The sequence below is a fragment of the Oncorhynchus kisutch genome, linkage group LG9 (genome assembly GCF_002021735.2).
Source record: "Oncorhynchus kisutch isolate 150728-3 linkage group LG9, Okis_V2, whole genome shotgun sequence".
In the NCBI taxonomy this organism is placed as follows: Eukaryota; Metazoa; Chordata; class Actinopteri; order Salmoniformes; family Salmonidae; genus Oncorhynchus; species Oncorhynchus kisutch.
Genome location: NC_034182.2, coordinates 32,314,413 through 32,426,828, shown reverse-complemented (window position 1 = coordinate 32,426,828; position 112,416 = coordinate 32,314,413). Strand labels below are relative to the sequence as shown.

The window sequence follows — 112,416 nt, the reverse complement described above, 5'->3', positions numbered from 1 at the left end:
CATCAATTTCATGAGGAATCTCACTGATAGGTATGCTCAAAATCTTTAAATAGCGTCCATTCTTTATACAACAACCTTATCTGGACCACTACAAAACAACTGAACATGTTAACTTGTGTCTTTATCAGGCAGTGGAAGGTGATTCAGGAGGGCATGAGAAATCCTGTAAGTTTATCTGTCAACATTTGATGTGTGATTATTTGATAGAAAGTTGGACATGAAGTTTATCATATTGACTAACTAAGCACTTGACACCACAGCCTCTTAAAAATAAATATCATGCTCTTTTTTTGTATTAAAACCAAATATAAAGGGGAATAGAGTGAAAACAGTTTCCCATATAGCGGAAGAAATCCTCACCCTGAAATCTAGCATATGACAGTTCTAAGAATGAAAAGCTAAAGAACTGTTTTTATGGTAAAGTAAGAAGGCAGACACCACATCTTTAGAGAACTAAATATTACAATTATTGTGATTTAGGTGAATTTAAAGTAGTTATTTGTAGAGGTCAATATGTAAACATTAGTCAAGATTGATCAATTCTTGTGTTTGTTTTGAAGTTCCCAGACGTCGTTGCAGAGGGCACATCGAGTAGACGCTCGACTGACAGATCCTCTGAATGCCCTCTTTGGGATCACAGAGGCCACAATTCTCCAAACACTTGGTGATCAATCCTGCTCTTCTGGCTCACCTGGATTGACCAGATCTGTGGTCAGAGATGTCGTGAGTCAGGTGAACTCTGACATCTCACTGATCATCGCGTGTTCCAGCTCAGGTAAATCAAGACCAGTGTTGTGTGACACTGGCAGGCGATATGCCATGCAGGCCGCCCAGAAACTGGTGTCTTATCTGTGCCAAGTTGCGGAAATTTGTAGTCACTGGACAGGCTGCGTCTCAAGCCAAAACCAATCCATCTAAGGAGAATGTGGACATTGAGGCTTCTCTTGCACTGTCAACAGGAGAGGTCATGGCTGTTATGGTCAACTCCAGAGAATGCCAGGGAGGAGAGTAAAGAACAATGGATGTGCTTCGAGAAATCGCACAAAGTCAATTTTTTTCCCTCCCCCGCTTCAAGGGATAGTGTTGGTGGTCTTCTGGAAGACTCCCTAACAGAGAAAAAAATTCTGAAAGAGACTATATCCTCTGGCAGCTTGGTGAGTCCAAACATCCTCATACTTTCACCTTCTGAGAAAAAGCTTGGATCTCCTGTAATGACAACCAGTGAGAAATTATCCAGTGTTGAATTGAAGTCAGAAGCCACTAAAGTTTTTAGCGAAGTCTATCTGCACAAACGCCTGCTTGCACACCTGAGCTTTCAAGTAATCTGGCAGGTGAAAGGAATCTACCAGCTATGTCAGAAGACCATTTAACAACTACAAATAATGTAGTAAATCGCTCTGGATAATATAATCTGCTGAATGACTCAAATGTAAATATGACACCAACGACTGATTGCTCTCGTGACATTAGGAGGCTCTGAAGGTTTAAGAAGTAGTACGCTAATCAGATGTTCAACAAATACGCAGTTTATTTATCAGTTTACATTTGCTTTAGTATTGTCAATATTGAGTTAATAAGGGCTCAGTAAACTACTTACTTCAGTTGATTGAAAAACTATTGGTATAATATGGACCTCGAGGGGACCTGTAAAATGATGCAACATGAGTTCTAGGACAATTACAAATTGAATATACCGGCAAAAACGCTGACTGCAACATATGCACAGTAGCCTACATAAAAATTGCTGACATAGAATACGCAATAACACACAGACATGTCAAGTTCAGAGATCATTCTGAAAACAATGTATTGTCTGCCCTAATACATACTTTCAGAAGTAAAATCTCACTAGTGATATGGATTGTCTGACTAACACAGACATTTGATTAACTTGACTACTTGATTTGAACATCCTACAATTTGGGGAAAATAACCTCAAATTCTATCTAGACTACAGAGAGCTCAATCTGTGAGAGTCAATCCTCTGAGATTCATAGAAGGAAAGTTTTATATCTGATAAACAACTCACTGAATAGTAGGGTAAAGCATCACTGACATAGGACTCTAGTCTAACTCACATAACTCAGCTGTGGTCTTAAAGCAATGAAGCCAGAACCCAGGATAGAGGGGCTGCGTGAATCTGGTCTGGACACTGTGGAGGAGGGTCATTGTGTCAGAGACACTGTAGAAGGACAGAGTGCCCGCCTGGTGATCCAGGTACACTCCTACTCTGGAGGACTGAGGGCGTGCCACTTCAGTCTTTACATTATTATGTCGGAAAAAGTAACCATTACTACAGCACTCTAAACTCCAGGACTTGTCATTGTGTCCAAATTGACAATCCTCTGCAGGCCCAGATCGGCTGATGTCTTTATACGAAACGCCTGCATAAATCTTCCACCCACTCCACTCCACCTCCCAGTAACAGCGCCCAGACAGACCTTCCCTGCACAGCACCTGACACAATTGAGTGAATCTGTCTGGACTACTGTGGTAGGAGTAGCCTTTGCGCTTCAGTTTCACCTTTCTGTTCCGCTCAGACAGAAAGAGTTGTCTGTATAACGTGTTTGCGTCCAGGGTGAGCCGACATGAATCTGAGGGAAGAGAAATTAAGAAATAAAAACATGATATGAGTCCCCCTCTTTACTTGTATCTCAGGGTTTGTGGCGAGTATCATTGAAAATACAACTGTTAGCAATTGGACTCACATTGTAAGAAGTCAGCTCTGGTCTTGGGCTCGGGTGGGTGTAGAACATCCACTAGATTCACTGAAACGCACATTCACACACAGTGAAAGAGTGTTATGATTAGACAATATAATGCAGTGTAGGCTAGAACTTCAATGTCATCAAAGTATGCAGATGGAACTCTACTTTCTAACCTACCTCTGGTGGAGATTCTGCACCATTCTCTCTTCAAGATGCCCTCCAGTTTCTCTCTCAGGTTAGACACAGCCTCACTCACATCCTCAAAGTACTGAAGAGGACGGACATCGATGGTGGGCAAGTCTGAAAATACACTGGGACTGGCGAGAGACTGATAACTCTGCAGAGAGAGAATTTATTTGTATGGATGTTTGACAGTCAATCTTCTGTGTGTGAACTAACAAATTCCTAAAATTAAGCACTTTGCTACTCTACGAGAGACATAAGTCTAAGTCCGCTAACTATATAAATAACATACTACTCACTACTTTAGCTAGCTATAAAGGCTTTGGTAAACCCACCCCAGAATAACGAGTTCCTTTTGCAATAACAGACAGATGGTCACTCAGTGAAGCTACCTCCAGGAAATGGATGTGATCCTCTGTGTGTGTCAGCTTTTCCAGCTCAATCTCTCTCCTCTTCAGCTCAGTGATCTCCTGCTCCAAACGCTCCATGAGGGCTTCAGCTTGACTCACAGCTGAATTCTCCTGGGCTACGATCAGCTCCTTCATCTCCGAGCGCCTTCTCTCAATGGAGTCAATCAACTCTGTAAAGATCCTCTCACTTTCTTCCACTGCTGCCTGTGCAGAGCGCTGTTAAAACACACATGTAGACAAGATATGACTTCATGTTAAAAAGTCTATTCTATTTCTCTGACTTGGGAGCCTCAGAAGATTGCAATATCATATCATTGTGGTTCCTGAGATATCAAACGCTTCTCCAGGCGGTTTGGGATCATATGATCTGCCCAACACGACTGCAACAAAGATGACATGGTTAATCTCCTCTGGTCAATACTCACGCTGAGAAACTCCACAGCCTGTTGCAGTTCCTTCAACTCTTTCTCCCTCTCCTGGACTCTCTGGTTGACCTTCTGCTGACTTGTCCCAATCTGCTTCTGTGGACAAAAAAACACTTTATTGAGCTACATGGCATTGATGCGATTTGACAATGCAAATCTGCCTCATATGTGATGTTTTTTTGCCATGTTGTTTTCATCACAATAACTAAGATTAGCTCTGATTCTCACCTGCTTCTCAGTCTTTTCTGCAGTGATTGAGACTGTATCATGGCCTTTATGTTCATCCATGGTACACAGATAACAGATACACTGCTGGTCGGTCCGGCAGAAAATCTCCATCAGTTTGTCATGATGAGAGCAGATATTGTCCTGTAATTGTGTGGTGGCTTTGACCAGCTTGTGCTTCATCAATGGAGCTACATTATAGTGAGGCTGGAGATGAGTCTCGCAGTAAGAGGCTAGACACACCAGACATGACTTGAGAGCTTTCTGCTTTCTCCCATTGCAGAAATCACATTCCACATCTCCAGGTCCAGCAAAGCACAGAGTAGGAGAAGTAGCCTGGAGCCCTGTCTTCTTCATGTTCCCGACCACCATGGCTAGCAGGCTATTCTTCATCAGAGCAGGCCTTGGGGAGAAGGTATGTCTACACTGGGGACAGCTGTAGACACCCGTTGGGTCATCCTTATCCCAGGAGTCCTCAATACAGTTGCTACAGTAACTGTGTCCACAGTTGATAGTGACCGGCTCTTTCAGTAAATCCAGGCAGATAGAGCAGCAGAACTGGCCCTGGTCCAGGAGAACTCCCTGCTCAGCCATTTCACCGATCACTCACAAAGACACACCCCGGCAGTAAATGCTACATACAAACAAAACGTGAATTAATCTAGACAGCTAGACGATTAAAATATATCCCAGCCACCTAGTTGAACTAGTCTAATTCCAATTCAATAATACACATTTTACCAGTCGTGATTATCAATTCAAGATATGACAATTCAAATGTGGTTCTTATTGTTGAATCGACTAGCAGCGAAGGATCAATCCGAGATCTGTAGGGGACAAAATTATGCGCAACACAGGAAGTATGCAGATCAGCATCCGGCTAATTCTTTTCTTCTTGAAATATTTGGCGGTTTGAAGAAGACATTCTTCGAAGTTGGCATGCGTAATGTCGAGTAACTACATATGTATGGTGTACATGCTTTATTTTTTACGGCAATTGTATTTGTATCATTTGTTGGAATTCGACGACGGTAACGTTAGTTACTATCGCTAGCTATGTTCGCTTTCTGCCCAACTAACTAGACAATTTAGTTAGCTACCGTTAATTTAGTTGCATCGTATGTTTCAGTCTTCTGCTAGCTAGCAGTTGGATCACTTTTAGATCTCAAAACTGTCAGCTTGCTGGAAGAATGTCGACTCTTCAGAGAACGAACGGTAAATATCTATGGTGGTCTCTTGTGGGTCTTGGATTTCAACCCGAAGTCGCAGCATCATCAGGAGCCAGCAAAGCCAATGTTAAACACATCATTCTTGGACCGTAAGTATTGATTGTTGTGGTAACAGCTAACGTTAACAGTTAGCGTTGACAGTATCAACATCAGTCTTGCAACCCTGTTTCAATCCAGTGAGACAAACTGGCGATGTCATGACAATGAAAATAATAGGCATAGGTAGAACGACTCCATTCTCTCAGCTCAGTCAGAAGCCTGTTTTGACACCAGTTTCTCACCAACAGCAATATGTTTGACAAACCAAACAAGGACGCATTCTACATAGTTACCCATTTCCTGTTAGAAAAACTCAACCCCGCACGCTTCCACGATGCATACAGGTATGATGGTCCCAGTCCCGGCTTGTTTCTCTAAACACATTTGCCATTTTTTGCAATCATGTAAAATGCTGGGTCTTGTATGCAGGCATTGCTGGCCAGTGTTGGACCACAAAGCAGATGCCGAATTCCGTAAGGTGACCTGTGCTTGGCTGCGAGATCTAATGGTAAGGATTTGACATGTCTTCTTTCAGATGTGCACGATTTGACCTACTTGTTGCAGCAGACTACTGTCTGGTCAACAGGTCTAAAGTGTTTGAACTTTATCTGTGCTTTCAGGATGAGCAGGGGAGCACAGTTCCCAAAGTGGTGGCGTCACTATTCCTCTCGCCTGGTGGACCCAAGTTCGTCAACCTTATGCTCCATCTAGCCAATCATGTCATGTTGCATGATATGAAGACATTTTCAACAGGTAGTAAGACCTATACAGTGTATTTGGAAAGTATTCAGACCTTGACTTTTCCACATTTTGTTAAGTTACAGCTTTTATTCTAAAATGGATTAAATCGTTTTCCCCCCCTCAAGCTACACACACTAACCTGTTTTTGCTTTGTCATTATGGGGTTATCACATTTACACTATGAGTAGCCCAAGGTTTGGACTTCTTATGCTGCTTTCACACAAGCAGATTTTGACCAATCACAGAGCTTTTCACAGCTATATTTTTCAGAGCTGATCTGATTAGTCGAAACACCAATTTAGTGGGGGGGAAAAGCAGAATTGGGCAGCCTGTCTAGTGGTTAGAGCGTTGGGTCTATAACAGAAACGTTGCAAGATCGAATCCCTGAGCTGACAAGGTAAAAATCTGTCGTTCTGCCCCTGAACAAGGCAGTTAACCCACTGTTCCTAGGCCGTCATTGAAATTAAGAATTTGTTCTTAACTGACTTGCCTAGTTAAATAAAGGTAAAATAAAAAGGCAGACTCCATAGCTTTTCATCTCCCTGTGAATTGCAACTGTTTGTCAATAACCAGGTCCCATCTAACTGTTTTATGCGCATATGTGCAAGTACATGTCAGATAAAAAGACAGGCCTGATCGAAACAGCTCATTTGTTTGTTGGGTAACTTTCCAAATGTCGACAAAATGCTAGAGACGGTGGGGTTGTTGTCTAAGATTATGTGAGAAATAGTGGTGGAAATGCTTTTATGCACAAATATATAATAATAACCATTATATTGAGGTAAACTTGGAGTCATGCGATGACGTGCTGTGTGGTCCTCCCACTACGACTCGGGAAGACATGCAGTTTATTAGGCTACAGATGAAATAAATCATGAGCTTCAAAGGGTGGTGATGCGATTGATGCTTCTTTTCAATAAATATCCAGGGTCTTATTCTGGTGACATGATGATCGACGCTTGGCTGCTGTTTGACAAATTACATAATCTTGCTCTTTTGTCCATAATAGTCTCATGTAGACTATACCTGCATTGTATCTGCAAGCTATTGGTTAGAGTGCACGTGCCATTAACAGTGGGCATATTCGCTATATAACGCACATTTCTTTGTTGTGACAACCATCGGTAGAGTTAAATGTGAAGCAAACCCATTTAACTTGTATTTTTTTTGGGGTACATGGGGATTTGACTGCAGTTATTGTATGTGCACTACGTTATCACGCACAGACTTTAAATATTTTTTTTTATCCGCAAGAAGTAATTTTGATGGAAACATTTCTGGTGGGAAAATTGGCCAATTTTACAATAATCACTTTGTGAACAATTGGATGGAAACCTAGCTAGTGGGTATTTTCAATCAGCCCAATTCTGATATCAGATGAGCTCTGGAAGAAGAAAAAAAAACTGATATGAATGGCCTGTGATTGGTCAAAGACCGATTTAGTAAAAAAGATATCAGAATTGGGCTGCCTGTGTGAACGCGGCCAATGTGTGTTAGATGGCACGTGGGTCCCAGAGGCAGCGGCAGCCCCTGCCTCTTCTGTGGAAATGGCGCTGAAGCGGTTTCAGCTGGTCAAGACCAGATTCCTGAGAGGAGCTGTGGAACAGGACCTGATGCTGCAGGAGTACCAGAGACAGGCCCAGTAAGTCATGGCTACTACACAAACCACAGGCATTGGATGTGTTTGTAGATACACTGGTGTTTACAATGCCTATAAGTGTCACATTTTTGTTGAGACCAATTCGGGTTAGATAAAAAAAATACAACTTTTTTTTAATTGGTTAGGTGTGTTGTGATTCTGGCTAATTAGCACAGGTGCAAATGATGAGCAGGTAATCATCAAGCCACCCTCTTAAAACAGGTGGTCACAGGTTTGGAGTTTGTATGCCCTGAGGTGAATGTCTTGCCTTTGCCAGTCAACTGTTTCTTTTCAAATGTGCCTTGTTTTGGCCATTCTACATCTGTTCTCGCTTGTAGGTCTCGAGTGAAGTCTTTGAGAGATTGGAGGGCTGAAGACGCAAAGTATGATGATTTGCATAAGTATGTATGAGTCTCCATTTACCCCTTTTTTAAGTATATATTTTTTTGGACTGTAGTTGAGATATAATTATTTTTTGTATCAAACATACACCAAGTGCTAATAATCAATGGCAGCTGGTAAAATAAATGTATTTCCCCTGCGCAGGCGTCACAAGAAAGTTGAACAGGAGGCAACCCCTCAAGCTGACAAGATTCAGAAGGTTTTCCTTCATTTTATAAATGACTTATAGTTTGTATAACATGATTAGAAATGGACATTCATAACATTTCTATGTGCAATAGTGTGACCATTTCACCTCTGAACACACCCAAGGTGCGCTCCTTGTGGTCGTCCATGGACGGAGTGCTGTCCACCCTGGAGGAGGAGCGGCGGGTGGTGGAAAGTGTCATCAGGGGAGATGTGGACCAGTACACCCTGGACGGGACGGACCTTGCCCTCAAAATCCCCCGGGTTCTGCTAGAGCGGATAGAGCAGTTATCCCACCTGGTGAGACGTGCAAAAATGCCTTTTTAGCTTAGCGGGTGATGGTGCATTTGGAACCTAGTCCATATGTCAGTGCAATGTTTCCCAAACCTCTCAAGTAACCCCAGCTGTTCCACATGTTTGACATGTTCCAGATTTAGCACAACCGATGAAACTAAATGACGATTTATTAGTTAACTGATTGAATCAGGTATGCTAGTACTGGAAATGCTACAAATAAGTGGGACTTTCTGAGTGCTGTGGGTACTGCTCTAGTGTTTATCACGAAGTAAGTTCTGTGTGTTCGCCAGTCGAGTGTGGGCAGTGTTTACGAGGCAGGACAGCTGAACATCCTCCGTATGCTGGAGCTGCTCCACCAGGCTCTGGTCCTCCTAGGGGCGGAAAGGACCCGGGTGGCAGGACACACCCCCATTGCCCAGCTCCACCCCTTGCACCTGCAGGAGAGGAACCTACAGATGGCCCGCGCCATGGAGGATCTCCGAGTCATGAGGTGGGCTACAAACTGCTATCGCAGAGGCTTGCTTGTTGAGGAACTTCTACCCAGTTTATGTATTACTGTTTGAATTGCGTAGCAGCAGTTAACATGTTTGTAATTCGTTGTCTTTTAACACAAGACCGCAGCAATTTAAATCCATCTTGGACAGTATTAATAGCTATTTTAAACTGTCAAGCTCGGTTCTCTCTGGCATCACTGCATCCCACTGTCTTTCTCTTTACAGGAAGAGGATTTCAAAGGAAGAAATTCCCGAGGTGAAGAGCCTCATCAGAAAGTTGGAGGCGGAGTGGGACCGGAAGTGGGCGGACTGTTTGAAACGCACGCCACTGACCTCGTTCCTCAATGAGGATCCTGTAAGTGCCTTTTCTGGTTTGACATGGAGCTATTAAATGGCTTTTTCCAGCAACAGCCCCTACTGCCTAGGCCAGGGCTATTCAAATCTGACTGAGGGCTGTACTCTCTCTCTCTCTCTCCCTTTAGGCCCTGGAATTTCTGTTCCCCATGGCTCCTCTGTCCTTTGAGCCTGCCACCGATGCCAGCTTCAAATCCAGCATCTTCTCTCAGTATCCGGCCAATCTACCCGGTGAGTAAAGCAAAACAAAATATTTCCACTTCTAAGTTGCTTTTATTGTTTAACTGAATATTTTAACAAGTGGTACCTTGTGGTTTCATAACTTAGAATTTCCTGAGGAGAAGCCTGTGGCGACTGACTCTGTTCCAATGGAGACCGTTACCACAATGGATTATACCCTCAAAAGGTATATTAAAACTCTGCTGGCCTTGCATTCATTGCTAATGGGCAACTAGTATTCTGATTCCTCTGTTGGGAGGCAGATACCTGGTCAGTCCTGAGCTGTGCTCTGTCCGTCACAAGCCCTCCCTATAGCATACCTGCTCTCTGATGACCAGGGCGAGTTGAATGAAATCGCAATGGACAGATACGGAGCAGACAACCGTTATCCAGTCTTGTTTTTTCTAATCATATTTCCAACATCATTTGATCCATAGAATGTCTTTATAACAGGTCTCTTTTCTTTTTTTTAACAGCCTCTACCCTCCAGCTGTTGAGATGATTGCATCTCTTCCTAGTGTGGACATTTTCCCACTGACTCCCCTCCCTGCACTTTGTGAATCTCCTCTGGCTGTCCCTGCCAAAGCTCCCTCACCAAGCCACCTGCCGGTAGGTGATGTGCAGCAGGCATCCTAATTGGCTTTAGAAATATATATTTTAAGGCTTTGTTTTAGCTCATTCAATGTTATGAATCTGTTTTTTAGATTTAAAGGCTTTTGGCCTTTTAGTCAACCCTGAATACCAAAATATGTCCCTAATTTATGTACATGTTTAATCACATAGGTAATCTAGAAGAAAAATAAATGCACACCTATTTAGGCGAGGTGCTGGCTAGCGGAATAGAAAACTTGAAAATAAAAGCCGCACATTCTAGGAGCTCAGATGCAAAAATGTAATTACCAACGTTTGGACAGCCAAGCTGTCTTCATCAGGGTATGATAATCACCTATGTGACCATTCTGTTTCTTTATAGGCCAGTGTAAGGAAGACTCCTTGTGTGTCTGCAGTGAAGAAAAAGGCTCAGATCCTTGACTCTGAGTTGGACAACTTAGCAAATCAGGTACAGTTTCCATACCTGCTCTCTGATGACCGGGGCGAGTTGCGTGAAATCGCAACGGAGAGATACGGAGGAGACAATCCATACCTGCATCAGGGGTTGGAACTGGTTTTGGGAACAGAGGAGAATATATAATTCAGTGAAATTAGGATGCTAATAATGGCCTAAACCATTCCAATTCACATGTCATGATGCTCAGCGCTTCAAGCCATGCCCCCTCAATGTTCACCCCTCTTTCACTCTATCCACACCCTCACATCACGTGCCTGCACTTAACTGTCCATCAAGCATGTAAACAACTAGCTTACATGTTCCATAGCAAGCTGCTCTGTCCATGCTAATTGGTGGAGTTAATGATTGGCTAAATGTAAAAACTGTTGATTTTAAATGGTAAAAAAGAACTATTTGAACCATTACATTTTGGGGGTTTGAACCGGTTCAGAACTGTATAATGCTGGTCGGAACACTGGAACGTAACTAAATAACTAGGGGTTCTGCTCGGCACGATTGGAAATTTGTTCTAACCCACTGATCTGTGTATGACTGGTATTGTCTGTACCATGTTGCTTAACATGCATGCCATGCATGGAGCATTTTCAATTCCTTACTGTTTGTGTGCGTTTTTAGTTTGCGGAGGCTGTGACCCCCAGCCCTGGCAACATAAGTTTACGAGGACTTGAGCTGGGAGACATACTCGGTACTCTTGGCGAAGACCCTTTCTCCACCAGGAAGCAGATTCCACGCACCCCAGAGAGTTTGAGTGAGTATTGGACCTTATTTGATGTAATTTGAAAGGCAGAATGGTCTCTTCAATTTTGCCTTTTGTTGACCAGAGGAGCAATGTTTATTCCCCCCCCCCCCCCCCTCAGTTTCGGATGTGAAGAGTTCCTGGCGAAGGGCGGTGGAGGAAGAGGAGGCTCAGAAGGCCTGCCTGTCTGCTACATTTGACTGCGACAACATCCGTGGGTGCCTCATGCCCCTCAGCGAGGTACATGAGGCCTCCCTTGGCCACGACTTTTCCTCCCTGAACACAAGCCTGGATCCCACCAGGTTCAGCATCAACCAAGAGGTGTTCCCAGAGCAGTACAGTATAGATCAGGAGACACTTCCCGAGCTGCCGGGCAACGACAGCAGCCTCCTGACCTCCATTAACTCCAGGGACATATCCAACACCGAGGAGGAAGAGCTGCTCCTCCCCCACATCCCCTATCTCCCCACAGAGACTGAGCCAGCCCTGCTGGATGCACGCAGGCGTTTGGAGAAGATCCAGAAGGCTTTTGGAGAGGCCTCCTTCATGGACCACCGCCAGGGGGCGCCAGATGACAAGAGGAGCCTGGACGCCAGAGACTGGCTGATGGCAGCAACACTGGAGACCTCAGCCACAGTGGAAGTGACGGACAAGGTCTTTTCCCTGGATCTGGACACTCTAGAGAGCCCCTCACCGCCAAGAACAGGGCAGTATAACCTCCCGCAACTGTTCACATTCTCCCCCATAGATGACCTGTAGTGTCTACATTATATATTTTCTGAGCAGTCTTCTAGTTTCTTACTTTTTCACAATTAAGGCTAACTAATTTCAATGCACATGCAATTAAAATATTTGTACATATGTGTGCCAATCTAACATGGTCTGAAACTAACATAGAAACAAGTTTTAAATATTTTTTTATGTCTGAGATGACATATGATGGGTGAGAATAAACAAACATGAATTGTATATTGTTGAATGAATTAAATTGTTACCAATGTCAATCAGGGTTAATCTTTTTTGGGATTCAGTTCCTTGGCTTGTAAAGGCCTTGTTTACACTTGCATGGAGTTATTGGGCGTTCAATCATCTAAACTACACTGATGCAATAATTTTAAAGATTTTACTGAGTTATAGTTAATAATGCTTTTTTTTTTTCAATTGACTGATTTCCTTAAGCCCTAATCTATGGATTTCACATAACTGGGATACAGACATGCATCAGTTGGTCAGATACAATAACATAATAATAGGGATGTGCATCAGAACCAATTAGTGTCTGGTGTGACCACCATTTTCCTCATGCAGCACGACACATCTCCTTCAGAGTTGATCAGGCTGTTGAATGTGGCCTGTGGAATGTTGTCCCACTTGTCTTCAATGGCTGTGCGAAGTTGCTGGATATTGGCGTGAACTGGAACATGCTGTCATATGTCTGAGTATGCAGGCGATGGAAGAACTGGGACAATTTCAGCTTAGAGGAATTGTGTACAGATCCTTGCGACATGGAGCCGTGTATTATCATGCTGAAACATGAGGTGATGGCGGCGGATGAATGGCATGACATTGGGCTTCAGGATCTTGTCAAGGTATTTCTGCATTCAAATTCCCATTGATAAAATGCAATTGTGTTTGTCTGTAGTTTACACCTGCCCATCTTGGGGCACTGTTCACAAAGTTTACATCAGCAAACCGCTCCCCCACACATCATACACGCTGTCTGCCTGGTACAGTTGAAACCAGGATTAGTCATTGAAGAGCACACTACTTCAGTATGCCAGTGAGCATAGTGTTGTTAAAGTACAACTTTTACTTCACATTCCTAAATAAATGTACTTTTTACTCCATACATCGTCCCTGATACACAAACGTATTTGTTACATTTTCAATGCTTAACAGGACAGGAAAATGGTCCAATTCACAAAAGAACATCCTTGGTCATCCCTACTGACACTGATCTGGTGGACCTACTAAACACATGCTTTGTTTTTAAATGATGTTGGTCTGTGCCCCTGACCATCCGTAAATGTAAGAACACAAAAGTGTGCGGTCTGCTTTGCTTAATACACGGAACAAAAATATAAACACGTAAGGTGTTTGTTTCATGAGCTGAAATAGATCACACATTTTCCATATGCACAAAAACTTATTGCATTTTATGTAACCGGGATGTGCGCAGTTCGTTGCCAACTTGACAGGTGTGGCATATCAAGAAGCTGATTAAACAGCATGATCATTACATAGGTGTACCTTGTGCGGGGGGGAAATGGACACTAAATTGAGCACTTTGGTCACAACACAATGCCACAGATGTCTCAAGTTTTGAGGGAGCGTGCAATTGGCATGCTGACTGCAGGAATGTCCACCAGAACTGTTGCCAGAGAACTTGTTTCTTAAACCTGCAATGTCGTTTTAGAGAATTTGGCAGTGTGTTCAATCGGCCTCACAACCACACACTACATGTAACCACACCAGCCCAGGAACTCCACGTCCGGCTTCTTCACCTGCGGGATTGTCTGAGACCAGCCACCCGGAAAGGTGATGAAACTGTGGCTTTGCACAACCGAAGTATTCCTGCACAAACTGTCTGAAGCTGTTTCAGGAAAACTCATCTGCGTGCTAGTCCTTACCAGGGTCTTGACCTTACTACAGTTCGGTGTCATAACCGACTTCAGTGGGCAAATGCTCACCTTCTACAGAAAAGTGTGTTTACAGATGAATCCCGGTTTCAACTACCGGGCAGATGGTGTGGGCGAGGGATTTGTTGATGTCAAAGATGTCAAAATGTTTGGGTGTCAGCTCAGGCATTTAACTAGCAATGCAGTTTGTGGCACAGTATTCCTTAAAATAAGACTATACTCTCGTGCCCCATGGCAGCAGTCGGAATATGGGCAGGCATTAGGTACGGACAATGAACGCAATTGCATTTTATAGAGATCCTGAGGCCCAGTGTTGTGCTGTTCAGCCCCATGTCGCAAGGATCTGTACACAATTCCTGAAAGCTGAAGATGTCCCAGTTTTTCCATGGCCTGCATACTCACCAGACATGTCACCCGTTGCGCATGTTTGGGATGCTCTGGGTTGACGTGAACAACAGTGTGTTGCAGTTCCTGCCAATTTAACAGCAACTTCGCACAGCCATTGAAGAGGAGTGGGACAACATTCTACCAGCCACAATCAACAGCCTGATCAACACTATGCAAATGATATGTATCCTGCTGCATGAGGCAAATGGTGGTCACACCAGATACTGACTGGTTTACTGATCCACGCCCCTACTTTGTGGTTGTTGAGGTATCTGTGAACAAGTCTTGTTCTACAAGAGATGCATATCTGTATTCCCAGTCAAGTGAAATCCATAGATTAGGGCCTAAGGAATTTATTTTAATTGACTGATTTCCTTATATGAACTGTAACTCAGTAAAACCTTTTGAAATTGTTGCATGTTGCATTTATATTTTTGTTCAGCGTATTAAGGAATATATATATTTTTTACACTTAAATATATTTTAGCAATTACATTTACATATATTTAAAACCAAATACTACTTGAGTAAAATCAAAGAAGTATTTTACTGGATAACTTTGTTTTCATTTTCTGTTAAGGTATCTTTACTTTTAGTATGACGATTTGATACTTTTTTCACCGTTGGGTGAGCATTTCCCCACTGCGTGGCAGAACTGCAGTCAGGTCAAGACCCTGGTGAGGATGACGCCAAGCAGATGAGCTTCCAGTTGGAGGTACTGCCAAATTCTCTAAAATGACAGCTTATGTTAGAGAAATTAACATGAAATTCTCTGGCAATAGCTCTGGTGGACATTCCTGCAGTCAGCATGCCAATTGCACGCTCCCTCAACTTGAGACATCTGTGACAGTGTTTGACGAAAACTGCACATTTTAGAGTGGCCTTTTATTGTTTCCAGCACAAGGTGCATCTGTGTAATGATCGTGCTGCTTAATCAGCTTCTTAATATGCCCCCTGTCAGTTGGATGATTATCTTTGTGAAGGAGAAATGCTCACTAACAGGGATATAAACAAATTTGTGTCCAAAATTTGAGAGAAATTAGCTTTTTGTGCGTATGGAACATTTTTGGATCTCTTATTTCAGCTCATGAAACATGGGACCAACACTTTACGTGTTCTGTTTTAATGTTTGTTCAGTATAATTCAGTCCCATTTTTCTAGCGATTGGGGAATGTATAAAAGTGAAATATTTCAGCTTCTTAAGGGTTTAAGGGTCTCATCAGTAAGAATATTTAGTCATGGGAAACTATACGTTATCCAGAATAATCATTGGATTATTTTTGGATGAATTCTCATTGGACTTTTCAATTCATGAAATATGGGCCTACTTGATTTTTGAAAAATTGCTTATTTATGCAGTAGACCTAGTATTGGCTATATAACACCCAAACTGACTAAGGGAGCTTGTATATAAAATATATTGTCACTAAATGAAAAAAATGTCAAATACTATAGCACTCTATAACACCTGTTGAATTTGCAGCCTACAATATTCTGGTGTCAAGACATCATGCATTACATTTCACATGGGGGTAGGGGCATAGGCCTTACATTGCTGACATCTACAGTGACCATACAGTAAATGCGCCTCCGCAGAAGTCAAAGCAAACATACTTTTTCCGCTTCGTGGAGCAGAGAAGAGCTGTTGTGAAGGAAGTTGTCAAGGAAGTGAGTTTGTGTTTGTACAGGACCTCCCGCCCCCACCCAGCGTCAACCAATCATGTCAATGCAACTGTACAGAGCCCTCCGCATTGTTACACAATTTGATAGGCGCACGGCGATGCGGTACAGAGCTTGATTTGGCCGCTGGATGCTCCGCAATTGCGTCACACCCGCCATACGAAGCCTCCGACCACATTTTCAGATCAAGCATAAACTGGCTTTAAGAGGCGGTTGGAAAAAGGCGGAGAGGATTTGTCATCTGAGTGCCAGTCACTATCTGGGCGGTTTCATTCTGTCTCATGCAGCGGTGTAAAAAAATAAAAAATAATTGCTCACTAAAGTGTGACCAAACGCAAACATGGCGACTGCTTGCACCGACAGCTACCGATAATAGTGTCGTGAACAAGCTATACCTCAGCGAACAAGTGTGACAAAGTTTCCAAGGATTATCGAAGTGCGCACACTTTGTGCCTTCAGTGGTGGTTTTGTAATCTAAAACTGGATCGGAATAACTCGAGCGGGTGAAAGCTGCAAGTTGCCTACATGTCAAAATTGTCTCTTGTAGTGTTGTAAACAGCTGGTAAGTATTACAGCACTGCCTGCCTCTATTCTGGTTAGGGAGCTAAATCAAGTTTGTTTTGTTAGGGTTCTATGCGCTTTAACTTTGTGTTAATAAACTGTTACTTTATGATGCAGTAACGATATGCAATGTTTCAAACATTTAAATTGAAATCCTTTGCGTGAATGTATTGCTAGATCCCGGTGTCTGCGTATTATTATTTTTTTTTACCTCGCAACATAGACGGGCTGTCTCTTATTGAGAATGAAATGCTTTGTTTTCAGTGATCAAATGTTGACCTACTTTTATAATAAAGCCATAGGCTACGATGCAACAGTTGGAACGTAATACTTCCCCCGCCCCCTCTAGGCCCCTTATACCGTGAGAGATAGGTTCTCCTGTAGGCCTTGGGTGTGTCAACACTCAGGTAGTCTATTGTCAGGCAAAACAATTGTCTTTTGAAATATCTGCCTTGCTTTCCCAGCAAGAAAGTCTTAAGATCAATTCCAACAATGTACTATCAAATGAAACAACAACCACTCATACTATAACTGCTTTAAAAAAATATATAACTTTTACTTGTTTTTCACAAATACCATTCTCCACTGGTAAACTTTAAATGTGGTAATGGGCCTAAAAAAACAAACATGCAGAGAGCACTTGTAGTAGCCTAGTATTTCCATAATTCTCTACTACATGTCATTCAAAGTGTGGACCTCAGTTTAGGCTGAGCCTAAGTGGACTTTTGTTACTGAATTTGCAATGTCCGTCTGCGTTTGTGTGACCCTGACTAAGAATGAAATGTCTGTCAATGACGCTCTGTAACCTACAGGTTCCTGCAAGCCAAGGTGCTCACATACAGTATATGTTGCTCAGCACTTGACTTATTGCCAGAAAGCAACTGTGGTGCTGCAGTGACAAACAGAATGTGTCATTCCTTCCTCCCTACCTCTAAGCGGGTCTCCATGTGTGTCTGCCATGGCAACCTGAGGGCCAAAACTGTGGACATATTTCAGAGATCTTGATACACCTTTTAGCTTTGCTTTTCCTTAGGGTGCTTTTTTAGTCTTTCTGTTTTTGTTATTTTTTTTATCCTCTTGTGTTTTGTAGTACATATTTCAGTTTATTTTTATAGTTAAAAAAATATAATAATAATTGTGTGAAGAACATTGTGTTGCATTCATGTCTAAAATGTGCTGTATAAGTAAAGCTTGATTTGATGGCGTCTCTGTGCCAGTTGTCTACGGCATTAGTCCCAGCAGGGCAAAGAATGGTATTTCCCCACAGGTTACTGTAGCCACATTTTGGTTTCCATTAGGGGAGCAATGCATTTGTGCTAAAAGAAAGTCTCACCCTCTAAATCAGGGATGGGCAACTTTGATGCAGGTGGGGGCCACAAAAAAATCTGAACTCATTATGAGGGCCACAGTGGCTTGCGGGTCTGCGTACCCACATCCATACTCACTCATGCAGTAAGAGCAGGCCCCAGCCTTTTGACACCCTAAGTGTAATTTTGTTTTAGAGGTAATTTCCTGTCATTTTGCCATGGGGCATAGAGAAAACGTTGCAGTTTTAAAGCAAATTTGCTACAATTTTACACTACTCCATGGGTGGAGAGATTTTGCTATTATATAAGGGGGAAATTGATTTGGGGGTCGCAGGCCGGACCGCCAGTTGCCCATCCCTGCTCTATATGCTACCAAATTGAATGGTTTAATTGGTGCTGCATTGCCGTAATGTTGATTTTATGTTAAATTATTAACACATGAAGTTGTTGGGACCATATATGAAGTGTGACTTTATTTTTCTACAGTTTATTCTTTGTTAGTCAGCACCTCTACAAACAATTTTTGGGTATGTGTCAGCTCAGGCATTTTACTAGCAATGCAGTTTGTGGCACAGTATTCCCTAAAATAAGACTATACTCTTGTGAGGAGGAACATAATCTGACTTGTCTCTGTGCATGGGAAACAATGAATTACACAATCTATTCAGATTTCTATCTTGAATATTGTTTCAGGCCAACCGCTAATGTTGGAATGCAATGAAATGCTGCTCTCTAGCAAGTGGTGCCATAGTACTTACTAGTGTGTCTGTTGTGAGAACTTGTGACTGAGTGGGTATTGGAGTATGTTTTGGCACATTCAATGTTATGCCATGACTAATTGGGTCATGGACCCAGTTGGGTGTGTCTTCGTGCATACAGTACCAGTCAAAAGTTTGGACACACCTACTCATTCAAGGGTTTTTCTTTATTTTTACTATTTTCTACATTGTAGAAATAAGTGAAGACAGAACTATGAAATAACACACATGGAAGCATGTAGTAACCAAAAAAAGTGTTAAACTAATAAAAATATATTTGACATTCTTCAAAGTAGCCACCCTTTGCCTTGACAGCTTTGCACACTCTTGGCATTCTCTCAACCAGCTTCATGAGGTAGCTGTGTCCAAACTTTTGACTGATACTGTAGGTAAATTAAATATTTCAACTAGGTGCCAGGAGATCTGTGTCAGGTGACGGGAAAATAAGGAAGCAATCTGGCTTGGGAACATCAACCTAGAAGAAAAAGAAACACACCGATATAAGCGAGGTGCTGGCTAGCGGAGTAGAAAACTTGAAAATAAAAGAGAGCTCCACACTCTATATAGGGAACAACAACGAACAGGGCTCAAACATAGAGATGGATAGAGGACTCTAGTGCCAAAAATCCTGTTTTTGCATGGGCAACACCATTGAGAACTTACATTTTTTTAGTAGTCAATTGGGTGGGACTTCTGATGGGGAAAGAAAGTATCACATAATTCCATCCAGGTCATCAGGAGTGTTCAGCCAATGAATTATACTCTTGAGCAAACATTGAGCATGTGGCAGTAAATTGCCAACCGTGGCTTTGGTACCTGTTCATACAACACACTCCAGGGGGCAGTACACAGTCTTCGTTTGTTTACCAACTCATAGAAGTAGAAGAAGAAAATGGACTACTTCAAAATGGAGCTGGCCTCAATGGCACTGCCCATCCTCTGACAAATACAATGTTGAAAAAGTAATAATTAATTTGTACAGCATGTACTTAGGTAGGCCTTTTCCTGCGAAAAATAACTATGATACCGTTTATATGCTTCACTTCAGCATGCTGTTTAGGTCCATGCTGTTTCGGTGCGTCTCAGATGTGCCACAGAGGAAATTGATATTGTGGTTCGTTCTGTGTGAAGCAGAAGAGAATCTGAATATGGCTTCAGTCTCTTAATTGAGTTACAGCAATAGTTCATATGAGGGAATTTAGTTTGGCCAAGTATAGTTAGAATTCATTGGTATTCTAGTGCGCACAACAAAGCTTTATGTTTTGCCTTTAACTTTTTAGAATGGCCTTGTTTTCTAAATATTGTATTTTAATTTAGTCCTACTCTTAGTTTGAAGATTTTGCATCCCAATACTCATGTTTCTATAGACGACATAGGCCTCAATTCACCTGAAGCCACAGTGCAGTATTGACACTGTAGCACATGCCTTCAGTTTTCTAAATAAGATGTGCACATCACACACAGTCAGGAAGTCGTTTTATAAATGGAGATAGGCCTACTCGTCCAACTTTGCAAAGGTTCATTGAAAGAATCCATTCTTTGGTGTCTTCTCAGGTGACCTATTCATTTCCTCTGACTCGGATGTCTCTGCAATCTTTTTGTTCTGATCTTTCAATGGATCTGGGTGCTTCGTCTGTCAGTGTAGTTAGGGCAGTGAGTGTTTCCCCTCTCTCTCCACTTCCCTGTGGAAACAATGCTTTTTGTCTGGCCGCCCGTCACGCTTGAGGAAGGAGGCAGTGAGTCTTGACGTTTCAGCTGAGCTTTCCTTCACTCTTCAGCTTCCACTGTGGGATTCTTATCCACTGCCTTTCACCTGTTAATGAGTACCCAAAGTATTATAACGGCACCAGAGCTATTCAATTATAAATATTGTAATTAAGCCTTTTTCAAGTATATTTTAGCCTTTTGAAAACGCATTCTCTCCCTGTTTCCTGCTTATAGTCATCATAAGCAGGTAGCCTAGTGGTTAGAGTGTTGGGCCAGTAACTGAAAGGTTGGTGGATCGAATCGCCGAGCTGATAAGGTAAAAATCTGTCATTCTGCCCCTGAACAAGGCAATTAAACCATTGTTCCGAGGCCGTGATTTGAAAATAAGAATTTGTTCTTAACTGTCTTGCCTAATAAAATAAAGGTTAAATAAAAATATGTCAGACCGATGATCACGAGGGTTTGTTAGCCTTGTATTTATTCTGTATCTCCTACAGCCAACACTACTCTCATGGGCAGAAGACAACGTCACGCCTCGCAGCGCAAACATTTTATCAGGCTTGTATGTAAAGCATGTCTTTTGTTGGATATGTAGGCGATATGAATTCTTTGACATTAAGTGCATTATAAACACCAATGCAACAGTACTATATTTCATAGTGCCCGACTTTCAGATGGTAACCAAGAAGTCTTAGAATGGAACACTGACACAGAGAACCTGCTTTTAGTTGCTGACTGATGAGTGAAAAGAGGGGTAGAAAGACCAGTGAACATTGTCAGGTTGTATTGACATCTCTCTTTACAAGACTCTTTAGAGATGGCGTTCTACGTACATCATTGTTGCCATCCAGAGTTATTTTTTTCCCAAGTAGACTATTTTACACAGGAGGGTTTTAAAGGACCAAAGAGTTTGGTCTGCGTAGTTTTTTCATTTTGCCATGTAAAACAATATTATTGGTATTGTCCCGACTTTAGTAGTTACATTGCCTTCAGAAAGTATTCATACCCCTTGACGTATTCCACATTTTGTTGTTACAGCCAGAATTCAAAATATAATATTTTTTTATATATATATATATATATAATATAGGATTTTTTTAAAATTGGGATATTTTTGACAATTTTGTCGTCTTCCTTTTCACTCTGTCATTTAGGTTAGTATTGTAGAGTAACTACAATGTTGATCCATCCTCAGTTTTCTCCTATCACAGCCATTCAACTATGTAACTGTCTGAAAGTCACCATTGGCCTCATGGTGAAATCCCTGAGCAGTTTACTTCCTCTGCGGCAACTGAGTTAGGAAGGACGCCTGTATCTTTGTAGTGACTGAGTGTATTGATACACCATCCAACGTGTAATTAATAACTTCACCATGCTCAAAGGGATATTCAATGTCAGCTTCTTTAAAAAAATAAATATATATATATATTTTTATTTTACCCAACTACACTAATAGGTGCCCTTTGCGAGGCAATCAACAATCTCCCAGGTCTTTGGGGTTGAATATTTGTTTGAAATTCACTGTTGGACTGAGGGACCTTACAATTATGTGTTGGGTACAGAGAGGAGGTAGTCATTAAAACATCCTGTTAAACATGTATTGCACACACAGTGAATCCATCCAAATTATTATGTGATTAAATTATTTTATTCCTGAATGTATTTAGGCTTGCCATAACAAAGGGGTAGAATACTTATTAATTAAAGATGTTTCAGCCTTTAATATTTAATTAATTAAATTCCACTTTGACATTATGGGGTATTGTGTGTAGTTCAGTGACTCTAAAAATCTCATTTGAATCCATGGTAAATTCAGGATGTAACACAACCAAATGGGGAAAAAGTCAAGGGGTGTCAATACTTTCAGAAGGCACTGTAAACACACTGGTGTCATTCAAAAGGAACCACAAATGACCCTCATACAGTCAGTGAACCAACCCTGTGTCGGTCCTTTTGCCTCCAACTAGTAGACTTAAAAAGTGAACACAAAAATGAACACTGCCTGCATGTCACCTTTTTCCATTGGCTGGTAGTCAAGGGGGCACTCCACCTGGGAAAGCCACAAATATGCATTGGGATATTGTGCTCTTGTGTACAGTTGAAATAGGAAGTTTACATACACTTAGGTTGGAGTCATTAACTTGTTTTTCAACCACTCCACAAATTTCTTGTTAACAAACTATAATTTTGCCAAGTCGGTTAGGACATCTACTTTGTGCATGACACAAGTAACAATTGATACAAGACACATTTCCAACAATTGTTTACAGATTATTTCCTGTATAATTCACTATCACAATTCCAGTGGGTCAGAAGTTTACATACACTAAGTTGACTGTGCCCTTAAACAGCTTGGAAAATTCCAGAAAATGTCATGGCGTTAGAAGCTTCTCATAGGCTAACAGACATCATTTGTGTCAAGTGGAGGTGTACCAGTGGATGTATTTCAAGGCCTACCTTCAAACTCAGTGCCTCTTTGCTTGACATCATGGTAAAATCTAAAGAAATCAGTGAAGACCTTAAAAAAAAACATTGTAGACGTCCACAAGTCTGGTTCATCCTTGAGCAATTTCCAAATGCCTGAAAGTACCACGTTCATCTGTACAAACAATAGTACGCAAGTATAAACACCATGGGATCACGCAGCTGTCATATCGCTCAGGAAGGAGACGTGTTCTGTCTCCTAGCGATGAAAATACTTTGATGCGAAAAGTGCGAGTCAATCCCAGAACAACGGCAAAGGACCGTGTGAAGATTCTGGAGGAAACCAGTACAAAAGTATCTATATCCACAGTAAAACGAGTCCTATATCGACATAACCTGAAAGGCCACTCAGCAAGAAAGAAGCCACTGCTCCAAAACCGCCATAAAAAATCCAGACTATGGTTTGCAACTGCACATTGGGACAAATATCGTACTTTTAGGAGAAATGTCCGTTGGTCTGATGAAACAAAAATAGAACTATTTGGCCATAATGACCATCATAATATTTGGAGGAAAAAGGGGGAAGCTTGCAAGCTGAAGAACACCATCCCAACTGTGAAGCACGGGGGTGGCAGCATCATGTTGTGGGGGTGCTTTGCTGCAGGAGGGACTGGTGCACTTCACAAAATAGATGGCATCATGCGGAAGGGAAATATGTGGATATATTGAAGCAACATCTCAAGATATCAATCAGGAAGTTAAAGCTTGGTCACAAATGGGTCTTCCAAACGGACAATGACCCCCAAGCATACTTCCAAAATTGTGGCAAAATGGCTTACGGACAACAAAGTCATGGTATTGGAGTGGCCATCACAAAGCCCTGACCTCACTCTTATAGAAAATTTGTGGGCAGTACTGAAAAAGCCTGTGCGAGGAAGGAGGCCTACAAACCTGACTCAGTTACACCAGCTCTGTCAGGAGGAATGGGCCAAAATTCACCCAACTTATTGTGGAAGGCTATCCAAAATGTTTGACCCAAGTTAAACAATTTAAAGGCAATGCTACCAAATACTAAATGAGTATATGTGAACTTCTGACCCACTGGAAATGTGATGAAAGAAATAGAAGCTGAAATAAATCATTCTCTCTACTATTATTCTGACATTTCACATTCTTAAAATAAAGTGGTTATCCTATGTAAACTTCAGACTTCAACTCTATATATGCACTGTAATGTAGCCTATTGTATTGAACTTGTGGGTGGCATGTAGCCTAGCGGTTAGTGTATTGGCCCAATAACCGGAAGGTTGCTGGTGCGAATACCCGAGCCGACAAGGTGAAAAATCTGTTAACGTGCCCTTGTGCAGGGCACTTGACCCTAATTTGCACTGAGGTGCCCTACTACTATGGCAGACTATGTAAAACAACACAATTCCCTGCAACTGTCTGGTATGTGACGAAACATATTTGTGTTATTGTGCTCTTATGTCTGCATGATATGCATCATGAAATTGCCTTGGAGAAACTCAGTTTTTGACATAGCTTTTCATAGAATTGGTGCGAGGGAAGTTTACAAGCTTGTCTTGCATAGAATTGATTGTTCTGCCGCTCTATTTCTCAACTGTTGTGTATACTCTGCTTGTCTGTTAAAATCAGATGATGCTCCGACGTGAAATTTGATAATCACTAGGACCTGGAAGACTTAGGAATATGACATTATTATAGAGTACCACAGTATGAGTCATAATACCCATAAAATCTAGCGGTCAAACAGGGAAATGGTTCCAATTTCATTAAATTTTCCCATAGTGGATTTTAGAGACACTTCAAATAAGGGCTGTGTTTCATGTAGGCTTACCCTGGTGTGATGTTTTGAAAACCATGTAAATCTCTCTAGGACAGGGTGACTTTTATCAGTATAGTTACCCCCTCCAAAATGAAATGCTAATTAGCTGCTCAGGTGGCAATCATAAAGAACTATAAATGCCATGATGATCTGGATGAGACTGCCAAATCGAGGCAAAGGTAAGAATCTCTGGATTAACTACCTAATGTTAGCTAAATGTTGTAATGAATAAATTGGCTAAATGTCTTAAATGGACAATTCTGTTAACTGTCTTGTGCAAGTTTTAAATCGACACAATACCTGTAGGTGTCAGCTAGAGATGATGTGCAGGAGCTTGCTGGGGATATATTGATAAGTCACCTTGTCCTAATGATTTACATGGTTATCAAATCATCACGCCATGCTAAGCCTACACGAAACACAGCCCTTATTTTAAGTGATTCAAGTAACCAACTTCTCATCAAGATTTGATTGTTTGAACCAACTGCGCAGTGCTTGGGCAAAAACCAAAACGTGCAGGACCGAGTTTTGGAAACCCTGTGTAATATATTAGTCTTTACGTCGGACTGCACTTGGTTACCCAGAGCAGGGGAAAAAACATCAGGAGTTGAATCAGAGTGGAGTCAACATGTTGCTTGCACTGAAAAACAGGTGGTGCCCATGGAGTACATTTTAATCACTCTTTTCCCCAGTCATGTGGGTTTTCACTCAGCTTCTTGTTTTCCCATTCTGCTGGATGGCTGCGTTATTTTCTCCATCTACGTAGCCAGATTTGTTTTCCCTTTTTGCTGCAAATTGCAGATGAGGCTTATTGCCTCTGGCAAAGAGTTTCAATAAGCTATTCGATGTTAACCTCTTTACCTGCGCATCGGTGGAATCTTTGGCTAATTGCTGCCTGTTATCCCTGTCTAGACTTGACAGTTCATGCAGCTTTAGTGTTCCAAATGTGTCATGCATCAACACCTACAGCACCGGTCAAAAGTTTGGACACACCTACTCATTCCAGGGTTTTTATCTATTTTTACTATTTTCTACATTGTAGAATAATATTGAAGACATCAAAACAAACAATGAAATCACACATGGAATCATGTAGTAACCAAAAAAGTGTTAAACAAATCAAAATATATTTGATATTCTTCAAAGTAGCCACCCTTTGTCTTGATGACAGCTTTGCACACTCTTGGCATTCTCTCAACCAGCTTCATGAGGTAGTCGGCAGTATTGCATTTCAATTAACCTTGTTAATTTGTTGATTTTCTTTCCTCAATGCGTTTTGAGCCAATCTGTTGTGTTGTGACAAGGTAGTGGAGGTATACAGAAGATAGTCCTATTTGGTAAAAGACGAAGTCCATATTATGGCAAGAACAGCTCACATAAGCAAAGAGAAAGGACAGTCCATCGTTACTTTAAGACATGAAGGTGAGTCAATCTGGAAAATATCAAGGACTTTGAAAGTTTCTTCAAGTGCAGTTGCAAAAACTATCAAGCGCTATGATGAAACTGGCTCTCATGAAGACCGCCACATGAAAGGAAGAGTTACCTCTGCTGCAGAGGATAAGTTCATTAGAGTTACCAGCCTCACAAATTGCAGCCCAAAGAAATGCTTCAGAGTTCAAGTAACAGACACATCTCATCATCAACTGTTCAGAAGAGACTGTGTGAATCAGGCCTTCATGGTCGAATTGCTGGAAAGAAAATGCTACTAAAGGACACCAATAAGAAGAGACTTGCTTGGGCCAAGAAACACAAGCAATACACATTAGACTGGTAGATATGTCCTTTTTGTCCAAATGTGAGATTTTTGGTTCCAACCGCTGTCTTTGTGAGACGCAGAGTAGGTGAATGTATGATCCCCGCATGTGTAATGCGTGGAGGTGCTTTGCTGGGGATTCTGTCAGTGATTTACTTAGAATTCAAGGCACACTTAACCAGCATGGCTACCACAGCATTCTGCAGTGATAGGCATAGTTTGCACTTAGTCCTAGTATCATTTGTTTTTCAACAGGACTATGAACGAACACACCTCCAAGCTATTGGACCAAGAAGGAGAGTGATGGAGTGCTGCATCGGATGATCTGGCCTCCACAATCACCTGACCTCAACCCAATGGAGATGGTTTGGGATGAGTTGGACCGCGGAGTGAAGAAAAAGCAGCCAACAAGTGCTCAGCGTATGTGGGAACGCCTTCAAGTCTGTTGGGAAAGCATTCCAGGTGAAGCTGGTTGAGAGAATGCCAAGAGTGTGCAAAGGGTGGCTACTTTGAAGAATGTAAAATAAAATATTTTTGAATTAAACACTTTTTGGTTACTACATGATTCCATATGTGTCATTTCCTAGTTGTGATGTCTTAACTATTATTCTACAATGTAGAAAATTGTCAAAATAAAGAAAAACCCTTGTAGGTGTGTCCAAACTTTTGACTTGTACTGTACATTTTGAATGTGTCGACAGTGTCCACAGTGTGTCCGGATTCCCTTTTCCCGCGCTATATCAAGTGCCAGTATGCGTTCTATTAACGGTGGAATACTATTAACGGTGGAATAGGCACAATATGATAACACGACAATCACAACTGATGGTAGTAGCCAACTAGCCAGCTAGCTAGCAAGCAACGTTAAAGGGATTTGAAGCAACGTTATAATGAAAGGGTGCCTCGGTCCCAAAAACACATGTTTTCGGGAGACTTTTGGGAGGAGTGCTGATGACATCGGCCACTGGATGCGCTTTTGGTAGCCTAATTGTGTCCAGACTGAGAAGTAATCTGCACACAATGAATCCCTGCCCACCACCTGAAGTGGTCAGCCAGTTCTGAACATAATCAGACCACAAAGCAACTTTTGTGCACCTAGACCTGTCTTTTTCAATGAGAGCAGAAGTCACTTGTAAGTGTCAAGTGTAGACAAGACTGAGCTCTGAAGACCACTGAAGTCACTATTTGACTTCATTTTTGTGTGTTGGGGGGGGGATTCCATCTGAATCAAAACAGGCAAACTCCCATTTCCTTTCATATGGGAGTTTTGTTGCAACCTTGTCCCAGCTCTGTGGTGCAGACAGACACCACTCTGTGATGACAGGTGGCAGGGCCGCTGCTTTGCCACGAGCTCTAAGCAGACTATAACCATGGAGTGGCACTTGAGGGAGACATGGGTCCTGCACGATGGAGGTATTAGTCCAAGCTGTCACCAGATTGACGAAAGCAGGTTCTTACCATATGTTTAGGGCAGGCTATATGTAATATGCTGTTGTATCTTTTGTATATGAAAGTATTTTGACGTATATTCAATCAACATCTATATCCTGATTGTTATGGGGATGAGACAAACACATTGTTCTTGTCTTTAAAGAATGTAGTTTTGAATTGTCAGAGCAATATTTTCTGTGTGAACTGGAATGAGCCTCAAGTTTATATGAATTGAATTGCTTTGCCCTCTCTCAGGACCCTCTGGATATTAGTTTGTTCTATTTGACTCCCTGGAGATATTGCTGAATCCTGTTTGAGTTCGCTCAAAAGTATTGTTTGATTATAGCACTGTAAATGGGAAGGAGATGGCTTACTAAATTGTGTAGGGTTTCAACTCTAACTTAGATTCATGAAACTAAGGCAATGGGATTCCTGTCATTGTAACCTATTGAAACATTCTGTAAACCGTTATCGAGAGAGAAGCATCTGTTCTTCGGTAGGTGAACTCTGTTAGTTCCTTCTGTGATACGCTCGTATCTCTCTCACTAACTCTGTATGACAGGTGTGGTTGTGTATACAGTTGAAGTCAGAAGTTTACATACACTTAGGGATGGAGTCATTAAAACTCGTTTTTCAACCACTCCACAAATTTCTTGTTAACAAACTATAGTTTTGGCAAGTCAGTTAGGACATCTACTTTGTGCATGACACCAGTAATTTTTCCAACAATTGTTTACAGACAGATTATTTCACTTATAATTCACTGTATCACAATTCCAGTGGGTCAGAAGTTTACATACACTAAGTTGACTGTGCCTTTTAAACAGCTTGGAAAATTCCAGAAAATGATGTCATGGCTTTAGAAGCTTCTGATAGGCTAATTGACATCATTTGAATCAAGTGGAGGTGTACCTGTGGATGTATTTCAAGGCCTCCCTTCAAACTCAGTGCCTCTTTGCTTGACATCATGGGAAAATCTAAAGAAATCAGCCAAGACCTCAGAAAATTTTTTTGTAGACCTCCAGAAGTCTGGTTCATCCTTGGGAGCAATTTCCAAACGCCTGAGGGTAGGTACTGCGTTCATCTGTACAAACAATAGTACGCGAGTATAAACACCATGGGACCACGCACCCATCATACCGCTCAGGAAGGAGACGCGTTCTGTCTCCTAGAGATGAAAATACTTTGGTGCGAAAAGTGCGAATCAATCCCAAAACAACGGCAAAGGACCATGTGACGATTCTGGAGGAAACGGGTACAAAAGTATCTATCCACAGTAAAACGAGTCCTATATCGACGTAACCTGAAAGGCCACTCGGCAAGGAAGAAGCCACAGCTCCAAACCCGCCATAAAAACGCCAGACTACGGTTTGCAACTGCACATGGGGACAAAGATTGTACTTTTTGGAGAAATGTCCTCTGGTCTGATGAAAAAGAATTTCACTGTTTGGCCATAATGACCATCGTTATGTTTGGAGGAAAAAGGGGGATGCTTGCAAGCTGAAGAACACCATCCCAACGCTGAAGGACATGGGTGGCAGCATCATGTTGTGGGGGTGCTTTGCTGCAGGAGGGAATGGTGCACTTCACAAAATAGATGGCAACATAAGGAAGGGAAATATGTGGATATATTTAAGCAACATCTCAAGACATCAGTCGGGAAGTTAAAGCTTGGTCGCAAATGGTTCTTCCAAATGGACAATGAGCCCAAGCATACTTCCAAAGTTGTGGCAAAATGGCTGGTCAACAAAGTCAAGGTATTGGAATGGCCATCACAAAGGCCTAACCTCAATCCTATAGAACATTTGTGGGCAGAACTGAAAAAGCGTGTGTGAGCAAGGAGGCCTACCAACCTGATTCCGTTACACCAGAACTGCCAGGAGGAATGGGCCAAAATTCACCCAACTTATTGTGGAAGGCGATCTGAAATGTCTGACCCAAGTTAAACAATTTAAAGGCAGTACAGTCAATTCCCACTGGGAATGTGATGAAAGAAATAAAAGCTGAAATAAATAATTCTCTCTCTTATTCTGACATTTCACATTCTTAAAATAAAGTGGTGATCCTAACTGACTAAAGACAGGGAAGTTTTACTATGATTAAATGTCAGGAATTTTGAAAAACTGAGTTTTAAGTGTATTTGGCTAAGGTGTATGTAAACTTCTGACTTCAACTGTATATGTGTCACTCACTGCCATTGCCATTCTCCTCAGACAAGCTGGTCCCCAGTCCCCACTGAATGGAGCTGCATGACGGGGGTTCTGATGGAATAATTGAGACAAGGCTGTCTGCTATCCATGACGATACACAAGCCCCCATCCTTCCCCCCACAAGATCTAGCATCCATGGTGTTTTGTGTGACGGAATGAGATCACTAACTGTGGGTGGGGGAGACCATTGGGGATGGAGTTAGGGGTGTTCCCACTTTACAGCTCACACTGAAGGAAGGAACCACTATAACCTTATAGATTAGGCTTTTTGCTCCTACTGCTTATTCCCTTGATTTGTGTAGATCTTGCTTAGAAGTTGACACGGTAATATCATAAACTTTATAAGAGTGCTGGGAAGGGGGATATATCGTACATACCGGTATGGATTTTTAAAATACGGTTAGGGGTGTAATGATTAACCAAACCGATGGTTCGATATGTATTGCGGTTTTGGGGTCACGTTTTGGTATTTCATTTTCTTGCTAACAGTTACTTGTAGATTTCACACGCATATTGCACTTTATTTTAGTGTTGAGTAATTGTGTGCTTCATTTAAGAAAATACAAAGTGTTGGTATTCCATATATGATCATGAGTCATATAATGCCTGATGAGAGCACCATCAGGAATATCAACCCTTTGTATTTTCTTAAATGAAAACAGTAAAGTAAAGTGAAATATGTAAGGCTGACATTGTATAGGTCTATGCTATAATATTTTCTTACAAAGATAAAAATATGCGCACGTGTGTGACTTTCATAAAGGCGTGTCTTTCACAGTCCGGGGTAATGTAATGGCCTGTCACTATTAAGTATTTCTCCAAAGACCATACAGTATGAAGATAGGCTAAAACTGCTTATCCAATAGAAATCCCCGATCACACTTGTTGGCAATGTCATGGAAATGTTGGCTAGCTAAACTCGTGCGGAGAAACCTCGGTTCCAAGGCGCCGAACTGCACATGTGCAGAATGTCAAATCAAAGGCACTCCTTTTGATGTTTATGACGAAAATGTTTCAGTTTGTCATTTTCACGAGGTTGGAGTAATAACATGTTCAACTACTTAAGACATGGGCTCGAATCTATTTTGTGCCTTTTTTAGATTTGGATTAAATTAACAACTAACGAATAATTTTACACTTCTCAATCCCAAACCCCGGCCTGTTCTGTTTGGTCAATTTTGCAAGCGTTCCCGTTCTCGCGACGTCACACCACGTAGTTTAGAAATTCTGTGAGCGCTCTGTAACCCTGGAGGTCCATCAATCTGCAATTAAACGCAACATTGGGTGCATTGGCGAATTCATTGACAATTTGGGTTTTAGCTTGCTTATAGAGTGCGAGTACTACCTGTTTGCTGAAATGGGTACGAGCGGGCGAAGTTCGTAACGTGGCTCGGGCACTTACACGAGATGCTGAAACCCCCTATTCTCACCCACTGAGAATGTGCGCATTTCCACGTCTATAAATATACATATTGCTCTTGTAATTTCTTTGGTCCGTTCAGAATCAGCTGCTTGCATGCGAAGGGGAGACGACGTTGTTTTTTGCGTTTGTCTTTCTCCGGTGGTAGGGATACTGGGGTGATGTCGGCGTAAATGTGTCAACGTGTTTTGAGATGTTGGCAGCTGCATATGATATTCTCGTTGAGCAGTGGTGACATACTATTTCAGTCCATTGTCGTTGTAATATACTGGGAATCCAAAATGTTCCCAAACTGGAGATTTAAGCGACGATGGAGAATCCTTGTGGTTTATTGACGTCATCATACAGAACTAGTTCCCGGCTGTGCCTCACAAAAGCACAGTTTGAAATACACCAATTTAACGTACACACAGGCTCTAGTTTTAATGGAATAGCCTGACATTTTTATTCAGTTAAGATTTACTCTAGGCATGTAGCGCAGCGTTGCCCATAGGCCTAATGTTTTTATTTCTATTTGTATTTATTCGGGCCCCCAGCGCGGACCGAACGGTTCGGTAAGGACACGTGTATCGTTACATCCCAAATTAACATCTAACACTATTTTGATACAGTGCCAAATTAAGTGAAGTTCTGCACATTTGACTACTTTATTCTCCGTTTTGTCCTAATTTGGTTGAGTATAACACCAACATTGAGAAAGCCCATTTAACGACTTTGTTGCCATTCTAAGGTCTACTACTCATACAACGTAATTAGAACTTTGATTATTCAGAAACATAAAATACTGTAAAGTACTGCCATTCTGCCAAAAATGAGAAACATATTTTGTCCATATCCCCTAGTAGGGAGAGATTTAGAGTGCTGTTCAAATTGGACATAAACTTGGCAGTTGGTACACCGTGTCCTGTTAAGGGTGCCACCCTAGTGCGTTTGTGTGTTGTGAGGGTTCCTAGAAAAGACCTCATCTGCCTGAGGGCCGTTGGACCAACGCTGCAGGCTTTGTCAGGTTTTCAAGTTGAGACCAGCGCCACAGCCAAAAAAACATTACCTTTGCCTGGCCTCTCGTTCCCTGTGAATCGAGAGACTCGATGAAGATAAATAAATAAATGTGTATATATATATATATCAAAAATATTGGGTGTGAGGAACTGGCCAGCACGCCCCCTGGTTGACCAACGGCCAAAGACGAAGGGAATTTCTGTCATATGGCTTTACAACAGGGCTGTGTTCTGAAGAGCACAATGTACGGAAATGTTTTTGAAACAGAAAATGTGCGTTCTTATTGGACAAGTTCAGGTCGTGCCTCCATGTCGGAATGTTTTTTTTTTCTTGGGACATAGTCATTAGGGAACACCATAGCAAAACATTTTGCAGTCCATGTTGGCCCTCCCTGTTTTTGTCATTTTTTTCCCCCCCCTGTCTGTTTTATTCTGTTTTGGTGTCTAATGAATACGACATGTGAAGGTTGGGTGAAAACAAGAGTGGTTTGAGTAGTGTTGGCACTTGATATGGCCCTCTGTTGCTCAGTCACACAGCCAGCATTGCGGAGACAGCGCTCCTATAGTAAAGGCCAAACAAATACAGTGTGACGCCCGAGTAGTTCAGCTCTGCCCCAGAGGTACACAGGAACAGGTTTTTGTTAGGGAGGGGCCATTTTTTTATGTTCACAACCTTTAGTGACTCGGGCTCACGTTACAACATTAGGAAAGACTTAGTTAGAACAATGGACATTTCACAGACCAGTTCAATTCTCTTTTATTATTATTATTATTATTATTATTATGAACCTCTGCTTGATAATACTCGTATATTAATTTGTTTTATTAGCCTGAGTCCTGCGGTTGTTTTAGTCACTGTTTTGTCTCAACACATTTATTGCTGACTCATTTTATGTTGGTGTCAGATTGTTAAACGGTTAGTTCTGGCCACACAGTCTGATTGGCCGATGCCTCTTCCATGTTTCCCCGTAGTCTACACAGGCCGCTATCCTCACAAGATAAGATGGCCGAAAGAGAATGGAGTCCATGCACTCTCAGGTACTTTTATCCAAAGCGACATGTAGTCGTGTGTGTATACATTTAATGTATGGGTGGCACCCGGGTATTGAACTCCCAATAGAATAAAAATCACATTTTATTGGTCTCTTACACATATTTAGCAGATGTAATTGCGGGTGTAGAGAGATTCTTTGCTCCACCAACTGAACCATACAGCACCATAAACCTCAAAGGCTTTTAGTTCAATCCCTACCTAAGCTATCTTTATTTGCTTTCCGGATGTTTAAAGTGGACTTTAAAACAGCCCTTCCCCGCTTTTATTTACTGTAGGCCTACATCTGAATTGAACTGTTTGTAGACCTCAGAGTGCATGTAGGGATACAGTCTCTGCGTGCCACCTTAAAGACCCACACCAGATTGATTTCCTGTGGCAACTCACCCCTGGCCAGATAGAATAACAACATGAGGCTGCCTGGCATTGTTGGGGATGCATTGCCATGGCAGCGCCAGTGTTTGTCTATCCTGCACAGTTTGCCCACAAAGAGAAGAACTTCTGCTTGTTCTTCTCTTATTGGAAGACTAGTTGTCAACACTTCGCAGTTGTGCCTCCTTATGAACAATGCTTATCTGTTCTGTTCGCTAAAGCTTATTGCAACGCACTGGCCGCCTACTTGTCTTATTGTACTAGTGCAATATGTGAGTCATATCGTGTGTGTTCTGCGTAACTATTTCCCACAAGGAAACACACATCATCTGCTCTGTGGGGCATGTGGCATGACACACCTGACAAGGGCCTCTCTCTCAACTCTCTCTTTGTCTCTCACTGTCTCTTTCCTCTCTTTCCCTCTGTCTACTGGAGGAATTTGATCTGGCCCTGTATATCAGAAGGAGGCTCTTGGCATGGTGGATCAGGTTTTTGGCAGGCAGGTAGCACATCTCTCCGGATGTGTGGGTGTGGTGTGTGTGTTGGGGGTACTTTTCTAAGTGTAGGTGTTCAGCAGGTAATCTATTGTGCTGCAGAATTCCAAGCGATTGGGTTGGTTGAGAGTGCCGTTGTCAGGGAAACGGCGGTGGAGCTAATCACTTTGTCAGGACCCTGTGCTGAATACGAAGCTGTGATGATACCTCTTATCCCGGGGGATAAAGGAAGTGTCATCCATACCAGACAGTGATTATAAAGGGTGATGTTTCCTCTGTTTAATTCCAGCGAAGGGTGTGTTTGATATGAGATGCTGTGTGCTTTAGTTTACTTAGGCCGACACAAATTACATCACGACTTTGTTGGGGTTGTAGGTAGTTTTGGGGGATTTATTTTGTTCTGAACCTTACAAGTTGCAGATTTACAGATTTGATGAAGGCCAAACTGCTTTGGTATAATGGGGTGTTGGCAGTACAGTGTGTCTGTCTGTGTGCTTGTCTGCCTGTGTTGCTTGTTTATGTGAGGGAGCAGGCATCTGTGCCCACGCTGCCGGGAAGCTGGCATGGCCATGAATGAGTCATACCCACCACTACTACTACTTCTACCACCTTAAAGGATGATCTGGAATAAGGGTTTGTTCACGACTCCTGCTGGCACCACACTGACAGCTAGAGAACAAGGAGCTCTTTTTGTGTTAGTGGATGTTTGTGGTCTAACGTTAACTGTCTACAGTAAAAATGTTTTATACTCCGTGTATGAGTCGTCTTCAATAATCCAGTGAGATTGTGAACTAATCGTTTGAGTTGGTCATTTTATTCAACAGAAAATATGTACCAAAAGGCAATGTTTTTTTAGTGGACTGTAAGTGGATTTTAGTGGCCTAACCCCCACACCTGGGCTGTATGGACAAATCCATATCACGATAAATGGACTGATTGATGGTATAATGATAAATGGAATGATACGTTTTTAACATTAAGCTGTCCCACCTTTTTTAAATTGTATTTCTCTTTACTACAACTAATTTTATGGTTGTAGCCATCAATTGTTCAATTAACAATCTGTCATTAGTCAACTTATTTAATTTAAAACTAAACACCTCTCTAGTACAGGCTACTTATCTAATCGTAGTGATCAGTGTCAATCATTTCTGGTTTACACAAACACACCTGCTGCTGCTACTCCTCGTGCTGCTACTACTACGACTACTGCTACTAGTAGTGCTAGGCTGCTACTATTAGTACTAGGCTGCTGCTACCTACTACTACTACGAGGAGTGCTAGGCTACTACGAGGAGTGCTAGGCTACTACGAGGAGTGCTAGGCTACTACGAGGAGTGCTAGGCTACTACGAGGAGTGCTAGGCTACTACGAGGAGTGCTAGGCTACTACGAGGAGTGCTAGGCTACTACGAGGAGGAGTGCTAGGCTACTACGAGGAGGAGTGCTAGGCTACTACGAGGAGGAGTGCTAGGCTACTACGAGGAGGAGTGCTAGGCTACTACGAGGAGGAGTGCTAGGCTACTACGAGGAGGAGTGCTAGGCTACTACGAGGAGGAGTGCTAGGCTACTACGAGGAGGAGTGCTAGGCTACTACGAGGAGGAGTGCTAGGCTGAGAGTGGCTGGGAAGAGGGCTTGTAGGCCTTTTGTAAGTCAAGTCCTCACCAGACATCACTGGCAACAACGTCGCCTATGGGCACAAACCCACTGTCGCTGGACCAGACAGGACTGGCAAAAAGTGCTCTTCACTGACAAGTCGCGGTTTTGTCTCTTGATGGTCGGATTCGCGTTTATTGTCGCAGGAATGAGTGTTACACCAAGGCCTGTACTCTGGAGCAGGATCGATTTGGAGGTGGAGGGTCCGTCATGGTCTGGGGCGTTGAGTCACAGCATCATCGGACTGAGCTTGTTGTCATTGCAGGCAATCTCAACGCTGTGTGTTACAGGGAAGACATTCTCCTCCCTCATGTGGTACCCTTCCTGCAGGCTCATCCTGACATGACCCTCCAGCATGACAATGCTACCAGCTATACTGTTCGTTCTATGCATGATTTCCTGCAAGACAGTAATGTCAGTGTTCTGCCATGGCCAGCGAAGAACCCAGATCTCAAACCCATTGAGCATGTCTGGGACCTGTTTGATCGGAAGGTGAGTACTTTGGTCATTCCCCCCAGAAATGTCCGGGAACTTGCAGGTGCCTTGGTGGAAGAGTGGAGTAACACCTCACAGCAAGAACTGACAAATCTGGTGCAGTCCATGAGGAGCAGATGCACTGCAGTACTTTGTATCTGGTGTGGGTACCAGCTGCATTGACTGTTACTTTTGATTTTGACCCCCCCTTTGTTCAGGGACACATTATTCCGTTTCTGTTAATCACATATCTGTGGAACTTGTTCAGTTTATGTCTGTTGTTGAATCTTGTAATGTTCATACAAATATTTACACGTTATGTTTGCTGAAAATCAATGCAGCTGACAGTGAGAGGATGTTTCTTTTTTTGCTGAGTTTACTACGACTACCGCTACTCGTGCTGCTACTACTACGACTAGTGCTACTGCTAGTGCTGCTGCTGCTACTACTCATGCTACTGCTACTACTACTGCTGCTACTAGTGCTAGTGCTGCTGCTACTAGTGCTGCTGCAACTACTACAACTAGTGCTGCTGCTTCTACTGCTAAGTACTACTACTGCTGCTACTCCTGCTGCTACTACTACTACTCTTGCTGCTACTACTACTAGTACTACTGTTACTACTATGACTAGTAATACTAGTGCTGCTGCTACTACTAGTACTACTGTTACTACTATGACTAGTATTACTGCTACTAGTGCTGCAACGGCTACTAGTGCTGATGCTGCTACTACTACTACTAGTGCTGATGCTGCTAACTGCTACTACTGATGCTACTACTACTACTAGTGCTGCTACTGCTACTAGTGCTGATGCTACTGCTACTACTAGAGCTGCTGCTACTGCTACTACTAGAGCTGCTGCTACTGCTACTACTAGAGCTGCTGCTGCTACTACTAGTGCTGATGCTACTGTTACTACTAGTGCTGATGCTGCTGCTCCTACTACTAGTGCTAGTACTCCTGCTGCTACTACTGCAACTGCTACTACTAGTGCTGCTAATACTATACTACTAGTGCTGCTGCTGCTGCTACTACTACTGTAGTAGTGCTACTACTGTAGTAGTGCTGCTACTACTGGTGCTGCTATTATTACTACTACTACTACTACTAGTACTAGTACTACTACTTAGCCTACTACTAATTATTACATTAAGTGATGCTTTTTGAAATCAAGTTCCTCCATACTGGCACCACACGGACAGTGCTAAAGAATGAGGGCCTCTGGGTCAAGGAATGAGCACTGTCGGCTCTGCTGCTGACCCCTGACCTCATCAGCTAACATGAGCTTAGCACCTCAGGATAGCCGAGCTACGCATGGTGCTAAGGCTAGCACCCATCCACCCTAGCTCAATGCCAATTCATAGTTTAATTCTCAACACTCACCCCTATGTTCACTCTAAGGGATCAACACAGTGTCCTCAAATGGAGCTGACAGAGGTTCCAAAAAATTAAGCTGCACAAATGTACATACAACTACGTGTAGAGCGACGCAAACGGTCCTCTGTCGGCTCTATTTGTGTAGACCCCTTTAGGCGTCAGACTCAGACAAACGTGACTACACACAATGAGTGACAGCTGCTTGAATGAACAAGTCTAGAGGCTACTCTAAATAGGCGTATGCTCCTGGTCTAGTAATATTGTACTCCATCAATATTGATATTTTCATTGTCACAGGGCACTTGGCAAGCTGCTTTAAAAGCCCATTCAGGCTAGCCTCGTTAAGCTGTGGGTAATGCAATGTTATAACTTAGATATATTTAAATGGCTCAGTCTGTGTTAATTGAAACATACAGTATAGTATTGATTAGCTCTGAAACAAACAATACATCAGTCACTAAGTTTTGTGTTATGTTGCCATAGTGCAAAAACCTGTAAATTCAGCATTTAAAAAAAAAAATGTTGTGGGTGTGTTTACTTTGGCAGTCCAATTCTGATCTTTTTTTTCACAAATTGGTCTTTTGACCAATCAGATCTGAAAAAGATCTGATGTGAATAGCACTGATGTGCTTTGTCAAAAGACCAATTAGTGGTCTTCATAGTTTTGATGTGAAATGTCTGACACTACTTTGAGAGAGCCAGACCCCTCTGCCTACGCATACACATTTAAAAAGTAACAAGACAAGTTGTTTTCCAGTCACAAGTCCACTAACCACCACCAGACAAACACGGTCTGTGTCATAACGGAGCGTTTAGTTGGAACACATTTTATGTTGTGCTTTATTATATGGTATAAAAAAAAGTATATTTCTTGACTCTGTTACCAGTGAGGTGTAACAATGGATACGATGGTTTAAATCTCTGTAGAAAGTAGGAACGTCAGTGCCTTATCTCTGTCTGCTATAGTGCACTGCATAGCATACTACGGGCTCTGTTGAATCAAGCTAACTCACTATCTGAATGGTGAAGGGGTTGGACGAAAAACATATTTGTGGTACGAGAAAGCATGTTCGGATTCATTTGGATGAGAACTTTGTTTAATGCGCGACGCGAAAAGAAACTTGCATGCATTTTGATTTGCACACACACAATCTCGGAGGAAGTATTTTGGCCAAGATTCAATATCGGCCATGATCACTACCCTGCGTATGTCTCTATCCCATGATTTGGAAAGTACCAGTAAGTAGGCACATGAGACATGTATAGATTCAATAGCATGACAAACCCTCATGGTATGGAAGGAATGCTGGCTGGCTGTGGTTCTCCCCCCCCCCCCCCCCCCCCCACCCCCTCAGGGCTAAGGAGACGGCCACGGGTAAGAGTGTTCTATGGGATGCATCTGTGTGCTCCTATGAGCCTGTCTGTCCCACTCACTCTCTCCATTGAGCTAGCCAAAGAGGAAGCCACTGTGTGCATATGTCGTCCGTCCCCCTTCCCTCACCATTTGACCATGTAACGCTCCAGGGAACTTTGAGCATTTCCATTGTATTCTCCAACCAAACACCATCAAAGAGGGGATGCCACCCCTCTCATTTAATCAAAGCGTTTTTTATTGCCTGCCTTGTTTGTGGAAGCCCTCGATCTTTCACAAAACATGATACTGTATTGTCTGGCTTTTGACCATGATGTAATGCTTTGAGGGTGAAATCCAACAGGGATGCACCACTCACTCTTGAGTCGTGCTGAGAAATCAGTCTTTGATTAGCATACTGCGACTGTATCAAATGTCTTACAGTAAGAGTGCTGATTTAGGATCAGTTTGGCCTTTTTAGATGATAACTCATAAAATGACATATGACGGGGGCATCTGATCCTAGTTCAGCACTCCTACTCTGAGATTCTTTATACAGAGCTGAGCTGTGTACCTCCTGATCTAAAATATTGCTCTTCGTTGAGTTGGTAGCAGTTCTGTTTATCCCTACACCTTTTTAGTGAGATAATTAAAGGCTGCTAAATCCAAAGGGATATCCTGAAACTCCCATTTTGACTTTGCTGCTGGTGAATAAAGAAACCCTGTTATGCTTCTCTCCCCAACCGCCTATGTGGAGATTGAACCTCTTTCTTCCTCTGCTGCTCATGTTGCTACACGTGATGCACTGGATAACGTCTGACCTGACAAGAACAAGGTCATGGTGCCGTGCTGAAAGTCTGAGACGTAGTTGATTTAAACACTATTATGAAGCCGGCTAAATTAAGTCCAGAGCCGTGTGCTCTTTCAGTTCAGAGGAGCCACGTTGCTCCTTTCTTCGTTCTGGCTCCTGCCCCATGCTGCAGCTGACTCCTGACTCACCACTGGAAAATGTCTCTTCCTGTGTGGGTCTCCACTGCTTTCTTAGCTTTTCTTTCTTCTTAGACGGCCGTGTTGCTTCTTTATGCTATATTCTCCTTCCAAAGCCCAGTGTTTTTCTTGGACGTCTGAATAAGCCCTATTTGCACCACAGAGAACTCCTCCAATTGCTCCAAAGTGTATGAAGCAGTCTGTATTCAATGGGATCCCCACACTCTCACATGTCACATTATGCAAGATGATCTGGACTTACGCTGCCAAGTTATTTGAGGCTGTACCGTTGACAGTATTTATGCTTGTGTTTATATCGTGCCCAGCCAATGGCTTGTTCAGCGATATGTTGAGGGATTTGAGTACCATGTAGACTATTATAAAAGTAATTGTTTTTTTATACCCACAAAGAGAGAGCAGCTATGATAGTTGCCACCCCCTCTGAGTCAAACTTGTGTTGTAAATAACAGGTGTAAACTGCTTCCCATCGATGCAGAGTGAAAAATAGTAACACAAGGAATAAATTGCACATCACTAATTACATATGCTAATGACTAAATATTTGCCATGGTGCTTATTACTGCTGAGTAATGTTACGTCTTCTACAGCAGGAACATCTGTTAAATCATCTCTGAGCTTTAGCATAGCGGTCCTTATTCTCCGGATGGAAACGTTTTATATCCCATGTGAAAAGAATAACAAGACTCCAATTCTTCAGTTTTCACAGAGCGTTTTTAAGACTTGTTTCGTCTTGATTTATGCTCACAGTGGATTCCACACTGCTCTGCTGCTCTCTTCTGCCTCTCCCAAGTCACGAAGCTCCTAACTCTCTCCATGCCCCTTAGTCTGCGACCAGGAAGTGAACCAGTCCAGTCATTCCTTAAGTACATTAGGTACTTTATGGTGGGATGCTGTTCAGACACTCACTCACTGTTAGACATATACAATCATATTAGGGATTCTACATATGCTCTTAGAATGTATAGGACTGTCCCATGGTGAAAGTGAGGTATAAGTAGGCGATCGTTCCCATGTGACTTCCTCAGTACCATCTATAGACTAAGGCTGTGTCCTAAAAGTGAACCTATTCCCTTTATACTTTTAACACCCTAATGGCAACCTATTGGGCTCCCGAGTGGCCTAAGGCACTGCATCTCAGTGCTTGAGGCATCACCACAGACACCCTGGTTCGATTGCAGGCTTTATCACAACCGGCCGTGATTGGGAGTCCCATAGGGCGGCGCACAATTGGCCCGGTGTAGGCCGTCATTGTAAATAAGAATTTGTTCTTAACTAACCTGCCGAGTTAAATAAATATTCCCTACATAGTGCGCATAGGCTGCGTCACAAATGGCACCCTAAGACCTAGGCTACATTCTCTGACCTCTATCCTCACCTTTTGCTCTTCTCTCTTCTCAGGCACGCCCAGTCATGATCGAGGACAAGGGTCACCGTGTGACCGACTACTTTGTGGTGGCCGGGCTGACGGACAAGTCCACGCCACTGGAGCAGGACCTGTCGGAGACTAAGTCCAGCGGGCCCAAGGCGCCCATCACTGACCTGGCTGTCATCAACAAGTCAGCGGGCGAGACGGTGCCGGAGGGCTTCACCTGCATCGAGAGCACCTACAGCGCGCAGCAGGCCAACCTCAACCATGGCAGCCTTAAGAGCCCCGAGATATTTCTCTGCTACAAGAGGGGCCACGACAAGCCCCCGCTCATTGACATCGGGTGTGTGTGTGTGCTCTTCTGTGAACCCAAATTAGCTATTCAAAGTGTGTGAGCACCACACTAGTTAGTGTTACACAATGGTATCATTAGGGTTAACTCTAAAACAGAAAAGCCATAACCTCTAAGTCCCTTACTCGTCCTAATGAGACCAATTACCGGAGTAGTCATTTCTAATAAAGCTGCTAAGTACATCTAGTTTAATCAATTTCCACTGATAAGAGAGAAAATGGTCGTGAAATATTGCTTCTCGTGTATTATTGCGCTTTTGTGGACTAACCCTTGGTAATATGGTGCGTGCTTATGAGTTTAATGGGTTATATGCTAGATTTATTGAATGCATCCCAATTTGTGAAGTAAATAATTTAATTTTCAGGCACTTTTCCTTTTCTGTCTATTAGGGAAGTAAGAGCACCCAATAATGTTGCATTTTGGAAGAGTGATGTCACCCACTATTTAATTAGTGTCTAGAAACCACAGATATTTCCCCACCAGTGGAAAATATCTACTCTTTGTTGCGTTTTGCCTTCACTTCAGTTCTGTTTTGTTTCCAGTGGCCATGTAACGTTCTGTGGCCAGAGAAGGAGGTGCCTAGCAATAACCCCCATTGGCTTTACTTGAAATGTGAAGACACTGAAGTTTAAACTTTGCACCATGCTAACTCATCGAGACGCCAAAACCTCTTTTGGTGTTGCAAGGTTGAATAAACTTCAAAAGACCCGTGTATTTACAATTTGTATGTTTTCTGAAGTAGAATGTGTGTTATCTATTGGGGTTAAACTCCAGAGATGGCTCAGTGAAACATTTGTGTTCTGTGGTAGTGACTGCCTACTACAGTAGGTCAGACTCGTTCTGCACAGTGAACAAGAGGCCAGGTCTGAGTGAGGACTGATTATGTGTAGGCAGGAGTCATTCCCCTGCCATTCCCCAACACTCTATCTGCCAATCTCGGCTTCCTCACACGTTGACGCTCAGGACTTTTGAATGCAGGTCAGAGGGTAGCCGCGTGGGCGAAGGCATTAGTCTGTGACACTCTTTCCTTCTCTCTTTCTCAGTTTTTACATACTGTGGGATATGTTGGACAACATTTAGAAAATTCACTCCAGTGGTGTCCTGTAGTTGGAGGCGCTGGCCATACCTAGGCTCATTTTCTTTTGGCCATGGTGGTACTGTGTCTTTCTGTTTCCCTTTCATTCTTACCAGTTTGTGAAAGACTCTGTAAAGGTAATTGCTCCTCCAATTCACTTCATCTGTAGAATTATTCTGTCTAGTTTGTGAATGTGTTTGTTGTTTGTATGTATTCATGTGTGATGTGAATGAATGTGCACATATTATACACTAATATTATCTCTCTCTCCCCCTCTCCTGTCTCTCTCTCTGCCCCCCCCTCTCTGTATCTCAGGGTGTTATATGAAGGTAAGGAGCGTCTCATCCAGGGCTGTGAGGTAATCCAGGCCACGCCGTATGGCCGCTGTGCCAACGTCAACAACAGCTCTGCCACCTCGCAGCGCATCTTCATCACCTTACGCCGCGCGCCACCCGTCCAGCCCCAGAACTCCCTGTCCGTCACCGACATCTGCGTCATCGTCACCAGCAAGGGCGAGACGCCGCCACACACCTTCTGCAAGGTGGACAAGAACCTCAACTGTGGCATGGTGAGTTTAGGCCACTGGTAATGAAGTAGGCTCATGACCAACTCCGTGGCCTTGTGATTAGAGTTTCCCTCTTGTGATTGGAAGATTGGTGCTTCCATCCCTCATCGAGTCATATCAAAGACTCTCTAAAAATGGCACCCGATGCCTCTGCTTGCCACTCCGCATTAGGAGATGGACTAGAGCCCTGTCCAGGGGTGGACTTGTACATCAAGCTCCCTCACGCTACAGAAACAGGAGATGGGGAGTTCTGGTTTGGACACGGCTTCTTTCTTAACCATGCCCACACTCAATTGCTCTAACACATACCTTTTCTGTTGGTTTTCAACATTTCGACCCCTAGAAGCGTCTTCGTCTGGGCCAGAAAGATAGAGCTTTGGGGAATCAATGGGTGTGGAATGTACCGTATGGAGCTGGAATATACCGTGATATGAAATTCAGGCCATGCCACTCAACCTCGCTGAGAACATTCTGTCGAAATGAATCTTTGAAAATGTTGTTTTGAGCCCAAAGTCACATGGTCTTGTTTTTCCTCCTCCAGTGGGGCTCTAGTGTTTTCCTGTGCTACAAGAAATCAGTGTCGGTGTCCAACTCCATTAATTACAAAGCCGGTGAGTCTCACGCTATTGGCTCTTTATTGTTACTCTCAATCTACCCATCTCTCCGCATCAGTCTTTCTTTTCTGCGCTCATTGATGGATAGCTATTAGTTTCTCTAGCCTTTTGTTCAATGCTGTTTACCATATGTTTCCACTTGCTTCGTGCCTGAGTTGACTTCACAGTAATTGTACGTTGATCTCCTATGATTAATCTGATTTGAAAGGAGCTTTCTGTGTGCTGACGATAAGACTAAATGCACTGTCAAATGACAACTCTATCTGTCACTCAAATACCTGGAAACTGAACCACACTCTCCCTGATGATTCCTGGAATAAATGGATAGAAATTAGCAGGATTGATTTGGGGGCTGTTGTCGGCGTTTTTGAATCTCGAGATATGTTTTGCGTCACATGCCACCATATTTCCTATAGGCACTGGTCGAAAGTAGTGTACTCTGTAGGGAATAGGGTGTCATTTGGGACAAAGTCCTAGGTTGAAATCACTATTCATCAACCTGGAGTTTAGAAAAGGGCACTGGCCTCACATTAGACGGGTTCACGGCGACTCTCATTGGCAAATTTCTGGTGCTAATTTATTTCAAGGTGGAAAATAGTGGTGTGCGTCATTGCTGTCACCCGGTGTTAAATGGTTTATCTTTTCGCTTTTGGGTTTTTCACTTAAATGACCTCCAAACAGGTTCTTATGGACTATACAAAAGCATGTGTAGAAATGTAATGTTTCTGAAGACATTTACCTCTTAATTAAAATGTTCAGAGGGTTTCATTCACGCTATGCATCCACCTTCTTGTAAATGCAGCAGTTTGTCCCCATCTCCAACTTGCTACTTTTTGAGGTCAGAGCTGGGTGTTGGCTTAGACGGGCCCCGGTTCAGAGACTCCACATGCACACACTTTATCTTCACTAGGCCTTCTTCCTGTGAGGTGATGACGTTTGTTTGCCAGACCACACACTGCTTCCTACCCCGCCTACTCATTCAGTTTTGTTTTTTTCTCTACAACATTCTCTAACGTTCACAATAGGCCATGGGTGACAAGGCATTGGTCAGCAAAGTGTTGATTTCTTTTGAAAATAATGTGTTCTAAATCTCAACACACTGGCTGACGTTAATGAAGGGATGACAAGTGAAAGGGCTTTGATCTTATTCCAAGTTCTGTTCTTTCAACCTCCTCTCGTCCCTTCAATGTTCTGTTATGATTGTGTAGTGGGATCTGTTGACATCGTGTGTACCCCAGTTAGATCCATATTGCATAGCTAGGTTTATTACATGTCTTGTGTGTGACTGGCAGTATATATAAAAAAAAAGAGATTGATTGCTCTCTCTCCTCCAGGCCTCATCTTCCGCTACCCAGAGGATGACTATGAGTCCTTCCCCCTGTCGGAGTCTGTGCCCCTGTTCTGCCTCCCCATGGGGGCTAAGATCGAATGCTGGACCCCCAACACACGCTACCCTCTCCCTGTCTTCTCCACCTTTGTGTTAACCAACTCCTCTGGGGAAAAGGTAGGTGGACTATAACAATGGAATTATATCAGTGAACAGTGATTTCCACTGATTCGTGAATAGATTGATCAGGGCTGTTCACTTTATGTCCTGCAGGGCTGAAACACTTGTTTAGTTTTTCATTAGGAGAGAATGAAAACCGGAAATGTTTTTGTCCTCCAGGACAGGAATTGAATAGCCCTTTGAGAGTTGTCATAGTCAACATTCAAGTCTCACTTCCTGAGCTGCATGTGACATTGGGATTGGGGAGAATTATTACTTTTCCCCTCAGGTTGTGTGTATCAAGGCACCTGAATGTCAGCTGCCTCTTGAGCAAACTACAATCTCATCACAAGTTATGTCACAAACCACGTTGCATTTCCCTGAGCTAGAGGGAGTAGGGAATTTGCTTTTCAAAATGTACTTTGCTATATAATTGTTGCATTTTGCAATTTAGTAATGGGTGCATAAATGTTACTCACCCTATCATAAAAATGTGTGAAGGGTGTTCGCTAAAGTCCCTAAAATTCTTGTCAATATATCTTTAATCTAATTTGCTCTGTGCCAGGTGTACGGTGCTGCCATCCAGTTCTATGAGGCCTACCCCATAGATCTCCTCAGTGAGAAGCAGAAGGTGCAGTTGGGCCTGCTCACCACCGTGGAGAAGAAGATGATCCCTAACCGGACAGTCAACACCAACAAGTGCATCTGCCTCCTTTCCCGCTGGCCCTTCTTCGAGTCGTTCCGCAAATTCCTCATGTTCCTCTACAAGCTGTCCGTCTCGGGCCCCCACCCGCTGCCCATCGAAAAGTAAGGATGCCGTCATTTGTCAATGGTGGGGGGTTGGGGATTTGAGTTGGAGATGTGCTTGATTTAGCTTGGGGTTTTCACTTTTGGGACTATTCCGTTGCTTCATTGTACCAGGAAAACTAAATCAGACGCAGCTCAAGATTAAAGTGTTTGAAGCATGTATTTGACCCGGGTCTGGAGAGGAGTAGGTGGGTGTTTGAAGCATGTATTTGACCCGGGTCTGGAGAGGAGTAGGTGGGTGTTTGAAGCATGTATTTGACCCGGGTCTGGAGAGGAGTAGGTGGGTGTTTGACGCATGTATTTGACCTGGGTCTGGAGAGGAGTAGGTGGGTGTTTGACGCATGTATTTGACCCGGGTCTGGAGAGGAGTAGGTGGGTGTTTGACGCATGTATTTGACCTGGGTCTGGAGAGGAGTAGGTGGGTGTTTGACGCATGTATTTGACCTGGGTCTGGAGAGGAGTAGGTGGGTGTTTGACGCATGTATTTGACCCAGGTCTGGAGAGGAGTAGGTGGGTGTTTGAAGCATGTATTTGACCCGGGTCTGGAGAGGAGTAGGTGGGTGTTTGAAGCATGTATTTGACCCGGGTCTGGAGAGGAGTAGGTGGGTGTTTGAAGCATGTATTTGACCCGGGTCTGGAGAGGAGTAGGTGGGTGTTTGAAGCATGTATTTGACCTGGGTCTGGAGAGGAGTAGGTGGGTGTTTGACGCATGTATTTGACCCGGGTCTGGAGAGGCGTAGGTGGGTGTTTGAAGCTAATGCTATTATTTTGCTTGCGTGTGTTTCTTTACCAGGCACATCTCCCATTTCATGCACAACGTGTCCTTCCCCTCACCTCAGAGGCCCAGAATCTTGGTCCAGGTGAGATGTCGTTATTTCTGTGCTGGCGAATGCAGTTTATGTTGGTGTCGCTGTTGTGACAGCGTTGTATTCTCTTTCAGCTCTCTGCACACGACACCTTGATGCTCGCACAGCCTGTGTGTACTCCTATGCCTCTCAGGTAAGACCTTTTCTAGGCTATCAACTTTTTTTCCGTTCGACAACTGGTTTAGAGACAGTATAATCTAGGTCCTAAGGAAAAACTTCAGTTGCAGAATGAGAGAAAGGGCCCGGTCGTTTCCGTTGTCATGGTAGAGCATCAACTACAGTTTTTCCAGAGGAACTACCGGGGTTAGAAAAGGCAATCATCCACCAAGCACACTCCAAACTTTCTGTCTCTGTAATGCTAAACGCATGAATTACTGACAGTTTTCCCAGGTCAAATATTCACGCTTTGAAACTACCACTGGAAACAGGCACTAGGACTGTCCCAGAAACAGCACTGCCTGTCTGTCACATTGTGGACAGTTCCGTCATTATTTAGTGCAGAAACACAGCCCCTGTACAGATGAAATAAACTGTTGTGCTGCTATTGCATTCCACCAAGAAACCTCATGTCTTCCATCAGGCTTTTTCCTCTCTACTTTTCATTTCAGAGTAGAATATGTTGTTGCTCAGCTAGTGAGAAGAACAGAAAGGCCTGCACACTGAATATGCTCCCAGTTGACCACCTTCATTGACAACGTTTCGATCCAACATGGATTTTCTTTGACCTGAAGATCTGTGTCGATTCAAAACGTTGTCAATAAAGGTGGTGAATTGGGAGCATATTCAGCGTGCCGGTCTTTCAGTTCTTTTCATTTTCACAAAGATGTGTCTATGACCACAAACTCTTCAGTAGATGGTCAGCTAGTGAGCTCATGCCTTTTGGGACTGGAAGATTTGCTGGCTAGTGCCTTTGGGGGCAGATTTACAAGCGTTTGCTGCTTTGCAAAGTTTGAACCTATTACTCTCTGAAAATAAAATAAAGTATTTTTCCCCCTTTTTTATTTAATTTAATTTTTTATTTGACCTTTTATTTAACCAGGCAAGTCAGTTAACACATTCTTATTTTCAATGACGGCCTAGGAACAGTGGGTTAACTGCCTGTTCAGGGGCAGAACGACAGATTTGTACCTTGTCAGCTCAGGGGTTTGAACTCACAACCTTCCGGTTACTAGTCCAACGCTCTAACCACAAGGCTACCCTGCCGCCCCGAAAGACCGGCACGCTGAATATGCTCCCAATTTACCACCTTTATTGACAACGTTTTGAATCGACACAGACCTTAAACCCTTAAGGTTTTTAAAAAATCAGATCTTTTGTCTCAATCCAGTTTACCTTCACCCCTTTCTGATTTACCCACACCTTCTTTACTGCACATGTACCAATCCAACCAACCTTTCATGACCCATTGTATCCCTGAGTCTCGTTTGAATCCTTTCCCCAATACCACTGTGCTCCTCTCTTCCCAACTCTCCTTTCCCTCTCGTCCCCTCCTCTCTCTCCTCAGTGGTGCAGACTACAGTACACTGCTGATTAACCTGGGCTCAGAGAACTGTGCCACGCTGTTGCACTTTGTCCTGCTGGAGAGTAAGATCCTGCTGCACTCCTTGAGACCTGCTGTACTCACCGGGGTAGCAGAGGCTGTGGTGGCGGTGAGTGATAAAGGATATGGTCACTCGGTTTTAATTGTGACAAGTGTTTTTAAAATGGACTATATAAATAAAATGGATGGGTTGGTTGGTTGGTGTTTTTTTTTAATCCAGTTATGGCTTGTATACATTATGTGGACCGTGTAGGAATGACGTTAGGTTCAAATGTGAAAAAGAAGTTTGATTTTCTCTGTCTGTGTCCTGCTATCTAGATGATTTTTCCATTCCAGTGGCAGTGCCCGTACATCCCCCTCTGCCCGCTCTCCCTGGCGGGGGTCCTCAACGCACCCTGTCCCTTCATTGTGGGCGTGGACTCCCGCTACTTTGACCTCTATGACCCTCCTCCGGACGTGGTCTGTGTCGACCTGGACACCAACACGATCTACCTGTAAGATCCAGACACTTTAAAGAAGCATTCCCCCATCTGTTTTTCAGAAGCTGTTTTTCAGTCCGTATATCGCATATGAGGTATTTTATAATTTACACCAATATGAGCATATTCCAATAACGCCTTACTAACATTCTGAACCATCTCTGCAGGTCTGATGAGAAGAAACACAGCAACTGGAAGAACCTCCCAAAGAAGCCCTGCAAGAGTCTGTTTAACTCCCTGACCAACCTGCAACACCAGCTGGGCATCGGTACAAACAGTCACATAATTCTAGTTCAACTTTACTCTAGAGTCTCATAGAAACTGCTTCATGCCTGAGACATGGAACCGTGCTGTAAAATATCTGATACAGCATAGTGTGATTGGTGAAAAGGATATAAGTCAATAGCATGTTTTAGCCTACTATCCCTAGTCCTTTAGTATGTGAAATGTAATTATCCCTATCTGGTGGCTGTTTTCCAGTGTGTCGGACAGCCCAGGAGGGCTTGGCGGTGGAGATGACCCCCATCGAGGCGGACTTCACCTGGCACAAGAAGATGACCTCCCTGGAGATGGAGATCCAAGAGGCCCTGCTGCGCTTCATGGCCCACATCCTGAAGGGCTACCGTTCCTATCTCAAACCCATCACCCAGGCCCCCTCCAAGAAGGCCACCTCTGCAGACTCACTATATGACCTACAGGGTTAGTGTGGGTGTGTTTCACCACTCTTATCTCAAACCCATCACCCAAGTCCCCTCCAATAAGGCCACCGCCTCCGACTCACTAAACAAACTACACTGTAACAATGGGGAATAGATTGTTTTTAGTCCTTCATTCATTTATTTGCCCACAACATTTATCACGGTACCCAGAACAAAATCTTGCGCACACACTGTATTGTCTGTCCCGAGAGAGTACACAAAACGGACGTAAAATGTGCTAATGGACAGTTAAGAAAATACTTTTACTTGGCTCATGCGACTCCTTGTGGCGGGCCGGGCGCCTGCAAGCTGAATACGGTCGTCAGTTGAACAATGTTTCCTCTGACATATTGATGTGGCTGGCTTCCGGGTTAAGCAAGCGGTTCTTACGGCTAGACGTTCCCCTAGTAGAACCCCTCGACAACATCTGGTGAAATGGCAGAGCGCCAAATTAAATTGCTATAAATATTAAACTTTCATGAAATCACACTTGCAATACACCAAATTAAAGCTACACTTGTTGTTAATCCAGCCAACGTGTCAGATTTCAAAAAGCCTTTACGGCGAAAGCAAACCATGTGATTATCTGAGGATAGCACCCCACCAAACGAACACATGACATTCATATTTCAACTTGTCAGGCGCGACACAAAATGCAGAAATAACGATATAATTCATGCCTTTGATGATCTTCTTTTGTTGGCACTCCAATATGTCCCATAAACATCACAAATTGTCCTTTTTGTTTGATTAATTCCATCGTTATATCTCCAAAATGTCAATTTATTTGGCGCGTTTGATCCAGAAAAACATTGTTTCCAACTCGCGCAACATGACTACAAAATATCTAGTAAGTTACCTGTAAACTTGTTCCAAACATTTCAAAAAACTTTTCTAATGCAACTTTAGGTATTTTTTTAATGTAAATAATCGATCAAATTTAAGACGGGATAAACTGCGTTCAATAGCGGATAAAAACAATGTGGAGTGTGCTTTCAGGTCACGCACCTCTAACAAACAGTACACTTCACTCAACCCTCGTTCTGAACTGCCCTACTTCATTACACAAAGGAAAAACATCAACCAATTTCTAAAGACTGTTGACATCCAGTGGAAGCAATATGAACCGCAAGCAAGTGCCCCAGAGTTCTAGATCCCCGTAGAAAACCCATTGAAAAGAGCGTGACCTCAATTATTTTTTTCCTGGATGGATTTTTCTCAGGTTTTCACCTGCCATATCAATTCTGTTATACTGACAGACATTATTCAAAGTGTTTTAGAAATGTTAAAGTGTTTTCTATCTAAACCTACCAATTATATGCATATCCTAGCTTCTGGGCCTGAGTAGCAGGCAGTTTACTTTGGGCACGCTTTTCATCTGGACGTGAAAATACTGCCCCCTAGCCCGAAGAGGTTTTAAGAAGCGCAGCTTGGTGGCTCATGTTTCGGCGGACGCATGACTCGATCTTTGCCTCTCCCGAGCTCGTTGGGGAGTTGAGGCGATGAGACAAGATCATAATTGGATATCACGGAAATTGGGGAGAAAAAGTGGCGTAAAAATACTACAACGCCAAAAAACATATATTTTTTTTTACTGTAAAATTATCATTTATATTTTTTGCATCTAACACCTTTCTCAAAGTATTATTATTGCGCAATGTACAGTACCAGTCAGAAACTTGGACACTTATTCATTACAAGGTTTTTCTTTATTTTTACAGCTAAAATAAGCAATGATAAACGACAGTCCATCATTACTTTAAGACATGAAGGTCAGTCAATCCGGAAAATTTCAAGAACTTTGAAAGTTTCTTCAAGTGCAGTCGCAAAAACCATCAAACGCTATGATGAAACTAGTTCTCATCAGGACCCCCACAGGAAAGGAAGACCCAGAGCTGCCTCTGCTGCAAAGGATAAGTTCATTAGTTACCAGCCTCAGAAATTGTAGCCCAAATAAATGCTTCCGAGTTCAAGTAGCAGACACATCTCAACATTGACTGTTCAGAGGAGACTGAATCTGGCCTTCATGGTCGAATTGCTGCGAAGAAACCACTACTAAAGGACCGCAATAAGAAGAAGAGACATGCTTGGACCAAATTTGAGATGTTTGTTTCCAACCGCCGTGTCTTTGTGAGCCGCAGAGTAGCTGAACGGATGATCTCTGCATGATCTCCGCATGAAACATGGAGGAGGAGGTGTGGGGGTGCTTTGCTGGTGACTTTGTCAGTGATTTATTTAAAATTCAAAGCACACTTAACCAGCATGGCTACCACAGCATTCTGCAGCGATATGCTGTTCCCACCTGGTTTGCGCTTAGTGGGACTATAATTTGTTTTTCAACAGGACAATGACCCAAAACACACCTTCAGACTGTAAGGGCTATTTGACCAAGAAGGAGAGTGATGGAGTGCTGCATCAGATGACCTGACCTCCACAATCACCTGACCACAACCCAATGGAGATTGTTTGGGATGAGTTGGTCTGCAGAGTGTTGGAAAAGCAGCCAATAACTACTCTGCATATGTGGGAACTCCTTTAAGACTGTTGGATAAACATTCCTCATGAAGCTGGTTGAGAGAATGCCAAGAGTGTGCAAAGCTGTCATCAAGGCAAAGGATGGCTAGTTTGAAGAATGTCAAATATAAAATATATTTAGTTTTTTTGTTTGCTACATGATTCCATATGTGTAATTTCATAGTGTTGATGCCTTCACTATTATTCTACAATGTAGAAAATAGTCAAAATAAAGAAAAACCCTTGAATGAGTAGTTGTGTCCAAACTTTTGACTGGTACTGTACATTATACATTGTTTTAATGTCATCCAGGAGCTGTGCTAACCAGACAGCGTATCTGACTGCTGCTCCAAGTGTTCATAACAGGCATATCTATACTGAGGGTTTCCTATGGGGTAGGCCCATTGACCTGGCTCTCTGTCCTCTCCCAGGTTTCCTAAAGAGCAGGGAGCGAGCCCACCAGAAGTTCTATTCGCAGCTGACCAAGACTCAGATCTTTATACGCTTCATCGAGGAGTGCACATTCGTCAGCGACAAGGATACAGGCCTTGCCTTCTTCGACGACTGCATTGAGAAGGTGAGCATTATAAAGCAACAGGAGTCTGTGTGGGGGGTCAGTTTCATATCAACTCCGTCTATCTAGGAAGTGAATTGAAATTCAATGAATTATTTTAAAGTTCCAACAGTGTTCCCTGCAGCTAAAACTGCTTGTAATGATGCCATTTTTTATGCTTTGCCTGCTGGGTTGGCCAATTCCATTATAACACCCATCAAGCCAGGAAGTGAATTGAACATCAATTAATTAATTGAAAATGTATCTTTGAAAATAAACTTCACTTTTAGATTTTTGAATTGGAATTTCCCCCCAAACCCTGCTAGACAAGAACATGGCCCAAGAGCAATGTCAATTTTCGAACCCGATTTCTGTGGCGCTTTTTTAAATGTGTTTTATTGGTGACTCAGGGGAGACTGACGGAGGAAGGCTCATTATCCTCTGATTTAATCTGTTATTTTACTTTTTTTCCCCCTGCAGCTATTTCCCTCTGATAAAGGCAACGACAAAGGCACTAAGGTAATCCCTCGGACCCTAATCAAGTTTTAACACATCTCCTTTTCCAACTAGAGTCTCTCATTTTTATGCATTAGAAGAATGGTTTTAGTGATTTTGATTTGTCTGTGTTTTTATTTATAGATTGTTTTCTATTTATTTTTTACCCCTTTTTCTCCCCAATTTCGTTGCATCCAATTGTCTCATCACTGCAACTCCCATATGGACTCAGGAGAGGCGACAGTCGAGAGCCATGCATCCTCCGAAACACAACCCAATCAAGCCGCACTGCTTCTTGACACAATGCCCACTTAACCCGGAAGCCAGCCGCACCAATGTGTCGGAGGAAAAACCGTACACCTGGCGACATGTCAGCGTACACTGCGCCCAGCCCGCCACAGGAGTCGCTAGTGCGCGATGGGACAAGGACATCCCTGCCGGCCAAACCTTCCCCTAACCCGGACAGTGCTGGGTCAATTGTGCGTCTCCCGGTCGCAGCCGGCTGCGACAGAGCCTGGACTCAAACCCAGAATCTCTAGTGGCACAGCTAGCACTGCGATCCAGTGCCTTAGACCACTGCGCCACTCGGGAGGCTTGTCTGTGTGTATGTATGGCCATGTGCGCTGACACTGAGAACATGTTTTCCTTTCCATAGGTGGAGGGTGAGTCCTCGGAGGACACTAAGCTCATGGAACTAGACGAATCACAGAGGAGTGAGCATACAGTCTTCGTCATGCCCCCAGAACCTCCCACCACCGAGGATGAATCTGATCCCCCTACCCGCTACAGGTGAGCTACCCCCCAGTACAATGCTGCACCACGAACACATTGACAGCGCAATAACACCAGTGAGACTGGTAGTGTTTTACAGTGGACGTCTGGCTCAGTCTGCATTAGTTTCACTCTCATACCTCTGGTGTTTTTTTTCCCTTTCTCTCTCTGTTAGTTATAAGTGTTTCCCTCGGTTGCGTATGGACCTGTTTGACCGTCCCAAAGAGGTGATACCAGCGCTGAGGAGCAGTACACCAGGGGCCAGCCTGTCCAGCAGCCCTGCACTGCTGGCCAAGAGGACCAAGCAGGTACATGCGCGCGCACATGCACAGTGGCAGGACCATGGGGTAGATGCAATGATGTGTACAATAACATAAACGGTCAACCAGAGGATCAGGTGTAACGGGCTAATTCTGGTACAGTACGTTTTATTCGCTTTGAAAAACAACCGGTGTAGACTGACCGTGAAATGCTTACTTACGTGTCCTTTACCAACAATGTAGAGTTAGAGATCAAATAGAAACATGAGGAATACATACACAGTGAATAACAATAAAGAGTGAAAATAACATGGCTATATACAGGACATACCAGTATCGAGTCGATGTGCAGTGGTATGAGGAAATTGAGATAGGAATGTACATATAGTTAGAGGTAAAGTTACTAGGCAACAGGATGGGTAAAACCGTAGCAGAGCGTACATGGTGAGTGTGAAAGTGTGTGTGTGTGTGTGTGTGTGTGTGGGCGTATTGTGTGTGTGTGTGGGTAATCCAGTGTGTGCTCATAGTCAGTGCAGGAGAGTTAGTGCAAAGTGTGTGCGGTAGGGTGTGTTTCCATTTTTTATGTCAGTGCGTTTCTTGCAAGTTCTAACCCCTAAAATACAATAATCAATAACAATCTAATACTAAAAATAGCAAGGTAGAACAAAAACACAAGATATAAAAATAAGAACACGAGAAAGTAAATAAGCATACTATACACAGGGTCAGTTCCAGTACCATATTTACAATGTGTAGGGGTACTGGATCGATAGAGGTAGATATGTATAGGGCTATGGTGACTAGACATCAGGATATATGATAAACAGAGTAGCAGCAGTGTATATGATGATTGTATGTGAGGGAGTGTTTGTAGAGTCAGTATAAATGTGTGTGTGTGTGCAAATTATGGAGTGAGTGTTTGTATTTATGTTGGAGTATCCGTGTGCGTAGAGCCCTGTGAGTGACGATAGAGACCCTACAAAATTCAAATGCAAAGGTTTACTCAGATAGTCCGTGTAGCCATTTTCTTAGCTACACTATATATATATATATATATATATATATATATATATATATATATATATATATATATATATATATATATAGGGCACACAGTAGATTGGCCCGTACTGAAGAGCTCAATGACTTTCAAAGTGGCACCGTCATAGGATCAAGTCAGTTCATCAAATTTATACTCTGCTAGAGCTACCCCGATCAACTAAGTGTTGTTACTGGGAAGTGGAAATGTCTAGGAGCAACAATGGCTCAGCTGCAAAGTGGTAGGCCACACAAGCTCAACGGTACAGCACCGCCGAGTACTGTAGCAAGCAACACTCACTACCAAGTTCCAAACTGCATCTGGAAGCAACGTCAGCACAAGAACTGTTCGTTGGGAGCTTCATGAAATGGGATTCCTTGGCTGAGCAGCCGCACACAAGGCTAAGATCACCATGCGCAATGCCAAGCGTCATCTGGAGTGGTGTAAAGCTTGCCGCCATTGGACTCTGGAGCAGTGGAAATGTGTTCTCTGGTGTGGTGAATCACGCTTCACCATCTGGCAATCCGATGGACAAATCTTGGTTTGGCGGATCCCAGTCGAAAGCTACCTGCCCCAATGCATAGTGCCAACTGTGAAGTTTGGTTAAGGAGGAATAATGGGGCTGTTTTTCATGGTTCAGGCTAGGCTCCTTAGTTCCAGTGAAGGGAAATCTTAGCGCTACAGCATACAATGACATTCTAGACCATTCTGTGGTTCCAAGTTTGTGGCAACAGTTTGGGGAAGACCCTTTCCTGTTTCAGCATGACAATGCCCCCATGCAGAAAATGGATGTCCATACAGAAATGTTTTTTTGAGATCGGTGTGGAAGAACTTGATTGGCCTGCACAGAGCCCTGACCTCAATCCCATCTAACATCTTTGGGATAAATTGGAACACCGATTGTGAGCCAGGCCTAACCTCCCAACATCAGTGCCCGACCTCACTTATGCTCTTGTGGCTGAATGGAAGCAAGTCCCCGCAGCAATGTTCCAACATCTAGTGGAAAGCTTTCCCAGAAGAGTGGAGGCTGTTATTGCAGCAAAGGGGGGGACCAACTCCGTATTAAATGCCCATGATTTTGGAATTATATGTTCGATGAGCAGGTGTCCACATGTTTTTGGTCATGTGGTGTATTTAGTTAGCTATTTAGCAGTCTTATGGCATGGGGATAGAAGCTGCTCAGGAGCCTGTTGGTGTCGGGATGGATGTGCCGGTACCACTTGCCATGCGGAAGCAGAGAGAACAGTCTATGGCTTGGGTGGTTGGAGTTTTTAACTATTTTTCAGGCATTCCTTTTACACCGAAACAGGCTTATTTTGTCTTGTGATTCTTGTTTTGTCATCCTCTGCTTTTGTGGGAGGCCAATATATTTTTCCAGGTCAGACAAAACTGTTTGCTGTGTATGTGTAGCGCTTGTCTGGCTACATGTAGAAGACTTAAAAAGTACCTTGAAAATAAATAGATTCCATAATATGCACCACACATTTTTATATTCACACACATACCACAAACATGGTGCGTGGTGGGTGTCAGTATGTGGGCGTTAATATTTCTGTGGTGCTCGAAAGACTCTCCTTAGAAGGCCACATGCAGTATTATTAGGCCATTGTTGTACGGAGGCAGGGAAGGAAGGTTCACCATTAGGAACGTGCACAGTCACACACTCTTCTCCCAACTATGACCATGAGGAAATAGCACAAGATAATAATAAACTTAAAATCATCTGGAATCACACATAATCATTCAAATGTATTCATGTCTCCCACCACCATTAAATAAAGCTAATTTAAACTGAACAGAAATGCCCCTCTGCAGGAGATCAAGCTGGCCTACAAGATGGCCAAGCGCTTCTACTCCGACCCTCCGCTGTGGGCCAAGTGTCTGTTCAGCCACTGCTACAGTCTGTGGTTCATCTGTCTGCCCGTGGGGGTGAGGCTGGTCCAGTCAAAGAGCTGGGCCATGCAGCAGGCCTACAACGTCCTGCTCAAGATGAGGACGTCTGAGGTGGAGGTCCTGGATGAGGTGAAGGGAGGGGAGTTGGGGTAGGGTTGGGTTGTGGGGTTTTGGTTGTGGGGATGGTGTGGGGATTGCTATGTAAGGGGGGGGGGTGTTTGTCAACGTTAACATGAGTCGTTGTGTGTGCGCGCGAGTGCCATCATTTCCACTACAGGGGTAACGACTACAGTGGAAGTCTACTGTAGCTATTAGGTTGTTATTATTAGCCACCATCTCTCCCTCTGTAGGTGTGTTACCGTGTAGTGATGCAGCTGTGTGGTTTGTACGGTCAGCCGGTCATGGCCGTCCGTGTTCTGGTGGAGATGAAGAAGGCAGGGGTGCACCCTAACGCGATCACCTATGGCTACTACAACAAGGTGGGTTACTTTAACCAGCCCATACACTTACAGGTAACTGCCAAAATAAAAGGAAAGCCAACATAGTGTCTTAATCGGGCGTTTGGCCAGAACGGCTTCAATACGCCTTGTTACAGATTCTATAAGTGTCTGGACCTTTATTGGAGAGATGCGACATCATTCTTCCACGAGAAATTCCATAACTTGGTGTTTTGTTGATGGTAGTAGAAAATGCTGTCGCCGCTCCAGAATCTCCTTTAAGTGTTCAATTGGGTTGAGATCTGGTGACAGAGACATGTATGTATACACTACTGTTAAAAAGTTTGGTCACTTAGAAATGTCCTTGTTTTTGAAAGAAAAGCATATTTTTTGTCCAATAAAATAACATCAAATTTATCAGAAATACAGTGTAGACATTGTTATTGTTGTAAATGACTATTGTAGCTGGAAATGGCAGATTTTTTTAAATGGAATATCTACATAGTCGTACAGAGGCCCATTATCAGCAACCATCACCTTTTGATATATATATATTGCCAAAATAATGGGCAACTGGGTATTTGTATACTTAGCCCTAAGCATAATGGGATTAATTACTTAGGAACCATACCTGTCTGGAGGCACCTACTTTCAATATAGTTTGTATGCCTCATTTACTCACGTGTTTCCTTTATTTCAGCATCTCCTTTGACCCTTCGGTGTTTGGTCTGGATAGGGTTGAAGGGATAGATTTGGGCAATTTCCCGAGAGTGATGAATTCATGGACACCGTTTTTGTGTATGAAGGAAGTTTGCAGTAGTTTTGTGAGATAATACTAACTAGCGTTAGCGCAATGACTGGAAGTCTACAGGAAACATTGGCATGCTACCTTCATACTGGACACAGAGACATAAAAATGGTATCCACTAGTTCATCAGGCTCTGAGGAAGTAGATAAAGGGCTTCATTACCAAAATATCGAACTATCCCTTTAAGATGTTTAGTGGTGGCGATTCCACCATATTGCTTATACCTTATATATCTGCAAACATTTAAGATTAGGGCACTTTAAACTAGCTCATACAAATACCTAAATTCAAAGCAGGTCCATGTTAACTTGCAATCTGCTCTTTCCTCCAGGCTGTTCTGGAAGGCCCCTGGCCAAGTCGGAACCGCAGCGGTCTCTTCATGTGGGCCAAGGTTCGCAACGTGGTGCGCACTGTGGCCCAATTTAAACAGGCACTCCACCGGATGCCCGCCACGAAAGGACCCACCATCATCACGACAGGTGAGGTGTCAGAACACTACAGGGACAGAGCATGGGAGAGTGTCCTTCACTTAGGTTGGAGTAGAATCACAACAGGTTTTGCACCAAATTCATATTTCTTTCTAAATGTTTTAAATCCATTTTAACGATGCAATGTAATGAATCAGTGCTTGATTGTAGGACAGTAAAGTTGATTCACAGTAATACAGTATTATACTGTACAGGCTGTATTGCTTTGTTTCTTTGTATAACTACTACATGGTAAAGGGCAGTAGCTCCCTTTTACCTTACTCACCTAAAACTCTGATCTGGGACACAGGAAGTGATGTAGGCTTGTTCTCTGTCTGTAGAGGTGTCGGTGAGCGGCGACCTGCTGAGCCACGGGAGTGCAGACCACTCCAGTGAGGTGAACGGAGAGGATCACACGCTGTTCGCACGCAGCCTCATCATAGGAGACGCCACGGACAACCACTGCAGCACAGGTAGGCTGCAGCACAGGTAGGCTGCAGCACAGGTAGGCTGCAGCACAGGTAGGCTGCAGCACAGGTAGGCTGCAGCACAGGTAGGCTGCAGCACAGGTAGGCTGCAGCACAGGTAGGCTGCAGCACAGGTAGGCTGCAGCACAGGTAGGCTGCAGCACAGGTAGGCTGCAGCACAGGTAGGCTGCAGCACAGGTAGGCTGCAGCCTGGAAACACTAGACTAGGCCACTCACACAACTTTGCCCAGCCCCTCGCTGCTAGCCTCTAACCCCTAGGTACTAGCCTATAGCTCCGAGCCCCAACTCCTTAGATATGCACAGATCTGAACGGACTGGGTAGATGACAACAGTATGTTTGTGTCCCACAGGAGGTCAGTCTGACCAGGGCTACGGCTCTAAAGATGAGCTGCATCAGGTGCAAGTGGATTTGGCTCCATCAGCAGCCCCTCTTGTCGATGTGGATCACCGCAGCAAGCCCAAAGCACAGCACAATGGTAACCAAATCAGGCATTTCCAAAATATATACGCCAGTCTAATCTAGAAGAACGCATCTGCAGGTTGAGCATGCATTTTTATTCAGGATTTTCTATAATCAAAAATTAATAAAATAAAATGTTTCACTTGATGTGGGATAATGTCTCTTCAGGTGGGGACATAGCTGGCTCGGTGGACAGTTCTGTGGTCGTAGCGGAGCCCACCAGCCCTGTTGAAGCCATCCCACATGTCCCCAGCATCGTCAAGCTGTCCACAGGAGGGAGCTTCGATACTGCCATGAAGAGAGGAGAAACTGGTAAGTGACAGGAGCAGACTCAAATTTATAAACCTAATCTCAATCTGAGGTTGACACATTTGATATTAAGGGTAATGTCTGCAATATCACTGAACACTGGGGGGGTGGTTTATTTGAGTAAACTTCCGGACAGAAAAAGGTCCCCAGAATTGAAGGCATGCTTCTGTGTTCCTCTCTACCACCAGCCCCAGGGAAGCTGTTCTCTCTGCGCAGCCAGAGCGAGAATGTCTCTCTGCCGGAGGAGGGTGAGTCTACAGCCCCGGGTGGCTCTGGGGAGGCGGGGCCTGCAGTTCAGGGGCAGGGCCAGCGCCAGAAGGCCTTCTCGGAGCGCAGCTGCAGCTTCAGCGTCGAGAGTCGTGCCGGCATGCTGATGGAGAAAAATGGTGTGGACCACATCGCGAGACGCATGGGTGCCGATGCCCGAATCCTCGCCGATGCCCTTTCTGGGTGTGGCACCACCCAACCACCTACAAATCCACCATCCAAGGCCCTTTTTAAGGAGTTGGAGTCAGAGGGGCGTTGTCTGATGCTGGGGAAACTGTCAGAGGAGGAGGGTCCTGTAATGGACCCAACCCCATTGGAGGAGGGGCTAGGGAAAGAGGAGGAGAGAATGGACGGGGAGGATGAGATGGGACTGAAGTTGGAAGAGGAAGGAGATTCAGGGGGGAGGGGTGATAGCTCTCTGCCAACCCTGGAGATGAAGGAGGTGGATGTGGGGGCTGATCCCCTCTCCCTGCTGGTCTCAGAGCACGAAGAGTTGGCCTCCGTAACCAGCCAGGAGCTGCCGCACTCCCTGCCCGCCGTGGTGTCCCGAAACCTGGCAGACGAGATTGAGATGTACATGAGCCTGCGAAGCCCACTGGGCCCCAAGTCCTCCAGTATGGAGTTCCAGCAGGGGGGGCAGGGAGGGGACTCTTCCCCGGACACTGCCCCAGTTAAACAAGCTCTAGAACGGAGGTCCAGTCTCCCTGTGCCCCCTGTCAAACACCCAGGGGGTTCAAGCGGGGACTCAACGCCCAAACGCAGCCCTGCTGCTGTCACGCGCTCCAAGACCTTCGCCGTTATGGCCACCAGGAGCCGCGGTGTTGTGGCCAGCCCGAGGTCGTCACTGACTGCACTGGTGAGGTCATCGCAAAATGGCTCGCTGGGCTCGGTCATCAACTCCATCTCAGGCATGAAGATGGACACCCTGCTCTCTGGTCCCAAGATGGACGTGTTGAAGTCAGGCATGAAGCAGGCAGGGAACCTGGCCAGCAAAGTGTGGGGGGCTGTGGCCTCAGCCTATTCCTACTCCGATGACGAGGTGAGCGGGGATGGACTGCAGAACATACATACATAGATTAACTAAGAAATAACCGTAAAATGGTAATTAATTGCACAAAAATAACCTGCAACAGCCAGATGATATAGATACCACACGGTCAAACACCATTATATACAGAAAAATGATGTAAGACTTTCATTATTCAAGCAGAGCTTCTCATATCAGTTTCACCTCGCAAATCATATTGCAGAATGCATTCAATTTTGTACATGGGAATTTTTTCTTATTTCCCCCCTCTCCCCAGGATGAGCTGGCCCCGGGCTACAGGGATAGGGATAGTTTCCCTGCCGGGCTGGATGAGTCCATGCTGTCAGGGGGTGGAGGAGGGGACAGTCCCACCCACAGAGGGCCAACCCAAGGCCTGGTGTCCAACGGACTGACACAGAGCAGCACCAGCCTGGCCAGCAGCAGTAGCAGCAGTGACACAGGGAGAGGACCTCACTCCACACGTAAGACGCGCGCACACACACACAGCTTATATAAATACAAACGTGTGTAGGCATATACTCACATACTCCTATATATGCATGCAGAGACAAACAACGTTACCTGTATACACAGTCGCAATGTAGTAAACACACAAAAAATATGTAGACGGGTGTATGGTTGAAAACTGAGTGTAGAAGTGAGTGACTGTATACTCTGTGTGTGTAGTGACTCCAGGACGGCCAGGGAGAGGTCCAGACTCTGATCAAGGCTCCCACCACACCAGCTCCTCAAGTATCTACCAAAACTGTGCCCTAGAGGTGAGAATATCATACTCACAATTACTGGCTACAGTACTCAACATACTGTCTCACCGAGTCAAAGAGTGAGTACAAGTGCTTTAATAACCTGGCAGTACATACATGGGAGCTAGAGAGTCATTTTAGACTGACATCTTGCTATCCATAACATGAGTTTGCTGCTGTTATCTAGCCAGGGAGCCTCAAGTAGCCTATGCCAGGTGCATCTGTAATGTTTCTGTGTGCGTTTCCGCGTGTTCCTAGGTGCTGATGTCCAGCTGCTCCCTGTGTCGGTCGTGTGAGTGTCTGGTGTACGACGAGGAGATCATGGCGGGCTGGACGGCAGACGACTCCAACCTCAACACCACCTGTCCTTTCTGCCGCGCTGCCTTTCTGCCCCTGCTCCACGTGGAGTTCCACGACCTGCGCACCAACACAGCGTGGGTGTCTGTGGATTTGTTGATCGTTGAATAGAGCCGTTTAATCGTACATTTTCCCGGTTTAAAACCCAGTGATTTCCCTGTGTTTTATATACACTACCGTTCAAAAGTTTGGTGTCACTTAGAAATGTCCTTGTTTTTGAAAGAAAAGCACATTTTGTCCATTAAAATAACATCAAATTGATCAGAAATTCAGTGTAGACACTGTTAATGTTGTAAATGACTATAAGTTGACTCAGGTTTGCCAAAAAGCACCTGGATGATCATCAAGACTCTTGGAAGAATGTTCTATGGACAGATGAGCCAAAAGTATAACTTTTTGGACCACATGGGTCCCGTTATGCCTGACAAATCAAACACCGCATTCCACACTAAGGACCTTATACCAACGGTCCAGCATGGTGGTGGTGGTGGTGTGATGGTTTGGAGATGCTTTTCTGCCTCAGGACCTGGATGACTTACATTTACAGAGCAGAATTCACGGTTCCTTCTATATCAGAGAATTCTAAAGGAGAATGTCAGGCCATCCATCTGAGCTGAAGCGCAGCTGGGTCATGCAGCAAGAAAATGATTCGAAACACACTATCAAGTCGACATAAAAATGTCTAAAAAGTTGAAGTTTTGGAATGGCCTAGTCAAAGTCCAGACCTAATCCCAATAGAGATGTGGCAGGACTTGAAACGAGTAGTTCATACTTGAAAACCCACAAATGTCGCTGAGTTAAAGCAGTTCTGCGTGGACGAGTGGGCAAAAATTCCTCCACAGCGACGTGAGAGACTGATCAACAACTACAGGAAGTGTTTGGTTGCAGTCATTGCAGCTAAAGGTGGCAAAACAAGTTATTGAGTAGAAGGGGGCAATTACTTTTTCACACAGGGCCATTGCATGTTGCATAACTTTGTTTATGAAATTAAGTAAGTATGTAATTGTTGGTTCCCTTTATCTAAAATTAGGTTTTGGTTGAAGATCTGATCGTATTCAGTATAAAAAATAGAGACGACTAGAAATGGGGAAAATACTTTTTCACAGTACTGTATATGGCTGGATAGTTGTGTATGGTCTATTCTGTTTCATAGTGTTGATCTCCCCTACAGGTTCTACCTGAAGCCCAGTGCATCAGGAGACAGTATCCACAGCGCCAGCCACCAGCCCACAACTACAGACTCCACCGTGCTCGGGGTTGGGGGTGCAGCAGACACCCCACCCCCGGACCTCATCAGCTTCCCAGAATCCTCCTCTGAGGACCCAGGGGAGGCCCTGGCCAGCCAAACCGCCACTCACAAGAGGTCTGTTCACAGAAATGCCTGTCTCATGAATGACTTAGTGACTATACTAACACAGGTAGAACAAGAACCCAGATGTTTCACCAGATGTATAAATCTGGTGAGGAGAGGAAATGCAACTGGGCCTACATTCCTCAGACGTTCCCTAACAGAAATATGCAAATGCATGTTGGAATGCTGGCCAATAGGGACTCGTTAGCTTGTTCTTGGCTCTGCCCACTGTGCTTAATTTGCTCCCATTGAAAAGAACACAGATGAAGTATCTTGGTTTAGTTCTATATATAAACTCAGCAAAAAAGAAATGTCCCTTTTTCAGGACCCTGTCTTTCAAAGAAAATTCGTAAAAATCCAAATAACTTCACAGATCTTCATTGTAATGGGTTTAAACACTGTTTCCCATGCTTGTTCAATGAACCACAAACAAATAATGAACATGCACCTGTGGAACGGTCGTTAAGACACGAACAGCTTACAGACGGTAGGCAATTAAGGTCACAGTCATGAAAACTTAGGACACTAAAGAGGCCTTTCTACTGACTCTGAAAAACACCAAAAGAAAGATGCCCAGGGTCCCTGATCATATGCGTGAATGTGCCTTAGGTATGCTAAAAGGAGGCATGAGGACTGCAGATGTGACCAGGGCAATAAATTGCAATGTCCGTACAGTGAGACGCCTAAGACAGCGCTACAGGGAGACAGGACGGACAGCTGATCGTCCTCGCAGTGACAGACCACGTTTAACAACACCTAAGCAGGATCATCTGAACATCACACCTGCGGGACAGGTACAGGATGGCAACAACAACTACCCGAGTTACACCAGGAACGCACAATCCCTCCGTCATTGCGCAGACTGTCCGCAATAGGCTGAGAGAGGCTGGACAGAGGGCTTGAAGGCCTGTCGCAAGGCAGGTCCTCACCAGACATCACCGGCAATAATGCCCCCTATGGGCACAAACCCACCGTCGCTGGACTAGACAGGACTGGCAAAAAGTGCTCTTCACTGACGAGTCAGGGTTTTGTCTCACCAGGGGTGATGGTCGGATTCGCATTTATCGTCTAAGGAATGAGCGTTACATCAAGGCCTGTACTCTGGAGCGAGATCGATTTGGAGGTGTAGGGTCCGTCATGGTCTGGGGCGGTGTGTCACAGCATCATCGGACTGAGCTTGTTGTCATTGCAGGAAATCAACGCTGTGCGTTACAGGGAAGACATCCTCCTCCCTCATGTGGTACCCTTCCTGCAGACTCATCCTCTCCTGGCCTTCCAGTAATGCCACCACGCACAAAAGGAGCAGTATGGCTGATTTCCTGCAATACAGGATTGTCAGTGAAGAGCCCGAATCTCAATCCCATTGAGCACGTCTGGGACTTGTTGGATCGAAGGGTGAGGGTTAGGGCCATTCCCCCCCAGAAATGTCCAGGAACTTGCAGGTGCCTTGGTGAAAGAGTGGGGTAACATCTCACTGACAAATCTGGTGCAGTCCTTGAGGAGATGCACTGCAGTACTTAAGGCAGCTGGTAGCACACCAGATACTTACTGGCTTTTGATTTTGACCCCCCCCCCCTTTGTTCAGGGACACATGATTCCCTTTCTGTTAGTCACATGTCTGTGGAACTTGTTCAGTTTATGTCTGTTGTTGAATCTTATGTTCATACAAATATTTACAATATATATATTTATGTTTGCTGAAAATAAATGCAGTTGACAGTAAGAGGACGTTTATTTTTTTGCTGAGTTTAAATATATATATTGTGTGTGTTAAAAAAAAGAAAAAGAAATTCCTTCCAATATTGTGGCATCCAATTGGTAGTTAGTCTCGTGTCATCGCTGCACCTCCCATACGGACATGGGAGAGGCGCATCCTCCGAAACACAACCCAGCCAAGCTTCACTGCTTCTTGACAACAACACCCACTTAACCCGGAAGCCAGCCGCACCAGTGTGTCAGAGGAAACACCGTACTCCTGGCAACCGTGTCAGCATGCACTGCGCCCGGCCCACCACAGGAGTCGCTAGTCCCCGATGGAACAAGGACATCCCTGCCGGGCCAAACCCTCCCCTAACCTGGACGACACTGGGCCAATTGTGCACCGCCCCATGGTTCTCCCAGTCACGGCCGGCTGCGACAGAGCCTGTACTCGAACCCAGAATCTCTAGTGGCACAGCTAGCACTGCAAGCCAGCGCCTTAGACCACTGCGCCACTCAAGAGGCCAGTTCTAAATATATTTGATACTGTTATAAGGGCATCACGTGTATCCTAATGATGCTAACTTCTTCCTCTTTTAAATTGAACTGTCAGAGCCGAAACATCACAAGCTGACGACTTGACTCGCACTTGCTGTAAATGTTTGTTAAAGTTCCTATGTCTCTGTATTTGCCCTCTCCTCTGTGCGTTTGTCAGTTTGGTGCCGGAGCCGGCTCAGTCGGACCCTCTGGGCTTGCTGGAACACCAGGCAGGGAAGCGGGGGACTTCTCTGACGCGCAGTAACAGTGTGGGCGGGCCACTACAGAGCCTGGTCTCTTACCAGAGACAACCCGGACACGGCGTGTCCACCACCAGCCTGCCCTGCAGCCTGACAGAGGTGGTGAGTGTCCTTAGAATGTTTTCATAACGTATCAATAATGTCCTCACAATGTCCCAGTAATGTCCTCGCAATCCTTACCACTTCCAGGACTTGAGTCAATTACATTTCAGTAAAGTCAATTCAGGGTATCAATTGAAATTCATCTTTGAGTCGAAAATGACTTTCTGTTTGGACTTTCATTGAAATGTAATTTTCCGGTACTCTAAACGTGTAGCATCTATACTGGCCATGCAGTTACAGTGCATTCGGAAAGTATTCAAACCCTTGACTTTTTCCACATTTTGCTGCAGCTTTATTCTGAAAGGGATTACATTTTAAAAAATCCTCATCAATCTACACACAACACCCCATAATGGCAAAGCGAAACAGGTTTTTAGACATTTTAGCAAATGTTTTAAAAATAAAAAACATAAGTATTCAGACCCTTTGCTATTAGACTCAAAATTGACCTTGGGTGGATCCTGTTTCCATTGATCATCCTTGATGTTTCAACAACTTGATTGGAGTCCACCTGTGGTAAATTGAATTGATTCAACATGATTTGGAATGGCACACACCTGTCTATATAAAAGGTCCCACAGTTGACAGTGCATGTCAGAACAAAAACCAAGCCATGGGGTCGAAGGAATTGTCCGTAGCACTCCGAGACAGGATTGTGTCGAGGCACAGATCTGGGGAAGGGTACCAAAACATTTCTACAGCATGGAAGGTCCCCAAGAACCCAGTGGCCTCCATCATTCTTAAATGGAAGAAGTTTAGAACTACCAAGAAACTTCCTAGAGCTGGCCGCCCGGCCAAACTGAACAATCGGTGGAGAAGGGCCTTAGTCAGGGAGGTGACCCGATGGTTACTCTGACAGAGCTCCAGACTTCCTCTGTGGAGATGGGTGAACGTTCCAGAAGGACAACCATCTCTGCAGCACTCCACCAATCAGGCCTTTATGGTAGAGTGGCCAGACGGAAGCCTCTCCTCAGAAAAAGGCAGAAGACAGCCCGCTTGGAGTTTGCCAAAAGGCACCTAAATGATTCGGACCATGAGACACAAGATTCTCTGGGCTGATGAAACCAAGATTGAACTCTTTGGCCTAAATGCCAACTGGCATGTCTGGAGGAAACCTTGCACCATCCCTACTGTGAAGCACAGTGGTGGCGGTATCATGCTGTGGGGATGTTTTTCAGCGACCGGGAGACTAGTCAGGATCGAATGGAAAGATGAAAAAGAGCAAAGTACATAGAGATCCTTGATGAAAACCTGCTCCAGAGCGCTCAGGACCTCAGACTGGAGCGCCCATTCACCTTCCGACAAATTATATCTTGGGTGGATGGTCAGAAGGAGTTACGCAACTGCCTAAAGCCGTCTGTATGTGTCTCTCTCAGGATGGCCTGGGACAAAAGCGGCCCGACCCCATGCCAGTGTCTGTGCCCTACCTCAGCCCCCTGGTCCTCCGCAAAGAACTGGAGACCCTGCTAGAGAACGAAGGGGACCAGGTAATACACATTTAACAGACCTAAGAATATGCTCAGAAAGATGCAACATTTCAACTAGACAGGACCGCAAAATGGAACCCATAGATTGTTACATGAATTATGACTTATTTATGTGTCAATGATGTCAAGATGCTATTGTATGTGTGTCCCATTGACTTTTTAAAGTCATTTAGCAGATGATCTGGTCAGTTTTCAACCTTGCTTTTGCTGTTTCCATCATCCCAGTGACTTGACATATTTGAACAATAAGCTGTAGTACCCCTTTTGAGCACTGTTTAATTCACAACCAGGTGATCTACACCCATAAATTCCTGAGTCAACACCCCATCATCTTCTGGAACCTGGTGTTTTATTTCTGTCGTCTGGACCTGCCCAGCTACCTGCCTGGCCTCATCCTCACCTCAGAACACTGCAACAATGGAGTACAGGTACATGACCATGCAGAGCACCCGCACACACCCATACACACACACTACTCCTCTCCACATGAGAGTACTGTAACAATAGACTAGTGGTCAATCTCATGCAGATAGGAACATTGCTCTCTCTACTTATGATCACGCCGGAGCACTGTTCAAGTAGGGTAACAGAAGATGACTGTGTTTGTCTGTATTTTTTTATTCACCATGTTTGCAGCTCCCCCAGACCTCCCTGTCCCAGGACAGTAAACAGGTGTATGTGCAGCTGCTGTGGGACAACATCAACCTGCACCAGGAGCCTGGCGATCCCCTCTACCAGAGCTGGAGGACCCTGCGTGAGTACAGAGAGCGAGAGCTCTTACGTCTGATCAAGCAATCATCCTCAGAACACTGTGCATTCTCTCTCGTTGTCTCTGTCTGCGTGTGTGATGTATTTTTGGACATATTCATTAATGGACAGGATGTCTGCTATTAAAAATATCTATACCCATGACATACATTATTCTAATGTATTGAACAGTGAATGTAATGAGTAATGACTCATCTGTTGTTCCCCAGTGGAGAAGAAGGCGACCCTGGCCCCCACGGACCATCAGGAGACACGGACCTTCCTCAACAGCATCGTCCGCAGCATCCAGACGAACGACGTATACGGCCCCATCAATCTGCTCCTCCGAGAGGTCAAGCGGCACCCAGAGGTCAAACGCCAAAGGTACGTCCTCTGAAGCTTATGGTTTTGGTTGATCCATTTTGTGAGACGAAAGCATTGCATTTGTCAATGTTCTCTGTTGGTGTCTGTCTGTACTGTTTTGATCTATTCATGAATCAATCGATCTGTCTCTTTATCAGGGGTATCTATAGGGAGATCCTCTTCCTGGCGCTTGTGGCATTGGGTCGGGAGAACATTGACGTCGGTGAGTGAACTGTTTTCATAACCCAACCACTCTCTTTAAACCAAGACTGGGATTTGGGTAATTCCAATCAACCACTGTTGTTGAGACTGCTATAGTTACCACAGCTACTATGAGCTTTTCTATCCTGAGTTTGATAAGCTATGTATAAAAAAAAATGAATTCTATTTCCAGGTTTCTATCATGTTCTGATTGGATATTCTTCCCTCCTGTGTTTCCAACAGAGGCCTTTGACCGTGAATACCGCCAGGCCTTTGATGGTCTGAGCACAGAGCAGCTCAAGGCTCTGCACAAGATTGACCGGCCACCCAACAGCAATGTCCAGTGGTGCCTCAAGTGCTTTGGAGCTCCAGTCATCTGACCTTGCCACCGCTGCCCTCTACTGGACGGTCTGAGAAGTGCTCCACCTGTGGCCCTCACTCTCGCCGTGGAGAGGAGCAGAGAGGAGACAGAGGGAAAACGGGAAAGAAACTTGATGGGTAGTGGTGGGTCAGGGTGTAAGGGAGAATCTTGGACAGATAATTTTTACACCCTCCTATCGCCCAAAGATGGTACTTTTTTTTTTTTAAGGCCCTATTGTTGATGTTTTTTCTCCTGCCTATTGTAGCTCTTCCCGCAGGCCGATTTGTAACTCAAATAGTTATTTATGTGAATATTCTGGAGGGTGCGGTAGAGAGACTTGTTCTTTATGAAATGGTGTGTTTCTTTATCGATGTTGAAGAGCGAGTGAAGTGTGTATCTCACTGCCCAGTCCTGTGTGTGACCTTGCTCCAGCTCTGTCCTACTGTCCTGTAGCCCCACGGTGACCTCTAGAACCACCTTGTAGTAACCTAGGAGGCCATTCACCCATGGACAGAATACTGATCGTCACTGTCATTGATGTGCACTTTTAGAAACGGTAACTTTACCAGTCCATTGGTTGTCTTTTTTGTACATATTTTTCTAAATGGGGGAAATTTGAAAACCGGGGTTGCCTTTTTTTCAAAACGAGGAGGAATATTGGTGCCTTGATAATTTCTCCAGATTCAGTCTTATAAACTAATGTTATTGTCATTGTGGGTGTTTCTCTCGATGCAATTTATTTTTGAGGAGTACTTTTCTCTTGTTTGTGTGTGAATAAGTGTTGGGTAAGGGCGTATTGAGGCTGCCGCAGACAGTCAGTCAAGATCAGTTCGAGAACATTCCAGAACCCTGCACTTGTGTCTTAAAGAAAAGCAAGAACTATATGAGTTTGGATTCTTACAATATTGACATCCCAATAGGAGAGAAATAGTATACCCAAAACCCTTGAATGTTCCAGACATTTTGTGGCTAGACATCAAACGTAAGCGTGAATTGGAAGGGAACTGAGATGCCAAACCACTAACGTGCAGCTCTTTCCTTCACCTGCCATCGCTCCATGCCTTAAGCAAGAGACGAGAGCTGTTCTCTCACATGAAAAGAAACCATGGTAAGTTACTGCGGTACCTGTTGACCAGTCAGTCAGTCCAATGTGTTTGTTTGTTTTTAACGATTTCATTTTTAACTGCAACGTACAGTTAAAACGATTATGGTAAAATATGCCAAAATATGCATTCATGTGATAAAAAAATCTGCTGGTGTACATGCTTGGGTCACTCCTTAATCATAAACCATAATATATAGATTAGTATATCTCCCTTGGAAAGCATCATGAAGCATTGTAGTTATGGCAAATACAGTTTTCTTTGGACAAGCTAGCTTTTAAGGTTTACATATTAGTGTGGTCTGCCTTAATTCATGTTGTCACATCTCTTGTTTTCCATTGATTGTGAATGGAATATCAATTTTGACAAAGAAGAGCGGAAGAGACTACACAGAACGTAAAGGACTCATTAAAACCAACGGGCTATAGTGTATTCAAACAGGAGAGATGTGCCCAGCGCCTATGAATAGAAGTGTCGATCCTAGATCAGCACTCTTAAGATGCTTTAAGAATGCGGACCCAAATTACATTCCAGAAAGTATCATAACTCCTACAACGGCTCTACACACCGCATTGTAGGACAATGGGTGAATATACAGACGTGTGAATATACTGTTCATTGTCCAGATTGCCCTGCTTAGATTAGTACATGATTTAACCACAATTGTTATCCTCTGTTCCAACATTTTAAAGGTTTAAACATCAAACTTTACCACCGATGAACATTTATTTCACCATTTCTTTCCAAATCAGTAAATAGAATGAGAATCTAAAACTTACAGGAAACCTAAAACAAAACCTAATTCCAACGATTTGTTATTATGATATGGTAACATATGGACTACAGAACATGTATCTGTCCAATCACACAGTGGTGTTATACGTTTGACTAACTTCTTATATTGAAGTGATCCCACCATTTGTGGCATTGTACATTTCAGCGTTTCCTGTTGGCTAAGAGCTTATGATGATATGCTCGCCAGAGGATGTACAGAAAGACCGTTCTATTCAAAATGGTTAAACGGACCCTCTACTGTCCTGTGGAATTGATGTTAATGTCTATACACTATTGTGCCGCAATAAATTAGTTGTGACCTGATTCAAAACAAACCCTGCATCTAGTGATTTATTTGCATGAGTCACTGCATTGGTTTGGAGACAATTACTAACCCACTCTTCAACATGGCATTAAGGGAGTACATCTTGCCACCAAAACACCAACACAGTTCTGGAAAAGTAACTTTAGTTATGAATGAATGATTTTAAAATACTGACAATCTGTCAAAATAAATTATATATATATATATATATATATACTGAACAAAAATAAAACAGCATTCAACAATTTCTAAGATTTTACTGAGTTACAGTTCATAAGGAAATCAGTCCATTTAAATTATTTCATCCGGCCCTAATCTATGGATTTTAGTGTCCTTTCCTTGGCCCCAGCACAAGGTGCACCTGTGTAATGATTATGCTGTTTAATCGGCTTCTTGATATGCCACACCTGTCAGGGGGATGGAAACAAATTTGAGCACACAATTTGAATGAATGCACATTTGACAATTCTCATCATAGCCCTTTGCAATAGCCTATTAAATGATACAAGATGCAAAAACATCAATGCATGAGTACAAGGTAAATCAAGTCATGTACAAGATCATCAACTTTATTGGTATAGCTGTACATACTACTCTTACAGTGTACTGCTTCTGAAGACTTAGCTCTCGGTCTTAACAAATACACACAATAACATGCCTGAAGAGGACCAGGAAGGAAGAGAACAACTGCATGAACAACTACGTTCTCCCAGGGCATTGTGGTTGGGACCAAGACCTTTGTCATTGTATACAGGGAGTGGGCTGAGATTAGAATAATATTTCATATCTCATTATGACTGCAAGAAAAACATTTATAGCATGTTTTTTTTCTAGTTTATCTACGTCTTAATCTCTCCTACTTCCTCTCTCACTACCCTCATAAGTTTATTTTCGTGGTCTTTCGCATCAAAGCCATTTGCACCGTAAAGTACGAAAGAACACCAACTGTTTTCGAAGTGCTTGCTTTGCAGGTCGGCTAACCTATTCTTAACCAATGAACAGATGACGCCCGATGCCGGAAAAACCCTTTGGAAAGCTTTTTCTGAGCCATTGTCTTGTTCGCTCATACAGATAGTGATCAAACAAAAAATAGTATTCTAGAAGGGGAATCACCAACATACTTAAGTGTGGTCTAAAGCAACCTAAATCATCTCTTACTCCAAGGTAAGAATTAATGTGTACTTCGTCACAGTGACACACCCAACTACACGAAAGCCACCAAAGTTTGGAATAACCTTTAACCTGTGTGTCAAACCAAATACTGTGTAATCTACTGTTCACCATCCCTCTTCTTCCCTGATGTAAACTAATAGAAATATAAGTACAGTACAATTTTTTGAGAATTTAGTTTAAAAACTTTATATCCTACATGCAACCGCAAAATGTGTTGTCTAATCCTGACTTCTTCTATTCCATAAAAGATGAGATCTATCTTTTCAAAACTTCCTAGAAACTGTAAAGCTAAATATGTTACTAGTATCCTAAAGTTAACAATCTAATAAAATAGATGTATCTAAAAGAGGCTATGCTGCAAAACAGTGCTTTAGCTATTTCAGTCCCTGAGAAACTGTTTATTGGCACATGCAGTTTGTGTAAGATGGACATATGTGGAACCTGCTTTATTTCCTGATGCAGACACACATATAGTACCAGTCAAAAGTTTGGACACACCTAATCATTCAAGGGTTTTTATTTTTACTGTTTACATTGTAGAATAATAGAGAAGACATCAAAATGATGAAATAACATATGGAATCATGTAGTAACCAAAGTGTTAAACAAATCCAAATATATATATTATTTTCTTTAAAGTAGCCACCCTTTACCTTGATGACAGCTTTACACAGTCTTGAAGGAGTTCCCACATATGCTGAGCACTTTTTGGCTGCTTTTCCTTCACTCTGCGGTCCAACTCATCCCAACCCATCTCAATTGGGTTGAGGTCAGGTCAACTGATGCAGCACTCCATCACTCTCCTTCTTGGTCAAATAGCCCTTCCACAGCCTGGTCGTGTGTTTTGGTTCATTGTCCTGTTGAAAAACAAATGATGGTCCCACTAAGCGCAAACCAGATGGGATGGCTGCAGAATGCTGTGGTAGCCATGCTGGTTTAGTGTGCCTTGAGTTCTAAATAAATCACAGTGTCACCAGCAAAGCGCCATCACACCTCCTCGTCCATGCTTCACGATCGGAACCACACGTGGAGATCATCCATTCACCTACTCTGCGTTTCACAAAGACACGGTGGTTGGGAACCCAAAAAAAAGGAAAGATTTCCACCGGTCTAATGTCCATTGCTCGTGTTTCTTGGCCTAAACAAGTCTCTTCTTCTTCTAGGTGTCCTTAAGTGATTTATTTGCAGCAATTCAACCGTGAAGGCCTGATTTCACGCATTCTCCTCTGAACAGTTGATATTAAGATGTGTCTTTTAACCCAAAATATAAGCTCCTTTTAGTCCAATGTTTGTTAACAAAGTACTTTAAAAAAATAAAAAATTCACCTTTATTTAACCAGGTAGGCCAGTTGAGAGCAAGTTCTCATTTACAACTGCAACCTGGCCAAAATAAAGCAAAGCAGTGCAACAAAAACAACACAGAGTTACACATAGGATAAATAAATGTACAGACAATAACACAAAAGAAAAAAATGTATATAGTGTGTGCAAATCTATATACAATGTAAACAAAATAAATTAAATGTAAACTATAATTTTATCATGCATGCTTTATCATTGCATTCATAGCTCTGTATATGAATTTGAGAGTGGTTACATTTTTCCAGCCCCATCCCTCAGCTGGTTACCGAATCAGTGGCAGGGACTCCGCTTTATTATTGTTTCAACTACTGATTTACCCCTGTAAATATCAGCTTCTGCCAGGCTGAGTCTAGTGAATTAGCCCCCTCTACTGCCACTTTTACATTTTTACAGCAAAAAGCAGGCATGGATGTATTGCTTTGGAAATGCATTAACTCAGGTATTCCCAAACTGGGGTACGGACCATGACATCAGGTGTATGCCAAATACAAATGTGATTGACATTTAAAAAATGGGGCTAAACAATTGGGTGAGGTTTTTTTCTTGCCTGAGTAGCCTCGTTTCACTGCCAAAGTTACATTTTATTTATCTAGTGTCCAGTAAAATAACACAATGTCAAATACAGGTAGCCTCGTCAAATACTTAACATCCAATCACATTAACCATTACTCTCTCGCACGAATTCTACTAACGGTCTGTATGTAGCCAAACGTAGCTGCTGCTCATGTTGGTATCTGTAATGATGGCGCAAAAGCTATGACAGGGAGACATAGTGGAGAGATAAGGCGCATGCAAGCAGTTGCTCCCGACGCCACTTGGGTACAATGCAGCATCCACCGAGAGGCTCTTGCTGCCAAGGGAATGTCTGACAGTTTGAAAGATGTTTTGGACACTACAGTGAAAATGGTTAACTTTGTTGAAGCAAGGCCCCTGAAATCTCGTGTATTTTCTGCACTATGCAATGATCTGGGAATAAATGTGGAATGACATTTATTGGATATTTCAAACTTTTTTAACAAATCAAAAACTGAAAAATTGGGCATGCAAAATTATTCAGCCCCTTTACTTTCAGTGCAGCAAACTCTCTCCAGAAGTTCAGTGAGGATCTCTGAATGATCCAATGTTGACCTAAATGACTAATGATGATAAATACAATCCACCTGTGAGTAATCAAGTCTCCGTATGAATGCACCTGCACTGTGATAGTCTCAGAGGTCCGTTAAAAGCGCAGAGAGCATCATGAAGAACAAGGAACACACCAGGCAGGTCCGAGATACTGTTGTGAAGAAGTTTAAAGCCGGATTTGGATACAAAAAGATTTCCCATGCTTTAAACATCCCAAGGAGCACTGTGCAAGCGATAATATTGAAATGGAAGGAGTATCAGACCACTGCAAATCTACCAAGAACTGGCCGTCCCTCTAAACTTTCAGCTCATACAAGGAGAAGACTGATCAGAGATGCAGCCAAGAGGCCCATGTTCACTCTGGATGAACTGCAGAGATCTACAGCTGAGGTGGGAGACTCTGTCCATAGGACAACAATCAGTCGTATATTGCACAAATCTGGCCTTTATGGAAGAGTGGCAAGAAGAAAGCCATTTCTTAAAGATATCCATAAAAAGTGTTGTTTAAAGTTTGCCACAAGCCACCTGGGAGACACACCAAACATGTGGAAGAAGGTGCTCTGGTCAGATGAAACCAAAATTGAACTTTTTGGCAACAATGCAAAATGTTATGTTTGGTGTAAAAGCAACACAGCTCATCACCCTGAACACACCATCCCCACTGTCAAACATGGTGGTGGCAAGCATCATGGTTTGGGCCTGCTTTTCTTCAGCAGGGACAGGGAAGATGGTTAAAATTGATGGGAAGATGGATGGAGCCAAATACAGGACCATTCTGGAAGAAAACCTGATGGAGTCTGCAAAAGAGCTGAGACTGGGACGGAGATTTGTCTTCCAACAAGACAATGATCCAAAACATAAAGCAAAATCTACAATGGAATGGTTCAAAAATAAACATATCCAGGTGTTAGAATGGCCAAGTCAAAGTCCAGACCTGAATCCAATGGAGAATCTGTGGAAAGAACTGAAAACTGCTGTTCACAAATTCTCTCCATCCAACCTCACTGAGCTCGAGCTGTTTTGCAAGGAGGAATGGGAAAAAATGTCAGTCTCTGCAAAACTGATAGAGATATACCCCAAGCGACTTAAAGCTGTAATCGCAGCAAAAGGTGGCGCTACAAAGTATTAACTTAAGGGGGCTGAATAATTTTGCACGCCCAATTTTTCAGTTTTTTATTTGTTAAAAAAGTTTGAAATATCCAATAAATGTCATTCCACTTCATGATTGTGTTCCACTTGTTGTTGATTCTTCACAAAAAAATACAGTTTTATATCTTTATGTTTGAAGCCTGAAATGTGGCAAAAGGTCACAAAGTTCAAGGGGGCCGAATACTTTCGCAAGACACTGTATATTCAATGTATGGGACAAAATTGAGGCTATGATTAAGAAGTTGGAGCTCTTCTCTGTCTGCATTAACAAGGACAACACACCGGTCTTTGTATGATTTTTTTTTTGTATGCAAATTAACTCAAGTTTATTGACAATGTCAAATGTGATATATCGAAGCACCTGAGTGAGTTGAGTGCGCAATTATCAATCAACCAATCAAATGTATTTATAAAGCCCTTCTTTCATCAGCTGATGTCACAAAGTGCTGTACAGAAACCCAGCCTGAAACGCCAAACAGCAAGCAATGCAGGTGTAGAAGCACGGTGGCCAGGAAAAATTCCCTAGAAAGACCGGAACCTAGGAAGAAACGTAAAGAGGAACCAGGCTATGTGGGGTGGCCAGTCCTCTTCTGGTTGTGCCTGGTGGAGATTATAACAGAACATGGCCAAGATGTTCAAATGTTCATAGATGTCCAGCAGGGTCAGATAATAATAATCACAGTGGTTGTAGAGGGTGCAACAGGTCAGCACCTCACAAGTAAATGACAGTTGGCTTTTCATAGCCGATCAATCAGAGTATATCTACAGCTCCTGCTGTCTCTAGAGTTTAAAACGGCAGGTCTGGGACAAGGTAGCATGTCCGATGAACAGGTCAGGGTTCCATAGCTGCAGGCAGAATAGTTGAACTGGTGCAGCAGCACGACCAGGTGGACTGGGGACAGCAAGGAGTCATCAGGCCAGGTAGTCCTGAGGCATGGTCCTAGGGCTCAGGTCCTCCGAGAGAGAATTAGAGAGAGCATACTTAAATTCACACAGGACACCAGATAAGACAGGAGAAATACTCTAGATACAACAGACTGACCCTAGCCCCCCGACACAAACTATTGCAGCATAAATACTGGAGGCTGAGACAGGAGGGGTCGGGAAACACTGTGGCTCCGTCCGACGATACCCCCGGACATGGCCCAACAGGCAGGATATAACCCCACCCACTTTTCCAAAGCACAGCCCCCACACCACTAAAGGGATATCTTTAACCACTAACTTACTATCCTGAGACAAGGACGAGTATAGCCCACGAAGACCCCAAGGCACGAACCCGAGGGGGGCGCCAACCTGGACAGGAAGATCACGTCAGTGAATCAACCCACTCAAGTGACGCACCCCTCCTAGGGCTGGAAGAGCACCAGTATGCCAGTGACTCAGCCCCCGTAATAGGGTTTGAGGCAGAGAATCCCAGTGGTGAGAGGGGATTACGCAAGTACTTTCCCGAAACTGATGACACAAACAACTGGAATCTTATCCCTTTCATGCCCTGCCTCCAGTCCACTTATCGATATCTGAACATCAAAATTGCAACAAGCGGTTCTGTGAAAATTTAATTTAATCAGAAGCCACTGCCAGATTTCTGAATTGGGCTGTGCTGTTAAGACACTGATGCCCTTTGCAACCACATACCTATATGAGAGTGTATTCTCGGCCCTCACTAGCATGGAAACTAAATACAGGCACAGACTGTGTGTGGAAAATGATTTAAGACTGAGACTCTCTCCAATACAACCCAACACTGCAGAGTTATGTGCATCCTTTCAACCACACCCATCTCATTAACCTGTGGTTAATGTTGTTCACAATTATTCACAATTTTCAATGAACAAATACGTTTTATATGTAAGATAGTTAATTCAAGTGCAAAATGATTATTATTATCTTATTATTTGTGCCCTGGTCCTATAAGAGCTGTTTGTCACTTCCCACGAGCCGGGTTGTGACAAAAACTCACACTCATTTTTATGTTTAATAAATGTATAGTGTGCGTGTGGCAGGCTTACAATAATGGCAAAAAACAACATTTGAGAGTGCGCTGACCCTGGTGCAAAAGTGGGTATGCAGCTGGAGGTTAAATGTTTGAAGGGGTACGGGACTATAAAAAGTTTGGGAACCGCTGCTAACTGATTGAGTAGTCTGTTCATAACATTTAATTTGGTTAGACTGCTTAAGGGTGGCGTACGCCGCCTGCCCAACTGTTAACTATTTAATATAGTTTTAAAAAATGCATGTTCATTGAGCAGCTTTTGTTCTGAAGTAGTTATCTATTGTGGAGCATTGTAAAACTTATACATTTAAAACAACAATCCAGGAATTGCATGTAAAGTTCTTGTTGACCCTTACTATAATGCCACAGTTTTTTATGATGGACAAACTATAAATAACTGCAACAAGCAACAATTTCAAAGATTTTACTGAGTTACAGTTCATCGAAGGAAATCAGTCAATTGAATAGAATTCATTAGGCCCCACTCTATGGATTTCACATGACTGGGCAGAGGCCCACCCACTTGTGAGCCAGGTCCACCGACTGGGGAGCCAAGCCTAGCCAATCAGAATTAGTTTTTCTACAGACAGAAATAGCATTTCCCATCATCCTGGTATCAGATAAGATGATTACACATCGGCTCATCCCAGACACCTGTTTGAGGAGATTTTTTTATCAAAGGTTTGTATTTAGAGTTTTATGGTGGTGTGCAAACCAGCTTTTTAGGTGAATTATCTCAAAATCCTGTTTGTGAAGTTTAAGGTTTTTTAATTAAAGGTTCTTCTGTGCAAATCAGCTTATTAGGTGCATTAGCCTACCACTGCCTGTTTGAGATGGCTGCATGTCATACTGTTCCTTCTGCTGTTGAATTGTGCCTGGGGCATATTTCTCTCAGGCGACCCGGAGATGCTGCAAATCAATAAGCTGTCTGCACCGCATCAAGCCAAACCACACCCATACATGAGACAGGTTTACCAGCTCCTACACACACAAGAGGCCCGAGACTTGGGCAGCTCTGATGGAACACTGGCGCAGAGTTTACGGAGTGTCCTGGGTAGGAGCCTAACTTGAAACGGTTAACATAAATCAGATGTTTTCCTGACATTGATTGGTCCTCATATGGAATTTGAGCAATATGTTTTATGATTTATAGCTAGTGAAATTCTTCTTAGTCCTTAAAATAATGTTAGCTTGTAGTTCGCTAATATCAACTGCATTATACCATAGTTGTCCCAGGAAAGTTATGTATGTGATGTTGTTAATTGATGCCTGTGTCTTATCCCAGGAACGTCATGTCTGTGTGTTGTGTGCTATGGGCTGACTTTGGATGCAATCAACTCCATTGATCAACATTGTCTATCTTTATGCTCCTTGGACCGAGCAGGCCCATAACCTGAAGCCTTCCAAGCTTGTGTTGGCCTGCAAGACCCTCCACCCCGACCCCCTCAGTGTCACAGTAGCTTTACACACCCTGACGCAGGGGGCCTGAGCATGAGACCCCCCTGGTGGAGAGGCTCTTCACCCTGAATCAGCTACCCTCGTCCGGGTACGACGTGTCCCCCTTCATGTTCTCCTCCAAGCCTCTGGACGTGGTGTGCTTCTAGCTGTGCTACACAGACGAGAGTGGGAGCCTGGTGCTCCACGAGGTAAATTCATGCATACATTTTTTATTTAACAACCATCATTACAACAATCTTGCCCGCTGACTGGGTCGTGAAGTGATCATCCAACTCCTAAGCTTTTATAATAAGAGTGTTATCCCATTCAGAGGTACCTGCCACATTGGGAATTTAGGAGTGTCCATAGAATAATTTAGACAGAGATGACCAATTGAGGAGAGAACTCAATATCCAACATGCATTATAGATAGCCTACTGCAGTAGCCTGGATACATGTAGACATCCACTATGCATTACCAATTGTGAGCCGCCCTATAGGACTCCCAATCATGGCCGGTTGTGACACAGCCTGGAATTGTACCAGGGTCTGAAGTGACGCTCAGCCTCAGCACTGAGATGCAGTGCCTTAGACCTCTGCGCCACTCGGGAGCCCAGCATTTCTTTTGAAAGTTTACACAAACACTGGTATATTTAAAGCTATTGTGTAGGCTATAGTTAAAGAAATACACTTTTAATAAAATACAAATATATGTTATTGGAATTACTCAAAAGAGTCTGCAAAACCTAAATGGGTATCTTGTGTACTGGTGACTCTTTACACCAACCACTCCTATCACTGCAACGAAATACACGGTATATGGGATACTCTCAGCTAAAGTGGGGTGGGAAATAGTCAGTACTGTCTCTACTAACCAAATATGGTTAGTTTTGGAGTGTGTCGTTCTCTGTCCCCTCTATAGCGCCGGATTAGTGCTTGTTGAGGTCGGTTCAGTTTCAGTGCAATTATTATTATTTATTTTTTTATGAAATGTATTATGAAATAATGACCGTACAATGATTTTGGGGCTTTTTAATGGAAATTCCAAAGCCAAAAATAGTGAACATTGAATTACCAAAACAATGAAAATGTTCCATTGTCTCTGTCAGGTCCACATTGGATAGACATCAAAAGAAAAATAGGAAATTACTATGAAATAATAAAATATTTCAGTTGTGTATATTACTTTTTATTTGATAACTATTATTTTTCATTCCTTAAAGGTTCACCCATTTTGAATGTTGTATTGTTTTTGTGCTTCTCTGAGTGATATTCTGTCAATTCCCTCTGTCATTTCATGTTTTCCTGTGTATCTGAGTTATTGGCATTAAAGCAGGCAGAAATCCGTCCGATATGACGTAGCACCGTGATAAACTCGCTCTCACCACACTGGAAGTTAATAGGAATACGACTTTTAGATCGTGAAAACGTCTATCATACATGTCAGATTTTAATACTGGCCGATGTCATAAATCGTGAGGATGTCTTCTCTCGAATGAGCCATTGATCATTTGCGATATTCCTACCTTGATAAATATTTCATTTAACGGAGGGTCTAGCACATTTTTCCTATTTGCCTGCCTCTTTAGTCCAGGGTGCATTGCATGGTTCCATTGCCCGAGACATTATAAAAATGAGATAGGAATTCAAAGAATGAAGGAACATATAACGCCCTCATTGCACAAAAGTATTGCTAATGTTGGGTTTTTGAGTTTGTGCCCAATAGACTCTCATACACTCCTTGAAGGAGAGCTCTCCTGGTCCCAGAATCGCCCAGAATGCACAGCGTGGCCCATTGACGAAGCATGGGAAACGTAACCCATCTCCTCAACCGTTAAGAATGTTAGACTCGGTGAGGTTCATCGATCTGCGGGTTGAACATGGTGAGATTGCAGACTCCTAAATTGATAGTGCAGTTTGTTTAGGCGATTTTACAGCTAACTAACTATGTTTATGTTACATGCTGATATTGCCTTTTGGTATTATTGTGTTAAGCTACGTTTGCTAGCTTGCAGACCAGTCCTTAGAGAGAACCTTGCATTGTGGACATTGTAGTGGACTTTGGAGTCGACTGGAGCTGCAACAGATTTCCACAAGGATTTTCCATGTCGCTACCAACTTTAAAACGCCAAAATGAATTTGCTCACAAAAAATATTTTCACATATTAGTGCTATTTAACACTGTAAATTAAAGGAATGAGTGGTTTTGGGTGGATTTTTCCTTTAAAGTAATCATCTCATCTCTGCCCAGGCAGTAGCAGTAACCCAATGTGCTCCCCATACTATACTTACTGTCCTTAGTCATCCTATTTAGCTAGCCTGCCTAAGTATGCTGCACAGCTGTCTGACAAAATCATTTGACTAGTTCTTCAAAGTAGATAAGGTAGATGTTCATGAACTGTCTCTGTCTATCTCGCCCTTGTGTTGTGTACATTCCTGTCTCATGTGGTCTGTGTATCTAACCTAAGGTACAGGCTTAAAAGTGTAGGCCTTTCCATCCAGCGATCTGTATATAATGAAGAGGTGCTCATGTCTATGCCCTAACAATGGTAGTTGTTGTCCCAACGGCGGGAAGGCAGGCAGGAGACAAGCTTAAATCCAAAATAAGCCCACAGAAACACATTGAGTTTATTTTGGACAGATTTTGGCAAGCGTGAAACCTCTCGCATCGCCTCTTCCTCTCTGAGCCGGAACAAACTGGTGCAATGGATTATGCTCATTGTAATTAATTATCAATTTTTTTTGCGCTGAACTAGGTTGAATATTTGCTTAATGAAAATTACATCTCCCTTCAGACCAGTGTTCCTCAAAGTTCTTGATTTTATTTCTCTATAAAGAAACGGCTAGTAGAGACCCTACGGAGTATTTCCCACCCTACTTTAGCTGAGACAGGTAGAAAACGTATCTCGCTACAAGCCAATATGTATCCCATGTACAGTCTATTACAGTGTATTGCATTGGGGGCTACGGAGGGGGTGGAGTGAAAAGCCAGCAGAAGGCCGTGCGACACAGTCCCTCTCCAAAGCTAACCATACTTGGTTAGTAGAGACCCTACTGAGTATTTTTCACCGGACTTTAGCTGAGATAGATACAAAAGTTCTCTCTACAGCCCAACATTCAAATGAAATGTTATTAGTCACATGCGCCGAATACAACACCTTACAGTGAAATGCTTACTTACGAGCCCCTAACCAAAAATGCAGTAAAAAAAAAAATATGGATAAGAAGAAGAAATAACAGTAACAAGTAATTAAAGAGCAGCAGTAAAAATAACAATTGCAAGACTATATACAGAGGGGGGGGGGGGGGGGGGGGTGTACCTGTACAGAGTCAATGTGCGGGGGCACCGGTTAGTTGAGGTAATATGTACAGTTGAAGTCGGAAGTTCACATACACCTTAGCCGAATATATTTAAACTCGGTTTTCACTATTCCTGACATTTAATCCTAGTAAGAATTCCCTGTCTTAGGTCAGTTAGGATCACCACTTTATTTTAAGAATGTGTAATGTCAGAATAATAGTAGAGAGTGATTTATTTCAGCTTTTATTTATTTCATCACATTCCCAGTGGGTCAGAAGTTTACATACACTCAATTAGTATTTGGTAGCATTGCCTTGAAATTGTTTAACTTGGCTCAAACATTTTGGGTAGCCTTCCACAAGCTTCCCACAATAAGTTGGGTGAATTTTGGCCCATTCCTCCTGACAAAGCTGGTGTAACTGAGTCAGGTTTGTAGGCCTCATTGCTCGCACACACTACCAGTTCTGCCCACAAATGTTCTATAGGATTGAGGTCAGGGCTTTGTGATGGCCACTCCAATACCTTGACTTTGTTGTCCTTAAGCCATTTTGCAACAACTTTGGAAGTATGCTTGGGGTCATTGTCCATTTGGAAGACCCATTTGTGACCAAGCTTTAACTTCCTGACTGATGTCTTGAGATGATATTTCAATATATCCACATAATTTTCCTCTCTCATGATGCCATCTATTTTGTGAAGTGCACCAGTCCCTCCTGCAGCAAAGCACCCCCACAACATGATGCTGCCACCCTCGTGCTTCACGGTTGGGATGGTGTTCTTTTTCGGCTTGCAAGCATCCCCCTTTTCCTCCATATATAACAGTGGTCATTATGGCCAAAGAGTTACATTTTTGTTTCATCAGACCAGAGGACATTTCTCCGAAAGTACAATCTTTGTCCCCATGTACAGTTCCAAACCGTAGTCTGGCTTTTGATTGGCGGTTGTGGCGCAGTTGCTTCTTCCTTGCTGAGCGGCATTTCAGGTCATGTCGACATAGGACTCCAGCATCTTCACAAGGTCCTTTGCTGTTCTGGGATTGATTTGCACTTTTCGCACCAAAGAACACGCGTTCTCCTTCCTGAGCGGTATGACGGCTGCTTGGTCCCATGGTGTTTATACTTGTGTACTATTGTTTGTACAGATGAACGCGGTACCTTCAGGCATTTGGAAATTCTTCCCAAGGATGAACTAGACTTGTGGAGGTCTACAATGTTTTTTCTGATGTCTTGGCAGATTTATTTTTATTTTCCCATGATGTCAAGCAAAGAGGCGCTGAGTTTAAAGTTAGGCCTTGAAATACATCCATAGGTACACCTCCAATTGACTCAAATGATGTCAATTAGCCTATCAGAAGCATCTAAAGCCATGACATTTTCTGGAATTTTCCAAGCTGTTTAAAGGCACAGTCAACTTAGTGTATTTAAACTTCTGACCCACTGCAATTGTGATACAGTGAATTATAAGCAAAATAATCTTTGTGTAAACAATTGTTGGGAAAATTACTTGTCATTGTAACGGGTGTCGTCGTCAGATGAGGAAAAATCAGACCAAAGCACAGCGTGGTAAGTGTTTATGACTTTTATTGAACTGAACACTGAACAAAATAACAATGTGCAAAAACGAAACCGAAACAGTCCTGTCAGGTGCAGAAAACACTAAGCAGAAAACAACTACCCACAAAACATAGGTGGGAAAAAGATACCTAAGTATGGTTCCCAATCAGAGACAATGATAGTCAGCTGTCCCTGATTGAGAACCATACCCGGCCAAAACAAAGAAATACTCAACATAGAATGCCCACCCAAATCACACCCTGACCAAACCAAAATAGAGACATAAAAAGCTCTTGTGTGACTGTCATGCACAAAGTAGATGTCCTAACCGACTTTCCAAAACTATAGTTTGTTAACAAGAAATTTGTGGAGTGGTTGAAAAATGAGTTTTAATGACTCCAACCTAAGTGTATGTAAACTTCTGACTTCAACCTTACATGTAGGTAGAGTTATTAAAGTGACTATGCATAGACGATAACAGTGGTGTAAAAGAGGGGGAGAGGGTAGCCATTTGAGTAGGTGTTCAGGAGTCTTATGGCTTGGGGGTAAAAGCTGTTTAGAAGCCTCTTAGGACTTAGCGCTCTGATACCGCTTTCCATGTGTCAACATTGTATTTTTTCATTATTGGTCATAAAAAATGTTTTTAAAACCATCTTTGATTTGTTTTCATAAATTACTTATTGAATTTTCTTGTTGGCACAATAAAAGTGGCCATTGATTAAAATTCAACACTGTTATCCACCTAATTTTCGAATGTTGCTATGGGTATTGCCAAACAATCGACTTCTGCTTTACTTGCCTACTGCAGCGCGCCTGTGGCAAACTTGCCAGAGTACATTATTTGAAGGAGTCAATTTATAGAGTATAAAAGTCAAGTTAACAAGTGTATGTGTAATTTTATATTTATTTCATTCAGGTTCGCTAACGTTAGCTCGACACACTAGTAGACTATTTCTGTTGTGATAATAATGTTAGTTATGTTGTCAGTTAATGACCATCCACCAAAGCAATAACTATAAAACGTTGGTGAGCAGCCACACTAGAGGACACTAACAGTTTATAGTTCTGCAGTCCTACACCTGTCAATCAACGCATCCTATTGCACGCTGCCTATTAGAAAAGTTGTAACAAGACTATTCATGAGGTCTCTCACGCACAGATACTGGTTCAGATCATTCAGTGCTATCAGCATGTGTTCATTGTCAAAAGAACAACTGCAATTTTAAGTCACATGTAGGTGTAACAGTATTGCTTCCGTTCCTCTCCTCACCCCTACCTGGGCTCGAACCAGGGATCCTCTGCACTCACAGACAACAGCCACCCTCGAAGCATCGTTACCCATCGCTCCACAAAAGCCGAGGTCCTTGCAGAGCAAAGGGGAACAACTACTTCAAGATCTCAGAGCGAGTGATGTCACCGATTGAAACGCTATAAGCGCGCACCCCGCTAACTAGCTAGCCATTTCACATCGGTTACATAGGCCTAATGAAAATGAAGTAACTTGTATTTAAATGTAACAATTCAACAGCAAACACTGTTTAGCTTGCACACATTATAGCATGTCATTGTCTCCTTGCTCAAGTGGTTTGCAAGTGATTTCCATTTTTCTAATGGTTGTCAATTCCTTTGTGTCTTCTTTTTCACTGTGCTCATCTCTGTCTATCCTCTGCAACTATTTGCAATGCATCAGTGCCGCAATGTTATCATAACCGGCCAAAAGTGATCACACCAATGCACTTTGTCTCCTCGACATTCCCTGACATGCATGTTCTATGCTGTGGGCCTGTTATACATTCAGCAAGAGCAAGCCTGCTCCTTTCCCCAGAATAGGCTATAAAAAATAAATGCCCTATAGCTTTAATTATAGCTTTTCCTGGTATTTCACGAGAAGAGTAATGGCCTATTGCAGAGAGGCTTGCATAGCCTATAGCCCAGGGGTAAGGCAACCCAGGGTTTTTCCCCCAACTAGACACCACACCTGAGCAAATTGATCAGTTCAATGATTGCCAAAATTCAACACACCTGGTCTTCCAGATCGGTTAAATCAACCAACATGAAGTCGAAGGTTACCCATCCCTGCTATAGCGTGTTGTTGTTCACGGAACAGCTAGAGGAGAGGCTAGTGAGGTGAAGTAAGATGCTAGGTATTAGGCCATTCATTATCTACAATTTTGCTAATGAATGGCCTAATATCTAGCTTCTTATGGCTTTAGGCTAAATATTTTCCTGTCAAAGTGCAAAAAAAAAAAAAAAAAGATTATGAAATGACAGATCTGTAGTGCATTCCAGCAGGCTGCAATCTATGGTCCCAGGGCATGCAAACGCCACAATTGATTAGGCCTATGTTTTTAGACGATCATTTTTATCCTTGGGCTACAACAACGTACAATGAGGATTTTTTTTTTTTATTATCAAGGGAGTACACAATTATTGTCCATAGGCCAATAATAGGCCATAAACTGCGGGGATGTAGGCTAATTTGAGTAACCTCTTAAACGTCCTATTTTGTTTCATTATGAAATAACTCCTTTCCAACTCCCCGCCCGTTCCTAATGCTGTAGTGTAGCCTATTTCACGTTCAACAAGCGAGAGTGAGCGTGCATCTCGTCCAATAGGCTATTAGTATGCTAAGGCAAATCAATCGAAATAAGTATCCAACAAGCTTTTGTAGTTTGGCTTTTCCTGGGACTCCACAAGATTTGCGGAGAGGCAGGTGACTAATTGCATAACAGAACAAAGGGGAAAAAAGTGGATCAGATAATGAAATCATAGGAAACCTAGCCTACACTATGTGCACCCCCGAAACTGCGTGTGCACTGCTCCCTCCCAGACCCTGGGTACCAGCTCGAAAATCGACCATATTGTTAAAAAATGTGAAGGACGAGAAATGGATCCTGCCTAGGCTACAACAACACAATGTAATGAAGAACGTTATTGTTTTTAAGTGCGTACAAAACTCTAGTCTAGGGTGTAAACTGCATTGAATAGCCTATGGCCTATACCATTTGAATATCCGCTCAAAAGCCTGGCGTTTTGAATGCATAAACGGCACATAGCTTGCCTGATTGGGCAACCATTTGGATCAGTTATGGGTTTGTTCATTGTAGTTTAGCCTACAATGTCCAGGAACATTAGCAGACCAGTAATATCTGGTGTATTTTTTTCAGGATATTTGGCTAACAGAAGCATGCTAATGCAGCGATTTCTAATGGCATACATATGAATTATAATAATGCGCGAGTGCGGAGGAAGTTGTATCCATAGTTTCCGCGTTTTGCTTTCGGGTTTTAAAAGCATTAGAAAATTAGAGGTGCGTTCGTAAATTCCCTCAGGAGAGCCCTCAGTGTGCTCTGGGCGTTCGTAAAATTCAGAGTTGTCAGATTGTTCAGAGCGAACAACGGCAGTCAAGCACCCAAGCTAACTGGCTAAAGTTAGCTAGCTTGCTAGCTACTTCCAGACATAAATGAGAGAACACCTCATTGCATGTTTACTGACACCGGCTATATTCAACGTCCATAAATTCATCAGTTATTCTACGCTCTGGCACACTCAGACGAGAGCGCTCTAAAATCGGAGTAGATAGCCAGAGTGAATTTACGAACACGCCCTAGGTGGATACCATGGCATTGTTGAATAATCATTTCTGATTGCCTTGAAGGGCATTCTAGACATGCATTATTTCCATATTTTTTAAATTTAACTAGGCAATTAAGTTAAGAACACATTCTTATTTACAGTGACGGCCTACCAAAAGGCCTGCGGGGACGAGGGCAGGGATTCCAAATAAATTAAATAAAGATAGAGGAGAAAACACACATCCCGGCAAGCGAGACAACACTACATAAAGAGAGACCTAAGACGACAGCACAGCATGGTAGCAACACAGCACAAAACAGGGTACAAACATTATTCGGCACAGACAGCAGCACAAAGGGCTTGAGTGTAGAGACAACAATACATCACGCAAAGCAGCCACAACTGTCAGTAAGAGTGTACATGGTTGAGTTTTGAATGAAGAGATTGAGATAAAACTGTCCAGTTTGTAGTTGCAGCTCGTTCCAGTCGCTAGCTGCCCGAACTGAAAAGAGGAGCGACCCAGGGATGTGTGTGCTTTGGGGACCTTTAACAGAATGTGACTGGCAGAACGGGTGTTGTATGTGGAGGATGAGGGCTGCAGTAGATATTTCAGATAGGGGGGAGTGAGGTCTAAAATAATTGTATAACTAAGCATCAACCAGTGGATTTAGCGACGGGTATACAGAGATGACCAGTATAGAGTGTAGTGATGTGTCCTATAAGGAGCATTGGTGGCAAATCTGATGGCCGAATTGTAAAGAACATCTAGCCGCTCGAGAGCACCCTTACCTGCCGATCTATAAATCTAGCACGGGTAGGATGGTCATCTGAATCAGGGTTAGTTTGGCAGCTGGGGTAAACGAGGAGCGATTACAATAAAGCACTGTATATTTGCATGGTAGAATTCAATGTCTATAGTTTTTTTACAAGTTTTGTTTGAGCTCATTCTGAAAGAAAAAGTCTAATTGAAAACAGTATTGCTATTGTTGAATTCGATGTTCATATTCTGATGTTCTTGTTAGCCAAACTAGCTAAATATGTTTGTTTGGTTACCATGGCAACCACTGTAGCCTAAGTTTGCTAGCTACTTCAGTGGTTGTTGAACACATTTCTAGTGGCAAATGTATAGACATGGTATTAACGAGATAATCAACGAGGGGCTCGCTTTATGCATTATCTGGAAAATAATGCAACTTTGCGGAAGGTAAATTCCAGTCTGCTTGCGCGTTCGAACACACATTCTACATAGTTCATTATTTTCCATAGAACGCATAGCCTTTTCTTGAGTATCCTTTATACATCATTTGAAGGAGCAATGCTTTGAAATGCGGGCTTTTATTTTGAAGGTTTCCTCATTATCATACGAACGTGACCTCGTTTGTGCTGCGGGCAGAATACTAGTCAGTTAGTTCTAAATACAAAGCCTAGTAGGTTGACGTTTGTTGCTCTTTCCCGTGTTGGATTGTGCATTGTTCTACTCTTGTCATTGTGGCATCCGTATCAAGGGATAGGCTACATTATGTTTATTTTATTTGGATGAATCGAGCAGGCAGCAAGTTGCTGGAGAACTGGATCGCTGAACCTGCCACTTGCGAGCCCATGATCCCGTTGACTTGAAGCGTACTGTATGTTGATGAAATTCAAGCATGTCAGGAAAACAATTTAAAGGTCATGAAGTCAGTTGCTGCATCAAATATTTTATTTTTGGATTTAACATAATATTTTGGGTAAGTGTTTTCTTATTTTTCTTATTTTTGCTATATTTGTCTCATTGTTTTTCATTGGGCAATCTTCAATCCATGTTGTTAAATTAAACAGTAGGCCCATCTAGAGGAAATGGCTTCATAAATTAAATGATAATTTGTCATTTGTTCATGCTTATTTTACGACCAATCCCTCACAAGCTAGCTAGGTCTATAATAATAGGCTGTAATAGCCGATGATAAACATTCAAATGTGATCGTTTGATATGTGAATAGCAGCAAAACCTTTTGTTTGTGTTGATATGCATTACAAGCGCTTTTTAATCTTGCTTATTTAGATTTGTTGACATACACAATAGCCTTCACATACTGTAGGCTGCTACCCAGAGCACTTTTTAATTTAAAGTCGCCTACACTCCAGTGTCCCGGGTAATCCGCTTTCTGTCCTTGTTTGTCGTGACGAACTCACGTACGTGACACGTGAGAAGCTTATTGTCCTCACATGCAAATGTATGAATAAACATGAATATGCAATATATCATCATCAGACAACATTATGTCGCATTCAATTCCCACTGCGTAAGAAAGTACACTAGGCCTGATTTGAAGGTTCTTCCCGAGCAGTGGCGGCCTGTCATTCATGGCAGGTGCAGAGCCCCACATTTGTTGTTGTTGTCTGTTTTGCATGTTATTTTGGCATTAATACGTGTCACACATCCGTTTGCATAACAAAACGAGTTAATGAAGCTTCCATACAAATATGGTTCTTCTCTTCTTTGCTTTCTTGAGTAAGGCAGCTCCAAAATGCAGGTGTTTCAGCCACATTTGATGCAGTGCTAGCTCGCTGTAGCTTATGCTTTCAGTACTAGATTAATTCTCTGACCCTTTGATTGGGGTGGACAACATGTCAGTTCATGTTGCAAGAGCTCTGATAGGTTGGAGGACGTCCTCCGGAAGTTGTCATAATACTGTGTATGTCTATGGAAGGGGGTGAGAACCAAGAGCCTCCTAGGATTTGTATTGAAGTCAATGTACCAAGAGTAGGATGGAAGCTAGATGTCCTCTAGCTACACCATGGTGCTACCCTACAGAGTGCTGTTGAGGCTACTGTAGGCCTTCATTACAAAACAGAGTGTTTTAATCAATTATTTGGTGAAATGTGAATATATTTAGAATAGTTTTATCTAAAAATTATAACTTTTTAAATGTAATTTTTAAAAAGGAATACGTTTACTGAGGAGGATGGTCCTCCCCTTCCTCCTATGAGGAGCCTCCACTGGTGTCGAGGAAATCATGCGTGTCGTAGAAAAACTAAATTAAAAAGGAATTAGTGCAGGTGCAAAAATAAGTGAACCCCAAGTTGCATTGGTTAAATCAAGTAGGTAAGTAGATTCAGGTGGGTAAATAATTGGGTACAAAATGAACCAATCAAAGGAGAGATTGTTAGGAAAGAGTTTGGGTGGGACTCTGATAAGTAGAGATAAGAAACGTGGTCAGTTTGGTGTTACCCATCCAGGTGAATACAAACCACACCATGCCGAGAGGAAAGGAGATCTCAGAGGACATCAGTCTGGGGAAGGCTATACAATCATCTCAAATGTATTTGAGCTCCATGAGTCCACTGTGAGGCAAATCATTTACAAATAGAGAGCATTTAACATGACAGCAACTCGGCTTAGAAGTGGACGCCCTTTCAAAATATCCCCAAGAGCCACAAGAACAATAGTAAATCAGGTAAAAGCCAACCCAAACATAACATCTAGAGATTTGCAGACCTCCCTTGCTGCATCTCAGGTAACTGTGTGTGCTTCAACAATAAGAACACTGAATCGAAATGCCATTAATGAGAGGGTTGCTAGGAAGAAGCCTCTGCTGTCAAAAATAACCAAAATGCCCTTCTTAACTTTGCCAGAGACCACCTTATCCCAACAGTAAAGCATGGTGGTGTGAATGTCAAGATCTGGAGCTGCTTTTCCTCCTCTGGACCTGGATGACTCCACATCATTAAAGGGAACCATGAATTCTGAGGTATACCAGGAGATTCTTGAACAGAATGTCAGGCCATCAGTAAAGGAGCTAAAGCTGGGCCGAAAATTGATCTTCCAACAAGACAATGACCCAAAGTATTGAAGCAAATCTACCAAAGAAGGGCTCAGGAGAAGGACGATTTGTGTTTTCGGTTGGCCAAGTCAAAGTCCTGACCTAAATCCAGTCTAGATGCTGTGGCAGGACCTGAAGCGGGCAGTTCATGCCAGACACCCCTCAAACTTCACACAATTGGCTGAGTTCTGTAAGGAGGAGTGGGCAAAAATCCCTCAAAACAGATGTCAGAGACTGAATACTGGCTATAGGAGACGTTTACTCCAAGTTATCGCTGCTAATGGAGGTGTCACAAGCTATTGACTGAAGGGGTTCACATATTTGTGCAAACATCAAATCTGAGTTTCTGTTAAATAAACCACTTTGGTTAAATAAACAATGAAAATATATATATATTTTTTGTTTCTGTCATTAAAGGATTTTATGTTTATTTTAATATTCTATAGCAAAATAATTACCAGCCCTGTAGGTTTCACATACTTTCAAGCAGCACTGTAAATTGTCAGTAGAAACTATGTTTGTTTAAGCAAGTCAGCCACATCAGCTTTTGTTTTAAGGCAGTAAATGAGGCTGAATGAACTGTTTCACTGCCAGACTGTTTCACTGCTCTGCTGATAGCCAGGTGTAGTGATGGTAAGGTGTTGTGACTGATGTTGGAACAGGTTTATGGCCCTAACAGTTTGTTGGCACCATTTGTCACTGTTATAGTGCAATTAATTTATTGATTTGTGTAGTGTAGTGGCTTTGCTGGCATGCATCCTAATTATAATTTTTTTGTTTGACCAACCAAGATTTACATGCTAAAATCGCCACTGATTCCAAGACAGTTTAGGTGTGTTAGTGTTAGGTGAACAATAATCTAATTGTGACTAGGCCAATTAGTGAATTGTCTCAAATCTACTGCGAAACTATAGCCTACCATTGATTGCTGGACTACGAGTGCACACTGAAAAGGGAGGATAGCTTCTAAAGCTCCAACCAATATTTCAGGGACTTCATCTCAGACACAGGAAGAGCTCATTATAGAATACCCAGTAGCTGGAAAAATGTACTAAATAAGCCTCTCAGATTCTATTGTTGTTGGAACATGTTTTCTTATTCTCATTTTGTTTAAACTTCTCTCTTAGAGAAATGCACAAGCCTGAGCTTAATAGTAATTTCTCATCTCCAGAGGGACAAAGACAATAACAATGTTGAAATATAATAACCGTATGTGCCGGATAATCTAATTTGTCTCTTCTACGTCTTTCCCTGAAGGATGGCCCTGTATGGTTTTGGACTGGGAATAGAAGACTAGAGATATTCTCCGCTTGTCCCATTCAGATGATGTCACGTCGAGGTCATGTGACTCTCTCGGGTCTCATTCTGGCTCACAGGAGTTTGGCTGAATTGATACCGACAGGCCGGTTTCCTGGTCAATTCAATGCTAATGTATTCCCATTCAACGCCCTCCATCGCCTTTGTTTCCCTCAACCCCTCCACCCCTCCCTCTGTCCACCCTCCTAAATTCTTTCCCATTCGCCATTGTCTGTTTTCAGTGCCGTTTGCCATGTCCATGACCGTGAGAGCCAGTGTTGTACTGATTTGGCCATTAGTGAGGTCTTCAGTAATGGGGCAGCAAGTGCCTGTTTAACCTTTCATGGCATGCTTAGGCCTATAAAATATGTGCTTTTAATATTTTTCGTAAAGCTGATAAACTACAGGGCTACAACTTAAATGTCTTTGGAAGGGAACTGAATGCGTCTTCCGTATTTAACCCAACCCCTCTGAATCAGAGTGGTGCGGGGGTCTGCTGTAATTGACATCCTTGTCTTCAGTGCCCTGGGAACAGTGGGTTAACTGCCTTGCTCAGGGGCAGAACGACACATTTTTACCTTGTCAGCTCGGGGATTCGATCAAGCAATCTTTCAGTTACTGGCCCAACACTCTAACCACTAGGCTACCTGCCGCCCCAGTGTACCGTGCATTGTGTAATACATATACTACCGTTCAAAAGTTTGGGGTCACTTAGAAATGTTCTTGTTTTAGAAAGAAAAGCAATTTTTTTTGTCCATTAAAATAACATCAAATTGATCAGAAATACAGTGTAGACATTGTTAATGTTGTAAATGACTATTGTATCCCGGAGTCGCATCTTCACTGTTGACGTTGAGATTGGTGTTTTGCGGGTACTATTGACAACATTAACAATGTCTACACTGTATTTCTTATCAATTCGATGTTATTTTGATGGAGAAAATTATGTGCTTTTCTTTCAAAAACAAGGACATTTCTAAGTGACCCCAAACTTTTGAACAGTAGTGTAGGTGCATATGATATCAGATTTAACTAATGGAGCTAGTGAGCTGAAGAGAGGTTGTGTCAATAATTGATTGCTTTTCAATTAGATTATGAGTGCAGTGTCAGCCTGAAACTTTCTGTCATGGCATATGCTATCTGATCCAACACCTTCTCAAAAACGTTCTCTTTGTGTAGCCACACATTCACATGATGCCCAATGTAATTCATACATTCAGTATTTCCATATATTGTGCTACCACATAGTTGAGCGCGACTTTTGACGGCAGGTAGCTTAGTGATTTTAAGGGCTTTGGGCCAGTAACCGAAAGGTCGTTGGTTAGAGTCCCTGAGTCGACTAGGTGAAACATCTGTCTGTGCCCTTGAGCAAAGCTCCTGTAAGTCGCTCAGGATAAGAGCGTTTGCTAAATGACTAAAATGTAAAGGTTGTAACTCACTGAATGCACTCAACCACTTTTTAACATGATCATTTATAACCCAAATAATGTTGTTCTTTCTGGTATTGGAAGTCAGTATTTGCATTATATAAAAGTTGTATCTACACTACATTCTATCAACATTACAGAATGTTCTCATGGAGTTGTAATGAACTGAATGTCAGTGGATAAATGAAGGCTTTGGACACAGCTATAGTAATAGAACCGTAGCCAGGAGACTGGTCCGTCTGGGACCAAAGTCTGGAGGACCTCGCAGTGTGTGGTGAAGTTCGGGGTCACATGTTGCACAATTGGAGTCTTTACAAAACAAGAACCATGGAAACCAAAGGGTTAGGGTGTAATTTGTCACTGTCATGTCAGTAGATTTAGTTAAATCTGTATGGACACAGAGGAGTGTGGGGGAAATATGGCTATAGCTTTATACAGTATGATAATCCTCCTCGTCGCTTAAATCTATCCATGTGAGTTTAGACCGAGACCCCCGAGAGTGTTGAAATAATGCTGAAATTGACATTTATCCTCTGGCCCTTGGAGATATTCTCATTTTAATCCGTTCTGATATAGTGTCTGACGGTTTTAGGATTTGTCTCGTTGTCAATCATCTCTGAAGCAATACTCTCAGTCCAACCAAGGAGTGTGAATCTGTGTAGCATAATGTATGTCTATCCCCCAAAAGCCACCCTATTCCTTACACATAGTGCACTACTTTTGACCAGAGGTCAATGAGCCCATGGTGAAAAGTAGTGCACTATATAGGGAATAGGGTGCCTTATACGGTGCCTTTTGGGACGTCTCTCTCTATGTATTGATTTGACACACATGCGTATTGGCGGACTTCTTTTCCCAATGTTTCTCCCATAGCTCAATGCTTAGTGCTTAGCTCTGTGCTCCCCAGCAGCCCAGTTAACTTCACCGGCACCCCCTCCACCAATCTAGACACTAGAGGCGTCGCCATAGAAACAGCATGAGCTTGCACTCTGACATTTGGCTCCACTGCAATATTTATGTGAGCTGTGTAAAAGACCCTCCAGAAAATGTCCGGGACATCGTCAGGTCAAGTTACCTACATTTGAATGTGTATAGGTTTTTGGAAAAGCTATCAGGTCTTGCCGCCCATTTTAATATTCAATGGAATTAAAGTGACAGTATGCATTTTCCTGTGCCAATGTCGCACTTGTCTTGTTTTCAATGGCTGAAGGGAGAATTAATTATAGAGAGGGTTATAATTCACACATGTTTTTACAAACAAATAACTAGTATTTATGTGTACTAGTCAAAGTAACCTTTAATCCATCTTTCAATGATGCAGATATAAAATATACCTTACCCTAACATGTTAGATGGTTTATTTTATTTAGGGTGTCTTCAATTATCATGGCTCTCTCTTCCCTCAACCAGGTTACCTTCAAAATGGTACCCAGTGGACCAGATCCACTTTCTCTTTTCTTTAGAGCCGCGTATGGGGCTTCAAAACATACAGTAAACGAACCATATCTAGACTACGTGATCCACAGTGTTGATAAGGTGGCTTTGATACAGCATTGAACAACCTGAGATTTAACACCATTATTCTCTTCCCAAAGTCAGTCATCATGTATAGGGTGGAAGGTAGCCTAATGGTTATGAACGTTGGGCTAGTAACCGAAAGGTCACTGGTTTGAATCCGTAAGCCGACTAAGTGAAAAATCTGCCGATGTGCCCTTGACCAAGGCACTTAACCCTAATTGCTCCTGTAAGTCGCTCTGGATAAGAGTTTCTGCTAAATGACTCAATTGTAAATATATGAAAATACAGCTTACTTTCTATTCTCACTTTTAACTCCATTGTCTCTGTCATGAAATCAAAACTAGGACTAATTACACAGTAATGATAATACTGATTGTGGTGGTGTGATGGCTTATTCTGCTCCCACTCTGTTACAGTGACATTGTGAGTGTCAGTTATTACAGTGGCATGTTTGGTATGAGCATGTCATGCAGGGTTATATGTGACCGTGAGCCAAGCTGAGATGAGGGACAGGTCCAGGTCCTCTCTGACGTCACGACAACGGATGCCTTTAGGAGTTGGCTCGTAGTCGAGGAGAAGGAACTTAGCAACCAGGTTGTTCTTAGGAATCATCTGGCAGATGAGCTGTAAAGAGGAGCAGCACACCTCTAACTTTCGATCATCCTTAGTTCGATGATCAACAATGCAAGTTCATTGCCACTTTGGAGAAGAATAACTGCAAGGTCATTACATGTAAAAGGAAGGCCCAATATTGTTGGCCAAGGTGATGGTCACATTTACTCTCCGTCAGTGGCAGGGCCCCACTAGGCAAAAACTTGTTGAATCAAAGTTGTTTCCACGTCATTTAAATAAAAATGACGGACATTGATGTAATTGTCCTCCAAAACCCAGCCTGAGTAACAGTCTGTTTGTGTTAGCATGTTTGGCTGGACAATGACAGCAATGGAGTTGGCAAGAGCACAAACTGATCTGGGACCAGTCTACCCAAAACCACCCTTATTGTCATCCGTTACATTTGCCAAAACCCCTCAGTTTACAAACACAAATATTAGGGCCTACCTGTAGTCGGTAACAGCTGGAAGAGGTTGCTTTAACTGGGACATATGTTTGAGTTACAGCTGGGGTTTCTGTGTTTGTATGAGAACATCAAGCTACCACATTTCTGTGTACCACTCCATTTGTGATTTGCGTGAATGTTTGCATGTCTGAATGTGTGCGTGTGTGTGTGTGTGTGTGTGTGTGTGTGTGTGCCGTGTATGTGTTTATTGACGGTGTGAAACCCCCAGCTAATGAGGCTTAGCTGTTTCTCGTGTTAGTACAGCCTATTGATCCAAGCCCTTGGGGTGTTCCGACCATCAGGACAAGCAGGACTGCTCATTCTGCCTCACTGGTCACAGATGTCAGTTCAACGTCTAGTTTTGATTTATATTTGGTTGAGTTGTCAACTAAATGTGAATTCAACATGAAATCAACAAAATAATTCACAATGTCATTGGATTTAGGTTAAAAGTTGTGAAAAAAAGACAATTCCCTTACATTGATGACTTAAAAAAAAAAATGTTTTCCACGTTGATTCAATGTCATAACATAGACATTTTGTTGTTGAAATGACGTGGAAAGTGTTTGCCTAGTGGGGCCCTGCGACTGACAGACAGTAAAAATGATTATCACTATGGCCATCAATATTGGGCCTTCCTTTTACATGGAATGACCTTGTATTTATTCTTATCCAGAGTGTCAATGAACTTCCATCGTTGATCATTGAACAAAGGCTGATTGAAAGTTAGAGGTGTGCTGCTCCTCTTTACAGCTCCGCTCATGTAGCCACACATCTCTTTTTGTTGTAGCACCGTCTTTGCACTCCCCCCTAGCCTCTGATCTCAGACCAGCCCTTAACCAACAGCTCTGTATTACAACCACATGAAGTGGCTCTTGGTTCAATGGCCACTCTGCCAAGGTCCTCTGTTGCTGGCTTGTAGATGCAGTAGTTTGTTCTTATCATTCAGTGACATTATAGAACAAGCAGAGTTAAACATAGCTGGCTGACATGGCCTGATCAAGACAAGCTGGAAGGGTGGAGCGCTTGGGCCTGTCCCGTTCACTTGTTGTTGTTGTTGTTTGAATTGGCCCCGGCATTGTCTGCTTCCAAATGCCCGGGCCCCCACCCCACAGCATCCTCTCAGACAGACAGGCAGAAGGATGAACAGGCAGAAAAACAGAATAGACAGACGGTCAGACAGGCAGTTAGACAGACAGGAAGGAAGATAAACAGGCAGACAGATAGGCAGGCAAATAGACAGGCAGACAGACAGGCAGATAGACAGACATGCAGACACTTCAGACCCCCCCACCCCTCAACTTACCCTGAGACAGTGGTTTTAGATGTTACCACCAAGCCTACCTTTAGTTCTGACAAACCTGGAATTTAAAGGGCTTCAACATTTTAATCCTCTTTTCTCTTTGCACAAAGCCACTTGTCCCCTGTCATATCCTCACATGGTCTCTCCAATAATTGCTATGCGGATTAGAGGTCGACCGATTAATCGGAATTTCAAGTTTTCATAACAATCGGAAATCGGTATTTTTGGGCGCCGATTTGCGGATTTTTTAATATATATATATTTTTTTATACCTTTTATTTAACTAGGCAAGTCAGTTAAGAACACATTCTTATTTTCAATGACGGCCTAGGAACGGTGTGTTAACTGCCTTGTTCAGGGGCAGAACGACAGATTTTCACCTTGTCAGCTCGGGGGCCCCAATCTTGCAACCTTACAGTTAACGAGTCCAACGCAATAACGACCTGCCTCTCTCGTTGCACTCCACAAGGAGACTGCCTGTTACGCGAATGCAGTAAGCCAAGGTAAGTTGCTAGCTAACATTAAACTTATAAAAAACAATCAATCATAATCACTAGTTAACTACACATGGTTGATGATATTACTAGATATTATCTAGCGTGTCCTGCATTGCATATAATCTGACTGAGCATACAAGTATCTAAGTATCTGACTGAGAGGTGGTAGGCAGAAGCAGACGCGTAAACATTAATTCAAACAGCACTCGTGCGCTTTGACAGCAGCTCTTCATTGTTTTGACAGTAGCTCTTCGTTGTGCGTCAAGCATTGCGCTGTTTATGACTTCAAGCTTATCAACTCCCGAGATGAGGCTTGTGTAACCGAAGTGAAATGGCTAGCTAGTTAGCGCGCACTAATTGTCATTGTGTTGCTGGTTCGAGCCCAGGGAGGAGCGAGGAGAGGGACGGAAGCTATACTGTTACACTGGCAATACTAAAGTGCCTATTAGAACATCCAATAGTCAAAGGTATATGAAATACAAATGGTATAGAGGGAAATAGTCCTATAATTCCTATAATAACTACAACCTAAAACTTCTTACCTGGGAATATTGAAGACTCATGTTAAAAGGAACCACCAGCTTTCATATGTTCTCATGTTCTGAGCAAGGAACTGAAACGTTAGCTTTCTTACATAGCACATAATGCACTTTTACTTTCTTCTCCAACACTTTGTTTTTGCATTATTTAAACCAAATTGAACATGTTTCATTATTTACTTGAGGCTAAATTGATTTTATTGATGTATTATATTAAGTTAAAATAAGTGTTCATTCAGTACTGTTGTAATTGTCATTATTACAAAATAAATTTTTTAAACCGGCCGATTAATCGGTATCGGCTTTTTTGGTCCTCCAATAATCGGTATCAGAATCAGTGCTGAAAAATCATAATCGGTCGATTATGGCAGACACCTCAGCTTGAATGTCGGCTCACCACTTCATGGCCCACCTCAACAAAACGGAGCTGCTCTTCCTCTCAGGAATGCCCGAGCATTCCATTCCGCCACTCAGCCCAGTCAAAGCTCTTCTCTGTCTTGGGACCCCAATGGAGGATCAACATTCCCCCTAAAGTCAGGACAGTGTGGCGTCAAGGGGAACTGGCCATCTTCTGGAAACGTCTGAAACCCTACCTCTCTGAAGAGTATCTTAAATAACTCTCACACCCCCCGCTTCAAAAAAGGGCACTTTTCCTACTACCACTGACTTTGATGATAAATACTTTCTTCAGGGAAAATGTACTTGATGTACTTGTGATGTGTTGTTGTCTCATCAAGCTATCTTAAGATGAATGCACTAATTGTACGTCGTTCTGGATAAGAGCGTCTGCCAAATGACTAAAACCAATGACTTCTTTACTTTGCAGACATTGTAGGCTACTTATTAAGGGTGAAGAAACTCCCCAGGAGGATTGTACATTCCTGCTTGTTGATGCTTGACTCTTGTTTAGATTACCCAATTGAAGATGTCCAAACATGACATTTAGTACTCGAAAGTGAAGTAATGTGTGTTTCTGTAACCTTTGTAAGCATCGAAGGAGAAATTGAAAGATAATTCATCCTCCGGGAATTTCAACAAAAGTGAACTTGAGGGGGAGGTTTCACCCTTTGGGTATCTCCCTGAGGTTTGTTATGTGATTATTAATTGTTACTTATTGTCTGTCTGTTCTCTTTCAGCTGCTCGGTGTGGCCTTCCTGGGCATTGGACTATGGGCCTGGAATGAGAAGGTGAGTGAGACTAAGAGTGTCCATGATTGAGTCTTTGAATGAAGAGATTGAGATATACATGTACTGTACCAGTCAAAAGTTTGGACACACCTACTCATTACAGGGTTTTTCTTTTATTTTTACTATTTTCTACATTGTAGAATAATAGTGAAGACATCAACACTATGAAATAACACATATGGAATCATGTAGTAACCAAAAAAGTGTTAAACAAATCAAAAGATATTTTATATTTGAGATTCTTCTAAGTAGCCACCCTCTGCCTTGATGACACTCTTGGCATTCTCTCAACCAGCTTCATGAGGTAGTCACCTGGAATGCATTTAAATTAACAGGTGTCTTGTTAAAAGTTAATTTGCAGAATGTCTTTCCTTAATGCGTTTGAGCCAATCAGTTGTGTTGTGACATGGTAGGGGTGGTATACGGCCCTATTTGGTAAAAGACCATTTACATATTATGGCAAGAACAGCTCAAATAAGCAAAAAGAGTAACGACAGTCCATCATTACTTTAAGACATGAAGTTCAGTCAAAATTTCAAGAACTTTGAAAGTTTCTTCAAGTGCAGTCGCAAAAACCATCAAGCGCAATGATGAAACTGGCTCTCATGAGGACCGCCACAGGAAAGGAAGACCAAGAATTACCTCCGCTGCAGAGGATAAGTTCATTTGAGTTAACTGCACCTCAGATTGCAGCTCAAATAAATGCTTCACAAAGTAACAGACACATCTCAACATCAACTGTTCAGAGGAGACTACGTGAATTTTTAAAATGTATATATTTATTTTTTATTTCACCTTTATTTAACCAGGTAGGCAAGTTGAGAACAAGTTCTCATTTACAATTGCGACCTGGCCAAGATAAAGCAAAGCAGTTCGACACATACAACGACACAGAGTTAAACATGGAGTAAAACAAACATACAGTCAATAATACAGTAGAAACAAGTCTATATACGATGTGAGCAAATGAGGTGAGATAAGGGAGGTAAAGGCAAAAAAAGGCCATGGTGGCAAAGTAAATAGAATATAGCAAGTAAAACACTGGAATGGTAGATTTGCAGTGGAAGAATGTGCAAAGTAGAAATAAAAATAATGGGGTGCAAAGGAGCAAAATAAATAAATAAAATAAAATAAATACAGTAGGGAAAGAGGTAGTTGTTTGGGCTAAATTATAGGTGGGCTATGTACAGGTGCAGTAATCTGTGAGCTGCTCTGACAGCTGGTGCTTAAAGCTAGTGAGGGAGATAAGTGTTTACAGTTTCAGAGATTTTTGTAGTTCGTTCCAGTCATTGGCAGCAGAGAACTGGAAGGAGAGGCGGCCAAAGAAAGAATTGGTTTTGGGGGTGACCAGAGAGATATACCTGCTGGAGCGCGTGCTACAGGTGGGTGATGCTATGGTGACCAGCGAGCTGAGATAAGGGGGGACTTTACCTAGCAGGGTCTTGTAGATGACATGGAGCCAGTGGGTTTGGCGACGAATATGAAGCGAGGGCCAGCCAACGAGAGCGTACAGGTCGCAATGGTGGGTAGTATATGGGGCTTTGGTGACAAAACGGATGGCACTGTGATAGACTGCATCAAATTTGTTGAGTAGGGTATTGGAGGCTATTTTGTAAATTACATCGCCGAAGTTGAGGATTGGTAGGATGGTCAGTTTTACAAGGGTATGTTTGGCAGCATGAGTGAAGGATGCTTTGTTGCGAAATAGGAAGCCAATTCTAGATTTAACTTTGGATTGGAGATGTTTGTTGTGAGTCTGGAAGGAGAGTTTACAGTCTAACCAGACACCTAGGTATTTGTAGTTGTCCACATATTCTAAGTCAGAGCCGTCCAGAGTAGTGATGTTGGACAGGCGGGCAGGTGCAGGTAGCGATTGTTTGAAGAGCATGCATTTAGTTTTACTTGTATTTAAGAGCAATTGGAGGCCACTGAAGGAGAGTTGTATGGCATTGAAGCTTGCCTGGAGGGTTGTTAACACAGTGTCCAAAGAAGGGCCAGAAGTATACAGAATGGTGTCATCTTCGTAGAGGTGGTTCAGAGACTCACCAGCAGCAAGAGCGACATCATTGATGTATACAGAGAAGAGAGTCGGTCCAAGAATTGAACCCTGTGGCACCCCCATAGAGGCTGCCAGAGGTCCGGTCAGCAGACCCTCCGATTTGACACACTGAACTCTATCAGAGAAGTAGTTGGGGAACCAGGCGAGGCAATCATTTGAGAAACCAAGGCTGTCGAGTCTGCCAATGAGGATGTGGTGATTGACAGATTCGAAAGCCTTGTCCAGATCAATGAATACGGCTGCACAATAATGTTTCTTATCGATGGCGGTTAAGATATTGTTTATGACCTTGAGCGTGGCTGAAGTGCACCCATGACCAGTTCTGAAACCAGATTGCATAGCAGAGAGGGTATGGTGAGATTCGAAATGGTCGGTAATCTGTTGGTTGACTTGGCTTTCGAAGACCTTCGAAAGGCAGGGTAGGATAGATATAGGTCTGTAGCAGTTTGGGTCAAGAGTGTCCCCCCCTTTGAAGAGGGGGATGACCGCAGCTGCTTTCCAATCTTTGGGAATCTCAGACGACACGAAAGAGAGGTTGAACAGGCTAGTAATAGGGGTTGCAACAATTTCGGCAGATAATTTTAGAAAGAAAGGGTCCAGATTGTCTAGCCCGGCTGATTTGTAGGGGTCCAGATTTTGCAGCTCTTTCAGAACATCAGCTGACAGGATTTGGGAGAAGGAGAAATGGGGAAGGCTTGGGCGAGTTGCTGTGGGGGGTGCAGTGCTGTTGACCGGGGTAGGGGTAGCCAGGTGGAAAGCATGGCCAGCCGTAGAAAAATGCTTATTGAAATTCTCAATTATAGTGGATTTGTCAGTGGTGACAGTGTTTCCTATCTTCAGTGCAGTGGGCAGCTGGGAGGAGGTGTTCTTATTCTAGCCTTGGCTTTTCTAACTGCCTGTGTATAATGGTTTCTAGCTTCCCTGAAAAGCTGCATATCACGGGGGCTGTTCGATGCTAATGCAGAACGCCATATGATGTTTTTGTGTTGGTTAAGGGCAGTCAGGTCTGGGGAGAACCAAGGGCTATATCTGTTCCTGGTTCTAAATTTCTTGAATCGGGCATGCTTATTTAAGATGGTTAGGAAGGCATTTAAAAATAAATAATCAGGCCTTCATGGTTGAATTGCTGCAAAGAAACCAATACTAAAGGACACCAATAAGAAGAAGAGACTTGCTTGGGCCAAGAATCACGAGCAATAGACATTAGACCGGTGGAGATTTCTGAGATTTCCAAATCTGAGATTTTTGGTTCCAACCGCCGTGTCTTTGTGAGACGCACAGTAAGTGAGAGGATGATCTCTACATGTGTGGTTCCCACCATGAAGCATGGAGGAGGAGGTGTGTTGGTGTCGGGGTGCTTTTCTGGTGACACTGTCAGTGTCACTTAAACAGCATGGCTACCACAGCATTCTGCAGTGATACGCCATCCCATCTGCTTTGCTCTTAGTGGGACTATCATTTGTTTTTCGACAGGACAATGACCCAATACACCTCCAGGCTGTGTAAGGGCTATCTGACCAAGAAGGAGAGTGATGGAGTGCTGCATCAGATGACCTGGCCTCCACAATCACCTGACCTCAACCCAATTGAGATGATTTGGGATGAGTTGGACTTCGGAATGAAGGAAAAGCAACCGACAAGTGCTCAGCATATGTGGAAACTCCTTCAAGACTGTTGGAAAAGCATTCCTCCTGAAGCTGGTTGAGAGAATGCCAAGCTGTCATCAAGGCAAAGGGTGGCTACTTTGAAGAATCTAAAATCTAAAATCTATTTTGATTTGTTTAACAATTTGGTTACTACATGATTCCATATGTGTTATTTCATAGTTTCACTGTTATTCTACAATGTAGAAAATAATACAAAATAAAGAAAAACCCTTGAATGGGTAGGTGTGTCTGAACTTTGGACTGGTACTGTATATTACACAAAGAAATCATACCATAAGAAGAACAATATACAGTAAGAAAATAATATACCCAGCTAGCACATAACGTTCTGAGAACCGTATCTCTTAGAGTTTGGTGAGATAGTGGTTGTGATATGGATATTCTCCATACAACCTTCCCACAGCATTCTAGGAATGGTGCATTGTAGTTCCTTGGTTTTGGAACATTCTCAGCACATTTAAGGAAATGTAAAGTTATTTTCTTGGTATTACATGACTTTAACAGAACATTTCCTAAAAGTTCAAACATGGTTACGTTTAATGTAATGTTTGGTAGTTCAGAGGATGTTAATGAACAACGTTCTTCTGTGGGAATTTCAATACATCAGCATAACGTTTCCTACAGGTCTCCTCATTGTTCCATTTAAAGTAATGTTCTCACATTTTTCAGAGAACTTTAAGAAACAACGTTCTTCTGTGGGAATTTCAGTAGTTCAACATAACGTTCTAAGAATGTTAATTAAAAACATATTTAATAAATATCTAATTGGATCCCGCAAGCTCGTGCTTGACTCTTTTATTTTATTTAACTAGGCAAGTCAGTTAAGAACAAATTCTTATTTACAATGACGGCCTAGGAACACTGCCTTGTTCAGGGGCAGAACAACAGATTTTTACCTTTTCAGCTCGGGGATTTGATCGTGCAACCTTTCGGTTACTGGCCCAACACTAACCACTAGGCTACCTGCCGCCCCCACATATACACTACCTTCCCCACATATACACTACCTTCCCCACATATACACTACCTTCAGAAAGAATTCACACCCCTTGACTCTTTCCACATTTTGTTGTGTTACAGCATGAATTTAAAAGGGTTAAATTAAGATTTTGTGTTACCGGCCTACACACAATACCCCATAATGTCAAAGTGGAATTATGTTTTTAGACATTTTTACAAATTAATTTAAAAAATGAAAGTCTGAAATATCTTGAGTCAATAAGTAGTCAACCTCTTTGTTATGGCAAGCCTAAATAAGTTCAGGAGTAAAACTCTGCTTAACAAGTCACATAATACGTTGCTTTGTGTGCAATACCAGTGTTTAACATGATTTTTCAACGACTACCTTATCTCTGTACCGCACACACATACAATTAGCTGTATGGCCCCTCAGTCGAGCAGTGAATTTCAAATGCAGGTTCAACCACAAAGACCTGGGAGGTTTTTTATTGCCTCGTAGCTATTGATAGCAGACAGAATATCTCTTTGAGCATGGTGAAGTTATTAATTACACTTTGGACGGTGTATCAATACACCCAGTCACTACAAAGATACAGGCGTCCTTCCTAACTCACTTGCCTGATAGGAATGAAACCGCTCATGGATTTCACCATGAGGCCAATGGTGACTTTAAAACAGTTACAGAGTTTAATGGCTGTGATAGGAGAAAACTGAGGATGGATCAACAACATTGTAGTTACTCTACAATACTAACCTAAATGACAGAGTGGAGAAGGAAGCCTGTACAGAATACAAATATTCCAAAACATGCATCCTGTTTGCAATAAGGTACTAAAGTAAAACTGCAAAAATGTGGCAAAGAAATTTACTTTATGTCCTGAATACAAAGTGTTATGTTTGGGGCAAATCCGACACAACACATCACTGAGTACCACTCATCACATTTTCAAGCATGTTGGTTGAAATCGGCAAGGACTAGGGGGTTTTATAGGATAAAAAGAAATGGAATTAAGCTAGGCACAGGCAAAATCTTAGAGGAAAACCTGGTTCAGTCTGCTTTCCAATAGACTTGTGGAGACAAATTCACCCTTCAGCAGGACAATAATCTAAAACGCAAGTCCAAATATTCACTTGAATTGCTTACCAAAGCTACCTTTTAATGTTCCTGAGTGGCCGAGTTACAGTTTTGACTTAAATTATCTTAAAAATCTATGGAAGACTTGAAAATGGCTGTCTAACAATATTCAAAAATCAACTTCACAGAGCTTGAAGAATTTTCTAAAATAATAATGTGCAAATATTGTACAATCCATGTGTGGAAAGCTTTTAGAGACTTACTCAGAAAGACTCACAGCTGTAATCGCTGCCAAAGGTGAATCTAACATGTATTGCCTCACGGGTGTGAATACTAATGTAAATGATATGTATTTCATTTTCAGTACATTTTCTAACATTTCTAAAAACATGTTTTGACTTTGTCATATTGGGGTATTGTGTGTAGGTGGGTGAGATTTTTTTAATTTTTTATAAATTTTGAATTGAGGCTGTAGCACAACAAAATGTGGATTAAGTCCAGGGGTATGAATATTTTCTGAAGGCACTGTACATTCCGTTCTCAGCGTCCATAAAACTCTATCCGCTATCTTGTTAAGTGTGTTCAGGTGTGTTGGACGTGGCCACTAATTGTCCACACCTGATCTTAATGAGTGCTTGTTTCCTTTGAAATGGGGTCTGTTTGAATAAACAAAAATTAACAGCTTTGTATGAGTAAAAAAAACTGGCATGCTAGCTCGATCCTGGTGTCGAAGGGGACTTACTATCCATGGATAGAAAAAATAAGATTAGATTAGAGGTTTGAATCTCACTGAATCCTTGCCATCATAAAAAATAAATGTCTTTGCATGATTAATGTTATTGTGAAGTGGAAATGTCTAGAGCAACAACGGCTCAGCCACGAAGTGGTAGGCCACACAAGCTCAAAGAACGGGACCGCCGAGTGCTGCAGTTCCGTAGCGTGTAAAAATCGTAACACTCACCGAGTTCCAAACTGCCTCTGGAGGCAATGTCAGCACTAGACCTGTTCGTCGGGAGCTTCATGAAATGGATTTCCATGGCCAAGCCTAAGATCACCATGCGCAATGCTAAGCATCGGCTGGAGTGGTGTAAAGCTCGCCACCATTGGAGAAGTGAAAACGCTTTCTTTGGAGTGATGAATCACTCTTCACCAACTGGAAGTCCAACGGACTAATTTGGGTTTGGTGGATGCCAGGAGAAGGCAACCTGCCCAAATGCATAGTGCCAAGTGTAAAGTTTGGTGGATGATGAATGAAGAATCGTGAGGGGCTGTTTTTCATGATTCGGGCAAGGTCCCTTAGTTCCAGTGATGGGAAATCTTATAGCGTACAATGACATTCTAGACGATTCTGTGCTTCCAACTTTGTGGCAACAGTTTGGAAGTTTCCTGTTTCAGCATGACAATGCCCCTGTGCACAAAGCGAGGTCTGTACAGAAATGGTTTGTCGAGATCGGTGTGGAAGAACTTGACTGGCCTGCACAGAGCCCTGACCTCAACCCCATCAAGCACCTTTGGGATGAATTGGTACACCAACTGCAAGCGAGGCCTAATCAACCAACATCAGTGCCCGACCTCACTAATGCTCTTGTGGCTGAATGGAAGCAAGACCCGCAGAAATGTTCCAACATCTAGTGGAAAGCTTTCCCAGAAGAGTGGAGGCTGTTATAGTAGCAAAGAGGGGAAAAACTCCATATTAATGCCCATGATTTTGTAATGAGATCTTCGACGAGCAGGTGTCCACATAGTGTATATATTACACAAATAAATAATCAAATAAGTACAATAGATAATCAGTCTTTTCCCTGGACCGCCCTTGTGTCTGGAAGAGTGGCAAAGCATACCATTCTTACTGTGCTCACTGTTAACACATGTCTGTCTGTCTGTGTTTCTCTGTCTCTGTGTCTGCCTCTCTAGGGTGTTCTCTCCAACATCTCGTCCATCACAGACCTGGGGGGCTTTGACCCCGTCTGGCTCTTCTTGGTGACGGGAGGGGTCATGTTCATCCTGGGCTTTGCCGGTTGCATCGGAGCGCTGAGGGAAAACACCTTCCTGCTCAAGTTTGTACGTCCACAACTCTCTCACTCCCACTCTGCTCGCCCCTTAGACATGGACATTAACAAATATATGAATATACACTCCCCTCTGTATTTATTTAATTTGGCTCTATACTGCAGCATTTGGGATTTGAGATCAAATCTTTCATATGAGATGACAGTAAAGAATGTAAACCATTTATTTGAGGGTATTTTCATACATACATGTTTTACCGTTTAGAAATTAAAGGACTTTATGTATGAAGTCCCTCTATTTGAATGTGCAAATGTTTTGGGACAAATCCACTTATAGTGTATTAAAGTAGTCAAAAGTTTAGTATTTGGTTCCATAGTCCTAGCACACATTGACTACATCAAACTTGTGACTGCAAACTTGTTGGATGCATTTGCAGTTTGTTTTGCTTGTGATTCGGATTATGTTGTGCCCAATAGGAACTGAATGGTGAATAATATATTGGGTCATTTTGGAGTCACAAACTAAAAGTTTTAGCTTCACTGTCAAACTAAATACAGAGGGGAGTGTCTATGTATTTCTCCATGAAAAGCTCTAAATAATACCTATGCATTATTAGGGTTAACATTAGATGTCTTTTTATTCATCATTGACTCCACTTTGAACTCCCACTCCCTCCCCAGTTTCCTGGACTCAAATGAAGCTTATTCTTGGACTGTCCCACTCTGTATAGTCCATGATGAGTAGGCTTAATCTGAGTCTGGGAGACCAGCCCTCCATGTCCCCTCTATGACATGACAGAATTACAGCTGATTAATCAGGTGTGTTAGTGCTGGGTTAGAACACAAATATACACCCCCTGGATCCCCCAGGAATGGAGTGAGAAACACTGGACTTTGGGGCTTAATCATAGCTTTGTTCTATGTTTGCTCACATGCCCCCCCCATTCTGTTCCAGTTTTCTGTGTTCCTGGGGATCATCTTCTTCCTGGAGCTGACAGCTGGAGTGTTGGCCTTCACCTTCAAGGACTGGATCAAGGACCAGCTCAACTTCTTCATCAATAACAACATCCGGGCATACCGTGACGACATCGACCTCCAGAACCTTATAGACTTCACTCAGGAATATGTACGCATTTGAAAATCAGTGTGAATGTGTGTCAGAGGATGCTGGTGGGAGGAGCTATAGGAGAATGGGCTCATTGTAATGGCTGTAATGGAATACATGGAACTGAGTCAAGCATGAGGTTTCCAAATGTTTGATGTGTTTTATACTGTTCCATTTATTCCATGGAGCTCTGGTTTGAGTGAGGTGAAGAGTTGGTAGGTTGCGGGGGTAGGAGCAGGTGTGTGTGTGAGTGAGTGAGCAGGAGAGAGCCTGGTAGCCCCACTCACAGGCATGGGAGGGAATAGGCCCAACTACTAGGGAGCCAGACCCAGCCAATCAGAATACGTTTTTCCCCACAGACAGAAATACTCCTCAGTTTCATCAGCTGTGCTTGTGGCTGGTCTCAGACTACCCTGCAGGTGAAGAAGCCATATGTGGAGGTCCTGGGCTGGCGTGGTTTGATGTGGTCTGCGGTTGTGAGGCCAGTTGGAATGATGTTGGAGGTGGTTTATGGTAGAGAAATTAACATTCAATTATCTGGAAACAGCTCTGGTGGACATTCCTGCAGTCAGCATGCCAATTGCACGCTCCTTCAAAACTTGAGACATCTGTGGCATTGTGTTGTGTGACAACTGCACATTTTAGACTGGCCTTTTATTGTTCCCCAGCACAAGGTGCACCTGTGTACTGATCATGCTGTTGTCATGGGAATTCTACACATGGGACACTCAAAGTTTATCTTAAAGGAATCATAGTTTATTAAGATTCAAGAGTTTTCTGGGCTCTCCCAAGTGTCTTAATGAAAAAGACAATCAGCTGCCAAACTGATAACAGCTTTGCTCACCTCACCCTCCAAGAGTTCTTCACAGCACTATCATTGGTTCTGTGTGATGAGGAAGAGTCAGAGAGAAGGATCACCAAGCTATTGGAAGGATTTACTAACGGAATTGCAATCAACTTGGGAAATGCAATTTTGCCATTTCTATTTGGCCTGTTTAACAGAAACACGAGTTGCTTCCTGAAGGAGCATTTCAACATTGACCTGCCAACTGATTCACAGTTACGATACTGGATAAAACAGTCGACTTACCCGAAGTCTGAACCCCCCCCCCCCATGAAGTTATACATCTCTGCTCAGCTCTTCGGGAGAACGACAGTCTGACTCATTTCAGTGCGAGGATAGTCAATCATCTTTATGATGAGCAGATGGCCTTGCTCCTCATGGCTCTTAGTGTGCAGCAAAACCTCTTTGTAGAACTTGACGTAGGCACTACTGTGGTGGCAGAGACTGCATCACGTTTGGTAAGCTTAATCCTGAGGTGTGAAAGGCTACACAGTGTACATATCCGCTTGATTGGCATCCTTTTCCATGCCTATATTTCCAGCAGTGATAAATGGTCACGGTGTTTTCATTTTCTTGTTACAAGACGAGGCTCGCCAGAGAAGACCACAACGGTAAGTTGTTCTGCACTTGGCTGACACAGGAGGCGATCAGAGTACTTTGTGGATCCCAAGGTCGTAAAGACATCAAGCTAACTGTTTCTGGGTGGAGATGTGACAAACCAGAGTATCAGTGCTCTAACCTGAGACGGGTAAAAGAGGACTGCAACTCTCTCATCATATCTCATCAAGTGAGATACATGGGGGAACAATCACAGAGCAGCTAAATGAGTGCAGGTGTTCACAGTGGTGGTGTTCATATTTGATTGACTTTGGCAATGAGGTGGCGGAGTATGGTTGCCGCGAGGAAGGCTCATAGTTAAGACTGGAATGGAATACATGGAACAGTATCAACCACATGGAAACAGGATGTGACAGAATCATGTGTTTGATACCTTTCCATCATTCCATTCCAGCTATTACAATGCCACTAAATTGGAGGAGGAGCACATCAGCCACCACTGGCACTAAAT

General features: G+C 43.0%; 4 protein-coding genes, 1 long non-coding RNA gene and 2 other non-coding genes across 7 annotated transcripts in view; 6 read left to right on the top strand and 1 right to left on the bottom strand.

The window, feature by feature from the left end:
* Positions 1-1,516: 1,516 nt before the first annotated feature.
* On the bottom strand, positions 1,517-4,820 carry LOC109897053 (tripartite motif-containing protein 16). Its single transcript, XM_031832443.1, has 7 exons — positions 4,693-4,820; positions 3,955-4,585; positions 3,727-3,822; positions 3,284-3,517; positions 2,886-3,045; positions 2,709-2,768; positions 1,517-2,594 (listed from the first exon to the last, which is right to left on the bottom strand). The coding sequence occupies exons 2-7, from the start codon at positions 4,543-4,545 to the stop codon at positions 2,065-2,067; spliced, it is 1,671 nt and encodes a 556-aa protein (XP_031688303.1). The 5' UTR covers positions 4,546-4,585; positions 4,693-4,820; the 3' UTR covers positions 1,517-2,064.
* Positions 4,821-4,822: 2 nt separating this feature from the next.
* Positions 4,823-12,360, top strand: LOC109897052 (HAUS augmin-like complex subunit 6). The gene is made up of 16 exons (XM_020491570.2): positions 4,823-5,269; positions 5,468-5,563; positions 5,649-5,727; positions 5,840-5,972; positions 7,458-7,602; positions 7,938-8,000; positions 8,146-8,200; positions 8,314-8,487; positions 8,775-8,974; positions 9,204-9,333; positions 9,461-9,563; positions 9,660-9,738; positions 10,028-10,160; positions 10,525-10,611; positions 11,236-11,368; positions 11,478-12,360. Exons 1-16 carry the CDS (start codon positions 5,142-5,144, stop codon positions 12,113-12,115), a joined length of 2,376 nt encoding a protein of 791 aa, XP_020347159.1. The 5' UTR covers positions 4,823-5,141; the 3' UTR covers positions 12,116-12,360.
* On the top strand, positions 9,805-9,935 carry LOC116375382 (small Cajal body-specific RNA 8). The gene has a single exon (XR_004211107.1).
* LOC116375335 (small Cajal body-specific RNA 8) lies at positions 10,591-10,690 on the top strand. The gene has a single exon (XR_004211087.1).
* Positions 12,361-16,140: 3,780 nt separating the features above from the next.
* On the top strand, positions 16,141-72,339 carry LOC109897051 (DENN domain-containing protein 4C-like). The gene is made up of 34 exons (XM_020491569.2): positions 16,141-16,624; positions 41,662-41,972; positions 43,372-43,624; positions 44,163-44,232; positions 45,570-45,739; positions 46,287-46,528; positions 47,322-47,388; positions 47,469-47,527; positions 48,899-49,043; positions 49,253-49,428; positions 49,581-49,681; positions 49,894-50,112; positions 53,057-53,202; positions 53,659-53,697; positions 54,329-54,462; positions 54,620-54,752; positions 57,559-57,765; positions 57,987-58,115; positions 59,213-59,360; positions 59,690-59,821; positions 60,187-60,312; positions 60,465-60,608; positions 60,794-61,911; positions 62,177-62,381; positions 62,587-62,678; positions 62,922-63,097; positions 64,192-64,383; positions 66,785-66,968; positions 68,345-68,455; positions 68,746-68,883; positions 69,092-69,209; positions 69,433-69,586; positions 69,724-69,788; positions 70,010-72,339. The coding sequence occupies exons 2-34, from the start codon at positions 41,674-41,676 to the stop codon at positions 70,144-70,146; spliced, it is 5,829 nt and encodes a 1,942-aa protein (XP_020347158.1). The 5' UTR covers positions 16,141-16,624; positions 41,662-41,673; the 3' UTR covers positions 70,147-72,339.
* A 17,731-nt stretch (positions 72,340-90,070) lies between these two features.
* Positions 90,071-112,416, top strand: part of LOC109897049 (tetraspanin-5) — a 31,651-nt gene continuing 9,305 nt past the window's right edge. Inside the window, exons 1-4 of the mRNA XM_020491567.2 lie at positions 90,071-90,728; positions 101,578-101,628; positions 109,304-109,450; positions 110,354-110,524. Coding sequence (XP_020347156.1) covers positions 90,648-90,728; positions 101,578-101,628; positions 109,304-109,450; positions 110,354-110,524 — 450 coding nt within the window. The 5' untranslated portion in view covers positions 90,071-90,647. The remainder of the gene's footprint in view (positions 90,729-101,577; positions 101,629-109,303; positions 109,451-110,353; positions 110,525-112,416) is intronic.
* LOC116375303 (uncharacterized) lies at positions 91,935-96,294 on the top strand. Its single transcript, XR_004211065.1, has 2 exons — positions 91,935-92,438; positions 92,617-96,294. It is a non-coding gene; the product is annotated as an uncharacterized LOC116375303 (long non-coding RNA).

Bases quoted from the DNA above. Each gene is read 5' to 3' on its own strand.
- LOC109897051 (XM_020491569.2), top strand. From the start codon at position 41,674: ATGATCGAGGACAAGGGTCACCGTGTGACCGACTACTTTGTGGTGGCC. The intron at 45,740-46,286 runs GTAGGTGGACTA...GCTCTGTGCCAG, and splicing joins CCAACTCCTCTGGGGAAAAG to GTGTACGGTGCTGCCATCCA. The intron at 47,389-47,468 runs GTGAGATGTCGT...ATTCTCTTTCAG, and splicing joins GGCCCAGAATCTTGGTCCAG to CTCTCTGCACACGACACCTT.
- LOC109897053 (XM_031832443.1), bottom strand. From the start codon at position 4,545: ATGGCTGAGCAGGGAGTTCTCCTGGACCAGGGCCAGTTCTGCTGCTCT. The intron at 3,823-3,954 runs GTGAGAATCAGA...TTTTGTCCACAG, and splicing joins CAGAAAAGACTGAGAAGCAG to AAGCAGATTGGGACAAGTCA. The intron at 3,518-3,726 runs GTGAGTATTGAC...GTGTTTTAACAG, and splicing joins AGGCTGTGGAGTTTCTCAGC to CGCTCTGCACAGGCAGCAGT.
- LOC109897052 (XM_020491570.2), top strand. From the start codon at position 5,142: ATGTCGACTCTTCAGAGAACGAACGGTAAATATCTATGGTGGTCTCTT. The intron at 5,564-5,648 runs GTATGATGGTCC...TCTTGTATGCAG, and splicing joins CGCTTCCACGATGCATACAG to GCATTGCTGGCCAGTGTTGG. The intron at 10,161-10,524 runs GTAGGTGATGTG...GTTTCTTTATAG, and splicing joins CCTCACCAAGCCACCTGCCG to GCCAGTGTAAGGAAGACTCC.